This window comes from Sphaerodactylus townsendi, linkage group LG08 (genome assembly GCF_021028975.2).
Source record: "Sphaerodactylus townsendi isolate TG3544 linkage group LG08, MPM_Stown_v2.3, whole genome shotgun sequence".
Classification (NCBI taxonomy): domain Eukaryota; kingdom Metazoa; phylum Chordata; class Lepidosauria; order Squamata; family Sphaerodactylidae; genus Sphaerodactylus; species Sphaerodactylus townsendi.
In genome coordinates, this window is record NC_059432.1 from 14654566 (window position 1) to 14798352 (window position 143787).

Consider the following 143787-nt stretch of genomic DNA (forward strand, 5'->3'; position numbering starts at 1 on the left):
TCCCCATCCATCTAAGCCCTGACTTAGAAGTCATAAATCCCAGCTAGATACCCAAATGAGGCATGCTATTCCTATCTGAACATGTCAATGCCTACCAATAATTCTGCCCACCTGTAGACAATGAGTGGTTCCACAGTCTTTTGAAAACAATGTCGGATTCTGCACAGGTAATACAGGTTCATGGAACCCGTTTCTAGTTGCTTGTGCCAGCCACAACTCCTGGGATCACGGTGGCAGGAGGCAACATGGTTCCCACAGGAAATGCAGTGCTTCCATGCAAACCACCAGGCCAAGAATCCCCCCCACCCGAGAATCCCCCCACTCAAGAATCCATACCCCTGAGAATCCCCCCACCCAAGAATCCCCCCCACCTACCTGTACAGCATGGTGGTCATCTATTTGTGGTCATTACAATCCAATGTAATGGCAGCTGCCTGGGGAATCCACCATAATGGTGGAGGGAAGGGGATGGGAATGGAATGCTTCCTCTAGTCGTAGTTCATACAGGCGAGCAGGAAGCGTTTGAAACCCGGGTTAAAGGGGGGGGGAGTCGCTAATTTAGCGACTTCCATTTCACCTGGGTTCAGGCTAATATAATGGGTCTGTGGGAACTCCCCCCCCCAAAAAAAAAGGCTTCCTAAAAGGGCCCCAACCACATCTGACCCATGCAGAAGCAGCCAATGTCGTGTCGTGCCATGCATGTCACATGCCAAGTGGTTGATGTAACACAAAAACCTAACGACTTTGTGCTTGGGCTACTTTGGTGAGCTTGCCTGTGGCCAATTACCCACTGGTGTGCGGTGGGACGGAAGTGCATCAGGGCAAGAACTCTTGTCCCGACGCATTTCCTGTTTGTGGCGCACCAGGAGAGGAGACACGTTGGGGCAAGATTTCTAGTCCCAGCATGCTTCCTCTTGCCCCATGCATGCTTCTCACTTTCTTATTTGATTATTTGATTATTTGATTAATTGATTAATTGATTAATTGATTAATTGATTAATTGATTAATTGATCAAATAGTTAAATAAATAAAAAATAAATAAATAATTGATTGATTGATTGATTGATTGCTTGATTGATTGATTGATTGATTGATTGATTGATTGATTGATTGATTGATTGATTGATTGATTGATTGATTGACTGCCCTCCCCCTATGGGCTCAGGGCAGTGAACAACAATGATAAACCAACTTAAAAACATACCATAAAAACTGATTTGCAATAATAAGAATAAAAACCGGAACCATATTTCTGCAGGAAAAGCGAGAACACTTTTGGCATGACTTTCATGGAGTGGAGTGGGGGCAGGAGGGTGAGGAATCAGCCTCAGCAAGTAACAAGCCCATATTTGCCTACCTCTTGCCTAATACACCATAGTACGTGGAGATCGCCTAATACAGATCTGCATTATTTCCGTGTTCAGATTTCTGCTTGCCTGTCGCCTTCTTGTCCTCAAATATTTTCAGGGTCTTTTTGCTATCGCTGGAGTCCGGCTGGCATAACCCCTCATCGCTGCCCGTCGGCAAGCTGTCGAACGTGCTCTCCTTATTGACTCCTCGAAGCGTTTTCGCTTTCCTCTTCTTGTGGCAGATGTCGGGGCATTTCCGCGGGCAATTAAGCCGGGTCTCGGTGGTGCAGGCGTACATCCCGGCAGGGACAGCCAGGACCATGGCGCACACAATGATAATGATGTGGATGAGCTTTTCTCGCTGTTCCAGTTCACTGATGTCATTTCCTGTCACAAGAGCAATGCACGTCCCCTTTAAAATTCCTGGCCCCTGAGCTCCACACGCCACTTCGCACTTTGTATGGAAGCAGGTCATTGACTGAATAGCTGTTGACGCCAGGGGCCATGTAAATCATCTCCTTCTTGGCGTCATACTTCCCAAAATGGAGGGTGTACCAGGCTTCCCCTGGATTCTCGGATATGGTGTACCATTCCAGCGTGATCCCGTAGACCGTCTGCTTCGCAATTCTCACATCGATGGAGGGATTCTCCCTTGAGAAGGATGAGGAGAAGGAAGACGCCATTGTGCTGAGGGCTTGAACATTCAGCATGATTGTGGCCGAGGTGTTGCCCAGGAAATTGGTGGCCGTGCAGGTATAGTTGCCCCGATCCATAGCATAGACTGAAGGAATCACCAAGTCTGACTTGACTGTATTTTCACTGATATGACTCGTGGACACTAGAGGCAAAACAGGACAAAGGCTAGCGCATTAGAAAAACCCTTTCAGCACCACCAGCTTTCTAGACGTGATAACTGTGATAAATATACATCGGTCGATTCCGCACTTGGGTTATCGATCTAAGTTTGAGTTTGACCTAAGTGCTCCGCACAACCACTGGAATCGACACGGTTTTGTACCAGCTTCGCCCCGTGTAACAGTCAAATTTCCGACTGCAGTTGGGAACTACTACTTTTTCACGGAACCAACAGCTTCTAACTCAAAGCCTTTCGGGATTCCAGCAAAGTGAGGTAATCTCTGGTGCCAAGTTAGGTCCCCTATTCAAACAACCACAGCTGAGTGCTCAGGCGACAAGACAGCTGGCACAAATCTTTCATCCCTCTCCATTCCTAAAAGCTCTTTTTTTTATAATGTGTGTGGGGATAGACGGAACATGGCCGTAGAACAGTAGCCAATCGGAATGGAGTGGCGAAGAGGCACAGGATGATTCCGCCCTCCGAGCTGGGATCAAGTTGGTTGGAGTGGGGAACAATGGCTTCGACTTAGGTTAGTACCCTCCTCAGGGAACTGGGTCGAACCTATTTTACTCATGTGCAGAATCGCCCATAAAGGCAAATGGCTCATGGGCATTTCTGTTTGGCTTACCAAAGGTCTAGAATGGCCTGCATATACTCATGCCTGACTGCATGGGCATCACTCAGTAGCCCTTTCCAATATTTTCATGTGCACATTTGGCTCTTAAGGAAGGAACTTCTTTGACCTGTTTTTCTCATGCTTTTATTTGTACTGGGTAACGTCCTCTAAGTCCAGCTCCTATTTGGTCCCTGCAGCCAAATCCACTCAGAAAACATCAACTGAATATCCAAAACCCACCCATTTCCTAATGATGATGTCTCTAGCATCCTCTCTAACATCAACAAGAATACACACCAGTTCCAGAGTACATTCTCTCAAGCAGGGGTACCCAACCTTGTTATTATTTATTTATTTATTTATTATTTGATTTCGTATACCGCCCTATCCCAAAAGGGCTCAGGGCGGTGAACAATATAAAAGCATATATAAACATAAATATATAAAAGTTTAAAATTTTCTTCTTTATCTCTAAAACAGGCATCCTACTAACCCATATGCAACCCTCCCAAGAGAAGAGTGATGGGTCCCATGATGCCAGGACCCCACATGCAGGGAGGATGAAAGCAGGGCACCCCTGAAGGCTATCCTCCGGAAGGCCCGGTGGAAATCACCCGGTTCGCAGGCCCTACGAAATCCCATGTCCCCAGGCCCGGACAGCTGGTAGGCGTCTCCACCAGGCAGGGCCAGAGTCAGAAGGCCCTGGGTCCAGTGGAGGCTAGCCAGACTACTGAGGGGCCAGGATCTCCAGGGGTGGTTCTAGCCTCTGCTGAGGAGAGGCCCACTGCACAGATGGAGTGGGGGGCAATGCGGTCCCGGTTGCAGAGGTCCTGAGGTCGCCAAGAAGTGCCTTGAAGGCCCAGTCGATTTTGAAGATGATTCGCTGAACTCCACTGGGAGCCACGCAGCTGGTGCAACACAGGCTGGATATGATCCCAGATGGCACGCCTGCAGGCATTCCAGCTGCATTTTTTTGGCCCTGGGTTTAGCTCCGGGACCCAGGACGCGGAAGGGCCTGCCAGGAGAGGAAGGCACAGTCTAGCTCTGGAGTGGGATCATGCTGGGATCACAGTGGCTAGGGGTCATGGAGAGAAGGGCCGCCGGGCCTGTCGAAGATGGAAAATTCCAACCCGGGTTGTATGGGCCACCAGAATCGATTGAAAGAGATCTAATCCAGGACTCCCCAGGCTGCTTAACGAGGTCGGGCGCTAATGTGACCCCTTCTCCCACACCAAGGCTGGAATTCCCAATCTCTCCCCCCCCCCCGCCAAAGCCTAGAGGATCTCCGCTTTTCATGACGCTTAACCTGCTCTGTTGGGGAATCCAACCAGCCAATCAGCCTCCAAACAATGCTGTAGAGCTGCAGGGCGGGTGACAGCTCCCATTTCCAACGGACAGAATGAGCTGAGTGTCATCAGCATACTACGGCAGACCACAGCCCAAAGCTCCTATCAAACGGTTATGCCCATGAGTAGATGTTAAATAGCCAGTGCATACAATTTCTGAGGCACACCCACAAATGAAGCACTCCTGCAGCTGGTCCCCACACCACACCTTGCTGACTCGGCCTGAGCACCAGACGTAACCATTGAGCGGACAGTGCTCCATCTCCCTGAGGCGCTGCTGCGCTGTGGCCAAAGGTCAGGGCTCGACCATGTGAGATTCTCACGCCCAGCCTGTCCGCTTCTCGGTCAAGTTGTGCATACGGAGCTGAGCCCAGTGAGCTACGTAGGAACCGCCTCCTGGCCCCATGCCCACCAGCCGGACTGAAGGGGCTCAAAGCTGATGTTTATCCAGGGAAACCTGAAGCTGCCCCTAACATCATCTCCTTCTCTCAATTACCTTCCCCAGAAACCAAAGATTCGAGACGGGCGTAATTGGCCAGGATCTCCAGGGATCTAACGATGGTTCTAAGAGTGGGCGGACCACTGCCTCCTTCAACCCATCTGGAAAGACTCCTTGCTCAAGAGAGTCATTGATGATTTTCAACAGGTGGGGTCGTAACTCCTCCCGGCAAGTTTTAATTAGCCAGGAAGGGCACGGATCCAGAGGACAGGTAGTAGGTAGTAGGTTAAGCCTGTGAATGCTTCCGGAGGTTTTTTTAGATATGGTAGAGGTTACCACCACAAAATGGCTGACATGGGAATGAGAACAGCAGCAAAAATGGTCGCCATGAGGCCAATTACAAACTGTTGGGAGGGTGTAAGCAGTGGTTGGATCCAAACATTTTAGTAACAGGTTTTGGTGGGATTCAAACCATGGCGTAGTGCCAATGGGGCTGGGCGGGGCACGATGGGGGCATGGTCGGGCATTCCGGGGGCGGGGCATTCCTGGGTGGGGCTGTGGCAAGGCTGCAGCTGCTGCACCAGTCCTTGGGCAGGAAACGAATGCACGCAGGCGCAGGCTGCCACGCACGCAGGTGCACCTCCTGCTAGACTGCTTCAAGTTCTGCGCGCTACTGCTGAGAGGAGGAGCGTAACTGAGGCAAAAATCACGTGGCAAAATCACCAATTAGTAACCGCCTCTCGGCACACACAAATAATTAGTAACCTACTCTCGGGAACCTGTGAGAACCTGCTGGATCCCACCTCTAGGTGTAAGCCAAGTGCCCTCTTGTCATGAAGGCAACCCTTTCCAAATGGATGGTCCCTGAAGGTCCAAAGGGATCTTCTGAAACACCTCTGCTCTAACAAGGTAGAGGAAGCCAGAAAGGATGTTTGCTTTGGGAAGAAGTGTTTTAGGGAAGAGACAAGTGGGCACCAGAAAGCCTCTGAAGGGCACCATGGATCTTGAGAACTTCATGTCGAAATGCCTTGTTTACACCTTGTGTGTGTCCCAGCATGAAATCACCTTCTCCACTTTGACCACCTTTCAAGAGCAGCAGTGGCGTAGTGGCTAAGAGCAGGTGCACTCTGATCTGGAGGAACCGGGTTTGATTCCCAGCTCTGCTGCCTGAGCTGTGGAGACTTATCTGGGGAATTCAGATTAGCCTGTAGACTCCCACATATGCCAGCTGGGTGACCTTGGGCTAGTCACAGCTTCTCGGAGTTCTCTCAGCCCCACCTACCTCACAGGGTGTTTGTTGTGAGGGGGGAAGAGCAAGGAGATTGTAAGCCCCTTTGAGTCTCCTGCAGGAGAGAAAGGGGGGATATAAATCCAAACTCTTCTTCTTCTTCTTCTCTTTCATCATAGTGCTGGGACAATGAAGGAGAGAACTCCACTAGGGCCAAGCAAGGCACAGGTTGCGGTGATGTCTCCAAGGCTTCCCATATGTGTGTGGTGGTTTCAAAAGGTACAATTATAAGGGCAACTGCAGTTTTTTGTGTGCCCCATATTTGAGGCAGGAAACATGACAAAGAATTATATGAGCACTATAAAGGTGACTCATGAAACTCCTCAATGAAATCCTACAAGCATTGATTCAAAAAAGGCATTGACAAGATCCGGTATCCCTGCTATGAAAAATGAGGGATCAAAATCCTTAGGCTCTAAAATAATTCAGGATTACAAAATCAAGAGGACAATAATAATTTACACCAGTTGACAACTGGCCCAGTATTGTTTTTTTAAAAAAAATCATAGAGTCCTTTACATCAAACCCAAGACCTTGCTGTCTCCTTTAGAACCTCTATTAATCAAAGAAAGGTCAATGTTTCTAGGTGCAACTCTTTGGACAAACCACAAGAAAATTTGTAATTAAGACCTATAGGGGCCACCAAAAGAACTGTTAGGGCATAAGTCAAACGCTTCTTCTATTTTTGTATTGTGTTAGTTTCTCTGTTGCCCTCAGACAATTGTATTTTTTAATATATTTAATTTCATTATGGTCCTCGACTTCCTCAGAAATGAGCCGAACCAATTTGGCGCGAACCGCCTCCAACCATTTCAACACAATTTACTGCAGAACTAATGTCAGCCTATGAGAATTTGAGCCCTGTAGCAATATGTTCAAGATGGGTTACGCGCAATAGAGCAGAGGCCCTGAAGACGGCACACTTCTATCTTGGTCTTAGAGACCAAGACAGAAGACAGACTTCATTTTGCAAGCAAGATGAACAGTGGATATAAATATTTAGCTTGCCATGGAGGGAGCTGAGAACCTCCATGGATCCTTTAAAGAAATTAAATCAACTCCAGCAAGGATGAGTTGTAACTATACCAGGGGTCTGCAATGCGATTCTCACAGAACGTGATTGATTGGCTTATAGTTCCGTGACACCAATAGTATAATCTTATGCTTGTTGTCTCAGAAGGAAGTCCTACCACATGAGTGTTCTTAGGAAGGCAGCTCACCTGACGGATGTCCTCCTAGCTTCAGCTGATAATTGCATTTAGTAATTGTCTTGTCAGATCTCAGAAGCTAAACAGGGTCAGCTCTGGTTAGCACTTGGATGGGAAACCACCAAGGAAGTCCAGGGTGGCTATGCAGAGGCAGGCAATGGCAACCCCCCTCTGCTCATCTCTTGCCTTGAAAACCTGATAGGGTTGCTGTTAAGTCAGCTATGACTTGATGGCCCTTTCCACTTAATTATTGGGCATAACAATACTTATTGGGCATAACAAGGTTAAGTATTTGACCTTAAGTCCATTGATTGATTTAGAAATCACCCCTTTGCTTTTCTCCATAATTGGATGGGAGGATCCAAATTGGCTTGCAACCTCCCCCATTGTATTCTCAAAAGGAGACACACACATAGAAGAAGAAGAAGAAGAAGAAGAAGAAGAAGAAGAAGAAGAAGAAGAAGAAGAAGAAGAAGAAGAAGAAGAAGAAGAAGAAGAAGAAGAAGAAGAAGAAGAAGAAGAAGAAGAAGAAGAAGAAGAAGAAGAAGAAGAAGAAGAAGAAGAAGAAGGAGGAGGAGGAGGAGGAGGAGGAGGAGGAGGAGGAGGAGGAGGAGGAGGAGGAGGAGGAGGAGGAGGAGGAGGAGGAGGAGGAGGAGGAGGAAGAAGAATTTGGATTTATATCCCCCTTTCTCTCCTGTAGGCTCAAAGGGGCTCCCAATCTCCTTGCCCTTCCCCCCTCACAACAAACACCCTGTTAGGTAAGTGGGGCTGAGAGAGCTCCAAAAAGCTGTGACTAGCCCAAGGTCACCCAGCTGGCATGTGTGGGAGTGCACAGACTAACCTGAATTCCCCAGATAAACCTCCACAGTTTGGGCAGCAGAGCGGGGAATCAAACTTGTACCTCCAGATTAGAATGCACCTGCTCTTAACCACTACGCCACTGCATACCCCAATGTGTAAGGTTAGACAGACTGGCCTAAGGTCACTCGTCCAGCATCCTACATTTTTAACCACTGTGCCAGGTTGGCCGTCAGTCGTTGGCCTGAACAATTAATCCCATGGAACTCAGCTGCCTCAGGGGTGGACCGAAAGGTCAAAATGGCCAAAGAATTGCATATGGGCACCTTTTTAGATATTCAAAAACATCTTGTGTGAACAGACCTCCATTGTCAGTCTATGTTATCATTCCATTTGCATTGTTGTTCTATTGTCATTCTATCTGTTTGTAAGTACCAATGTGGGATGCTGAGCAGCATGAGAAATGCAAAAAGATGCCTTATGCTGAATCAGGTCCTTGGTCCATTGTCTACTCCAGGGGTCTGCAACCTGCGGCTCTCCTGATGTTCATGAACTACAATTCCCATCAGCCCCGGCCATGCTGACAGGGGCTGATGGGAATTGTAGTTCATGAACATCTGGAGAGCCGCAGGTTGCAGACCCCTGGTCTAACCTTACACATTGGGGGATGTGTGTACATTGGGGTTGCAGACTCCTGGTCTACTCAAACTGGCAGCTGCTCTCCACAATCCCTGGCAGAGGTATTTCACATCCCCCAGTGCAAGATCCTTTAACTGGAGATGCCGAGGATCAAACCTGGGGCCTTCTTCATGCAAAGCAAATGCCCTGCCACTTCCAGCAGGCTGTTCCCCTCTTAGAGGAGTTTTAGTAGTCGGATGCCATCTGTATTTTAAAATGGTTACGGTAATTAAGTGCTGTATATTTTAACTTGAGGACCAGTACTCTGTACGGTATTTTATCTATCCACTTGTCTGTTACTATTGTTGTGAACCGCCCTGAGCCCTCCAGCAGTATATAAGTAGAATAATAAATAAAATAAATAAATAAATATAAAGGGGGTCATGTGCTCAAGACTAATCACATCATGTGATCAGGCCATACATTGTGAATAAGTGGAATCATGAGTCACAAATCCACGAATAGCAAAGGGTCTGCTGGTTTCTAGGTCAGCTTAGGATTAATACAAGCTCAGAGCCCAAAGAACAAGGGAAAAGCCAATCTTAACACCGACCATAAAATTAGGAGCATGGATTTTCAGGAAATCTCTTGCTGCGAAACGATGCTTACCGTTAAACGCCCGTAGATGTTTCAGGGTGTAGTTCCACCAGATTGCCGAGGAGGGTCTGCCCTGCACCATACAGGTCAAGGTGACATTTAGCCCGACCATCACGGTGACGTTGGGCTCGGTGGCCAACACCACAGGCTTCATGCAGCTGTGCAGTTCCACCTCATGGAAGTATTTTCCTTCCCGAAAGGGGGGGCTGGCACAAGTTAAGTAGGAATTCATCAGAATGAGGGGCGGGCCAATGGCCTGGATGAACTGGACAAACCCCCGCAGGCGACAGTCACACATCCATGGGTTATCGTGCAAGGCCAACACTGTGTTCAACGAAGCCCCCGCCTTTTTCTCTTGCCAGTAATAGAAAACGTCCCGGGAGATGACTGTCAGTTGATTGGAAGACAAGTCTAAGTAAGTCAAGTTGGGCAGGTAGCGGAGGGCATGTTCTGGGAGGACGTCGAGCTTATTGTGTTTTAGATCCAGGATTTTGAGTGCCGGAGTCGCCTGGAACGCTGTCCATGGTACTGAACGCAGTTTATTCCCCTGCAGCCTCAGCTCAAGCAAATCCTTGAGGTACTCCAGACTTTTCAGATGCATGACCGTGATGTTATTAAAATTCAGCCAGAGATATTCCAAGGCACTGACATTGGCGAATGCCCCACGAGGCAATTCAGTCAGGTGAGAGTTCTCTATTCGGATTTTTTTGATGTCTTGAGGGACTTCTTCCAGAATCTTTTTCAGGGATCCAGAGAGGCAAAACAAACTCCTGGGAAGAAAAACGGGCCAAATCGAGCTGCTGTTTTATTGGAATCAGTGGATCCGTTTATTAATGCAATAGATAACCACACGAATAAACTACTGTTTGATTCTTATTGATACATTCTCATTCTTTTGGTTTGAATTTTTTTTTTCTTTGCAGGAATAATAACAATGAAGTAGATTCATTTTCTCAGTCAAAAACCTCAGACAAAAGCACACTGAGGGAGCTATTAACATTTTGCCCTACACTCTCAGTATTCCAAGAAAGTCATCATACCCTTATACTAATAAATTATGTCTAACTGAATAGCATTTTTTTTAAAGTGTTGGAATACGGACTAGGATACTGCCTAAAAGTTCTGGGAGTGTAAGGGCAAATGTTTGCTGATTCGTCCACCCACTGCAGAACTTCAGTTCCAACCAAGCTATTCCTAGACATTCCAGGGGAAATTTGGGACTGCAGTGGGTTGGGGGAACAGCAGGGAAAGTCACATTCCTGAGACAGAAATTATTTTACCTGCAGGCATTTTAGGCAAGACTGAAGCCACCAATCATAATTCAGCCAAAGCATACTGCTATTTTCAGTGCAATAGAATAGCACATGCGTCCCAATCTTAGGCATAATTTAGTTCATTGGGGCTTACACAGACATGAGGCTGCTTATTTATATTTATTTATTTTATTTATTTCTTAAATTTATATACCGCCCGATCCCCGAAGGGCTCCGGGCGGTGAACAGGGTCACATCCTTAGTTGTGACTAACAAGTCCTTTTTATGTTGCAACCGGTTTTGCTGACATCTTCCCCTCCTAAACAGATGCCTATCTGAAGCATGCATGCATGGTTCCACGAAGTCACAGCCAACTTGTGGCAGCAGCAGCAAAGGGCTTTCAAGGCAGGAGAAAAGCAGAAGTGGTTTGCCGTTGCCCTCCTCTGCAGGGTCTTCCTTAGTGGTCTGACCCTACTTAGCTTCCTTGGTGGTCTCCCCTACTTGGTGGTCTGACCCTACTTAGCTTCCAAGATCTGATAACTACACACTATGCTGTCTTCCCTCCCATGTCTATCCCTCCCATGTCTATCTGATCCCATTTTATAGAAGAAGAAGAGTTTGGATGTGTACCCCACTTTTCACTTCTATAAGGAGTCTCAAAGCAGCTGACAAACTCCTTTCCCTTCCTCTCCCCACAACAGAACCCTTGTGAGATAGGTAACTGAGAGAGTTCTGACAGAACTGGGACCCAGCCCAAGGTCACCCAGCGAACCTCATGCGTAGGAGCAGGAAAACAAATCCCGCTCACCATATAAGAGTCTGCCGCTCATGGGGAGGAGTGGGGAATCAAACTTGGTTCTCCAGATAAGAGCCCACTGATCATTCCCACTGGAAACAGAGGCCTCTAAAGAGTTTTTTTTAAATAGTATCGCTTAATGTTGCCTTGACTTACCTTCCAAAATGCTCATTCGTGCAAGAGCATCCTGCGATACAAGACGAATCCACCAGACTTGTCCCCGGAAAGAAAAGAAGAAAAAGAAGAAGAAACAGGTGGCAAGAGGGGTCCATATTCTTCTGTTAAGTAAACACTACGAAGGTTTTGCAATAGACATGGCAACCACCCGTTAAGTAGCCAATCCTATTAAGACTAATCTTCCTTGATGCAGGGATCTCTGCTTCTGCCAGCTACCTGTCGCAGGGGCCAGCTCTATTTCAGTGGAAACTATGTGAGAAACTGCAACCAATCTGCATTGTAAACTCATGATGGTGGCTACATAAGCTCATGGAAGCACAGTTTCCTCCAACCATTTGAAACGTGAGAAATCAGCCCCATATAAATGATAGGTAGGGTTATCTGTATCCTCATACTGGATCAAGAGAATGGGCTATCTCCTGCCACTCCATGCATGGAACATGGTGTTTCCCCACAAACTTCTGCATCCTTTAGACCCCCAGAAACATCTTTGCCAGGGTAGAGGGACCTGCATGGAAGAACAGGTATGCAGGTTAGAAGGGGGTGGCACACAGCAAAAAGGAAGGCGTTATATTTCTCTTCTTCTGAGGAAAGCTCCACTGAGGAAAGCTAGATTCAAGCCTAGTAGCACCTTAGAGGACCACAACATTTTGGGACATAATCTTTCACGAGTCAAACCTCCCTTCATCAGATACTTGATAACAGGAGCTTTGACTCAAAGTTTGTACGCAAAAGATCTCGTTGGTGTCTATGGTGCTACTGGACTCAAATCTAGGTGTCCGATGCGGCTACCCTCTGAAACTGCCTGCTGAGGAAAGGGGTCAGTTTCATTTGCTTGTCCCATATTACTCTGGTCCACCAACACACACACCTGTTCTTCTCTTGGCACCATCTCAGGAACCATCTCAGGAAAGGTCATGGTGAGGGTCAGAAAGAGTTTTGGGAATGCAGAGGAACGTCTATGCCCTGAATGTTTGGATGCACACCAATAAAGTAGACACAGACATCAAGGAGGGGCATGTGGCTCAGTCTTAAAGCATCTGCTTCACATGCAGTAGGTCCCTGGTTCAGGCCCCAGCATCTCCAGTTTAAAGGTCCAGTGGTTGATCATTTGGACAGCCCCCACCTGAGGCCCTGTTCAACCAACACCATTCTGAGTAGACAATTCTGTCCACGAGGGACCAAAGGGATCATTCAGTATAAGGCAGATTGTTCAGGTTCTGCAGCCTTCAGATAATTCATGGACTATACTCTACTCACTACCAGGGCTGATTGATTGTGTCCATGAAGATCTGGAGAGCCGCAGGTTGCAGACCCCTGATATAGACATATTAACAGTACTTATGTGGCTTAGGAGGTTAAGAGCTCGTGTATCTAATCTGGAGGAACCAGGTTTGATTCCCAGCTCTGCCACCTGAGTTGTGGAGGCTTATCTGGGGAATTCAGATTAGCCTGTACACTCCCACACACGCCAGTTGGGTGACCTTGGGCTAGTCACAGCTTCTCGGAGCTCTCTCAGCCCCACCCACCTCACAGGGTGTTTGTTGTGAGGGGGGAAGGGCAAGGAGGTTGTCAGCCCCTTTGAGTCTCCTGCAGGAGAAAAAGGGGGGATATAAATCCAAACTCTTCTTCTTCTTCTTATCTCATGTATTTTCTCCTCACTGTCGGTGGGAGGCTGAGCTATGACAGACCACTTAGTGCAGGCTAATTTGGCACTCCAGGGGCAAAGGATCACAATTCTCCCATAAGCCCCCACATTGGCCATGCTGGCAGGGGCTGATGGGAATTGTAGTCCATAACACCTGGAGTGCCAAAGGTTCGCCACCACGGCCCTAGTGAGTTCACAGCTGAGAAGAGATGTAAGATCTCCCCCGCCCTTAGTGACCCTACTACCTTGAATCCTCTCATAGCTGACAGTGTTCCCAGTACAGTGGCCACAATGATGCCACCTTACCAACAACCACATCACCTGGCTAGTCCTTCTCAGTCTACGAATAGCAAGGGGAGGACTAAGTGCCACCTACAAACATGAACCCTCGACACACGAGCGTTCTGTGTCCTCCATGTGACTGAACACACGGAGAGGGAAAGGGGGCATGATGAGCATGCTGGCCTCATCCCCCTGCCTCCATGTGATCTCCGACCCATGAGAACATGTGTGCGTAGAGGCAGTGCCTGTGTATGTGCTCTTTTCCTTGTGATTGGCAATGCTCGCAAAGCAGCATCCCCAAACACAGGAAGGGAGTATCCTTGTGGATGATGCCTTCACACACAGGCACCGTGTCCTGTAGACGGACCACAAATGCTGGGGATGTTAAATATTAACCTTCAACTGAACAGATCAATCATTTGCACTGAGCTCAAAACCACAGCTTAGCTGTTTTCATATCACTTTGCGCCTTTGACAGTAGAGCGGGCCAAACATCATCGAACAGTGACACCTTGTGTTCATTGCTGGTCTTGCAGTTTTTGGCAGATTGAATGTTCACGGAGTGGGGTGAGCTAAGACAGACTGAAAACCAAGACGGGCTTGAACCTGATTAACCGGTTGCCTTAAATCACCAAAGTGGGGAGTTATTTATAGACATGCCGAAGCAGAGCCAAATCATATTTTTGGAGGTCAGCTAACAAAGCCTCTTTGAGCCAGAGTGGTGTAGTGGTTAAGAGCAGGTGGATTCTCATCTGGAGAACCGGGTGGGATTCCCACTCCTCCACCTGAGTGGCAGAGGCTTATCTGGTGAACCAGATGTGTTTGTGCACTCCTACATTCCTGCTGGGTGATCTGGGCTAGTCACAGTTCTTTGGAACTCTCCCAGCCCCACCTGCTTCACAAGGTCTCTGTTGTGGGGAGAGGAAGGGAAAGGAACTCACCTTGGGTCTCCTTACAGGAGACAAAAGTGGGGTACAAATCCAAACTCCTCCTCCTCCTCCTCCTCCTCCTCCTCCTCCTCCTCTTCTTCTTCTTCTTCTTCTTCTTCTTCTTCTTCTTCTTCTTCTTCTTCTTCTTCTTCTTCTTCTTCTTCTTCTTCTTCTTCTTCTTCTATCTGTCAATGCTGGTCCTGATCCTGTAGCCCTTTACATGGCTGGAGAGCACACCTTCCAATAGTAATAATTTATTTAGCAGGTGTTTATATGGAATTGCTGACACATTCACTGCAGTGGGGGATATTCTATAGTCCTTCATTAAATATTTGAGCTATCTGTCATTAACTTATTATAATAATTCCCCATTAGGCCGTGCAAGTGGAGATCCACAAGAAACTTGCAGGAGAAGCTATCCCATGCGTCCTTTCTTTGTTTCCACCCTCCCAACTTCTCTCAGGCCCCTTTCCACACATGGAGACAGTAGCCTTCAATCCACTTCTCACAACAAAGTAAATGGATTTTATGTATTCCGCACAGTAAAATCCAGCTGCAAAGTGCATTGAAAGTGGATTGAAAGCGTATTATTCTGCATGTGCAGAAGGGGCCAAAGTCCAGTGGCGGGGGGGGCAAATGGTGCCTGGGCCCTGACCCCACAGCCCCTCCTCCCCCATGCCCCCCCTGAGGTGTCCCCCCATGGGCCCCCCTACCCTTCCACTTACCATCCGCAAAGAGCAGCCAGCTGGAAAAACAGCCTGGCTGGGTCCACCAGGTTGATCTGAGCTTCTGCCAGGCTTGGGGGGGTGGGGCAAGGGGGAGGGGTGTAGAGGCAATTTTCCGCCCCCACACGTGGTGCCTGGGGTGGGGTCAGAGGTGGGATCCAGCAGGTTCTCACCAGTTCCCGAGAGTGGGTTACTAATTATTTGTGTGTGCCGAGAGGGGGTTACTAATTGGGTCTACTTTTCCTTAGAAATTCCATTAGGTCCAAAAATCATAAAGTCCTGCTGTTTCCTATGTGGCTGGTTACGGCGTAGAAAACGGGATAATTCTCCTGTTGGGCTGTTTTAAAACATGTTTTAGAAATATGGTAAAGTTCCTTGTTTAAGGAAAGTATCCTTCTTTTGATTTCTAGAAACAAAATTAAGTATTTGACAGGCAGTCAATGAGAGGAGAAGTAGTTGTTTCTGTTGGCAGTAGACGACAGGACTTGCTATAATGAGCTTCACCTATATTGTGAAAGATACCAGCTGGAAACTAGGAACTTTTTTTTACAGTAAGAGTTTTTACTGTAACAGAGAAATTATTGATGCCCTGCCCCCGGAATGCCCGGCCACGCCCCTGTCGTGCCCCGCCCAGCCCCATTGGCGCTACGCCACTGTTTGAATCCCACCACCATGGGAACCTGTTACTAAAATCTTTGGATCCCACCACTGGATGGGGTGCCCCCCCCCCCAAGTCTCTCACTCTTTCTCCCTCCTGCCACCCTTTTTCTCACTCTCTCATTCCTCCATGCCTTTCACATTCTCTGTCTTTCCCTCACCTCATCACTCTCTCTTTGTGCCTCCTATCAACTTCCCTCTTCCCCTAACACAGCAGCAGCAGCAGCAGCAGCGGGAGACTTTGGGAAGCTCATAAAAAAAGATGATGCACTGAGGCCAGATGTGTTCATTGTACCAGGTGTTTTTTTGGCTTCTCCCCCCTTTTCAGATGGTTCCAGGTAATTTATTATCTTCATTTCCCTTCTTATTCAATCTGGGGCCAGCATTCTGAAATGCAGCTTTAACATATTGAAGCCTCGGGACTTTCTGAAGAATGCTTTAAGCGGGCTTCTTTCTGGGAAATGTGTTCTGCTTCCCGCTGGCCATATTCAACTGGCATGCCCAATACAAAACTCCAACTCTGATCCAGAGCTCTGTGGGCACATTTACACAGTGCCTTCATGCACACCGGTTTCCTTACTGACTGCAACAAAGAGGTACCTCCGTTCCTGCATTCCAGGGGTAACACACAGGCACGCCTGTTGTCAAATCTATGCATGCAATGACGGCTGGCTTCTTACAACTGCACTTAAATAGCAGCCATGATCCAAGGATGCAGTTCTATGTGTGCAGACAGAACAGCCCCATTGCCAGTTATAAAAGTTACAGAGTCAAACGAAGTTGTTCTGCAAAGTCAAGAACCATCATGCCACAGTCGTAATTTACAGCAACCCGCTATGCTCTCAGCTGAGCTTTAAATCTTAATCTACAAATTCTATGGCATCAACTACAAAATGAACATGATTCTTCATATATCTGTTCAACCACTGCCTGTTCTTGAGACTCTCCTGCCCCTTCGTCTTGGATGAACTCCACTAGGGGGCGCTGTTGTGGGCAAAAAACCCCATCCATTCTTGCTTCCAGAAGGCTTTGCTCAATGGATCCCTTTCACCCAGGGTGGTAATAACATTTTGGCACTATAGGAGAGCCAGAGTACCACATTCCTGGGCTAGGAATCCCTGCAATATATACCACTTCCTTGGTCATAGTAGCTGTGCTAGATAATTGGTTGCCCTGACTCGGATGGTTCAGGCGAGTTTGATCTCATCAGATTTCAAAAGCTAAGCAGGGTTGGCCCTGGTAAGTATTTAGATGGGAGACCACCGAGGAAGTCTAGAATTGCTATGCAGGACGAGGCAGTGGCAAACCACCCTCTATTTGCCTGTTGCCTTGAACCTCTACTAAGCTGTTATAGCCCAGGGGAGTCCTTGTCACCAGATGCCAGGATCACAATTCCCACCAGCCCCTGCCATCATGGCCAATTGGCTATGCTGGCAGGGGTTGATGGGAATTGTAGTCCATAACATCTGGAGTGACAAAGGTTCGCCACCACTGCCATAAGTCATCTGCGACTGGATGGCACTTAAAGCACCCAAAATATCTTCTTACTAGCACTAAAGCATGTTTTAGATTAAAATAAAATGGGTTCTAGATGGGGGGAGGCTGGGTAGGGACCCCCCCTTCCCCTCAGGAGTGCATGGCCACACCAGCCTCCACCTCTGCCCCAACAGGACTTACCTGAAGCTGCTGAACCAGGTGGGTCCTGCTTTATGTTTGGGTTGGGGGAAGGAAGGAAGGAAGGAAGGAAGGAAGGAAGGAAGGAAGGAAGGAAGGAAGGAAGGAAGGAAGGAAGGAAGGAAGGAAGGAAGGAAGGAAGGGGGGGAGGGGGGGAGGGAGGGACGGACGGACGGACGGACGGACGGACGGACGGACGGACGGACGGACGGACGGACGGACGGAAGGAAGGAAGGAAGGAAGGAAGGAAGGAAGGAAGGAAGGAAGGAAGGAAGGAAGGAAGGAAGGAAGGAAGGAAGGAAGGAAGGGAGAATGTGGAGTTGGATGCCAGGCCCAGCAGGAGGGCATCTTGTTGCTGCTTCCCAGCCAGGTGGCTTGTTGTTTGGGGTGGGGGGAAGGTGGTAGGGCAGTGGGTGGGGTGGTGCTGCCAGGCCAAGCTTGCTCTGGTTCAGGGGGAAGGCAGGCAGGGGACAAGTTGGAATTGAGCCAAGCCTACCCGTTGCTTCCTAATGGGAGGTAGACCAGCCCTCCAAGTGGCTGCCATTCTCCTATGGTGTTTTTGTAGCTACAAAGACACCACTATCAAAACAAAAAGAAAAATGACATGTGCACAGGATCACCAGGGAAAACTGACTTTATTCATGAACTTTGTACAGGGATTGTCGAAGGCTTTCACGGGCGGACTCAACTGGTTGTTGTGGGCTTTCCAGGCTGTGTGGCCATGGTCTGGTAGATCTTGTTCCTCACACTTCTCTCGGTGATACACCTCTGAAGATGCCAGCCACAGATGCAGGCGAAACATTAGGAACAAGATCTACCAGACCACGGCCAAACAGCCTGGAAAGCCCACAACAACCATTTGTACAGGGAAATAGCAAGCAGGTAAGCTGCTAGTAGAGGAAACCTCTGCGGGAAACCTTCAGCAAAAGGTGGTGGCTGCACAGAGAGATCCTGAAGCTGGGAGAAAATGGTGGGCATAAGCTGCTTGCTCAGAAACCATAAGTGAGAGCTGAGAGGGCAGGAAAAAAAAATGAAAGGTCTCCTGCTTTCTGCACAGCAGGCAGGCCGATGTTTTCAAAGTGACTTCTGTGGAAAAGTTGCTAGTTTAGCGTTTTCTAAACAAGACAACGAGCAGAATTAAAACATCCCGAGGACATCTTGGGGGAAAAAGCTGTCCAGACCTCCTCCCCAAGATGACTTCCCCCCCCCCCCATCTTCAGGATATCTGATTTGTGCTGTGCATAATCGGCCAATTTCAGCAAGTACCCCTTTGGGGGATTCAGTCATTTACCCCAGAAGCCATCTCTATGAAGCGAGTGTAATATTTTGAGCCGCTCAGCCTGATCCCAGAGGATGATTTGGGTGTGATTTGCAGGGCCCTCCAATCAGACTCAGAGTGTGCATGCATACTGCAGCACATCGTTTGAAACCAAGCAGTTTTTGAATTGCTCTCAACTGTAGTTTCAGTTCTAAACAAATGACACCCCTTCATTGTTCTCTCTCTTTGCCCCCCTGGAGGAAAGCTGCCCTACTCAACACTTGGCAGGAAGTCAAAACATTAGCCAAGCAACAATGGGTTGCACAGAATTTACCTTCTCTCTCTAGGTGGCCACAAGGGAAAACTTAAGAGAGAGACTTATTTTGACTTCTGCAGAGAGGGGCCTCAGACTTGTTGAAACTAAAGAGGCTATAATTCAGAGTCTGTTGCACTATGGGGACTTGCTGTGCAATGAGGGAATGCTCCACTTACCCTGGCAAGGAAAAAAAAACAGGATGTGTTCTTACTCTTAAAAATTCAGTGTCCAGAAATGAAGACATTTCCCTCGACTGAAGAATGTTACACTCCTTCTATCTGGGATGGTCACCCTCTTCCACTGAGAGTACATGCACATGGAGCGGTGAGCAGTGGCGTATCTGCCTAGGGATAGGTTACTTGGTCACATGGGGCTAAAATCGGCTCCCTGAAGGTATTTACATATGCCCGTAGGAAGTCTACCATGCCTCATTTTTCGTGTGCCTCAGACGCAAAAAACAATGAGACAGCAGGACTTCCTACTACCTCCAGCTAACCCTCAGCCCTCCCCTGAACCTCCCTCCTTACCCTCTCACAGCTGTTAGTCTAGGCTCCCAGCGGAAGCTCAGAAGTCTTCTTCTGACCTCCTGCTCTGGGCAGGCCAGAAGAGACTGCCACAGTCCTAGCCCTCGGAGACCTTCTTTATAAGCACGCACTGGGGAGGTCAGGGGGGGGGGGGCTTCGGGAGCATGAAGTCCCACCCCCTTCCTGCTCCCCAAGCCCCACCCTGGCCTCAGTGCTTATAAAAGAAGGTCTCTCGAGGCTGTGACTGCAGTCTCTTGTGGCCTGCCCGGAGCGGAGGTCAGAAGAGGCTGCAGGCTGCCGGCTGGGAGTTCAGCTGGCAGGGGGAATCTGGGGGGGGAGGTGGCCATCCTAGACCTTGCCCATAGCCATGGTGACATGGGTGGGGTCAAGGGCAGGGGGCAGAGCCTGGGGGCATCCTGGAGACCATTTGTCTCTGGGCACCATTTACCTGTGGTACGCCTCTGGTGGTGAGGGAGGTAGGGGACACCCACCTAGCTAGCCTGATCAGCCGAATCAACCCTGGCAATCAATGGGGTGACAGATGTCACAGCCAGATCGCCCTCACATCCTGAAGACATTTCTCAAGTCATAACACCCAAGCACCGCAATGCTGGGTAACCACAATTTGATGCTTCAGCCTACTCATCCCACCACCATGGTTTTTACTTCTACTACTAAGGCCCATTTCGCACATAAGCATAAGCATAAGCATTTATTGTCATTGTGCACGCACAACGAAAAAAAATTCTTACAGCTTCAGCATTCCCTCGATGCACTACACAATTTCCAGGCTCCATACCCCCTCGGCCCTCACTTTCCCTTCCTCCACTCCATCCCTGCTTACAGCCCCAAACATCATCAACACGTAAAACCACGAGTTCAGCATCGCCACAGCTCCCAGAGTAGAAGCTGTCTCTAAACCTGCCTCTTTGTCCCTAGTTTTGAAGTAGACCCTGTATCAAGCTCGTCTGCGGATGGGTAACAGTTCAAAAAAGAGAGCGCTGGATGAGACAGGTCTCTCTGACAGATATTTTGGGCTTTCTTTTAGGAACTTCGGAATTATAAATGAGTCTTTTCCAAGGAGGGAGAGGGCAGCCGATAATCCCACCTCTGTGATGGCAGGCAATCACCCTTTGGAACACAGACTAATGCACTTTCAGCCCAGTTTCAATGCACTTTGCAGCTGGATTTTAATGCGCAAAACCCACTTTCAAACAATTGTGGAAGTGGATTGAAAGTGCAATATTCTGCATGTGTGGGAGGGGCCTAAAATTGATTAATTCATCCCCACATAGCATATTTTGGGTGCAATCTGTCCCAAATTGTGTCACACCTGACAGCCTGAAACAGATGAGATGAAAACTATTCACCGTAAAGGTAGTTTCAAAGGGTAACCGCGTTCACCAGCAGTACAATAGCAAGGTGCAAGTCCAGTAACACCGTAAAAACCATCAAGATTTTTTTGGGTATCAGCTTTTGAGAATCAACATTCTCTTTGTCAGATCCCTCTAAAATCTTGTTAGTCTGTAAGCTGTTACTGGGATCTAAATCTCACATCGCTTGTAGGTAATTCTGCTTTAAAAAATACTAATATTATTAAGTAAAGGATCCAGTTCTGAATGGGCGCAGTGCAGTGCAGGTAAAGAGTTAAATCCCATTTTCCCTTTTCTGCACAGCCCCAAGGCAAACCAAGACCACCTGAGCTTGCAAGCTGCGCTTAAGGATTAACCAAGATGCATGGCATCAATCTCATCGGAGAGTCAAAAACCTTGGGCCGTCTCATTTTCTGGCCAACAGCAGTGAAGATTCAAAATGCAGTCATGAACCACACCTCATTGATTTGCTTTGTTTTTCTATTACGGTACTCTTTCAGATCTCATGTCATAGTTCAATGGCCAGTTATAGCTCATGTTATAGTTCAGTGGTTCTCAACCTTCTTAATGCCGCGACCCTTTAATACAGTCCCGCGATGTTGTGGCAGGTGACTCTTAACCTCAATATCCATTTTACCCCACTATGTTCCTATGCGGCCTCTATGCTCAGCAGAGGCCAACTTGTTGGGTTTTGTGTTCCGGGTGAGGCTTTCAACTTGCAGGGCCTTTACAGCCCTGGCTCCCCGCCTGATGGGAACCCACTTTACCATCAGCTACTCCGGACCCCTGGGCGGATCTTGAGAAGAGTTCCGCTTAGAGGCCCAAGACTGGAGATTGTTAAAACACCGGCCTTCGATATACAATTCTCCTCTTTCCCCTGCCAAGCACTCTGGGACTTAACTTTACAGGGCCCAACCCTCTGGAGTTTGTTCTTTTCTGGGGGTGGGCCCTAAGAAATGTTAGCAGAAGTTTTATGCTGGATGCCGATAAATTTGTTTTAATCCTTTCTGCCTTTAACTGGGGTTTTAATGTGAATTGTTGAATTGCTATTGTACAGTTGTTCACCCGCTTCCAGAGCCACTTTACAGGGGAGGGGTGGGTAGTATATAAAAATGATTATAAATAAAAATAAATAAATAAATTTTACAGGATGGAGAACACTGCACAATTGCAGAGGAGGAGTCTTAAGGCGCACTTGGGAAAGAGGTTGGCTGATCGACTCTAAATGGGTCGCGACCCACAGGTTGAGAACCACTGTTATAGTTCAATGGCCAGTTGCTGTTGATAACACTGTACTGTTTCATCTAACAGTGTGAGTGGTTAAAGGCTTTAGGATCAGTTCAAACCTTGCCTCCCCTGGACGGAGACCGCTTCTGCTTGTTTGGGAAAGGGAACGGGAGCGTCACTTTACCAGCATTCCAAAAAGATAGAAGATTCTAGCTATACTTAATACTAATCGTTCCCCAAAGACTCACCAGGCTTTATAGCTCTTTCTCCCATATCAACTCGGCCTATTCAGCAGCTGTCTTTTAAAGGAATACATTGGATAAGATGCTCCAGAAGTAACTGATCTTGTCTACTGGGGAAAGTTGATTGCAGCTGGAGAAGATGTTGAATGGCAACTCAGACATGGAGCGTGAGGCACATGTACATCTTTCTGGTCATCGTTCCACCTGCCCGAAAATGGTTGGCCAACATAAATTGCCAAGGGATGGCAACCACACACTGTTGGGGCCTAGCCCAGGCCCGCCTCTGCAGTAAATTTAAGGTTGCCAACCTCCAGGTGAGGCCAGGAGATCTTTGAGAATTAAAGCTGATCCTCAGATTTAATGGATCAGTTTCCTGGGATACAATGGCTACTTTGAAAGTGGCACCCCATCCTACCAGTGATGGAAACAGTGCAGCCAAGAAATGGGGCACATGTACCCAGAGACAGAGATGAAGGGTCTAAAGCAGTGGTTCTCAACCTGGGGGTCGGGACCCTTTGGGAGTCAGACATCCACATTCACAGGGGTCGCCTAAGACTCTCTGCATCAGTGTTCTCCATCTGTAGAATGGATAAATGTTAGGGTTGGGGGTCACCACAACATGAGGAACTGTATTAAAGGGTCGCGGCATTAGGAAGGTTGAGAACCACTGGTCTAAAGGCAGGGATTATAGAAAACACTAATTCACTAGAGCTGCACATTTGCTGTTCAGCTGAGGAGGCATCAGAAAGGGAAGAGGGAGCAGAAAAAGCAGCCAAAGAGAAATGTAGAGATAAAGATGCCATTTTTGTTGCACTGAAAAACCTGGACTGAAATTGAAAGCCAAGACTCAAGAAGAAGAAGAAGAAGAAGAAGAAGAAGAAGAGAGAAGAGAGAAGAGAGAGAGAAGAGAGAGAGAAGAGAGAAAGGAGAGAGAAGAAGAAGAAGAAGAAGAAGAAGAAGAAGAAGAAGAAGAAGAAGAAGAAGAAGAAGAAGAAGAAGAAGAAGAAGAAGAAGAAGAAGAAAAGAGCTGGACTTATATCCCCCCTTTCTCTCCTGCAGGAGACTCAGAGAATTCTTGTGAAGGTCTTAAAGGCACAAGGTAGCAAACTGCTTAGCCTGATAAGCAGGAGACAGGCCTACCTCCTATTCCCCCCATAGCAAGAAGGTATCCACCAGTCAAAAGGAAGAAAAACTGATCACGCCGGTGGACAACTAGCCAGCTGGTAACCCTAAACCGCTCAGTCTTTGAAAATTCCTCCACCCCCCAAATCAGCAGTTAGCAAAGGACTCTGAAACTTGGCCATCATTTCATCTCATTTTATTATTATTAAACACAATTTCTCTGTGTCACCCTAAGAAGAAGAAAAAGAAGAGTTGGTTTTTATACCCCACTTTTCTCCGCCTTTAAGGAGTTTCAAAGCGGCTTACTATGTCCTCCCCTTCTCCTCCCCTCCCCACAACAGACCCCTTGTGAGGTAGGCAGGGCTGAGAGAATTCTGAGAGAAACTCAGGGACTAGCTCAGGGGTAGGGAACCTGCGGCTCTCCAGATGTTCAGGAACTACAATTCCCATCAGCCTCTGTCAGCATGGCCAATTGGCCATGCTGGTAGGGGCTGATGGGAATTGTAGTTCCTGAACATCTGGAGAGCCGCAGGTTCCCTACCCCTGGACTAGCTCAAGGTCACCCAGCAGGCTTCATGTGAAGGAGCGGGGAAACAAACCCAGTTCACCAAATTAGAGTCCACCAGTCATGTAGAGGAGTGGGGAATCAATCAGATTAGGATCCATAGCTCTGAACCACAACATCGGGCTGGGAATTTAGCACACCTCGTTTGAACTACAAGACTGTGGACAGACAACAGCGTACCATCATGTACATTCAATAGTGTTACATCATGGACACATATTCACTGAACATGTATTTCTGAAAACAAAACAAACAAAACAATAGCCGAGGAGTGGGCAAGGGACATTTGACCCACCTCCCCAATTCTGTTCTCAGATCCCGTCCCAGAAAACATCCAGCAATAAGGATGAGCAAGGGAGGACTGGTGCCTGAGGGCATAGCTCCATAGAGCTCTTTAGGAATCAGCATTTGGTACAGATTTAGGAGAGGATCCAATTGCCATGGACTTCAGCCAGAGGCAGAGCGAGGGGCAACTGTGCCTGGGGTGCGGCACCAACCACCCCCTTCCTGCCCCGGAACACCCCCACGACACCCCCGCCACAGCTTTACCACAGCTCTGCCCAGGGCATTGCGCCCCCCTCCGTCCCATGGGCGCTATGCCACTGACTTCAGCAAGCAAGTCTTAAGAACATAAGCCTCCTGGCATAAAATCCCCTTTCCCTTGAATAGAGGCATAATGTGTGGAAATGGATAGCTTCGGGTAAATATCATCACCTGGTAAAAATCATCCAATCAAGGGACAGCTCTTTTTCCCCCTCCAGGCAGGTAGCAACTGTCGTGGGCTCCCCAGCAACCAGCCAGGATTCCTGAGATGAGGAATGCTGGCATGATGACCTGGCTCCATCAGAGTCTCAGTTGGCTGAATTTCCAGAGCCGCAGTTGACTGAGTCCTGTGAGCAGCCAGCAGTCACACAGGTGGAGGACAGTGCTGGCCCAAGCCAAGAGCAGGAGGACAGGACAAACAGTTCCCCCAGCCCACCTGATTCTGCGAGGCAGCTCAGACAGCAGGGCCATGAGGCACTGCATGCTAAAAGATGCAGCGCCCATTTGGAAGCCCAGAGATGCTGAAGAGATGACTGCAAATCAGCCCAGGACTCAGACTGAGCAGGAATGCAGGGTTATAAGAGGCAGCTGCAAGCAGCGAGTGTTGCAAGAGCAACTTTGTTGAAACAGCCTGACAGTTTCTGCGGCACCTTCTTTAGGACTGAACATTTGGTGTTGTGACCCCGGCCCAGACTGACCAACCTGTCTTTGCTCAGCGTGTACAACGGGCTCTGGACTGCTTTTCCCCAGAACTGAAAGTAAGCTCACTCTGCACTGTCTGTTCCCATTAAACGGCGGTAACCAACACCCCTGGGTGCAGTCAAGTGTGACAGCAACCTTCTCTCCTCCCCCACCTTTTCGGATTCAGGTACTAAGATTTCCTGTACAATATGACACAATTTTTTACAAATTGAAAAAAAAAAGCTTTTCATGATAGCTTCAGATGCACCGTGCAATTTTTCTCAGGTGAGAAAAATCCTAGTAAAGCTGTACCTAGTGGCCGTTGTGGGTTTGTCGTGGTGGTGGTCTCATAGTTTCAGCTCCTAACATTTCACTCGCATCTATGGCTGCTATCTCCAGAGGCATGTCATAGTGAGGTGTGTGTCTTTCCGTGACACAGTATGGAGAGGTGGAAGAAATGGACGCACAACTGTGCAAAACACTCTACACTGTGCCACGGCGAGAAGCGCATCTTACCGTGACATGCCTCTGAAGATGCCAGCCATAGATGTGAGTGAAACGTTAGGAGCCAAGACTACCAGACCATGGCCACGCAGCCCGGAAAACCCACAACAGCCAGTTGATTCTGGCCATGAAAGTATTCGACAATAGATGGCTGTACATAGTCTTTTCATGTCCATTTGCCAAAAACGTTGGGAGACTCATGATGAGAGCGTCTCCAGCATTATGGGATGTGCAAATCTCCCAGCCAAAGTCCATTTGTTTGTCCATCCGTATCAGCAGAAGTACTCGTTGGGCTGACCTTCTGTCTTCGCAAGTGCTTCTGAGTCCACGCTGGACCGGGCGGAGAGCAACCGGTTTGATTCGTCGGGCGTGTGCCTTGTCAAATATCCGCCTTCCATTCCTTTGGCTCCCGGAGACAGGCTTTCAAAAGTGACGTAGGAGTCCTGAATTTCCTTGGGTTTCCGGATGAAAATTTTTTTACACCGCCTCTTCAGGGCACCACAGCAGACCACCAAGGTCAGCGGGACTGCAATGACACAAGCCACGCTGATGACCACCACGTTGATAAGTTTTTGGGTTCCCCCAGCGCTGGCAACTTCATCCGTGGAAAATATAATGCACTGCTCCTTCTTGGGAATCAGCCCTTTCACACAGACGCAGACAATATATTTGGTTTCGGGCTTCAAGTCGTTGATGGTGATCTTCGTCTTTCCTGGTTCCACGCTGATTCTACGCATGTCCCTTTCTCCAAAGACAGCATAGAGAACGTTGAACACTGTAGTATCATTGGCCAGAGGAGCTTTCCATGCTAGCGTGACACCGTGGTCCGTGTCCGCTACCACTCGGACAGAGCGCACCACGCGTTCGGGCTCTTCCTGGCCAGCGGGTGGGTTTGCAAAGAGATTTCTGGGTTGGTTGATTATATTCAGGGCTTGGTCTTGAAGCGCCAGGTTTCCGTCTGTGTTGGCCCGGATCGATTTGGCGCCCAAGGTGGGCGACGTGGAGGTCGTGATGACGTATTTTGCGACCAAGTTGTCATTGTAAGCGGCCGCCTCCATCCCGCTCATTTTCCCCTGCCACGTTCCTTTCGCATTTCCACTGGGGTTGTCGGTGCTTTCGGAGTCGGTGATGATCAGGGAAATGAATGCTTCTGTGGCGCCGAGGACGTTTTTTGCTTTGCAGATATATTCTCCGGAATCGAGGTAAGAGACGACGGGCAAACCTAAAATCGACCAGCTCATTCCATCGCTGGAAATTTCTTGGTGTACTGAAAGAGAGTGAGAGTCAGGATTTAAAAAAAAAATTACATGTATAGAATTCACCAAAATGGACTGTTCTGGGACTGCGGCTTCATTTGAGTCAGATAACTATCAGGAACGTCTAAGGAAGCGGTTCTTAACCTGTGGGTTGCGACCCCTTTGGGGGGTTGAACGACCCTTTCACAGGGGTCACCTAAGACCATTGGAAAACACATATTTCCGATGGTCTTAGAAGAAGAAGAGTTTGAAGAGTTTGAATTTATATCCCCCCTTTCTCTCCTGCAGGAGACTCAAAGGGGCTGACAATCTCCTTGCCCTTCCCCCCTCACAACAAACACCCTGTGAGGTGGGTGGGGCTGAGAGAGCTCTGAGAAGCTGTGACTAGCCCAAGGTCACCCAGCTGGCGTGTGTGGGAGTGCACAGGCTAATCTGAATTCCCCAGATAAGCCTCCACAACTCAGGCAGCAGAGCTGGGAATCAAACCCAGTTCCTCCAGATTAGATACATGAACTCTTAACCTCCTACGCCACTGCTGCTCCTTCTTAGGAACCAAGACACAAATAATTTTATGGTTGGGGGTCACCACAAAATGAGGAAATGAGGAAATGAGGGTCGCAGCATTAGGAAGGTTGAGAACCACTGGAAGGAAAGCAAATCAGAATAAATACAGTGTGGCCCTACGACCTAGTTAATAACAGCTCTCCCCTGGATGACCCTAGCTGGTCTGATCTCATCAGATCTTGGAAGCGAAACAGGATCAGCCCTGGTTAGTTCTTGAATTGGAGATCACCTAAGAAGTCCAGCATTACTATGGAGAGGCAGGGAGTGGCAAACGACAAAGGAGCAGCAGTGGCGTAGGAGGTTAAGAGCTCGTGTATCTTATCTGGAGGAACTGGGTTTGATTCTCAGCTCTGCCGCCTGAGCTGTGGAGGCTTATCTGGGGAATTCAGATTAGCCTGTACACTCCCACACATGCCAGCTGGGTGACCTTGGGCTAGTCACAGTTCTTTGGAGCTCTCTCAGCCCCACCTACCTCACAGGGTGCTTGTTGTGAGGGGGGAAGGGCAAGGAGATTGTAAGCCCCTTTGAGTCTCCTACAGGAGAGAAAGGGGGGATATAAATCCAAACTCTTCTTCTTCTTCTTTTTATCCCTTGCCTGAAAACCCTATGAACTCACCAAAGGTCAGCTATGGGTCAGGAGTGGCTCCCACTTCCCTGGCATCTGCCATCGAGGCGCCGTTAGGTGATTGGTTTCACACCTATGTGTGGGAGTATGGGTTCCGCTGGATGGAAATTGATAGGTGATTGACAATGTAACCTACTCTTTGATATGTTAATGGATCTTCACTCTGTTTGATCTATTCCTATGCGCTCGTAAATGGAGATAACCAGGCTGACTCTGCTGAGGCTCTGGGAGGGAGATGGAAGAAACAGCAGACCCAGCAGGGGGCTATCTGACTATCGCTGCCTCCGCCTTGGAAGGGCTGCTTTCAAAAACATTCTGGTTCACATTTTATTTTCTCACATTCTCTGGGGAAATGGGAGGGGGACTTATGGGGAGCAAAACCTGGGAGATAAATATGAATGTAGAAGCCACCCTCCCCCTCCCTCCCCTCCCTTGCATGCCACCCCTCACTCACTCCCCTCCCACCCTCCCCTTCCCTGACATGCCACCCTTTCCCCCTTCCCTCCACTAGGGTAGGTAAGCCATGTCCAGATGCTGGGGCCCCTCCCCCTCCCCTCCCCTCCCTTGCATGCCACCCCTCAGTGACTCCCCTCCCACCCTCCCCTTCCCTGACATGCTACCCTTTTCCCCTTCCCTCCACTAGGGTGGGTGGGCCATGTCCAGATGCTGGGGCCCCTCCCCCTCCCCTCCCCTCCCCCTCCCCTCCCCCTCCCTTCCCTCCCTTGCATGCCACCCCTCACTCACTCCCCTCCCACCCTCCCCTTCCCTGACATGCCACCCTTTTCCCCTTCCCTGCCTCTCATGCATTTAGGGTGAGGCCATTGGGTCAACAGATGCTGAGGCCCCTCCCCTCCCCTCCCTTGCATGCCACCCCTCACTCACTCCCCTTCCCTTGCATGCCACCCCTCCCTCCGCTAGGGTGGACCATGTCCAGATACCAGGCCCCCTCCCTGGCTTCTTGAAGTTAGAGTGCCTGTTGCCAACTCAATAAAGACTACTGATCCTGTATCCAGAGTCTGCTGATTGATTATTGGTCCAAGACCTAACACTGTGACTGGCCAGCACTTTCCATCACCAGTTAAGAACGCAAGGATGTCAGGATTTCTTTGTTGGGTTCAATTAAGTTCCATTCAGCCCACCCTCTAAAACTGAACTGGAAGGTCCAGATGTTGCCCAGGACAGCACAGTAGAAGCCACGGGATCCTGCTAAAGGAGTCTCACTCTGATTAGGGTCATAAGAACGACCTTGCAAGTTCAGACCAAGGTCCATGTAGTTCAGGGGTGTGTTTACCACAGCGACCTGCTGGATGCCTCTAGGTGGCCACCAGTAGGGAATGAAGATATGTCTTCTCTCTCCTCTTCCCAGCATTTAATGTTTGGGAGCTTCTATTTCACTATCATAGGTTAAACCCATTCATCGGCTTACCATCTATGGATTTGTCGAATTGTGTTTAAAACTCACTAAGACAGTCTTCATGAATTAATTCTGCACTGGCTGCCGATTGAGTTCCGGATTATGTTTAAAGTTTTGGTTTTGACCTTCAAAGCCGTTCGCGGTCTCGGATCTGCATACCTGAGGGACCGCCTCTTCCCAGATTGGCCTGGTAGACCCCTCCGCTCCTCAGAGGAGGACCTACTCGTGATCCCTGGCCCAAAAATGATCAGGCTGGCCTCAACGAGGGGCAGGGCCTTTTCAGCCCTGGCCCCTACCCACTCAGATGGAACAAGGGCTCCTAGGGAGATCAGTAGGCCCCTGCGGGACTTCATAGAGGTTTCCACTTGAGGTGCCCTGCAAGACGGACCTGTTCCGCCAGGCGTTTGGCCAGCCTGGTTAAAAATACATCTATTGTGTCATCTGGCCTCCCATGAGCACAAGGGGGGGAGGGGGGAGCCAGACGCCATCCACATTTTTAATGGGTTCTGTTTTTATGTAATTAATATTTAAATTATGTTTTAATGAATGTTTTAACCTGTTGTGAACCGCCCTGAGCCCTCAAGGGGAGGGCGGTATATAAAACTAATAATAAATAAATAAATAAAAATTCCTCTCCGTGTGGAGAAATACTTTGTTTTCTTTATGCTAAATATACCACTGAGGAGGGATGGGGGCATGGTATAGTAGTTTGACAACATCAGATCTCAGAAGGTAAGCAGTTGTCAATGCTTGGATGGGAGACCACCAAGGAAGGTCTGCAGAGGAAGGGGATGGCAAACCACATAGGTATACCTGTCAGGATATTGAAAATTGCAAGGTGGTCATATGCTGGTCTAGAATGACTGGAATGTAACAGTCAGCAGAATTGTAAAGGTCGGAGCCTCTCTGTCTGGGTCTGCAGTGATTGGCATGTAACAGTCAGCAGAATTGTAAAGGTCGGAGCCTCTCTGTCTGGGTCTGCAGTGATTGGCATGTAACAGTCAATAGAGCAGAAGCGGTCACAGGCCAGGATGATTAGATCATCTAGCTAATGATTTGCTGGACAAAACTATATAAGAAGACTGCATACCCAATTCAGTACCTCTCCTTCACCTTCAGGTTCGGGCTCAGATTGTTGTTAGAGTAGAGAGTGGATAGTTAGATGAGGTAAAGACATTGTTATTTTCGTTCCCTTTGGAGAAAGAAAAGATAAAGTATTCTGCTGGAACGAGAGCTACTGTCTGAGTGTTTTTATTTTCTTTATACTGCAAAATGCTATTACCTCCCTGAACTTTCTAGTAAGGTTGAGTTGGCACCTAGTCCTTCCACTGTGCACCAGGCCAACAACAGATTTGGATTTATGGGCCCGAGTATCTCCAACCACTGAAGCTGAGAGTGTCAGGGGCAGTGCTTGACACGATGACATCCACCTCATGTGCAATTTTGCCTTTTGAACGGGCTGACTGCAGGAACTACTCAGCAGCATGGAGTGAAAATGCAGAGCTTTCTCATAATGCGAAGATTTATGGAGGCTGTAGTCAGGACCCCAATCAGACCCAGGCACAGCAGCCAGAGCAGAGGGGCAGATGCCAGAGCCAAAGGCGTCCATAATGTTGGCTGTGGAAACTCCCAAGCTCATCTATCTACGGCTGCAGACAAGGCTTCTGACTGCTGGAAGGTGTTGAAGGACCTGTACCAGACCTTGGACCGCTGGTTCCTAAGGTAATCTTGACCAGGATCGCTTATACAATTTGAAGCTGAAAGGAGGGTAGAAATATGTGGCCTAACCATGTCCAAATAGCCAAGCGCATACCATTCGCCGAGCTAAAGACAGAGGCATGACTTTCACCGAACAGCACTTAGGGCCTATATTGTACTCTATCTTCCCTAGATGACAGCTGGGACAACTTTGTCCTATAGTATGCAGAGCATAAAGAAGATGATTTGACTCTATGACTATGTGACTGCACGGCTCTGGAGCTCCAGAAACAAAGAGAGTTTTGCCTTGGAAGCTACATTGTGCCAGAGAGAAGCCTGCTGTTTCCAGAGGCAAAAGTGAAACCCAGCTTTCCGAGACTGCTCCAAGGTCATATGCAGTTCGGGCGTTGTTTCTGTTGTGGTTTCTACTAATCATCTTCCTCCTCGAGAATGCCTACAGAAGGGGGAGAAGAAGGGGCCAGCTAAAGGACAACGGGGAAGAGGAAAGAAAGGAGCACTTTCACTTGACCAGCATTTGTTGAGAACCACGATGTCCAGAGAAACCAACCCATCTGGCTCTTGGACTCCTGCCTGCTCAGAGCATGCTCAGTAGAAATGCTCATCACCTATTGACTGAGGAAGTCCAAGGCAAGTGTAAGCTTATGTCAGCTTGGCCGATGGATCACCAGCTGTTGTTACGCTGGGTAAGGAACTGCTGCTACCATACTCATGCCTAGGGTAAAAAAGTTGCAAAATGTGCTGTGTAGTTTCCTGGACTGGATTTTTGCTCTGATTTGAAGCGTCCCAAGTTTAGAAGCTGAACAAGGGTACAAAACTATATTTGATAGACAGGGTTGCTTACAGTATGGCAGAATGACATAGAGTGTGCAAAAGGTACACTCTACACAAAATGTATGTTATGACTGGATAAAGGGAGGCAAAATGAAAATGTAATGAATGTTTCAAGTCTAGCTAATAAGCCTATGCATGATGATTGTGTGCACTGGCCTTCATGTAGAGTCCTGGGAGATGCAAGTTTTGCCACCACCATCAAGCCAGTTGGCAAAAGTATGTGATTTGAGTGTAAAGCCTTGCAAAGCATTCCCTAGACTGTTCAGTCTAGTAGTGGGAGTTAAGGTGAAATCCTATCCAATCCCCAAAAGAGCTACAGACAAATGGAAAGACCATTTGAACTAGTCCATGCAGACTTAGCTGGTCCTTTCCAATCAGAAATGCTTAAGGGTGCGACGTATATATTTCTGCTGATTGATGATTATAGCAGATATTCTTACTGCTTGCTGTGTTGAAATCTATAGGATGAAGCCTTTACAAAGGTTTAGAGGAATGGGTCTCAATGATTGAATGGAGGTTCCCTCCACATGCTGCGGCTTGCCTGCAATCTGACAGAGAGGCGGTGAGTTCACTTGGGAACAAATTCCAAACATGGCTGGATACAGAAAGGAGCTGTATTAGCCACAGGATAGACAAATCCGTTCTAGCCCGGCTGAAAAAATGGGCGGCTGAGAGGGAGATTCAGGCATTCAAGTGTCAACAATGCGGATTGCATGATAAAGTGATGCCAAGGTTCCATTCCACATTTCTGGGGAGAGGCTGTCTTAGCTGCTACAATATGTAATAAACAGGTTGTGGAGTTCAAGTATCAATGAAACACCATTTTTCGTGAATGTTTGGCAAAAGGCCTTCCTGAAACATCAATCTTTAGGAATATTTGGGAGTTTTTTTGCTAACGTCCTCATTTCCTCAGACAGCAACGGAAAAAAGGACAAAAGAAATGGTAGAGACTGCGTTTTGTAGGATATGCGCAGAATAACAAAGAGCTATATAGATTTTCATTGGGTCATGGAAGGAATTCATATCTCACGCCAGTTGCCAACTTTGAAAAGCATACAGGTTGGGGAACATGTGCATCAAAACTCTGGAAGTGTTCACTTACCACCCAGTAAAGGCCATGACACAGTACCTAGTGGATTAGCACATTAAGCCCCCACTCCCTGTTCAATAGTCACACATCTGCTCCGAGCCTTAAGCAACAACAGAACAGAAAGTGATAGTGATCTGTGAAGGAAGCCAGGGAGAGGGAGAGGGCTGAGCAAACTCAGGAGAAATAGCTATACCACGCGATCTGAAAGAGCAAATAAAAGGCATGCACCATACCAAAAAAAGGTTTATGGGTGTACAAGAAGTGAGAGTGTGCCATCTAGGGACCAGAACTACAAGCATTTGTATGATATGTTGAGAATGTCCACCTGAGGAACAGGAAAAAATGGAATCAGGCGGCTATGGACAATGAGTTTGAAAACCTTGGTGAACTTAAAGTATTTAACATTGTTGATAAACCTACTGAATGCAAGCCGATCATAGAGTGCAAGATGGAGCATACAAGGCGTAAACCTATGTCTACGGGACTTACAAATATAAAGCAAGGTGTTAGTCGCGACAAGGCTTCTCTCAAACAAAAGTTTGACAGTTAGCATCAGACTTATGCACCCACTGCAAAGGCAGAATCCATGAGATTAAAGTGATTGCTCTGGCTGAGCAAAAGAGGACTTTAAAATGCCAGGCACTTTGGATTTTGAAACAGCTTATTTTAAATGCAGATTTGGTAAGAGACCATATACATGAAGCAAGCACCAGGTGCCATGAGCATGAACAAGCTGAAATTAAAGTTTATAAGCTCAACAAAGCTTTGTCTGACGGGCTGAAACAGTCAGCCAGATGTTTGGAACAGAGTGCATACACAAAGCATTATGTGAAATGAGAATTTGACCAAAGTGTGGCCGATGCCTGTATATATACCAGGAGGTACTGGTTGATGAATGTATCATTTTGATGATTTATGTTGATGATCTCTGTAGTGGTTGCAAAGTGAACAGACAACCAAATCCAACAACTTTACACTGAGTTGAGGTAAAACACCTTCTTAAGCTGAAAGGACTTGGGGTATCTAAAGCAATAATTCCTGGAGTATTCAAAGTCCAGCGGAAGTGGTAAATCTAGAAGAAGGGATGTGTTTCTGACACAAAACAAAAAGATAGAGGGTGTCATACAAAAGTTGGTCTGCAAAGGGATGCCAAAGTGGCACAAACCCCAATGGTGGCTGATTTTTGATGAAGCAAGATCTTTCAACAAAAGAAGCAAAGCATTTAAGAGAATAGACCCGAGATTATCTCCTTACTCCAGAGCCTATTAAAAGTACATACTGCTAACTGGACCAAGATGAACCAGCATTACAGCTTTTTGCTGTAGGTTTATTGGCAGAAATTAGAACCAGTTTGTAAAACCTACTAGGAGAAAGAGACTGGCAGGGCTAAAAAGAGTAATTGCCATTCATGAAGGAACTGCTAACTATGGTTTACACTTTCCCTAACCAAAACAACAAGGGATCCTTAGTGGTGTATGCGGACGAAGCTCATTTGCAGAGGGACTCCAGGGATGCTTAAGTCAGTGAGTGGTTATTATATGCAATGCTACTGGCAGCTATCCGACGGTTGGAGATCTCGGAACAAAACAACGGTTGCCACTTCAACTGCTAGAGGCCCAGAGTATGCTCTTAATGAGGCATGCAATGAGCTCTAATGGGTCATGCAGGCTGTTAAAAGACCTGGGTGAGAAATGTGAACCAACCTATAACAGTTTTGAAGACTCACAGACATGTATAGCCACTTGGCAGAGAACGTAAAACAACTTAGTAAAGCCGTAATAAACATGCTTAGCTGTGGAAGATCTAAAAGATGTAAAACAACTTGGATACAGTCAGAATATGATTAAGTTGCAGTACTGTGAGATCATCTGTAAACATAGCCTATATCTTATCAAAGCCATTACACCAATACAAAAACATAATGACTTGGTGTGTCAGGTTTCAGTTTAGCAGATGTACACTTATGGCAAGGACTCTGCACAAAGTGGGTAGGAAATAAGTAACTCGTAGTGTACTGACTATGTACTCAACTATATGTAATGAATGTAAATAAATGTGAATGACTTTTGTTTGCTTAATTATTTTGTTTATAAATGTTATTTCATGTAATGAGGCAACTTATTCCAACCATGGATATGAGAAGGGGTGTCAGGATATTGAAAATTGCAAGGTGGTCATATGTCTGGTCTAGAATGACTGGAACGTAACAGTCCAGCAGAATTGCCCAAAGGTCGGACCCTCTCTGTCTGGGTCTGCAGTGATTGGCATGTCACAGCAAGCAGAACTGGTAAAGGTCGGAGCTCTCTGTCTGGGTCTGCAGTGATTGGCATGTAACAGTCAGCAGAAGTGAAAAGGAGTCACAGAGCCAGGACGATTAGATCATCTAGCTACCGATTTGCTGGAACAAAACTATATAAGAAGACTGCATACCCAATTCAGTACCTCTCCTTCACCTTCAGGTTCGGGCTCAGATTGTTGTTAGAGTAGAGAGTGGATAGTTAGATGAGTAAAACATTGTTATTTTGTTCCTTTGAGAAAGAAAAGATAAAGTATTCCTGTTGGAACGAAAGCTACTGTCTGAGTGTTTTTATTTTCTTATACTGCAAGCAGTTACCTCCTGAACTTTCTAGTAAGGTTGAGTTGGCACCTAGTCCTTCCGCTGTGCACTAGGCCAACAATACCAACCTCCAGGTAGGGCCTGGAGCTCCCCCAGAATTTCAGCTCATCTCCAGACTATGGAAATCAGTTCCTCCCCTGGAGAAAAGGGGTGCTTTGGAAGGTGGACTCTATAGCATCATAACCCAATGAGGTCGATGAGGGATGGACTTATGGTGGGTCATAAGAACATAAGAACTAGCCTGCTGGATCAGACCAGAGTCCATCTAGTCCAGCACTCTGCTACTCGCAGTGGCCCACCAGGTGCCTTTGGGAGCTCACGTGCAGGATGTGAAAGCAATGGCCGCCTGCTACTGCTGCTGCTCCCGAGCACCTGGTCTGCTCAGGCATCAAGGAGGATCAAGATTGGTAGCCATAGATCGACTTCTCCTCCATAAATCTGTCCAAGCCCTTTTTAAAGCTATCCAGGTTAGTGGCCATCACCACCCCCTTTTGGCACCATATTCCAAACACCAATCACACGTTGTGTGAAGAAGTGTTTCCTTTTATTAGTCCTCATTCTTCCCCCCAGCATTTTCCATGAATGCCCCCTGGTCATGTTACACATTTGTACTATGCAAAGAGAAATGATACATTTAGCTCTGCATTTACCAAATCTGTACATGGGTTCACAAATACCATCCCCCTTCTATGTAGGGGCATTATCCCTTTGGCTGGCAGAAGAACCGAAGAACAAAAATCCCACCATACCTTTAGACATAACTTGAGAGAAGAAGGCAGGTTGCTAGAATTCTTTAAAGGCATGAAATACGGCGCGATTGAAACTTATTTCCCGGTGTATTTAACCTTTGGCACTCCCAGATGTTATGGATCATACCCCATCAGCTCTTTTAAGATGAATTGGCCATGCTGATGAATTGGCCATGCTGTCAGGTGCTGATGGGAATTGTAGTCCATAACATCTGGAGTGCCAAAGGTTCGCCACCACTGCCCTATTCCTTGCACTCCCTCAATCCCCAAGCTAGCGACCTATTGGAATAACCTACCAGTTCCATTTAGTGGATTCCCATCAGCTCTCCTCCAGCTAAGCTCAGGAACTGGGACCCCAGTGGTCCCACACCGGAGGAGCACGGTGCTCCCCAAGATGGTCTTCACTTTGGCCACTGAGGTGTGCACGATGGGGCTCTGGCACTTCCGTAGCTCGACTTGACTGAAGAAGATGCCAGCCAGACTCCGCGGGTTGAAGCATTTCAGCCGGGGCTCAATGAATGCCGTGTTGGGCGACTGGAAATTGAGGAAGTGAACCATTTCGTACAGACTGCAGTCACATGTCCAAGGATTGTCCTGTAAACCTGGGGAGAAAAATTAAGATGGTGTATTGTCGAAGGCTTTCTATAGACTTCATTGTTACTCATACTTCTATTCAGATGCCCTCAACTATTGACCTGGTTGCCTTCTTTGTTACTCACAGACAATGCTTCTTCACCCACTCTGGATACTCCAACTGATATATAGATACTCCACTTGCTTTCGCAACATCAGATCCTCTGAAGATGCCAGCCACAGATGCAGGCGAAACGTCAGGAGAGAATGCTGCTAGAACTCGGCCATACAGCCCGGAAACCACACAGCACCCAAATTAAGATGGTGGTTTGTTCGTTATGTCATCAATGCACCAAATGGATAACCCATGTAAAGTTGGTAGGTATATTTCAGTGATGGCGAACCTTTTCGAGGCCGAGCGCCCAAATTGCAACCCGAAACCCACTTATTTATCAAAAAGTGCCAACACAGCAATTTAACCTGAATACTGAGGTTTTAGTTTAGAAAAAACGGTTGGCTCCGAGGCGCGCGTTACTCAGGAGTAAGCTTGGTGGTAGTTGGTGGCTTTGCTTTGAAGCAACCGTGCAACTCTTCCAATGGGTGAATCACGACCCTTGGAGGGTTTACTCAGAAGCAAGCCCCATTGACAGCAGCTGAGCTTACTCCCAGGTAAAGGATCATGCTTTAGTTCTTCGCAGGAAAATCAGTGGGGTTTAACAGTGCTTAACAGGGTTACCTACACTGTTTCCCCAAAACTAGGTCTTAAGTTTAATGCTAATAATAGAGCCCAGCGGCCCAGGCCAGCCTAGATGTGGGGGGGGCACTCTGTTTGCACGTGCCCAGGAAGAGTGCTCTGAGTGCCACCTCTGGCACCCATGCCATAGGTTCGCCACCACTGGTATATTTGGAGTACCCCTCTCAGTCTCCATTCACTCTTGTCCATCTCGGACTTTCTAACTGGGGAGTTAGTGAACACAGGTAAAGAGTTAGATCACCGTTCCTAACTGTACCCTGACCTGTTCATTGGCATCCAGGGACACACTCTATGCACACATGCATGTGGCGTTGGTGAAAAGTGTCATCAAGTTGCAGCCGACTTAAAACGATCTCACACAGTTTTCAAGCCAAGAAGTGAACAGAATGAAAGGAAACGTTGATTTTTATCCTTGCTTTTCTCTACCTTAAGGAGTCTCAAAGTGGCTTACAAACTCCTTTCCCTTCCTCTCCCCACAACAGACCCCTTGTGAGGCACCTGAGGCAGAGAGAGTTCTGAGACAACTGTGACTGGTCCGTGGTCACCCAGCAGGTTCCGTGTGTAGGAGCAGGAAAACAAATCCAGTCCTCCAAATTAAAGTTCGCCACTCAGGTGGAGGAGTGGAGAATAGCCTGGTTCTCCAGATTAGAATCTGCCACTCTTAACCACTACACCAGTGGTGGTGAACCTATGGCACTCCAGATGTTCATGGACTACAATTCCCATCAGCCCCTGCCAGCATGGTCAATTGGCCATGTTGGCAGGGGCTGATGGGAATTGTAGTGCACGGACTTCTGGAGTGCCATAGGTTCACCACCATGGCACTACACCATGCTGGTTTGCCATTGTCTACCTCTGCACAAAGACCCTGGACTTCCTTAACAATCTCCCGTCCAAGTACTGACCAGGACTGACCCTGTTTAGCTTCTGAGATCTGACAAGTTTGGCTCACATGGGCATTCCAGGTCAGAGTTATACAGGTGCACAAATCTCTGCTCATGCTCAGGAACCCCCTACATGGGTGCACTGATGTGTGTAGGCAAGCTTGCCACCCTCATTCCACTCTTGCCCTGTCCAGCCCATTTTTATCTCATTGTTCCTCCAAGGAACTCCAATTAGTGTGCACACGTCTCTCTCATTGTATCCTCATAACAACCCGGTGAGACCGATTCAGTTGAGAGAATGTGGCCAGCCCAAAATCACAGCTCAAGCTTCTTGGGAGAACAGGGATTTGATTCCAGCAGGGCCATATCTACAAAAAATGACACAAAGACACCCAATGGCACCCAGTGTTGAGCTGCATTCTCCACCCCTGAACTCCATGTGGAGTTTGGGGGGGGGGGCGCAGTTCAAGGCTGGGCTTGGCCAGGGCCGGCTTTAAACCGTGGGCTGCCCTCCAAAGCCTGCAGTTTAAAGTTGGACCTGTCAAGGCTGAGCACAGCGTCAAACTGCAGGATCTGCCCTGGCTGGTTCCAGCTTCATACTCCTGGCTCCTTCTCTGAAGCTCCACCTCCCAAGTCACATGGCCTTCAAGGCAGAGCCTGCCATTTCAAGCTGGACCCAGGCAAGCCAACCTTAAACTGTACTCCCTGTCCCCAAACTCCAGATGGAGTTGGGAGTAGGAGCACAGTTCAATGGTTGGCCCTCCTCTCCCTCCTCTCATGCCTGCTGCAGCAGGGCATGCAGAGAGAGGCAAGGAGGAGGCTGCAGCAAGGGCAGCTGGCCCTGCAGCCTAGGCTGGATCTATCTGGAGGGGGGCTCTGGGCTGCTTGGTGCCCACACTCAAGGAGTGCCCAGGACATCTGCCCTCTTTCACCCCCCTAGATACGCCTTGGAACCCAGATCTCTCAGATCCTAGTCCAACAACTTCATCATACTGAATTCTTTTACATCTTCATGTCAGCTTCTGTCAAAGACACAGGCAACCTTATCAGGAAGACCCACATGGGGTCCAGAAGCAAGAGTGGGTTGTTTCGTTTTTCAGTTTCTAATAGCTTGGATCTAGGAATCTCGGATACACTTAATTCCCCATTCACCCACAAAGTTCATATGAGTGACGACTCTTCACTTATCCTAGCTCACAGGATTCTTCAGTAGCTTTAAAAAATCCCACCTCTGTGGACTTGCAGAACTCTTTCCCATCAGAATGGATGATGGCTGACAACGGCATAACTGAAAAAATACAACTGAGAGCCATTGTGGCATAGTGGTTAAAGCAGAGGTGGGATCCAGCAGGTTCTCTCAGGTTCCTGAGAGTAGGTTACTAATTATTTGTGTGTGCCGAGAGGGGGTGACTCATTGGTGATTTTGCCACGTGATTTTTGCCTTCGTTACCCCCCTCCTCTCAGCAGTAGCGCGCAGAACTGGAAGCAGTCTAGCAGGAGGTGCACCGGCGTGTGTGGCAGCCTGCGCCTGTGTGCATTCATTTCCTGCCCAAGGACCGGTGCAGCGGCTGCGTCCTTGCCACAGCCCCGCCCAGGAATGCCCCGCCCCTGGAATGCCCGGCCACGCCCCCATCGTGCCCTGCCCAGCCCCATTTAGTTTAGAAAATGCGGCTGCATGTTTGCTCACAGGCAGTGCCATCTGGGATCACATCCAGCCTGTGTTGCACCAGCTGCACTGGCTCCCAGTAGAGTTCCGGATCATCTTCAAGGTGTTGGTGTTGACCTTTAAGGCCTTTCGCGGCCTGGGACCTTCGTATCTCTGAGACCGCATCACCCCACATGTCCCTGTACGGCCTCTTCGTTCAGCGGAGGCCAACTTACTGGTGGTCCCTGGCCCCTCGATGATACGGCTGGCCTCCACGCGGGCCAGGGCCTTTACGGCTCTGGCCCCAGCCTGGTGGAACGCTCTTCTGCCAGCTGTCCGGGCCCTGCGGGACCTTACTGAATTCCGCAGGGCCTGTAAGACGGAGCTGTTCCGCCGGGCCTTTGGAGGAACCAGCCGTTGATGGTGCCCCCCCCCCCCGGCTTTCACATCTACGCCTCTTGCCATCTGGGGATTGACTGCTCTTCCCTCCTGAAAGAGAGTTTGAAATGGAATTGTCGGACGCCATCCTCTAAATCAATTTATTATGTTTAGTTTTCTATTATATCGCTGCTTTTAATAGTTTTAACAGTTTTAGTTGTTTACTTTGTACTTGTTAGTTACGATGTTGTACACCGCCCAGAGCCCCCTGGAGATGGGGCGGTATAAAAACTGAATAAAATAAAATAAATAAATAAATAAATTGGTGCTACGCCACAGTTTGAATCCCACCACCATGGGAACCTGTTACTAAAATTTTTGGATCCCATCACTGGGTTAAAGAGTTGGACTAGGACAGGGGTCTACAACCTGTGGCTCTCCAGATGTTCATGGACTACAATTGGCCATGCTGGCAGGGGCTGATGGGAATTGTAGTCCATGAACATCTGGAGAGCCACAGGTTGCAGACCCCTGGACTAGCATCTGGGACATCCAAGTGCAAATCCCCTCTCATGCCACGGAAGCTTGCTGAGAGACCTTGTCATGTAGTCTAACCTGCCTCACAGGGTAGCTGCGAGGATAAAACAGAGGAGAGGAGAATTATGTCAGCAGCTTTGGATCCCCTTGGGGGTGAAAGGCAGGATAGAAATAAAGAAAATAAAGAGAATACATGAATAAAATTGAAAAGGACATTATCAAAAGAATAGGGAGATCACTGTCTATGTGGGAAAAAATGTGTTCCGATCTTGAGTGTATTTACTCTCTAGAACAGTGATGGCGAACCTTTTCGAGACCAAGTGCCCAAACTGCAACCCCAAACCCACTTATTTATTGCAAAGTGCCAACACGGCAATTTAACCTGAATGCTGAGGTTCCAGTTTAGAAAAAAACGGTTGGCTCCGAGGTGTGTGTTGCTCAGGCGTAAGCTTGGTGGTAGTCGGTGGCTTTGCTTTCAAGCAACCATGCAACTCTTCCAACGGGTGAATCATGACCCTAGGAGGGTTTACTCAGAAGCAAGCCCCATTACCAGCAACCAAGCTTACTCCCAGGTAAAGGATTGCGCTTTAGTTCTTCTCATGAAAATTAGTGGGGTTTAACAGCGCTTAACAGGGTTACCTGCACTGCTTCCCCAAAACTAGATCTTAGGTTTAATGCTAATATTCAAGCCCAGCGGCCCAGGCCAGCCTAGATATGTACCATAGGTTCGCCACCACTGCTCTAGAAGCTGGGAAAAGCAGCCTGCAAATACTAAAAGTGAATGTGTACACTTTCTTGATAAAAGAGGTTTCCGTACTTAGGAAACTTACTTTGAGGAAGGGGGTGGTCTTCAGAAAAAAGCAACATCATTGTTGCTATGGGAGAAAGCTCCCAATCCACAGTTTCCCTACTTCATAAGACTGGCTATTGGTTACCCAAGAGGGACTCATAATCTACAAAAAGAACAACTAATATCACAGTGTCTCCTTTCTAAGATTCCTAAGAGACTCATAACCCACAGCAAGGAGAACAAATACAATCCCTTCAGTTGACAGTGCCAGATGTGAGAGCTCTCCAGTTCCCCCCCCCCCATTCCAGTCTCTCATTTAAGGTTGCCAGCTGTGGCAACTTGTGGGAAGCTCATGTGGCCAGGAAAATTCAAATCCCTGTCACTCCAACAGCACAATGACACTTCCAGGATTTCTAGGGCTTCCAGCCTCTGGCCTCATATCACATCAGACGGTTTGTCCACTGCACCTTTCTTCTTTCTTCTCCCCATATTGCCCCGGTAGGCTCCACCGGTCCTCGGAGGAGGACCTACTCGTGATCCCTGGCCCAAAAATGACCAGGCTGGCCTCGACAAGGGGCAGGGCCTTTTCAGCCCTTGCCCCTACCTGGTGGAACAGGTAGGCCTCGACAAGGGGCAGGGCCTTTTCAGCCCTGCCCCCTACCTGGTGGAACAGGTAGGCCTTGACAAGGGGCAGGGCCTTTTCAGCCCTGGCCCCTACCTGGTGGAACATTTATATATACCCATTGGGAGATCAGGGCCCTGCAGGACTTACAGAGTTTCCGCAGGGCCTGCAAGACAGACCTGTTCCGCCAGGCGTTTGGCCAGCCTGGTTAAAAATACATCTACCATGTCATCTGGCCTCCCGTGGGCACAAGGGGGGGGGAGGGGGGTAGCCAGACGCCATCCACATTTTTAAATGGGTTCTGTTTTTATGTAATTGGTATTTACATTATGTTTTAATGTATGTTTTAACCTTGTTGTGAACCGCCCTGAGCCCTCAGGGGGAGGGCGGTATATAAAAATAATAATAAATAAAATAAATAAAATAAATTAAGGAATCATTGGTCAGTTTGCTCTAGCAGCCATTGATCTGGCCTGGGAAGGCAAAAGTAATTGCCGTTGGAGAAAAGGAGGACCTGCATCATTGAGCTGAGTAGTGGCAATGGTTGCTGTCTCCAATATTTATCACCCATTCCTGGCTTTTTCAGTGATCTGTGCTAGTGCCATGTATTGTAACTGTGCCACCTGATCCTTAAGCAATGAACTTAAACACGAATTCAGCAAGGTTCCTTATATATTTACCCCACACTGCATTTTTTGGTATGTACATAGGCAGAAACCGAATAATATCTGGCATAAAACACTATGTGTGTTAAGTGCCATCAAGTCACTTGCAACTTATGCCAACCCTATGAATCAGTTCTCTCCAAAATCTCCTATTGTTTCCAGTATTGTTCAGTTCTTGCAAACTGAGGGCCATGGCTTCCTTTACTGAGCCAATCCATCTCATGCTGGGTCTTCTTCTTTCCCTGTTGCCTGTAACTTTTCCTAGCATTATTGTCTTTTCCAATTACTCTTCTCATAATAAGGTTAAAGGGCAATAGCATCAGTTTGGTCATTTTATCTTCAAGGATTTGATAAATAAAACTAGTCATTAGAAATAAATGGTTTTACAGAACTGAGAAGCCACAGACAAGGAAGGAAGGAAGGAAGGAAGGAAGGAAGGAAGGAAGGAAGGAAGGAAGGAAGGAAGGAAGGAAGGAAGGAAGGAAGGAAGGAAGGAAGGAAGGAAGGAAGGAAGGAAGGAAGGAAGGAAGGAAGGAAGGAAGGAAGGAAGGAAGGAAGGAAGGAAGGAAGGAAGGAAGGAGATGGATGGATGGATGGATGGATGGATGGATGGATGGATGGATGGATGGATGGATGGATGGATGGATGGATGGATGGATGGATGGATGGATGGATGGATGGATGGATGGATGGATGGATGGATGGATGGATGGATGGATGGATGGATGGATAATGGGAGGGGATATCAAAAACACTGAAATATCCTTGGCTTCTATCTTTACAAAGAAGGCTGCTCTTTATGGGAAGGAAGGAACCAGAAGGGCAAATTTTAGGACTGGAGAGCAGCACACATGCGTTGGGGTTTTTTAAAGGATCTGAGAAATTCACGGTGAGCAAATGTTGAGCTTGAAAACAAAGTAGGCTTAAAGGCAGTATACCTTTGAAAATCACGAATAGATAACAGAGAGGACAGTCATGACGTGCATACAAGTTTTCCAGGGGCATTATGCTGAAATATTTTTGGGAGCAGTTCACACACATGAATCCACCTTATGCTGAATCAGACCACTGGTCCATCAAAAGTATTGCCTACTCTGACCGGCAGCAGCTCTCAAGGTTCTCCAGTTCACATAACTCCTTACTGGAGATGAAGGGTACTGAACCTAGGACAGTGGTGGCGAACCTTTGGCACTCCAGATGTTATGGACTACAATTCCCATCAGCCCCTACAATTGGCCATGCTGGCAGGGGGCTGATGGGAATTGTAGTCCATAACATCTGGAGTGCCAAAGGTTCGCCACCACGGACCTAGGATCTTCCGCATGCCATGCAGGTGCTCTACCAGTGAGCCATTGCCCCCTCTCCAAGATGCTGCTTCATATGGACCAATCTCTGGTTCAAGCAGTGGCGGAGCTACCAGGGGATAGGGGGTGCACCACGCACCGGGCACACGGCTTTAGGTCATGTGTGGGGCAGAAAATCCCCCTGATCCCTCCCCACTTCGCGCAGTGCTCTCACACTTAATTTAGCTAGTCCGAAAGCAGAAGTTGGATGACAGGCTCGCCTGTAATCTCCTTGGCTGCAAATGCCCTGGTGGGAACTACATAGTTCCCACCAGGTTGTTTGCAGCCTGTAACGGAACACAGGCAGGCCTGTTCTCCAGCCAGCTCGGTTTGCTAAAGTAAGTGTGGGGGAGGGGCACTGTGCAGGGGGCCCCCGAAAAAGCCAGAGTGCACACCGGGCACACTCTGGCCCAGCTACGCCTCTGGGTTCAGGGAGCCAGCATAACGTAGTGGTTAGAGCGTTGAACTAGGAATCAAGAGATGCAGATTTGAGTCACCCGTCTACCATGGAAGCTCACCGATGACCCTGGGCCACTCACACTCCCAAGACTGTTGTGAGAATTAATGGCGAATGGGAGACTGTTTTAAACTACTTTCGGCCTAGGGAGAGAAGCAGGGTATAAAAGAAATTTTAATTCTTAAAAAAAAACTTCAGCGGGGCATTGCTTATGTTCAGGAGATGCAGTCTGTCCCCTTAGCCGCTTGAAATGAGCCCTGGGATAGACCTCTCAAACGATAGGCAACTTATTGCTGATATAAGCAACCATCCGCACTGCTCACGCTCCGCTGAGTCAGCCACATGACATCCTCATGAAATAATTTGACAAATGTGGACTAAAGAAATCAGCACAAAATCAGGATAGTCTACAAGGGACCTGACCTGGGTAGATCAGTCTATCCTGAGCTTGTAGATCTTGGAAGTTAAGAAGCGTTGGTCCTTGTCAGCACTTGGATGGGTGACCTCCAAGGAATTCCAAGGTCACTGTGCAGAGGCAGGCAAGGGCAAGCCACCTCTTGAATACCTCTTGCCTTGAAAACTTTACAAAGTGTCAACTGGGACTCTTTAGTTTGGAGAGGAGACGTCTGAGAGAAGGGATATGATTGAAGTCTATAAAATTATGCACGGGGTAGAAAATGTTGACAGAGAGAAATTTTTCCTCTCTTTCTCACAATACTAGAACCAGGGGGCACTCATTGAAAATGCTGGGGGGAAGAATTAGGACTAATAAAAGGAAACACTTCTTCACGCAACGTGTGAGTGGTGTTTGGAATATGCTGCCACAGGAGGTGGTGATGGCCACTCACCTGGATAGCTTTAAAAAGGGCTTGGACAGATTTATGGAGGAGAAGTCGATGTATGGCTACCAATCTTGATCCTCCTTGATCTCAGATTGCAAATGCCTTCGCAGACCAGGTGCTCAGGAGCAGCAGCAGCAGCAGGCCATTATTTTCACATCCTGCACGTGAGCTCCCAAAGGCACCTGGTGGGCCACTGCGAGTAGCAGAGTGCTGGACTAGATGGACTCTGGTCTGATCCAGCAGGCTAGTTCTTATGTTCTTAACTGCAACTTGCCCGTAAAAATGAGGAATAGTACAAGAGTACAGAATATGACTTACCAAAATAGCACACATGAACCTTTGCTCATAAACTAGGCATGTTTTGGTCTATTTATCACAGTCTTCTTTTCAGATCTCCATTGATGCAGTGATGGGAAAAAATGAAGATGAGTAATAAAGGGAGCTCGGAACTTTCTGAAAGGCTTAGTGATGGGTCTGGTCTTTCTAAACATGTGGGGAAAGATTGGACAATACCACTGCCCCCTTCCAAGTACTGCATCCCTTTAGACTTCTGTGGTTTCCAGAAGGTAGGAGAAATGGCTAGAATTGCCTATCTTTGCCCTTAGCCGATCCCAAAGAACATACGGGGCCAGCTAAGGAAATTGGCAAGCTCCATGTGAATTACTTGCACTTATTTTCTCCCATTCCCTTACATACATTTGGTAGACATGAGTAGGGAAAAGAAACAGTAGTACTAAGATGACACAAAGCTGGTTCAAACCACAAATGCGCAAGAGCAATGGATCCCGACCTGGGGTATGTGTAACCCCAGGAGTATGTGCTAGAGCAGTGGTGGCGAACCTTTGGCACTCCAGATGTTATGGACTACAATTCCCATCAGCCCCTTCCAACATGGCCAATTAGCCATGCTGGAAGGGGCTGATGGGAATTGTAGTCCATAACATCTGGAGTGCCAAAGGTTCGCCACCACTCTGCTAGAGTGTTTGGGGGTATGTGAAAAAAATTACATAATGGGTTCACTGATATTGGGGTACAAATTTAGGGAAATCGGTTGCCAAGTGAAAAAAAGGTTGGGAACCACTGCACTAGAGCATAGGTGTCAAACTCATGGCCCTCCAGACGTTATGGACGACAGTTTCCATCATCCCCTGCCAGCATCGTGAGTTTGACACCTGTGCACTAGAGGATAGGACAGATTTCTGAACAGTCAGCAGTCAACGGCAAAGCTAGACAAACAGCACAATTTTGACATTCAGCTTCATCAGAAAGAAGGTCTATGGCCGTGGTGGTGAACCTTTGGCACTCCAGATGTTATGGACTACAATTCCCATCATGCTGGCAGGGGCTGATGGGAATTGTAGTGCATAATATCTGGAGTGCCAAAGGTTCGCCACCATTCATCTGAGTGACTTGACTTACTGCTGAAGCATTTAGAGGACACCGAATTGTGATAGAACGTGAGTCAGCCATGAAGTCTGATGACAAAAAAGGCTGATGGCATTGTAAAATGGGTTCAGAGCACACGATCTCAAAAAACCCATCTGCATAGCTTGCCTAGATCAGTTGTGGAATCTCATTTTTGGAGGTACTGCAGATCAGTGGTCCCAAATGTGATGCCCAAAGGGGCCATGGGGCCCACTAATGGGTTTCCGAGTGGCCACTTCCTTCTTTTCTCATGCAAAGAGTCAATCCTGTGTATTGTCGAAGGCTTTCACGGCCAGATTCAACTGGTTGTTGGGGATGTTCCGGGCTGTGTGGCCGTGGTCTGGTAGATCTTGTCCCTAAACCCCAAGGGCATGCTAAGTTCATGAACAATAGACTCCACTCAAACACAGGATTTGCATTCACCCATACTGCTGCTGCTGCAGGGCATGAAAATGTGAATCACTCCCTGGACTGAAAACCCCCACCCGCAATACAATACTATCAACCACATCTTTGCATAGCAACACTTACTGATTGGTTCCCCACCTTGGGACATGGACAATATATACTCCACTAAACTGTTGGAATAAGCAACTTCTGCATGCTTGGACACTGGGGGGTGCTGTGTATCTCAGTCTAACTGTGATGTTGCCTCTCTTGTTTGCCCTCCTTGTCTGGGCCAGGAGACCGCCCACTAACTTCCTTTCTTCCCCATGCTGGTTTCACTTCTGCTCTAGCCTTTGACCTGAGCGCATGGTCAATGGCAACCTGCTCAGTGGGGCCTTTCCCACTGCAGGATCCTCTCACCTGCACACACGTGATGGCGCGTTAGTTGTGCCCACTTGTCGTAGGGAAAGTCATCTCTTTAGACTAGGGTTTCTTTCTATCTACTTTTTTCCTGGAACAAAGCTGTGAACTGGAGATGCTTGAATAAATGTAAGTTTTACCTTTTACATTTATCTCTTGGGAAGGTTCTATAAACTGCACTCACACACACGACTGGGCAGATTCATGACTCTAAATGAAATCTAACATAAACATTCCTTTCTCACTGGACACAGTGTGTAACAGACTTCCCTCTGTGATACACCTCTGAGGATGCCAGCCACAGATGCAGGCGAAACGTTAGGAACAAGATCCACCAGACCACGGTCCGGAAAACCCACAACCACCAGTCAGTCCTGTCTTTCTTCCCCTATGGTGTAGGAGGTTCTTCAAAAGGCCCCAAAGGCATCACCTTGAGCCTTCATGAGTACTCATCTGGAAACATCTGCATCCCTTTCAGGAGGATGCTCGCATTAAAACCTACCAACGTTTCATGATGAACCTGAGTTCTCACAGCAGCCTTTTTAGTGATGGTACCCACTACATGTTCTCAACAATCCAGACGTTCTCACCTGCTCAACAAGGTTGGGAATACCTGCTTGCTGGAATAGGGACCTGATTGAGGGAAGAAGAAGAAGAAGAAGAAGAAGAAGAAGAAGAAGAAGAGGAAGAAGAAGAAGAAGAAGAGGAGGAGGAGGAGGAGGAGGAGGAGGAGGAGGAGGAGGGGGAGGAGGAGGAGGAGGAGGAGTTTGGATTTATATCCCCCCTTTCTCTCCTGCAGGAGACTCAAAGGGGCTTACAATCTCCTTGCCCTTCCCCTCTCACAACAAACACCCTGTGAGGTAGGTGGGACTGAGAGAGCTCAGAAGAACTGTGACTAGCCCAAGGTCACCCAGCTGGCATGTGTGGGAGTGTACAGGCTAATCTGAATTCCCCAGATAAGCCTCCACAGCTCAGGTGGCAGAGCTGGGAATCAAACCTGGTTCTTCCAGATTAGATACACGAGCTCTTAACCTCCTACGCCACTGCTGCTCCTTAGAATTAGAATAATAAACAACCATTCAATTGTAGCTCTGTGTTCACTGTATGCCCAACCACCCTATTAAATCCTCCCGCTGCCACCATTTGAGGACATCCCACGTGCCCACCATTGCACCCGTTGCTCATTTTTCAGTTGAGCACTGGACCGTTCAGTCCTTCCAAATGCAGAGACTGCCCACAAATGCCTGAGGAGGCACAGTCAGAACAGCAACTCATACAGGGAAACAACAGATGGCCTGGAGGTGAGGTGCCTCACTCACTTAAACACTCCAAAGCTCAATCTTCTTGAGCATCAGAGGGGCTAATGATCGAAAAGATTGGCAGGCGTCAAGAAGTTATCAATGCAGAGTTCTGTTCTACCAACTCTCCTGGTTCAGCTTCTTACCTAAAATGATCTTGGGATTGTCATTGGGAAAGTAGGGAAGAGTCTGGAGGCTCGACCAGACGGCAATAACAGTTTGAGGGAGCGTGGTCAGCTTGTTGCTCGAAAGATCAACGTAAGTGAGGTTCTTGACGTACTGGGCCGCTTCGGCTGGGATCGAGGCCAGTTCGTTGTTATGGAGATCCAGCAGCCGCAGCTGGGGCATGCTCAGCAGGGCGTCCCAAGGGAAGGAAGTGAGGACATTCCCCGCCAATCTCAGTTCACGCAGCCTTCGAAGGCCCCGAAAGTTCGTCACGCTGAGGCTTGCCAGAGAGTTATAGGGCATCCAGAGGAATTCCAAGCTGCGGAGCGAGTGGAAAGACTCCCCGGGCACCCTTCGAATGGCAGTCTTTTCTATGCGGAGCTTAAATGTATCCACTGGGAAGTTCACCGGTGTGAGGGTCATCTCGGGATCATTGCACAGAACAGCTCTGTGGGAGACAAAGACAGCCTTTTGTAACTCTTCGTAAAAGTTGTAAACTTTTAAATGTTGGTTTTTCATTTATTGATTTTTTTTCCCTTTCATTTTCTCTGGGGGAGTTTCTCCTGGCCGTTTCCCCACTTTGGTCGTTTCCCCTTTGCTGCGCGCTACTCTCAGCGCGCGTCATTTCTGGCGCATGCCCAGGCTTCCCCACAACCCCGCGCTCTGCGCTCTGCACGGGGTCATCAAAAGGCACCGTTTTGAAGAGAGCCAGGAATGACGCGCGCGGAGGGGGCGCGAGAGCGGCAGCTTCGGGGCGGCTGCGTTGTCGCCGCCCTTGTAGTGGGGAGTGCCGCGGGACCCCGCGGCTATTTGGGGAGAGTAGCGCGCAGCAGAAGGTAAGTGGGGAAAGGCCCCCTGTTAGAATTTTGCCACACTCTAAATTAGCTTGTTTTTTTAAAAAAGAAAAGAAAAGAAAAAGAAGGTTCAAATCCACAAAAACCAAGAGCATGAAAAGCCGGGCTATATGTGTATGCAGGATTGATGAATTCTAAACTAACTGCAATCCACACCTCCTCAGCTGAGCGAACAATTTGGTGACACTGAACAAGCTTCAAATAAAGCATCATTTAGCTCAAGTTTCAGGTGGGGAAGAGAGTAGTAAAAAGAGCAAGATTTGAGCACCTTAAACACCAAACAGATTTCCAGGGTGTAAACTTTCAAAAATCAAAGCTCTCTGAATTAGACACCTGACAAAGGGAGTTTGGAGTCTCAAAAGCTTATATCCTGGATATCTTGTTGGTCTGTAAGCAGTGATGAAGGGAGGGGGAACTGCTGAATGCCCCCTCCTGTCCCCACCCCCAAACACCTCGAAACGTCCCTGCCACGCCCCCGCCCTATCACTAATACGTCACTGCAATGGCGGTGTCCAGGGCAAGCCGCCCTGGATGTCCCCATTGCAGCTACGCCTCTGACTTTAAGGTGTCAATGGATTCAAATCTTGTTAGTTTAGCCCAGATACTGTTGACTAATGCCTTTTTTTTTTTGGAGAGGCACGCTAGTGAGAGCCAGTGTGGTGTAGTGGTGAAGAGCTGTGAACTCTAATCTGGAGAACTGGGGGCCTTTCCCCACTCTCTTCCATCCCCCCTATGCCGCGCGCTGCTCTCAGTGCGCAGCATCCCAGGTGCGCGCCCGGGGTCATCAAAAGGCGCCCTTAAGAAGAGCGCCTGGGATGCCGCGTGCTGAGGGGGCGAGACAGCGGCAGCGTCGGGGCGGCTGCGCTGTCGCCGCTCCTGTCATGGGGAGTGCCGGGGGACCCCGCACTACTCTCCTCAAGTAGCGCGGGGCTTAAGGTAAGTGGGGAAAGGCCCTGAGTTTGGCTCCGCACTGCTCCACATGACAGGTGGACTCTTATCTAGTGAACTGGATCTGTTTCCCCTCTCTTACACATGAGGTCTGCTGGGCTAGCTGTAATTCTCTCTGAACTCTATTAGCCCCCACCTACCTCACAAGGGAGTCTGTTGTGGGGAGAGGAAGGGAAAGGAGCTTGTAAGCCACCTTGAGACTCCTTACAGGAGAGAAAGGTGGGGTATAAATCAAAACGCTTCTTCTTAGTGCAGCTACTTTGGTGAATCCACATTTGTACATCAGGCCGGCTTCTAGACATGATTGCCAGTTTCCAGGTTATGCCTAGAGACCTTACTTGAAATACATTTGATCTCAAAAATGCAGACATTTTTGGAGAACAGGGGTTACTTTGGAGGGTAGACTCTACGGCATCGTACCCTGCTGATGCCCCTCCCCTTTTCATACCCAACCCTTCCCAGGCTCCACCCCCAAATCTCCAGAAATTTCCAGGACAAAACTTGGTAGCCCTTTTTATCAAGCCTTGCCTTTTCCCTTATTTCCACTGTGGTTTAAACTGCTCAAAATCACATTGTTGAAATAGTTTAGTGTTATCTCAAAGTACTAACACACAAAAGGTGCCATTGAGCCCACACTCCAAAGTAGCTACATCCTCTAAGGAAACTGATCTCTGCATTTTGGAGATCAGTTACAATTCAGTGTTGTCTCTAGGCTAGTGTGACCAGATGTCCCACTTTTGACTAATTTGTTCCGCATCCTGTGGGGTTTTTTTAAATGTCCCGATTTTTGGAAGGCTGCTGCACTGCCTTCTGGGGCGCTCCCCTGTGACAGGGCGGGAAACAGGGGTTTGGCAGTTTGGCAGCCTCCAGCACTGCCGCACTGCCTTCTGGGGCACTCCCCTGTGACAGGGCAGGAAACAGGGGTTTGGCAGTGTGGCAGCCTCCAGCACTGCCGCACTGCCTTCTGGGGCACTCCCCTGTGACAGGGCAGGAAACAGGGGTTTGGCAGTGTGGCAGCCTCCAGCACTGCCGCACTGCCTTCTGGGGCACTCCCCTGTGACAGGGCAGGAAACAGGGGTTTGGCAGTGTGGCAGCCTCCAGCACTGCCGCACTGCCTTCTGGGGCACTCCCCTGTGACAGGGCAGGAAACAGGGGTTTGGCAGTGTGGCAGCCTCCAGCACTGCCGCACTGCCTTCTGGGGCGCTCCCGTTTCCCGCCCTGTGACAGGGTGGGAAACAGGGGAGCACCTCAGAAGGCAGTGCGCTCCTGCGGCTGCGTGCATGCATGCACGCATGCGCACGCGCACACACACATACCTCCAATGCTGTCACACTTTAAAAAGGTGAAAATCTGGTCACCTTACTCTAGGCCCAACCTGGAAACTGACAACCATGTCTATAGAAGCAGGCCTGATACACAACTGTGGTTCACTGAAGTAACTACACTAAGAGGAAGAGGAAGCGTTTGGATTTATATCCCACTTTTCTCTCCTGTAAGGAGACTCAAGTTGGTTTACAAACTCCTTTCCCTTCCTCTCCCCATAACAGACCCCTGGTAAGGTAGGTGGGGCTGAGAGAATGCAGAGACAACTGTGACTAGCCGAAGGCCACTCAGCAGGCTTCATGTGTAGGAGGGAGAAACAGATCCAGTTTACTGGATACTAGTCCACCGCTCATGTGGAGCAGTGGGAAATAAAACTCAGTTTTCCAGTTTTCCAGATTCCAGTCCATCTGCTCCTAACCAGTCCACCGTACTGAGATGTAGCCCTGCTTTGATTTGACCTGTCAATCTGGTATATATTTTGGAATATGTTAGTCATCCCAAAGTCTTAGCTAATCCCTTCTTCCCTAATTTACTTAGGGAAACAAAAGATCTGCAAAAGAATGTAAATTTTACCACAGTAACTGCACCACATTTATATATACCCATTGGCTTCTCCGCAGAAAAGCTGCAAGCTAGTAAACAAAGATTTACCACTAAAGATTTACTACTCAAGCAAGTGAACAAAGATTTAATTACTCAGTGTGACCATTTGTGAATTCCCTCATGTGAAATGTTCTGTTGAAAACACGCTGTGTGTACACTAGACACTCTAGCCATGCTACTCTCATGCATGGGTATAACGGCTACAACTCCACTGTAAGCCAAATGTAAACCAGCAGTACAGAAGATAAACCACGACTACTTCACCTCAGAATCCCATCTTTGGTCTAGAGGCAGAAATAATTCCGAACCACATTACAGGATTACAGAAATCAATATAAATGAAACATTTGTAATTCACACTGAAAAGACCTTCTGAATATGCTCACCACTGCATTTATGTTCAAGCTATGTATCGTGTATAAGGCGGTATGAGATTAAAACTTAAAGTTACAAATACACTTAAGAACCGGTGTTCTCCGTCCCTTTGCCCTACAAATCTACCGGTAAAAATCTGTTTGGTTTCCCAGTCTATTTCTGTAGAGTTCTAAGCAGTATTCTGAATCAACAGGTTTCGTGTGTTTCTAACAGAGAAAACGGCAGCCATCTTTCTAACCTCTGCTTGAAACAGAGGAAGTGCCTAGTATTTTTGTACCATAGTTGGCTTTGAAAACACATGAGCATGGAAGGTTGGCAAATAAGCAACATACCTGTGTGTAATCCCTTTTTTTAAAAAATTAGGAAGTCTGTTATAATTTTTATATGTCTGGCATGGCTGAGTGACTCCTTTAAAGACATTGTTCCCCCCTTTGTATACCTATTTCGAAAGCTTCATGTTTGACCTCCTGTCTGCCCCCCCCCGCCCCCTCCCCGACATTGTGCTAATGATAATTATATTGCTTCCATCCTGGTATGAAGGATCATCGAATGCCGTCTTCGAAATCAGATTACAGTTTGCTCTGCAGCTAATCCCACCGGGCCTAAAGCCGTAGAGCAGAGTGGCCAGGAAAACAACCTTTGCGTTAAAGAGCCACACTACATAACCCGCATCTATTTGCATTTCTTACTTGGGCCGTTAAAACTGCCCTCCTCCCCATATACTTTCCAAGTATTTGATAATTAAAAAGAACCGCTCGTGCACGTACCTGGCTTTCGTTCCTTCGTTGATGCTGCTGAACGTGCAGCTGCATTGGGACGGGCACGACCCCAGAGCCGACGGCAGCCCCCCAAATGCGAGGCAGCACACTATGCCCACCGTGATCCACATCACTACCTGGGCATGAGAACGTGCCCCCGGCTACTGGATAAGGTGGAGGAGGGTTTCCTCTATTGTTCCGTCCATGGGGCCGGTCACATCTTGTTAATGCACCACAGTTTTGCTATGCGCAGGGATCTTCCAGCCTGCTGTGAAGCCATCAGATAAAACGGATCGGCAGGGGATTAATCGTGAGGTTATTTTCATGTCCGTGCTTATTGCTTCCTGGAATCGCTCACAGAGAGGGTTGCTTTCTTCCCTCTTGCCAGAGACTGCATTCCCTAATGAAGGCCAGCCTCTGTTTTGTGAATCAAAAATTCTCTAGGGACAATATTTATAGCTAGCAAGAGTTTAACATTTTTTTTTAAAGTATCTGGCCTAGTGGAATGACCTTCATCAATGTCAGATGGTTACACTAATGCAGGGGTCTTCAAACTATGGCCCTCCAGATGTTCATAGACTACAATTCCCATGAGCCCTACCACTTGGCCATGCTGGCAGGGGCTGATGAGAATTGTAGTCCATGAACATCTGGAGGGCCATAGTTTGAAGACCCCTGCACTAATGCAATGGGGTCTCAAACTATGGGTCAGGACCCCCACGTTCGTTGTACTTTTTCACAGGTGGGTCACAAAGCCAAGGAGGAGGAAGAGGAAGAGGAAGAGGAAGAGGAAGAAGAGGAGCTGGGAGAGGAAGCAGATTCGCTTTTGACTTGGCATCACGTGTGAAGTGGCTATGAAATGCAGACCGTTGCTCAGTAATGCTGTATTACGATAAATACCAAACATGGAAAACGAAACCTAAACCTGTTCTGGTTTAACTGATGTAAAACTCTTGCATTTCATATTGAGAAGAGGGGGAATAGTGAGGAGTTATTTTTGCAGGGTTGTACCAAAAAGCAGGCTAGGTTTGAAAGTAGGTCCCACTTTAAATGTCTGAGAATCCCGGTAGAAATGCCCAAACTGGAACTATTTTATGGACAAGGGAGTATTTTAAAATGCTTCTGTTTTTGTTTCTTCTTTTAAAAAAAGACATCATTTATGGTTTTATAATCCTGTAGGGATGTTTTGTTTTGTTTTTGGTCTTTTGTTAACTGGCCAAGGTTACAGGCAAATTCAGCGATACGGCAAGTTAGAACCAAGCAGAGACGATTGGGAAAATAAACCAGTGGCATATGCAGTAATGGCAAAATTTTGTGAATAAGCAACCAGTCGAAATATCTTAAGATAAATAGAAAGTGTATTATTTATATTATTCTTTTTAAAAAAGAAAGGAAAGGTGCACTATGATGGATGTCACTGAAACGATATACATAAATTATCAGTAATCTTCATAAAATATTAGGGTTGTTAAAGGAAGTAGGAAAACATTTAAACATATTATGAAAAATGAAATAACATGCCAACTCATTTTTAAAACACGAAAAACATTCTAGGAATGTATTATTGTAACCATCTATTCGTGTTTTTTTCTATTTCAGATTTATAGAATTTATGTTATAGAATTGCTCAGTGTCATTGTTAGGTTTACCAGATATTGCATACAGATTTCATTATTTTTATTAGATTATTACAATAAGCGACATTTCATGGGCTTTCCGATACCATTTTTGTTGCTAATAGTCATCAATAATAATTATCTATTTTGATTTTTAGATATTATATGTATAAAAAGCTTCACTCAGTCTTTGGAACTAACTGTAACTATTGTTCTGTTTCAATTTTCCTTTTTCTTGTTCTGTTTGTTTATGATTTTTTTAAAAATACCAAAAAAAGCAATGAAGAGCTCTCAAACTTGGCTGTACACAAAAAGATGGACTTTTTTTTACTAACCCAGGACATTCTTAAATCAGTCCTGCCGACATTTCCTCAGACTATCAAAAAGGGCGCTTTCACCGGTCTCCCATGAGAGATTACTGGGGGAAGACGTGTTTTCGGGTGTCAGTGATTGAGGGAAATTAGCAAATACCTTTCTCCCCTCTTTCACTGACAGAAACCTATGCAGAATCCAACCTTTTCTTTGGCCACAATCTGACACTGCTTTGTCCTTCTCAATTTTTTCCCCCATCACAGGTGACCTGAGGAGAACAATCCAGGTTTGTGAGGATTACTTAATTTAATTTAATTCTTCAATTATATACTTACTTATATGCTTACATATGAGAGGTGTTGGATTATACGGGCTCTTCAGATATCAAGCTAAATGTAGCTCACCTGCCGTTTATGAGAGGAAGAGGAGGAGGAGGAGTTTGGATTTATACCACGCCTTTCTCTCTTGTAAAGAGACTCAAGGTGGCCTACAAACTCCTTTCGCTTCCTCTCCCCACAACAGACACTTTGGGGCTTTCCGCACTACAGAAGGGAGCTAAGGTCGACTCGGTTCCCTTCAGTGGAGGGCGATTCCAGGCTGTCAGCATAGCAACTTACTTGGCCCCCTGGAACCGAGCTAAGTGGGCGGGATCATCTTGGTGCCTGTTTCGCTCCTCGATCGTGATTGGAGCTTGTGTTTCCACAGGAAACGGGAGCGTTTTTTAAAATAGTTTTTACAGTTTACAGTTTACAGTTACATGCGCTTTCTGCCCGCCACGACTCTCCTGTTCTGCGCATGCCACAAAAGCGGCTCCTGATTGGTTGAACGGATGAGGTGTCGTTTCGATGGGTCCGCACTTCGAAGCTTCGAAGCGGTATCGACCTTGTTCCAGCAGAAAGGTGCAGTTCATAACTGCGACAGGGATGTCGCAGTTCTGGGGGGGGGGGACTGAGACAAAACAACGTTGAGCTCGGTTGCAGTGCGGATTCACTGAGGCGAACCTAGGTAGAAACCAGTACAACTCTGTCAGTGCGGAAAGCCCCTTTTTGAGGTAGGTGGGGGTGAGGGAATTTTGAGAGAACTGTGACTAGCCCAAGGTCACCCAGCAGGTTTCATGAGGAGTAGCAGGGAAACAAATCCAGTTCACAAGGTAGGAGTCTGCCGCTCATGTAGGGAAGTGGGGAATCAAACCAGGTTTTCCAGGTGAGAGTCCACTGCTGTTAACCACGATGACTCAGTCTTTTTGTTTTTGCTGTCCCAGGTAGGTCTCCAAGGGGTCTCCAGGCGACAGAGATCAGTTCACCAGGAGAAAATGGCTGCTTTGGAAAGTTGACTCTATGGCACTATACCCCACTGAAATTCCTCCCCTCCCCAGATTCTGCCCTCTTCAGGCTCCAGCCCCAAAATCGGCAGGTATTTCCCAACATGAAGCTGGCAACCTTAATCCCAGATCAATAACAAAAACATTAAGACCCTGATAGGCCACTTGATGTGGCTCATTAAAAGGCCAGTTTCAAGATGGGCTTGTCAGGGGTGGAGACAGTAGGTTGCAGCCTAGCAGAGGCTTAACCACCGAACAGATGGGCCTATCAGAAACAGGAAATCGTGACAGAAGCTCCTGAAGAGGAGGGACTATAACAGATAAGGCAATAATAGGTCAATTCCCCACTTCAAAAATGAAACTAGATACAAACCGGGTACAGAGGTGGGATCCAGCAGGTTCTCACAGGTTCCCGAGAGTAGGTTACTAATTGCTTGTGTGTGCTGAGAGGGGGTTACTAATTGGTGATTTTGCCATGTGACTTTTGCCTTAGTTACGCTCCTCCTCTCAGCAGTAGCGCGCAGAACTTGAAGCAGTCTAACAGGAGGTGCACCGGCATGCGTGGCAGCCTGCGCCTGCGTGCATTCGTTTCCTGCCCAAGGACCGGGACAGCGGCTGCGTCCTTGCCATAGCCCGGACCAGGAATGCCCCGCCCCGGAATGCCTGGCCACGCCCCCGTCGTGCCCTGCCCAGCCCCATTGGCACTACACCACAGTTTGAATCCCACCACCATGGGAACCTGTTACTAAAATTTTTGGATCCCACAACTGACTGGATAGGTTTGAGTATGTGCCTTTTGAGCATGGTTTCAAGGTCCCCACTGCAGCCCCATAAGCGGCAGCAACGCAGCAGCCAGGCAGGAGTACCCACTGTCGGTGGATCAAACGCGCAATCTGCTCAGGGGCTATCCTGATTGGCTGCTGCATTGTGCTGGGATGGGAATCTTCCTTTTCAAACTGACGGATTCACGTCTCTGCGAGCATGCGCGGATATGTCAATACGTCGATACAACGATACAACGTTTAGCGTATTGCCTTTTACTCAGTGAAGCATTCAAACCGCCCCCACGTTGTTTTGTTTAGACATGGATCTTTGCTCCACAAAAAAAAATTTTAAAGGGCTGCACGCGCATCATGCACAGTCCACTGCTTCCTGATTGGACGAAAGACTCCATGTCACTACCAGCGGCGGAAAAAACGAAACCAGATTCACCGCCGAAATTCCCCACCGCTCCACATTCAGCGCGTGTTTTTTTCAAAAGGTCTACTTTTTTCCAGGTTCTGAAATAACGCGCGGTGGGGGGGGGGGGGAGAGCGGCAGAGATGGGGTCAATCCATTTTCGGTGCTGATATAGTGGGGAGTTCTGTGGGAAACCTGGATGTTTTCTGTGATGAGCACGCATCTAATCGTGAGTGGGGAATTGACCATAGTTTACCACTATCGTATCTGACATTGGGTGTGGCATGAGTTTGCAAAGGCCAGAAAGGAGATCACTGATCTTCAGTTTCCAGACTCAGGACTCATTGACCTGTAAGCGAGTCAATGGACTTCCCTTTCCGGGCTGCCCTTTCCTGGATATTTGAGAGTGGAGGCTGAGGATGGACTTCAGCAGGATATAGTGCCATAGAGTTTCCCTCTCCAAAGCAGCCATTTTCCCCAGGAGAATGGAACTCTGTAGGCTGGAGATCTGAAGTTATTCCTGAAGGTAGTGAGTGGACTTCTCACATAATTACAATTGATCTCTGAGATTAGTTCCCCTGGAAACCAGGGCAGCTTCAGAGGGCGGACTACTGGAGGGAGCAGCAGTGGCATAGTGGCTAAGAGCAGTGGCTAAGAGCAGGTGCACTCTGATCTGGAGGAACCGGATTTGATTCCCAGCTCTGCCACTTGAGTTGTGGAAGCTTATCTGGGGAATTCAGATTAGCCTGGGCACTCCCACACACGCCAGCTGGGTGACCTTGGGCTAGTCACAGCTCTACGAAGCTCTCTCAGCCCCACTCACCTCACAGGGTGTTTGTTGTGAGGGGGGAAGGGCAAGGAGATTGTAAGCCCCTTTGAGTCCCCTACAGGAGAGAAAGGGGATGCAAATCCAACCTCCCTCCTCCTCCCTCCCTCCCTCCTCCTCCCTCCTCCTTTCCTTCTCTTCTTCTTCTTCTTCTTTCTTCTTCTTCTCTTCTTCTCTTCTTCTTCTCTTCTTCTTCTTCTTTCTTTCTTCTTTCTCTCTTCTTTTGCTTCATCGCTTCTGAGCTCCCTCTCTTCCAAAGGAGATTGTAAGCCCTCTTTAATCCCTACAGCAGGCAGAGAACCAACCTCCTCCTCCTCCTCCTCCTCCTTCTTCTTCTTCTTCTTCTTCTTCTTCTTCTTCTTCTTCTTCTTCTTCTTCTTCTTCTTCTTGTCATCGCCTCTGAGCTCCCTCTTCCAAACTCCACCATTCCCTGTCACCAGTTCCAAATCTCCCGGAGTTTCCCAAGCCAGAGTTGGCAACCTGACTCCGAAAGGAAGCAACATCCTGAGAAGAGGTCGGTACAGTCTCACTGGTGTCCTCGTGGCTAGCACCAGGAGATGTACCGTAACGTGGACCAAGTCAGGGGTCAGAACCATGGAGGAATCCTCTTTGATGCAAAACGACCTCACCCGCTGATGTTGTTTGCAAAGGAAGACTGACGGCATCTTTGATGTACGCAGGTCCACTCGCAGCAGTGTCTCTCAAAAGAACGTTTATAATGGCAGCTGAATAAAGCGCTCGTGACCAGCGTTCCCTGTGAGCCATGCAGCTATAGGGCTGCACAGACATTATATTGGTGCCAGAAGAGGGAGCTCTCACAGAGTTCTCATAGGTGCCCCTGTGCTGCTTGGGCCCTTCCCGCATAGCACCAGAAGCGTGTGGTTACAGGCGGGATGAAGGAACCCGCACTCACTCCTTGGAGGCTGGCTTACCTGGTCCAGACCCATGGTTTAAAAATCACTGGACTAGACCATCTGATTTTGGGGGAAATGCTGGGGGGAAGAATTAGGACTAATAAAAGGAAACACTTCTTCACGCAACGTGCGATTGGTGTTTGGAATATGCTGCCACAGGAGGTGGTGATGGCCACTAACCTGGATAGCTTTAAAAGGGGCTTGGACAGATTTATGGAGGAGAAGTCGATCTATGGCTACCAATCTTGATCCTCCTTGATCTCAGATTGCAAATGCCTTAGCAGACCAGGTGCTCAGGAGCAACAGCAGCAGAAGGCCATTGCTTTCACATCCTGCCTGTGAGCTCCCAAAGGCACCTGGTGGGCCACTGCGAGTAGCAGAGTGCTGGACTAGATGGACTCTGGTCTGATCCAGCAGGCTTGTTCTTATGTTCTTATCTGTGATCACCTTGTTATAGATCAGTAAGTTACCACGTATCATGAACTAATGGTCCAAATTGGGGACACCATTTTTTTCTTTTATGAGGACCACCAGAAAGAGCACCAGAAATGTAACAGTTTAGTACCTTAAAGAAACATTCTATGACATAAGGACTTGAAAAGAACCTACAGCAAATCTTCTCACAGTCACCTAATGTACCTTCTAGGGGATACATGAGTTAATTTGGAGCAGCTAGTGAGCTACTAGTAGGTCATGAGCTACCTGTTGGAGACCCTGGTCTTCACCGGCTTCTGCAGTCTCAATAACAATAAACTTTCTGGCAAATAAAGAACAGACAAAACAAAAAACAGGCCAGAAAAAGAGAACTATGTTGGGCAATCCTCCATACAGATTGGCATCTCTGGATCAACGTCACTGCAATGTATTTCTTAATTACTCTAATGGCTCCATTATTTTATCTTAAACTATCAAGGACACACTGTTCTGTTCCGTTCCAGCAAAGGATATACACAGAAAAGTAATTCTGGGACATTTCAACAGAGGACTAAATTGCACATTCACTTCTGCCTACAATGCCGTATGCGTTTCTCCACCTGGGCCTCTACTCAAAGTGGTTGCTGGCACAAGCATCTCAGCGCCAGCTGGCCATTTCTGGCAGGCTTACCTCGGGAGCTTCCCCATCGACTCCCTCAAGACTTCAAGTGCGGGGTCATCAAAAGGCGCCGTTTTGAGGAGCACCAGGAATGACGCACGCTGAGGGGGACACGACAACAGCAGAGTCCGGGCGGCTGCGTTGTCACCGCCCCTGTAGTGGGGAGTGCCGGGGGACCCCGCGCTACTTGGGGAGAGTAGCGCGCAGCAGCAGGTAAGTGGGGAAACGACCAATGTCAGGTTATGTTAAGTCCCATTCCTTTTGCTGCGGGAATGGTGTAAAACTTGAACCACTCCACAACAAAATCAGTGTACCTTTGATCGGGTTGTGACCTATATTTAGGGAAGCAACTGTCTTCAGATTAGGTTGGGATAAAATATAATTGAAGCGTACAGACCCTTTCATTCTGGAGACAACAGTCAAAGTCCTGTTGCTCTAAGATCTGGCCGGGTTCTCATTTCCAAGGAAAAAATAATGGCAAAATACAATTTTTAACAAGCCCCATGAAATAAACCTGAGTTGGATTCAGAGTAGACCTTAATTTTTAGAAAGGTGTATCTTTGGTTTAGGAGGGCACTGCAAATCTCTAATAGACTCTTTCACCTTGCCAATTGCTTGATCCTTTTAACTGAAAATGTTCTGGATTGAACTTGGGATCTTCCTCACGCAAAACTGATGCTGTACCACTAAGCCACAGCACCACTATTCTAGTTCCATTTTATGCCCAAATGTTAGCCAACTTGTTCCTGAGGGACACCAGGTCTTTTTTTAAAATAATTTTTTATTGTATAGACTGAAATTTCATTACACTTATCCATTATCCTTATACATTTTTGTTTACATGTTCCAAACCATACTTTTCCTTCTTTTTCCCTCCCCCATAAAGTTTTCTATCTCATTTACTTAAGTAAGCAGCAGTAAGTTCATTCTTTGTACTCTCTTCTCCCATATTTCTTCTTTGACTCCAGCTTCTCTCATCCAATCCACGAACTTTCTCTCCTGAAGGAGACTCAAAGGGGCTTACAATCTTCTTGCCCTTCCAAAGGGGCTTACAATCTTCTTGCCCTTCTTCCCCCCTCACAACAAACACCCTGTGAGGTAGGTGGGGCTGAGAGAGCTCCGAGAAGCTGTGACTAGCCCAAGGTCACCCAGCTGGCGTGTGTGGGAGTGTACAGGCTAATCTGAATTCCCCAGATAAGCCTCCACAGCCTCTGAAGTGGGCAGTGAGCTGGGAATCACCACCCGGCTCCCTCCAGATTAGCATACAATGGCTCTTAACCTCCCACGCCCACTCTGCTGCTCCTGTGTCCTTATCCTCAAAGCTTCTCTGTTTATCTCTGGGCTAGTTACAATTCATTTCTTGCCACTATATCGAAAACCCTGTCCTGTTGAATTGTTCCTCAAATATACTCTTAAACCATTTCTAAAATAGACCATTTTTTTCTTTTCTTATCCTTCCAACCTAATGCTATTACGGCATGTGTGGCTCTAATCTCGGGTGGCACTTTATACATTCTACCGGTCCATATCTTTTATCCACCCTTATTCTCATCAATTATTCTGCAGCCCAACAAAACCGCTTATTTAAATCTATTTTAATCTTCACAAGTTTCTCTATGTACAGCAATATTTTTCCCCATTTTTTTTTATCTCTTTGCTATCTCAATCCATGCTATGGGTGTAGTATGCCCCTGCCTCTCCACAATGTTGCAATATTTAGCTAAGCCCCCTAATTCAAGTTCCTCCTGTAAAATTTCATTTAAGTATCACCTTTCTCTCCATCTCCACATATTTTTCTATTTTTCTATTGTTAGATACATGAGCTCTTAACCTCCTACGCCACTGCTGCTCCTGTCGGCCTCCAGGTGGTGGCTGGAGATCTCCTGGGATTACAACTGAACTCCAAGAGACAGAAATCAGTTCACCTGGGGAAAATGGTCACTCTGGGAGGCGAACTCTATGGCATTACACACCATTGGACTCTCCCCTCTCCCCTACAGTTCTCCTGTAAGGATCTGTGACCCTTCTTCATCCTTAACATCTGTTTTACATGCTCACAAAAATCATCAGCTAGCCCACGTAAATCTTTATCCATAAAATTAAGGAAACGGGGTGTGGGGTTCTTTGTTTTATTGGGGTTTTTTTGTTACTCCCGATTTGTCTCACAGGTCTTAAACCACTGGCAGACGAGTGAGTGATTTCATTAGGCAAATGTATCACTCCAAAGCTTCTGAAATGGCACATCTCGTAAATTGGCAAATCCTTCCCACTTATACGAGCCTGAGAACACACACATTAATGCTTTATGTCATTTGGAATTGGATTTTGCACTTAAGGCTGATGAGGCTGGCTCCTCCAGACCAAGAGGACTTAAGTCATTAAGTAGACCTTTTTAGGTGTATTGAAGAAATAAAAGAAACCCCAATCGATTTTGGCATGGGGGATTAAAGACTCTCATAACGGTTCCTTTTGAGTTCTCAGACAGCTGCAATGTTTCCCAAAGTCAGGGGTGGGGTACCAGCTGCCCACATTTTCTTTTCTCTTTAAAAAATCCTTGTCCTTGGTTGTCAGGGGAAAAAAAATCAAAGGGGCAAAGCAACAAAGAATCCCCATTAGATGTTTTTATTTTGTTTAGTATTCTTATGCTGTTTGGTGTGTTTACAAAGTATAATGATATATAGAGGGATAGTGCTGGAATACGGGAGAGAGCTCTGCATTCTTGTTTTGTTTGTAGATATTTTGGAGTTTTGTAATATATTTGGTCATTGACTGTAAATAAAGTCTTCTTCTTCAAAGAAAAAAATCATGCCTTGGGGTTTACTGGGAAGGAGGAGAAAAACTATACAATGACTTGCACTGAGGAACTGTGAATCAGCAGAGATCCTGACTTGGTTGCGTGAGGACTTTTGACTAACATGGAAGACCTTTATTGATATTTATGACGGACTGGGGATTTTCAATTCTGGAAGTGATTTGAATGTCAAAAACCTTGACACAAATTTTTCTAGGCCAGCAGTGGCGTAGGAGGTTAAGAGCTCGTGTATTTAATCTGGAGGAACCGGGTTTGATTCCCAGCTCTGCCACCTGAGCTGTGGAGGCTTCTCTGGGGAATTCAGATTAGCCTGTACACTCCCACACACGCCAGCTGGGTGACCTTGAGCTAGACACAGCTTCTCGGAGCTCTCTCAGCCCCACCCACCTCACAGGGTGTTTGTTGTGAGGGGGGAAGGGCAAGGAGATTGTAAGCCCCTTTGAGTCTGCTACAGGAGAGAAAGGGGGGATATAAATCCAAACTCTTCTCTTCTTTTTGCCCCAGTGAATGAGCTAAATGTAAAAAAAAATAATTTTAAAAACACTCAAAATCTAGCAACTAAATTGAATTGAAAGTTTCCCAAAGATCTAAAAATAAGTCAATATGGAATTGTCACCAATGTGTCATGCATTCAAATACTGATAGTGTTTTGTCTATCTATTGATTTGCCGGATGCACTGATTCACCTCGATCCACTGATTTATCGGAGGTGGATTTTATTTTTCCATTGCTGTGATACAAATATTTGACCTGTTGTAAAGGCGACGAGTGCCTGTTTCTTCTTGTCAGGATGCAAACTGCACAAAAAGCTACTAACATGTGAATAGACATTGAGTCCAGGTGCCTGGATGGGTGGGTGGGTGTCACTTTTCATTTACAATCTGTAATTAATTTAGAGCCTCTTAGCATTTTTAGAAGTTACACTGTGCTTTGCTGAACATCGGGGAAAGGACTGGGAAAGACCCGCTGAATTGTAATCTGTTTATTTGGCTGAGGTCATCTGCTTCATGCTCCCTTGCTTCACTTATCTTCTTGCATCAATTAGAGATGCCTCAAAAGAAAGTGAAATCCATACTTAGAAGAGAAATGCAAGCACTCCCCACTTACGACACTATTTGCAAGCGCTGGGTAATCTAGGGCCGGTTAAAAATGGCATCAAAAAATTAAGGCAGCCTAAATTTAGGTGCATTGTTTTGGGAAAGCCTTCCATAAGGCCATACAGTTAAAACCCTTAGTACAGAGAAATAGCAGCTTGAACAGGCCAGCCTGCCCCAAACTCAGTGGTGGGATCCAAAAATTTTAGTAACAGGTTCCCATGGTGGTGGGGTTCAAACTGTGGCGTAGCACCAGTGGAGCTGGGCGGAGCACGACGGGGACGTGGCTGGGCATTCTGGGGGCGGGGCATTGCTGGACGGGGCTGTGGCAAGGACGCAGCCGCTGCGCAGGTCCTTGGGCGGGAAACGAATGCACGCAGGCGCAGGCTGCCACGCACGCCGGTGCACCTCCTGCTAGACTGCTTCAAGTTCAGCGCGCTACTGCTGAGGAGCGGAGAAGGGGCATAACTAAGGCAAAAATCACGTGGCAAAATCATCAATTAGTAACCCCCTCTCAGCACACACAAATAATTAGTAACCTACTCTCGAGAACCTGTGAGAACCTGCTGGATCCCACCTCTGGTTACTTGTCTGGGTACCCACCAAGGAAGTCTATGGGCATTTATGCTCTAACGATCCTCTCTGGATTGTTTTCTTTCATTCCAAAGCTCCCACCCACCCACCCCCCGGGGCATCTGGGATCAATTATTCACTCCACTTTCCCATTCTTTTCCCCTGAATTTTCCCCGATATCTGGGATGGGTTTTCAATTACACTTTGCAGAGGATTCGGTTTTTGATGCCCTAGAATTCTGCTTTTCTCGTGACATCACTGATAGGGGCGTGTTTTTTAAAAAATGTGCATGTAATTGAACCAATGCATTAGCATGACGCAGAAACAACGCTCTCGTGTTGGTTGTAAGCGCATGCGCATGGAGATCTGAGTTCTTATATGTGACCTGTTTCTTTGGAAAGGAGGGTTTGGTATCAAGTCTTCTGGGTTCCACTGTCTTGTGTGTTTTCTGGCACATCCTCTCCATCTTGACAAGGACACTGCTGGCTCTCCCCTCCTGTGCAAAGTTAGGAACCAGTTTTGCAAATGAGAGTCATGTCCCTATGAAGGTGGGGAGAATTCTCATCTTCGCAGGCATCCCTGCCTACTCCCCCTGCTTTGCAAAGCCCAGGTCCAGCCTTGCAAATGGGAGAATGCTCGAGGAGATGGGGAGAACAGAGAAAAGAGCACACAAATGGCCACAGAAGGTCCAGACTCAATATTGGTGATCTTGGACTCCTAAAGGACAGTAAGTCAGGAGACAAGTGAGCCCCCATTCCCAAAAGGGAGATACTCTGAGAAATTCCCATTTCTGGTCACCGCTTGTCTCATTTCTCTGCAGCCAGGGGGCACAGAATTTGGGGCAGGGATTGGGGAGAAGTTCTGCACAGGTGGGCCTCACAGAAGAGGCAACCAGGGTCCTTCAGGTACTCTTTTCCCAATCCATTTTGGGCAGTGATACAGCAAGGGGGCACAGGGGTTAGACAGTGGTGGGATCCAAAAATTTTAGTAACAGGTTCCCATGGTGGTGGGATTCAAACAGTGGGGTAGCACCAATGGGGCTGGGCGGGGTACGACGGGAGTGGGGGCGGGCATTCCGGGGACGGAGCATTAATAATTTTTCTGTTACTGTAAAAAAACTCTTACTGTAAAAAAAGTTCCTAATTTCCAGCTGGTATCTTTCTGTCCATAATTTAAACTCATTATAGCAAGTCCTATCGTCTACTGCCAACAGAAACAACTACTTCTCCTCTAATTGACTGCCTGTCAAATACTTAATACTTTCAAATACTTACCTGTTTCTCAGAACTAAAAGGATACTTTCCTTAAACAAGCGAAACTTGACCATATTTCTCTAAAACATGTTTTTAAAACAGCCCAACAGGTCCCCCACCCCCCCCCCCCCCCCCCCTTCCCCCCCCCCCCACCCCCCCCCCCCCCCCCCCCCCCCCCTCCCCCCCCGCCTCCCCCCTTCCCGCCCCCCCCCCCCCCTCTCCCCCCCACCCTCCCCCACCCCCCCCCCCCCCCACCCCCCCCCCCCTACACCCCCCCCCCCCCCCACCCCCCCCCCCCCCCACCCCCCCCCCCCCCCACCCCCCCCCCCCCCCACCCCCCCCCCCCCCCACCCCCCCCCCCCCCCACCCCCCCCCCCCCCCACCCCCCCCCCCCCCCACCCCCCCCCCCCCCCACCCCCCCCCCCCCCCACCCCCCCCCCCCCCCACCCCCCCCCCCCCCCACCCCCCCCCCCCCCCACCCCCCCCCCCCCCCACCCCCCCCCCCCCCCACCCCCCCCCCCCCCCACCCCCCCCCCCCCCCACCCCCCCCCCCCCCCACCCCCCCCCCCCCCCACCCCCCCCCCCCCCCACCCCCCCCCCCCCCCACCCCCCCCCCCCCCCACCCCCCCCCCCCCCCACCCCCCCCCCCCCCCACCCCCCCCCCCCCCCACCCCCCCCCCCCCCCACCCCCCCCCCCCCCCACCCCCCCCCCCCCCCACCCCCCCCCCCCCCCACCCCCCCCCCCCCCCACCCCCCCCCCCCCCCACCCCCCCCCCCCCCCACCCCCCCCCCCCCCCACCCCCCCCCCCCCCCACCCCCCCCCCCCCCCACCCCCCCCCCCCCCCACCCCCCCCCCCCCCCACCCCCCCCCCCCCCCACCCCCCCCCCCCCCCACCCCCCCCCCCCCCCACCCCCCCCCCCCCCCACCCCCCCCCCCCCCCACCCCCCCCCCCCCCCACCCCCCCCCCCCCCCACCCCCCCCCCCCCCCACCCCCCCCCCCCCCCACCCCCCCCCCCCCCCACCCCCCCCCCCCCCCACCCCCCCCCCCCCCCACCCCCCCCCCCCCCCACCCCCCCCCCCCCCCACCCCCCCCCCCCCCCACCCCCCCCCCCCCCCACCCCCCCCCCCCCCCACCCCCCCCCCCCCCCACCCCCCCCCCCCCCCACCCCCCCCCCCCCCCACCCCCCCCCCCCCCCACCCCCCCCCCCCCCCACCCCCCCCCCCCCCCACCCCCCCCCCCCCCCACCCCCCCCCCCCCCCACCCCCCCCCCCCCCCACCCCCCCCCCCCCCCACCCCCCCCCCCCCCCACCCCCCCCCCCCCCCACCCCCCCCCCCCCCCACCCCCCCCCCCCCCCACCCCCCCCCCCCCCCACCCCCCCCCCCCCCCACCCCCCCCCCCCCCCACCCCCCCCCCCCCCCACCCCCCCCCCCCCCCACCCCCCCCCCCCCCCACCCCCCCCCCCCCCCACCCCCCCCCCCCCCCACCCCCCCCCCCCCCCACCCCCCCCCCCCCCCACCCCCCCCCCCCCCCACCCCCCCCCCCCCCCACCCCCCCCCCCCCCCACCCCCCCCCCCCCCCACCCCCCCCCCCCCCCACCCCCCCCCCCCCCCACCCCCCCCCCCCCCCACCCCCCCCCCCCCCCACCCCCCCCCCCCCCCACCCCCCCCCCCCCCCACCCCCCCCCCCCCCCACCCCCCCCCCCCCCCACCCCCCCCCCCCCCCACCCCCCCCCCCCCCCACCCCCCCCCCCCCCCACCCCCCCCCCCCCCCACCCCCCCCCCCCCCCACCCCCCCCCCCCCCCACCCCCCCCCCCCCCCACCCCCCCCCCCCCCCACCCCCCCCCCCCCCCACCCCCCCCCCCCCCCACCCCCCCCCCCCCCCACCCCCCCCCCCCCCCACCCCCCCCCCCCCCCACCCCCCCCCCCCCCCACCCCCCCCCCCCCCCACCCCCCCCCCCCCCCACCCCCCCCCCCCCCCACCCCCCCCCCCCCCCACCCCCCCCCCCCCCCACCCCCCCCCCCCCCCACCCCCCCCCCCCCCCACCCCCCCCCCCCCCCACCCCCCCCCCCCCCCACCCCCCCCCCCCCCCACCCCCCCCCCCCCCCACCCCCCCCCCCCCCCACCCCCCCCCCCCCCCACCCCCCCCCCCCCCCACCCCCCCCCCCCCCCACCCCCCCCCCCCCCCACCCCCCCCCCCCCCCACCCCCCCCCCCCCCCACCCCCCCCCCCCCCCACCCCCCCCCCCCCCCACCCCCCCCCCCCCCCACCCCCCCCCCCCCCCACCCCCCCCCCCCCCCACCCCCCCCCCCCCCCACCCCCCCCCCCCCCCACCCCCCCCCCCCCCCACCCCCCCCCCCCCCCACCCCCCCCCCCCCCCACCCCCCCCCCCCCCCACCCCCCCCCCCCCCCACCCCCCCCCCCCCCCACCCCCCCCCCCCCCCACCCCCCCCCCCCCCCACCCCCCCCCCCCCCCACCCCCCCCCCCCCCCACCCCCCCCCCCCCCCACCCCCCCCCCCCCCCACCCCCCCCCCCCCCCACCCCCCCCCCCCCCCACCCCCCCCCCCCCCCACCCCCCCCCCCCCCCACCCCCCCCCCCCCCCACCCCCCCCCCCCCCCACCCCCCCCCCCCCCCACCCCCCCCCCCCCCCACCCCCCCCCCCCCCCACCCCCCCCCCCCCCCACCCCCCCCCCCCCCCACCCCCCCCCCCCCCCACCCCCCCCCCCCCCCACCCCCCCCCCCCCCCACCCCCCCCCCCCCCCACCCCCCCCCCCCCCCACCCCCCCCCCCCCCCACCCCCCCCCCCCCCCACCCCCCCCCCCCCCCACCCCCCCCCCCCCCCACCCCCCCCCCCCCCCACCCCCCCCCCCCCCCACCCCCCCCCCCCCCCACCCCCCCCCCCCCCCACCCCCCCCCCCCCCCACCCCCCCCCCCCCCCACCCCCCCCCCCCCCCACCCCCCCCCCCCCCCACCCCCCCCCCCCCCCACCCCCCCCCCCCCCCACCCCCCCCCCCCCCCACCCCCCCCCCCCCCCACCCCCCCCCCCCCCCACCCCCCCCCCCCCCCACCCCCCCCCCCCCCCACCCCCCCCCCCCCCCACCCCCCCCCCCCCCCACCCCCCCCCCCCCCCACCCCCCCCCCCCCCCACCCCCCCCCCCCCCCACCCCCCCCCCCCCCCACCCCCCCCCCCCCCCACCCCCCCCCCCCCCCACCCCCCCCCCCCCCCACCCCCCCCCCCCCCCACCCCCCCCCCCCCCCACCCCCCCCCCCCCCCACCCCCCCCCCCCCCCACCCCCCCCCCCCCCCACCCCCCCCCCCCCCCACCCCCCCCCCCCCCCACCCCCCCCCCCCCCCACCCCCCCCCCCCCCCACCCCCCCCCCCCCCCACCCCCCCCCCCCCCCACCCCCCCCCCCCCCCACCCCCCCCCCCCCCCACCCCCCCCCCCCCCCACCCCCCCCCCCCCCCACCCCCCCCCCCCCCCACCCCCCCCCCCCCCCACCCCCCCCCCCCCCCACCCCCCCCCCCCCCCACCCCCCCCCCCCCCCACCCCCCCCCCCCCCCACCCCCCCCCCCCCCCACCCCCCCCCCCCCCCACCCCCCCCCCCCCCCACCCCCCCCCCCCCCCACCCCCCCCCCCCCCCACCCCCCCCCCCCCCCACCCCCCCCCCCCCCCACCCCCCCCCCCCCCCACCCCCCCCCCCCCCCACCCCCCCCCCCCCCCACCCCCCCCCCCCCCCACCCCCCCCCCCCCCCACCCCCCCCCCCCCCCACCCCCCCCCCCCCCCACCCCCCCCCCCCCCCACCCCCCCCCCCCCCCACCCCCCCCCCCCCCCACCCCCCCCCCCCCCCACCCCCCCCCCCCCCCACCCCCCCCCCCCCCCACCCCCCCCCCCCCCCACCCCCCCCCCCCCCCACCCCCCCCCCCCCCCACCCCCCCCCCCCCCCACCCCCCCCCCCCCCCACCCCCCCCCCCCCCCACCCCCCCCCCCCCCCACCCCCCCCCCCCCCCACCCCCCCCCCCCCCCACCCCCCCCCCCCCCCACCCCCCCCCCCCCCCACCCCCCCCCCCCCCCACCCCCCCCCCCCCCCACCCCCCCCCCCCCCCACCCCCCCCCCCCCCCACCCCCCCCCCCCCCCACCCCCCCCCCCCCCCACCCCCCCCCCCCCCCACCCCCCCCCCCCCCCACCCCCCCCCCCCCCCACCCCCCCCCCCCCCCACCCCCCCCCCCCCCCACCCCCCCCCCCCCCCACCCCCCCCCCCCCCCACCCCCCCCCCCCCCCACCCCCCCCCCCCCCCACCCCCCCCCCCCCCCACCCCCCCCCCCCCCCACCCCCCCCCCCCCCCACCCCCCCCCCCCCCCACCCCCCCCCCCCCCCACCCCCCCCCCCCCCCACCCCCCCCCCCCCCCACCCCCCCCCCCCCCCACCCCCCCCCCCCCCCACCCCCCCCCCCCCCCACCCCCCCCCCCCCCCACCCCCCCCCCCCCCCACCCCCCCCCCCCCCCACCCCCCCCCCCCCCCACCCCCCCCCCCCCCCACCCCCCCCCCCCCCCACCCCCCCCCCCCCCCACCCCCCCCCCCCCCCACCCCCCCCCCCCCCCACCCCCCCCCCCCCCCACCCCCCCCCCCCCCCACCCCCCCCCCCCCCCACCCCCCCCCCCCCCCACCCCCCCCCCCCCCCACCCCCCCCCCCCCCCACCCCCCCCCCCCCCCACCCCCCCCCCCCCCCACCCCCCCCCCCCCCCACCCCCCCCCCCCCCCACCCCCCCCCCCCCCCACCCCCCCCCCCCCCCACCCCCCCCCCCCCCCACCCCCCCCCCCCCCCACCCCCCCCCCCCCCCACCCCCCCCCCCCCCCACCCCCCCCCCCCCCCACCCCCCCCCCCCCCCACCCCCCCCCCCCCCCACCCCCCCCCCCCCCCACCCCCCCCCCCCCCCACCCCCCCCCCCCCCCACCCCCCCCCCCCCCCACCCCCCCCCCCCCCCACCCCCCCCCCCCCCCACCCCCCCCCCCCCCCACCCCCCCCCCCCCCCACCCCCCCCCCCCCCCACCCCCCCCCCCCCCCACCCCCCCCCCCCCCCACCCTCCCCCCCCCCCACCCCCCCCCCCCCCCACATTGCAACTACGGACTAATCAACAAGAGGCAATTGATCGTTGCTGGAACTCTTCTTGCAATAGCCATGCCTTCTCACCAGAACAGTCTGTAATTTTTTTTGGTGGGGGGAATAATAATAATAATAATAATAATAATAATAATAATAATAATAATAATAATAATAATAATAATAAGAAGAAGAAGAAGAAGAAGAAGAAGAAGAAGAACAAGAACAAGAACAAGAACAAGAACAAGAACAAGAACAAGAACAAGAACAAGAACAAGAACAAGAACAAGAACAAGAACAAGAACAAGAACAAGAACAAGAATAAGAATAATAGTAGTAGTAGTAGTAGTAGTAACAACAACAACAACAACAACAATAATGATGATGATGATGATGATGATGATGATGATAATAAAATAATGATAATGATAATGATAATGATAATGATAATAATAACAATAACAATAATAATAATAGTAATAATAATAACAACAACAACGACGACGACGACGACGATGATGATGATGATATAATAATAATAATAATAATAATAATAATAATAATAATAATAATAAAGAAGTTAAACTCTTTTGGGATATGATATTAAAAGAAATACAAAAGATTCTGAAGACAACATTGTGAAAAAAACTGAGATTTTTTGATGGGAGAGGATATTGTAAGCTTAGGGTTCAGAAACACCTGGAGGTGTTGGGGGTGGAGCTTGAAGAGGGAGGGATTTGGGAAGGGGAGGGGCTTGAGTGAGGTATAATGCCATAGAATCCACCTTCCAGAGTGGACATTTTCTCCAGGCGAAACCATCTCTGTCACCTGGAAATTAGTTGTAAGTCCAGGAAATCTCCAGCCACCACCTGGAGGGTGTCAACCTTAACTAAACTGTGTGTGTGTACTTGTGTATGTGTGTACAATAAAAATGTCATTTTCTAAATATTTCTATTGTTTTTTAATATAGTGGTCTTCAGCAGAAGAAACAGAGGCCCTTTCCATGTGAACCAAATAAATAAAATGTTCCCTCCATGGAGTTCTGCATGGTTTTTAGCCCAAAATGTTTTATTTACTGCTTATATTTTAGCCCAAAATGTTTAGCTTGAAAAGGTTTTATTTGCATGCTGTTCCCTAGCAATTCTTTTTTGAAAATGCTTTAACTTGCAGTGCTATCTCTTTAGAACGTTTCCCATGCCTCTCTGCCGTCCTCAGATTTCCTTGTCAGCACCATTTTCTGATCTCGTGCTGGCCATCTCACACTGCATTTCCATCAGTTTTTTAATTATTATTATTGGGGGGGGGTCTATGTAGCTATGTGTCTATGTAGTTTTGTACACATGGCCCTTAGAGAATCTCAAAATGAGATTTGAAGCTTCGTAGCTACATATCTAAGAAGTTTTAAAAACGGAATGTGCACAAAATGGTGGCCAAGAAGCATTTTCAGGGAGGTGAGTGAGGACAAACTGGGGGTGGGGGTTGAAAATGGGTTGAAAATGTTTTCAGAGGCTTGTGCGGAAAGGGCCACAGAATCACAAAATGAAATCCCTTATCGGTTTCTAAATTAATCATGGAGAATCCACCCCATTAAATAGGAGTGCATCATTCATGATGGATAACATGGCATATGCCCTTAAACTTGATGGTATGGAGAGTATGTAACTATGTAGCTTCCATGGGTAGCACTACCATGAATAGATCTTCCCTATGGTTTTTAAAGAAAAATAGCAGCTGAACAGGGGCTGGTGGGATATTGATAAGGTGACCAGATGGTCACCTTTGTGAACCCGAAACGGGGGTAGGCGGCTGCGCACGTGGGAAATGGCAGCACCCCAGAAGGCTGTGCTCCTGCGGCCGTGTGCTCCTGCACTGCCTTGCGCCCCAGAAGGCAGTGCGGCAGCCTCCCAAAAATCGGGACAATAGAAATAACCCGCGGGACAAATTGTGTGAAGGCAGGACTGTCCCGCCCAAAGTGGGACGGCTGGTCAGCCTAGATATTGAGACTGTTGGGGAATAATTTCACTCTCCCCTGTGAGCAGTTTATGAGTCAAATCCTCTGCTCCCCCCCCCCCAGACTTACCAGGTTGCTTCCCCAGTGGGTAACCTTTTACCCCTGCTGGCTCTCCCTTGCTCTCACCACAGGAGAATATGCGGGGGTGGGGAGAGAGATTGTGGACACAGTGACATCTCTTCTAGCCTCCATGCCTGTGCCACTGTAGGAATTTCCCCAGTCTCTAAAGGCTCTACCATAGAGATTGGAGTTGTCCCTAGAGTGTCATACAATGCATTCTCTTTCTATACCCTGCCCCTCAAAACACTCAGGATCCTAGGCAAAGAGTGGCAATGCCACGTCCCTTTAAAGGCCACCTTGACTTCTTCGGTGATAATAAAGAAATATATTCCTTTTGGCCCCTTTCCCTTGAATTGACATTCAATAATGTTATCATGTTTTTCAGGTCATTCCCCTATCACTTCCCCCTGTGCCATTCCAACCTTTTAAAATCCTTTCTCCAAATTAACTAGAGAGGGTTCTTAATTTCTCCACAAAGGCCCTGTTATAAAAAGAAATGAATGCTTTCCTTTTGCCACCGATTGCAAATGTGATTTGGATAGAGAGTGGGGGGAGGGGGTCATTTTGTTGGCTTCTTAATGGCATTCTTGTAAGGATTGAATCCTTAGAACTAAAGCCCCAATGCTTTTATATAAGCCCTTTCATGCATCTGCACGTGGACTGTCCCTTTAAGAAGGTAACCAGAGGTCTTGGACTCCTGGAAAGGAGGTGGAAAATTCAGAGTAAAGTAACCACAAGGGCAGGATATTCTATAGTGGAGCGCCCAAGACCGGAGGCCTTTTTTACTACAAATATGGTTACTTCCACCTGTGCTGTTCCCGAAGGCTTCACCGAATTAGAGGTGTTTAGCATTGGCACCGCCTTGCTGGTAGAAGGTAAGTTGAGGAAATGGGGGTAGATTGTGACTGAGGAAAAACTCACATTTGCAGCTGCATTATCTGTGTGTTATGTGCCATCAAGTCACCTGTAGAATTTCCAAGGCAAGAGACAAACAGAGGTGGTTTGTTAATGCCTTCTTCTGCATAGAGATGCTGGAATTCCTTGGTGGTCTCCCATCCAAATACATTTGAGGGCCTGCTTAGCTTCTGTGATGTGAGGAGGCTGGGTTTTTCAGCATAAAGATGACAGGAGATTTGAGAATTATCCATCATTCCCTGGACCATCTTTGTTCTAGAATGCTCCATTTGGGTCCTAGTTGTCAGGCTCTCGAACGTGGAAATAACAGAGACGGTGGGAAAGTCCTAAAGCAGTTTATTTCTAACAATGCGTAGAGTAACAATAGAAAGCTGAATCTAAGCTCTCCAGCTTAGATCCAGAGATTATATCCTTCAAACCTCCCCCCCCATTTGTCCCACACCAAATGTGCCTTACAATTTCTACAACATTTGCACTACAGAGCTTCAAAGAACCTGGGAACCGCTCACACCTTCTTGCAGGAGAGCTGGCGCCAGGGAGTTGCCAGGAAGGGAAGAGGGAAACAGAAAAGCAGTTACAGGAAAACATTTGCAATTCTTACACAGCAAGACATCTGGGCACTGACAGGCTTGGTCCTGACATTAGTACCTTGGGAACAGAGCTAGGAACAGAGCTGTAGAGCACCTGTCTTGGTTGGCCTAAGCCTAATGGTGGCGACTCCCCATTGCACTCCAGATGTTCATATGGATTGTTAAAATATCAGCCCCTGCCAGTATGGCCAATTGGCCATGCTGGCAGGGGCTGATGGGAATTGTAGTCCACAACATCTGGAGTGCCAAAGGTTCGCCACCACAGGTCTAGGCCAACCAGGTTGAGGCATGCCTGCATTAATAATGAGCAATAAAACATGAAGCCAAAAGTACTTTCAAATGGCAATAAACTCCAGCATTCCCAGTTTACCTTGACATGGACCTGTTCTTGGTCAGTCTCTTGCCCATTTTGTCTCAGTTGTGCTGATTGGGAAGATTTATTTATTTATGCTATTTGTAGTCCACCTTTTCTGCTGGGACTGCAGGTGGATTGTGCAGAATAAGTCAATTCAATACACTGGATGGGGACAGAGGGGGGAAATGTCCTTAATTTCTCTGTGTATTGCACTCTTCTTTCAAATGTTACCCTTGCTAGGTTTTTATTTCCTGTTTCCAGTTTCTTGACTCTTAGCAGGGGTGGGCAACTTTTAAAGGTAATTTTTGGGTTCAACTTTTTTAAAAACCTGAAAATTTTCGGGGAAGTCGAAAAAACAGCTTTTTCGGCTTCCCTAAAAAAACACAGGTTTTTAAATCTGAAAAAATAACAGCCCCGTACTGCTGAATTCAGGGACCAGCCTACCGCTGCATTCAGATGTGCAGGGCCCTCTCTCTGCTTGCGAAGTCAGAACCGGCTTCACAGATGGAGGGTTGGCTGTGGAGATCAAGGTTTCTGTGGAGATCAGGGTTTCTGCTGGCCCCCTCCCCACTTGGGAAATCAGAATCAGCATTAATGTCTGGGTTTCTCATGGGAGTCTCTTCATATGCTTACCGCCACGGAAATTTACCATCATCTAAAGATCAGACTGTACGACCAGGAATACCAATCTCTCCTGAGTGCTGCACAAAGCTCCTGTTCCCCTCTATACTTTGGAATCACACCCCCGAAATCTAGCCCGGCTGTATATTTAGAACAGCTTGTTAATTATAAGTGCAGATGGGTCATGACAAGAGCAAGGTGCAACTCATCCCCCTCTGTCTATCTTCAAGGTCGTTTCCTAAACATCCCACAAAGTGAGCGTTGTCATCGGCACTGTCCCAACGCTATGGACTCCATCCCTCATATCCTGCTTTACTGTTCGAGATATAATGACATTAGAACCGATCTGGGAGCTTTACCGCCTCTAGAATTTATGTTTCTCTCAGACACACTACAAATGTCTAAGCTATTGAACAGCCCTAATGTAGAAATTTCTGAAGCAGTTGCTACATTTTTAATCCATGTTCTACATGATGTATAACAATGATCCTGTTTTTGTACTTGGAATGTATGGGACTTCTGGTTTATGCCTAATAAAGGTTTTTGGATTGGATTGGATTGGATTGGGAAGGATGTCTGTGGAAATTGAGTTTCTGCTGCCCCCCCCCTCCCCACAGGAAGTTGGAACTGTCTTTGAAAGCAGGGAGGGAGGGTTGTCTGTGGAGATCGAGAATCTCCTGGCCCCGCAGGCAGCTAAGAAAACTGAAAAAACCTATTAGTCTTTTTACAAAGCTGTCGAACAGTTTGGGCTTTTCCCACACGCACACCAAAAAAAGCCAAAAGGGCTTTTTGTGGGTGTTTTGGTCATTCAGGTTTACTGAATGATCAGCCCTAACTCTCAGTTCAGTAAAAGAGTAGAGGTGTTCTCAGGGAACTAGCTTCTGCATTCAAGAAGAAGAAGAAGAGTTTGGATTTATATCCCCCTTTTCTCTCCTATAGGAGACTCAAAGGGGCTGACAATCTCCTTGCCCTTCCCCCCCTCACAACAAACACCCTGGGAGGTGGGTGGGGCTGAGAGAGCTCCGAAAAGCTGTGACTAGCCCAAGGTCACCCAGCTGGCGTGTGTGGGAGTGCAGAGGCTAATCTGAATTCCCCAGATAAGCCTCCCACATTGTGCTCAGGAAGCGGCAGTAGCTTGGGTAGACGTCAAACCCAGTTCCTCTCCAGAGATCAGAAGTGCAATCTGCTCTTGGGGCCACTAATACGCCACTGCTCTTAGCCACCTGCTCTTAGCCACCTGCTCTTAGCCACATATATAACCGAGTACAGCTAGAAAAAACACGTAACTGTAAGTATTTGTCATCAGTGGCCAAGATCAAGATGCTTCATGCCATATTATTCTCTTATACCCGTGGTGGCGAACCTTTGGCACTCCAGATGTTATGGACTACAATTCCCATCAGCCCCTGCCATGCTGCCAATTGGCCATGCTGGCAGGGGCTGATGGGAATTGTAGTCCATAGCATCTGGAGTGCCAAAGGTTCGCCACCACTGTCTTATACTAACGAAGAAAGCTGCAGGAAGAAAATATATCATTTCACTTGTGGCATTAGAGAAAGGTTATACAGATACCAAACAAGACAAATCAGTGGGTTCTGAATCAAAACAAGCCTGGACTCTCCGTAGACGCTGAAAAGACCGGAGCAAAGCTAAGCAAGGACATTTTGGAGGACATTAATTCACACCGCTGCCATGAGTCAGCAACAACACACGCACGCCTGTGCTCTAGAACTTTCCAAGCTTCAAACACCTCTGGATGATAAACACGTCTGTGGGAGGTGAGATGTATCGTACCGCAGAGTGCATATATCCATTGCACCTGGATGAACACATAATGCCCTTGAACTATTTCTGTCTGCGCATAGGCATGCCCAGTAAGTGCATATTTGAACGGTAGCTATCCGTTGATTATCTCTAGCCCCGTTTAGTCTTCCGGACTGTTTGTCTGATAAAAGAGCAACCCTTAAAAGGTCTACTGAGGATCCAATTAAGGTCTGTTCAACGGGGCTCATTCCCAGGATAGTGTTAAACTGTCAATTCTTTGACCATCCTAGTGGGTAGGTCAAAGTTGAAGAGATTGATCTAAAGGAGCAGCAGTGGCGTAGGAGGTGAAGAGCTCGTGTATCTAATCTGGAGGAACCGGGTTTGATTCCCAGCTCTGCCGCCTGAGCTGTGGAGGCTTATCTGGGGAATTCAGATTAGCCTGTACACTCCCACACACGCCAGCTGGGTGACCTTGGGCTCGTCACAGCTTCTCGGAGCTCTCTCAACCCCACCTACCTCACAGGGTGTTTGTTGTGAGGGGGGAAGGGCAAGGAGATTGTAAGCCACCTGGAGTCTCCTGCAGGAGAGAAAGGGGGGATATAAATCCAAACTCTTCTTCTTCTCTTCTAAAGACAACAAAGTTAGAACAGAAAAAGAAAATATGTATTCAGCGTGCACCTATTAATGAGTAAGAACATAGACCTGCAAAACAGGCTTCATTGAAATCACTGCAGACCAAAGTCTTGCTGAGATTTAAAAAATATACACAAAGTTGATGAGACATGAACCATATCATCAATCTATATAGAAGCATAAAACACAGATTTCTGGAAATAGAGGCTCAAAACCTTATTTATGCTGCTTCTAAGACATGTTCCCCATTGAGTCTGGGAATCCCAAGCTCACCAGGCCATATAGCAGAATAGCTTTCTCTTTTACAAAATCCGAGGCAGGGCAGAAGAAGAGTTGGATTTATATCCCCCCTTTCTCTCCTGTAAGAAGACTCAAAGGGGCTTCCAAACTCCTTTCCCTTCCCCCCTCACAACAAACACCCTGTGAGGTAGGTGGGGCTGAGAGAGCTCCGTAGAGCTGTGACTAGCCCAATGTCACCCAGCTGGCGTGTGTTGGAGTGCACAGGCTAATCTGAATTGTCCAGATAAGCCTCCACAGCTCAAGCGGCAGAGCGGGGAATCAAACCCGGTTCCTCCAGATTAGAGTACACCTGCTCTTAACCACTACGTGACTGCTGCGTAAAGCTTATGCTCTCGCTCGCTTTAACACTATGCCATCTGCCCTAATCTCTTGAAGATTCCAGAGAGTACCATATGCCGAACAGGTCTGCCCTTTTGATTCAGCAACTATTGAAACAATGCAACATATTTTATTTTTCTGCTCGTTCTATGCTGAGATTCAGGCCAAGTTCTGAACCCCTATTCTAGCACTGAGAACTGACTCTTCCGTTGCAGTTGTGACATCCTTCTTATTAAATAGCCCTTCTGCAGATTTGTGTGAGAGGGTAGCAAGTTTCCTACAGGGCACTATAAACCTTCACTTTGTTAGGAAAAAAGTGTAAATTTTAGGTGCCATAAAATTATAACATATGCATTTTTACAATGTTGTTTCTTCTGCGTTTTGTATTGTTTTTTAATGTTAAAGAACGGTGACTCCTTTTACCGGTAACTGTTATACTGGATTGTACTTTTGATGCCAATAAAGGCTTATGTATGTATATATATAATCAATTGCAAAAGACCAAATGTGTTTTAGCCACTTGGGCCTTCATCAGCGGAGACCAATATACCAGCTTAAAACCCACATGCCAATAGTATACATTATCATATACCTTAAGAACCCTGACCAGATGTTCACAGGGTTCAGAACTTTGAAAGGTTTCTGGTTGATGGCAAGAATTGCAAAATCTGAGTTGAGCTATATAAAACACTGCAGTATTTGTGTGACAATATGATAGCTGAAATACAAGATCCATTTCTTTTTGAAATCCATGTTGAGTCCAAATCCAAATCCAAATCCAAAACCTTTATTGGGCATAAAACCGGTGTGTGTCAAGAATTCCAAATACAATAAGAAGATCATTACTGCGCAACTTGCAATACACAGAGTAAAAATATAGCAACAGCTTCAGAGATTTCAACGTTAGAGTTATTTAGAAGCTTAGCCATTTTTATTTTATCAGAAAGGAGCATAAATCCTGTTGGTAATATAGCTCTCAAATCAGTTCTGATGTTGTTGTTTTTTGAACAGTGAAGCAGAATATGAGAAAGTGTATCAGTTGTATCAGGACAAAATCATCGACAGCTAATGCTCATTTTGTGGAATACCTAGAGGTCGTGCAAACTCCTTGAAGATGTGTACTGACTTGTTCGAAAAGAGTTACACCTTGCTCTAGTATGACCCATGTTGAGTCACACACACAATAGGAAGTGGACAACCACCTTGTCAGGGTTGTTAAGCAGTATTACGATTGATATGTCGGCTCCAGCCCTTCTTGGAACAGGAGGCTTTTTATTTATTTATTTATTTATTTATTTATTTATTTATTTATTTATTTATTTATTTGGTTTGAGATTATATAACGCCTGCAACCCCTCAAGTGGGGGTCTCTTGGGCGTGTGGAAAGGGAACATAAAGTTCAAATACAAATGGGGCCAGACATAAAAAACTTCAAATACAAGAACCTTCTCTTGTCACAATATAAGTTAAATGCAGCAATTTTTAATTACATAGCAATGCCCGGCTTAAAATCCTTTCTGAAACCCCCCTCCCGAGGGCAGAGAGAAGAGAGGGGTGGCTTCCCTGTAGATGATTAGAATGGACCTACAAAGTTCCCTGTGGGGATGAAAGGGGGGGAGGGGGCATCTCCCTCAGCAGCTGGGCACTTCCTAAAAGCCCGGGCGAATCAATCCTCCAGCCCTACAGGCCCTCCCGCGGAAATCACCAAGATCCCCGCAGGGCCCAGACAGCTGGAGGAAGAGGTGTTCCATCTAGGCAGGGCCAGGACTCAAAGGTCCTGGCCCCGAGTGGGGAGGCCAGCCATGCATCATTGAGGCCAGGGATCTTAACCAGGTAAATTGGCCTCTCTGCCGAACGCAGGAGGTCTAGTGGGGACATATGGGTGGTAACGCTGTCCTATGGTTGCAGCGAGGGTCCGCAGGCCACTGTGAAGGGGCCTTAAAGGTAAGCACCCATACCTTGAAGATGATTCGGAACTCAACTCAACTGCGGTTTTACCACAGTTATCCATGATTCAGTACCTTCTAGTCTAGACTACTGTAATGTAGTATGTATGGGACTGGCAGAGGGCTGCGCCAGCACATTTGTCTCTTCCTCTGGTGCAATGGGCATCCCCACCAGCAGAGGGTGCAGATGCACTGGCACCTGGTCACCTCTCAGCTACGCCATGGCAAAAGCTGGAAGTCCTGGCCATGTCAGAGCAATGCTGGCATCTATTTGGATGCTGCCATGGGGTGAGGTGCAAGTCTGGGTGTTCCCAGGGGTAAAGTCAACATTGGCCAGCTTTCCCCCGGGTTTGCAACCAGTTGCACCTCAGCCCAGTTTCCAGATTTATGCCACTCTTTTGGGCGGCAGTTAAGACCACTGGCCCCCACAGAGGGCTTTTCAGATCTTTTCCTCTCCCCGTGCCACCGAAACGCCCTCTGGAGGTAGCGGGGCAGCACTGCAGCATCTGGGGTCTGCAACCTGCGGCTCTCCAAATGTTCATAGACTACAATTCCCATCAGCCCCTGCCACCATGGCCAATTGGCTGATGGGAATTGTAGTCCATGAACATCTGGAGAGCCGCAAGTTGCCGACCCTAGCCGCTTCTGGGAACAGGATTGCACCACAGGCTTCCACAGGCATTTGTTGATTCTTTTTGTACTGTAACATGAAGCTCTTTCCTTGGAAGTTTGGCCTGCTCCCTTCGGAACATGGAGACCAATTCAGACTTGGCCACCGGACTCAAAAATAGGAATGCTACCAAAAGGGAGCTTAATTCTGTTTAAGCCAGCATGGTACAGTGGTCACAAGCAGGTAGATGCTAATCTGGGGATCCGGGTTTGATTCCCCACTCCTCCACCCGAGTGGCAGACTCTTATCTGGTGAACCAGATGTGTTTCCCCACTCCTACATTCCTGCTGGGTGACCTTGGGCTAGTCACAGTTCTTCAGAACTCTCTCGGCCCCACCTTCCTCACAAGGTGTCTGTTGTGGGGAGAGGAAGGGAAAATAAGTTTGTAACCCGCCCTTAAGTTACCTTACAGGAGAGAAAGGCGAGTATGAATCCAAAGTATACATTCTCTTTTTAAAGCTACATGATAAAACGTTATTTTGAACGAGGGATGCCAGCATCCTGTTGGGCCCTGAGAATCTCCTGGAAGGACAGCTCATTTCCAGACTACAGAGATCAGCTTCCCTGGATCAAATGGAAGCTTTGGAGGGTGGGCTCTATTGCATTGGATCCCACTCAGATCCCTTTCCTCTCCAGGGTCCATCCCCAGATCTCCAGAGGTTTCCAGACTAATCTGGCAACTCTACTTTCCAAGCCCCTTTCTGGATACTGGCTTTCTGGCCACTGGCAACCCTACTTTAAATCCAGGTTTTTACTAAGGGTTTCTCACCAATGAGGGTTATTTTATTGTCCAATACTTTATGGGCACAGGGTAAGATTTTCAAATTTGGGGGTTTGTAGTGGTGTTCCTTTTAAAGTTCTTTACGTTTTGAAAAATCGTGCGTTGTATTTTTATTTTCCTTATTTTGACCCCTTATTTTTCCTTATTTTGACACTGCCTTAAGGGCTGAGAATATGGAATATTATTTACAGGGGGAGGGAGGGAGGGAGACAGACAGAGAGAAAGAGAGAGAGAGAGAGAGAGAGAGAGAGAGAGAGAGAGAGAGAGATTTTATTTTGGTCAAAGACCAGAAAATATAAAATATAAAATCCAGATAGTACATTTCCAGACCAGATACAAAATAAAATTGAGGTAACCAGTTTCCAAAGACTGTTTGTCCAAACCATAATATAAGTTCAAGTTAAAAACTGGAATAATATTTGAATAAAAGATAAAATCATTGATCCAAAGATCCTATTTTTATTGCCCTACTTGTCCACGCCTTTTAACCACATAAGCGCTGAATTTTGCCACCTCTCTGGTTATATTCGGATTGGCATCTTCTAATAGTCTTTCCATGGCACAATCCCCTTGAAACAAGCAAAAATTGATGTCGGAAAGCAGAGTCAAACAGTTTTGCCCGAAGTTGAAATGTGGTTTCCGGTATGTATGGCCGTGTTCTAGCAGCATTCTCTCCTGACATTAAGATGCATCTGTGGCTGGCATCTTCAGATATTCCCCGAAGATGCCAGCCACGCGATGGTAAGCTAAACGCCAGAAGAGAATGCTAAGCTAGAACATACGCCCGACAGCCTCCAGGTAAAACCATTGCCAGCACCCGGCGGGATTCTCGCCGTGAAAGCCTTCGATAGTTTTGCGGTTCTCATTTCTTTGGAGAGTGTTCGTGAAAATTTCAGAAATAGGGTCTCTATTTCCCCCATATCACATGGACAAAGCCTGTCAATATACGAGAGAGAGAGAGAGAGAGAGAGAGAGAGAGAGAGAGAGAGATATTTTAATTATGACTATTGCCCAGTGATATTTCTTCCTTCCAATGCCACATCCCAAGCTACTTCCCAAACTCGCTCCGAAAAACATCTCCTGTGAGGCTTTGAGAAGCATTGTGTGTACATCTGTTTAAGAAATATAAGCCTCAAACCTCCTTCAGCATTTAGAGTTAGCTGTCCGGTTCTTTGCCTCCAGCCTGGTTTTGATTTGTTGATAAGAACCAAATCGTCCGTGCGACTGATCGTCTGAAATGTGCACAGGGTGTATTTTTTTAAAAAAAATTATCTGAGATATTAACTTCAGAACCATATAAACACAAGCTGGGAATGGATGCTTTCAGACTCACAAAAGTACCTGTTGTTAAGACCAAACACAGAGCAGTTACTTCCGTTTTTTCCCCAGAATCAATACTTTTAACCTTCTGGCGAACTAAAGCCGCTCAGCTGCCGTCAGCCATTTCGGTTGCGCTCGTGGGGGTTTTAAAAAATTTCCCCCTCCTGATTGGTTTTCCAGCGTCCACGTGCAAGAATCTGCAAGTCTTTAAGAAGACCACATTCCTGGAAGCTTTGGGGAGAGTCAAGCAAAAAGAGAGAGGGAGACAGAAAAGAAAGCCAGATTAACCTCAAGTGTTTGCTAGCCTGGTTCACCTGGACTTTCTTTCACGAAGATGGCAGCGCCACCTCCTCTCCCTGAAGGGTTCACTGAACTTGAAGTGTTTGGCTTTGGCGCAGTGATGATGGCAGAAGGTAGGTACAGACGGGGTCTTCAGATTGCTTCCTGGGCACGGCATCCCTCATGCAAAACTGCGGCTTGCAACAAAAACGAATTGCCAAAAACGTCGCAGGACAACAGAAAAGGAACGTTTACCGTAGACCGGTACAGACTTCAACGTAGATCTGTCGCCATTAAGGTTATATAACTACCGGAATTGTTTTTGGAAAGTCGTATAGCATAAAGTTCCTGCTAAAGTGGCCATGTAACTAGACTCTCGAGACAGTGCAGGAGAAGTTTGCTGTTATGAGGATTTGGGGACGCCTTTATAGTGAGCAGCAGTGGCGTAGGAGGTTAAGAGCTCATGTATCTAATCTGGAGGAACCGGGTTTGATTCCCAGCTCTGCCGCCTGAGCCGTGGAGGCTGATCTGGTGAATTCAGATTAGCCTGTACACTCCCACACACGCCAGCTGGGTGACCTTGGGCTAGTCACAGCTTCTCGGAGTTCTCTCAACCCCACCTACCTCACAGGGTGTTTGTTGTGAGGGGGGAAGGGCAAGGAGATTGTAAGCCCCTTTGAGTCTCCTGTAGGAGAGAAAGGGGGGATATAAATCCAAACTCTTTTCTTCTTCTTCTTCTTCTTCTTCTTCTTCTTCTTCTTCTTCTTCTTCTTATTATTATTATTATTATTATTATTATTATTATGATGATGATGATGATGATGATGATGATGATGATGATGATGATGATGATGATGATGATGATGATGATGATGATGCCTTTTGTTTGATACCTGTGGGTTTGTCAGGGGAAAAGCACGGTTCATCAGAAGAAGAATAATTTGGATTTATATCCCACCTTTCTCTCCTGTAAGGAAACTCAAGATGGCTGACAAGTTTCTTTCCCATCCTCTCCCTACAAGAGATACCTTGTGAGGTAGGTGGGGCTGAGAGAGTTCCAAAGAACTGTGACTAGCCCAAAGTCACCCAGCAGGGATGTAGGAATGGGAAAACACATCTGGTTCACCAGATAAGCCTCAGCCACTCAAACCTGGTTCTCTAGATTAGAATCCACCTGCAATTAACCACGGCACCACGCTGGCAAGATAGACATCCAAGAAGTAAACAGCAATACTGGATTCGAAGCATGTTTGGCTAAGGAAAGGGGAGGGGCTGTGGTTCAATGGGAGAGCATCCGTTTGGCATGCACAGGGTCCCAAGTTCAATCCTTGGCATCTCCTGTTAAAAAAGGACCAGGAAGTAGGTGATATCGAAAACTTTAGCTGGAGACTCCGGAGAGCTGCTACCAGCCAGAGTAGACCATATTTTATTGATCTCAATATTCTGTTTCCAGGACTGGGCAGACTCTGTTATGTGAACCAAACATACTCAACACCAGGCACCCATGTCAAGCTGTGAAATAAATCAATGCACTTATTTTTGTAGCATTACTTGGGTTCTGTCTGAACGGACTGACTATCGTCTCCTTCCATCAAATCAAAGAGCTCCGGACTCCTGGTAACTTCCTGGTTTTCAACCTTGCCTTATGCGATTGCGGGATCTGCATCAACGCATTGATTGCTGCTTTCTCTAGCTTTCTAAGGTACGTAGGACTTTTGTTTTCAATGTACGTATGCAAATACATGTGATTTTGCTAGAAAGCTATTCTGTATGTGGATGACGTAATGCTCATTCAGGCGACGTAGTTTGAAAATGAGACGTTCAGCTATAATAACTGATCGTTTGCATGCCAGGGGAATGCTATCAATCCTACACAAATTGCAGTTCCCGCTCTCCACCGAATCTTCTGGATGACGAGGGGTCACAAACAGTTCTTTAATAAACACTTTATAAACCCACAGCCAATAGCAATGTTTGTTCTGTCCTAGAAACAGAACGGGCAGAAGGCAGCACAGTATATCCCAGTGGTGGCGAACCTATGGCACGTGTGCCAGAGGTGGCACTCAGAGCCAGTGGTGGGATCCAAAAATTTTAGTAACAGGTTCCCATGGTGGTGGGATTCAAACTGTGGCGTAGCGCCAATGGGGCTGGGCAGTACACAACGGGGGCATGACCGGGCATTCTGGGGGCGGGGCATTCCTGGGCGGGGCTGTGGCAAGGATGCAGCCACTGCACCGGTCCTTGGGCGGGAAATGCAGGCGCAGGCTGCCACACATGCCATTTCACCTCCTGCTAGACTGTTTCAAGTACTGCGCACTACTGCTGAGAGGAGGGGCGTAACTAAGGCAAAAATCACGTGGCAAAATCACCAATTAGTAACCCCCTCTTGGCACACACAAATAATTAGTAACCTACTCTCGGGAACCTGTCAGAACCTGCTGGATCCCACCTCTGCTCAGAGCCCTCTTTTTGGGCACGTGCACCATTGCCCCAGTTTGGGCACTCGGCAGTGGCATAGCGCCAAGGGGGTGAGGGCATTCCGGGGGCATGGCAGGGGTGTTTTGGGGTGTTCCAGGGGCATTCCAGGGCAGGGTGGGGGCGGAGGGGGCATGGCAGGGGCACAGGGTGCATGCATGCCCCGAACGCAGTTTCCCCTTGCTCCGCCCCTGGCACTCGGTCTCTAAAAGGTTCTCCATCATGGGCATAGCCCAATCTCATCAGGGTCAGTACTTGGATGGCAGAACCCCTCTTCTTACTTGCCTTAAGAGCCTCTTGCTGGGGTAACGAGAAGTCACCTGTGACTCGTCTATACTTTAAATACAGAGAAACAGAACATGGACTAGGAAGAGCACCAGGAGTGAAATAGTCAGCTAAGTAGAGAAAGCAATCTCATGAAATCAAGCTTTTCTTTTTCAAAAGCCTCTTTGTTCCTAGATCTTCTGGGAGATGTAGGAGCAATTTTGCAGTAGCCAGCACAATGCCTGCAGCAGGTGCTATCTTGCTCATGCAGTGCTTAGTCGAGACAGGTCACAGCTATGCAAATACCCCAAAAAGGTATTACCCAGGATAATCTTTTTGGGGAATGTTTGCTAACAATCAGGGAAACTCTGGATTTTCCCCTGCCCTGATAATGGTGTTCAATCATGGAATGTACATTCGGAGAAAAGCTAGTTTTTATACCCTAGTTTTCTCTGCCTTGAAGGTGTCTCAAAACGGCTTACAATCACCTTCCCTCCCTCTCCCCATAACAGGCACCTCGTGAGGTAGGTGGGGCTGAGAGAGTTTGGAGAGAACTGTGACTAGCCCAAGGTCACCCAGCAAGCTTCGTGTGCAGGAGAGGGGAAACAAATTCAGTTCACCAGATAAGAGTTCACTTCTCATGGCCCAAGGTCACCCTGCAGGTTTCGCATGGAGGAGTGGGGAATCAAACTGGATTCTCCTGATTGGAGCCTGCTACTCATGTGGAGGAGTGGGGGATCAAACCCGGTTCTCCAGATTACAGTCCACCACCCTTAGCCACTACACTGCACTGGCTCTGTGTAAGTCTGCAAGTCAAAGGACACATGCATGAGTACAGGGACGGAGCTAGGGGGAACTGTGCCCAGGGCACACATGTGCCCGGCACCCCTGCCACACTCCAGAACGTCCCTGACACGCCCCCGCACCGGCGTGCACCCGGTTTATCATGCACGCCCTGTCCCCCTGATGCTACGCCACTACATGAGTATTTCCTCACAAATGGTACCATCCTAAGAACTTTCTCCTGGGAGTAAAGAAGAAGAAGAAGAGTTTGGATTTATATCCCCCCTTTCTCTCCTGCAGGAGACTCAAAGGGGCTGACAATCTCCTTGCCCTTCCCCCCTCACAACAAACACCCTGTGAGGTAGGTGGGGCTGAGAGAGCTCCGAGAAGCTGTGACTAGCCCAAGGTCACCCAGCTGGCATGTGTGGGAGTGTACAGGCTAATCTGAATTCCCCAGAGAAGCCTCCACAGCTCAGGCGGCAGAGCGGAGAATCAAACCCTGTTCCTCCAGATTAGATACACGAGCTCTTAACCTCCTACACCACTGCTGCTCCTGAACCCATTTGAATAGAACTACATATAAGGCTAAGTAGACCTTCTTAGAATTGCTCCCTAAGCGCTGGAACACTCAAACCAGACTTACGCCAAATCAAATTATTGGCCCTTCAAGGTCTACAGCAGCTACCCCATGGTCTCAAGTGGAAGTGTTCCGCAGACCTTACTAACTGATCCTTGTAGAAGGAGACACTGGGATTTGAATTTGCCCCCCCCCCCCGCACGCCAATCTGATGCTGTACTACTGAGTCACAGCCCTGCCCCAGCAGAACCACACATTGCTTCAGCAACCACATGTCAAACCCAATCTGCCCAGAGAGTTTAATGAGGGAGCACTTGCAGGGAAGAATTGCAGGGGAGGAAAGAGGACTTATTTATTTATTTTATTTATTTTGAGTTTTTTATACCGCCCTACCCCCGAAGGGCTCTGGGCGGTGAACAACAGTCTAAAACATACAATCAAATCGATTTAAAATAGATACAGCGTTCCCCCTACAGATACAGCGTTCCCCCTACAGATACAGCGTTCCCCCTACAGATACAGTTCCCCCTAGCTCCGTCCCTGTACTCATGCATGTGTCCTTTGACTTGCAGTCTTACACTTGACTCGTTCTTCATCCATGCATTCTTCATTCCATCTCCTCCACATTGTCCTCCCCTAGTTGGGGAGGGAGCAAAAGGCTAGAGGAGGAATTTGCAGTGGAGAATCCTTCTCCCAGTTGCCAGTTCCATCCTGCCAGGGTCCCTCCACCTCATCCCCCTGTTTTAAAGGCAGAATGAAATGTAGAATTAAATGCTGCAAGTCGGTGGTGGGATCCAAAAATTTTAGTAACGGGTTCCCAAGGTGGTGGGATTCAAACCGTGGCGTAGCGCCAATGGGGCTGGGCGGGGCATGACGGGGCCATGGCCAGGCATTCTGGGGGCGGGGCATTGCTGTGGCAAGGACGCAGCCGCTGCAGCTGAAGTCCCCTTGGGCTGCAAAACGATCGAGATGCACGCGATGGCGCAGGCTGCCACGCACACCGGTGCACCTCCTGCTAGACTGCTTCAAGTTCTGCGTGCTACTGCTGAGCGGAGGAGGGGCGTCACTACGGCAAAAATCACGTGGCAAAATCACCCATGAGTAACCCCCTCTCGGCACACACCAATAATTAGTCACCTACTCTGGGGACCTGCTGGATCCCACCTCTGCTGCAAGTGCCGCAGCCGTAATTTCTTGGCAACGTTTAGTTCGGCAACCCTCTACCCTCCAAAGTGTGGACTTCCTTTCTCCATCTCTCACCTGGAACACATCCCATGCTTCCCAAGGGAAAAGAAAATGGCTCCTGCAAACGTTTGGATTTTCACTTTGTGATCCTCTGAAGCTCCTGGGGCCTGTGGCTCCATGGAAGAGCCTCTGCTTTGCTTGCAAATGGTCCCCGGTTCAATTGCTGGCAACTCCCGTTTGAAAGGACCGGGCAGGAGGTAATGCGAAAGAGTCAGCCAGAGGCCCGGATGAGCGGCTGCCGGTCTGAGCAGGCAATAACGACCTTGATGGGCTGATTCAGTACAAGGCAGCTTCATGTGTGTTCAAGGTTGTTTCCTTGTTGCCTGTTGGTATTGACCTTCAAGGCCTTACGCGACATGGGGCCCTCATACCTATGGGACCGCATCACCCCTTTAGTGTCCTCTGCCATGACATACTGAGCAGCACTGCGTTCGGGCAAGGCGTAGCAGAACTGCTGAAGGGCCAACCCCTGGCCCTGCGACGATATGGCTGGCCTCGACCTGGGCCAGGGCCTTTACAGCTCTGGCCCCTGCCTGATGGAATGCTCTACCTCCAGCTGTCCTGAAACTCCTCGCGGACCTTGGTGAGTTCCAAGCGGGGCCTGTAAGATGGAGCCTAGTTCCCACCAGGCTTTACCGGAGGGCTGGTCAGCTGCCTCTACTGCCTCTCCAACCTGAAACTGAGGCTGCCTGTTTTCTCCAGAATTCTTTTCTATCTTGGTTGGGCCTAATTTCCTATTCCATCGCGGGCCCTGCCTACTCCCTCCCTTTCTTTTGGCCTTTACATCGGGCGCCTGTTTTAAACAACTTCTGTTTTAAACAACTTTTGTTGTTTTAATCTATATTTGTGTGTTCGTAAACTGCTGCAGGTAAGTTTTAACGTGGTTTAAGCTTCTTATGTTGTTATTGATTTTGCTGTCCTAGTAGTGGAACAGAAGCCATGGAGGTTGTGAAGTCGCCTCAGGCAGCCCTTCGGGGATGAGGCGGCCTATAAGTTTAATAAATAAATAAATAAAATAAACATCTAGAGGCCCAACTGTTTCCGTGTGTGTCTTTACAGACACTGGCCCTATGGCTCTGATGGTTGCCAGCTGCATGGGTTTCATGGATTTTTAATGGCACTGACCAGCATCGGGTCTGCAGCAGCTGTTTCCTGGGACCGATACCATCAGTACTGCTCCAGTAAGTAATATCACTTGGTCTGTTCTTTTATTACATAGGAATTAGGCTTGGCTTGAGATACATCAGGGTTGTTTTTTTTTAAAGGGCAAAACATTATATAGAAACCGTGGGGGTGGAAAGTACCACCAAGTCACAACTGATGTGTAGTGGCCCTCCAGGGTTGTTAAGACAAGAGACAAACATTGTCTGCCTCTGGGTAGCAACCCTGAACCTCCTTGGTTGTTTCCCATCAAAATACTAAGCAAGGATGACTCTGCTTAGTTTCATCCAAGTCTGGGTGATCTGGAAATACTACAATTCATCTTTAAAAGATGCTTGTGAACGAGCGAACGAACGAACGAATGAACGAATGAATGAACGAGCCTTTATTGGCATACAATTGTAACAAAATATAAAAGGATAAGAAAAAATAAAACAGTACAAACATCATAAAACATCATTTACATTTGCTTCTATCCAAGAGAAAATTTGCAAGATGTTCATTATACATGGGATCAGGGTTATTTAGAAGTTTTGAGATGACAATTGAATCGTCAGATCCGGTGGGATCGGTAATCGGTAAGGAAATATAGTTAGCGTATTTTCCCCTGGCTCCTTCAGTCCTAGAGCAATGAAGGAGGGAATGGGCTATTGTCTCAATCTGACCAGATTTGCAGGGACAAAACCTTTGAGCTTTATCAAGTGTGTGTTTTATTGTTCATAGTGGAAAACGGGCACCATCAAGGCAACCATTTTGGAGTCCCTTGGGAGTCAATGGGAAAATTTAAGAACACACTTAAATCATCCCATGAGACTTTAAAAGGCTTAACTTCAATTGGATCATTAAAATTTTAAGAGTGCCATCAAAAGGAGTTCACCTGGAATTAGAACAAGGTAATTCTCACGCACACACAAAGATCAACACAGATCACCTGATATCTCATAGCCCTCAGTGAAACATTTTTCCACTGGGCCATTGAAATGAATAGGAGCTACACAAGTCCAATGCATGAGTATCACTTTATGCTCAATAGTTTAATCAACAGCCATAAAGCAACTTAACCCAATAGGGCTGATTCATCAGTGCGTACATTCTACATGTGGACATTCTATGGAGGGAAATTCAGTGTGAGCCAAGGCTTGTGTCTATCTTTGTTTCCATTAATGAAGGAAAAGCATGATGACGTGAGAGTAGGATTTCTGTTGGAATCACAGATGTTGGTAAATAAACTACGACAGCTGTTGCACTCTGGCTATAGAAATCTCTCAGATGCATATACATACACAAACTTGTACCATTGTTCACCTTATATATGTCATTAGTTATAATCACAATCACATTAGTTATAGTCACAATCACTTATTTTCAAGCAACATCCAAAAGGCAAGTCCAAAATCATCACTGATTGTGAGGCTGATGAAGCTATCAAAAAACGCGGATTAGGCGCAATGCGTTTTCCTCCTTGTGTAAAATAGATTTTGGACTTTTTCCTGTGTACAACTTTTGGATCAAGAATACGTACAAACGTGGATGTACACGAAACTATGTTGATGAATTATTTTGGATTTAATAACTTTTGATGTACATACGTGACTGCATATAGATCAGACACTTACCTGTATGGGAGTTTGAATTTATGGAAGAGTATGAATTGAATACTTACCCGGCTGAACATCGATGATGCGGCTGGTTTTCCCAAACTCAGGTAAATAGGGCCTTTACGTTTCTGGCCCCTGCCTGCGTGGAACATTCTCCTCTCCAGCAGTTGTCCGCACCTGACGTGGACCTTGGTGATTTCCGCAGGGCCTGTAAGACTGAGTTGTTCCACCGGGTCTTTGGAGATACCATCCGCTGAGTGGTGCCCCCCCCCCCAGTTCATGGGTCCCTAATATCATCGGGACCCATTATTGAGATCATAGGTCCTAATACCATCAGGACCCACCGCCTCTCTCTCCTTCTTTTTAGGAGGATTAGGTTTAGGTGGGATGCCATCTTAGGATAACTGCTGTTTTTATTATATTTATGGAAGCTCTATATGATGATTTTATGTATGGTTTTTCTGTTGTACACAACCTTCCAGAGTCTCGATGAGGCTGCATATTGCCAAATAAATAAATAAATAAAATAAATGTAAATAAATAAATGGATGGGATGGATGGAATGGAGTGCTGATGGATGGATGGATTGGATGGATGGGAGTGGGATGGATGCGATGAGGATGGATGGATGGATGGATGGATGGATGGATGGATGGATGGATGGATGCATGAATGCATGGATGGATGGATGGATGGATGGATGGATGGATGGATGGATGGATGGATGGATGGATGGATGGATGGATTTGGATGGATGGATGGATGGATGGATGGATGGATGGATGGATGGATGGATTTGGATGGATGGATGGATGGATGGATGGATGGATGGAATGAATGAATGAATGAATGAATGAATGAATGAATGAATGAATGAATGAATGAATAAATAAATAAATAAATAAATAAATAAATAAATAATGTCTCAGTGCTGATTTTGGACTTACCTTTTGGATGTTACTTGAAAATAAGTGATTGTGACTATAACTAATGTGATTGTGATTATATCTAATGACATATATAAGGTGAACAATGATACAGGTTTGTGTATATATAGGCATCTGAGAGATTTCTATAGCCAGAGTGCAACAGCTGTCGTAGTTTATTTACCAATATTGACTGCTGCACCCCTTCGTCTTGTGGAATCACAGATGTGCCAGATGTGCCTCTACTCTTCTCCACACCACCCCCTATCTAAAGAAATCTTCGTCCTAGCAGGGCCAGTATTCTGTAGATATGAAAGGACTGTACGATGATTAGCAATGCATCAATGTATTGTGAATATTTGGATCCAAGAGGTCATCTTTTGGCTAGCAAGAAAACAAAATGAATAAGTGCATGGTTGTCAAAGTGCTTGGTTGTGCATTAGCTCTTCAACTTCTCCATGTGCTGTAATGCATTATAAGGGCTTTCGGTTGACCCCTCTCATTTTGGTACCGAATAAAGGCTAATCCCCTAATCCCCTACGGGGATGGGGCAGTATAATAAATCGAATAAATAAATAAATAAATAAATAAATAAATAAATCCTACGGAGGTGTTTTTCCACATCTGGCGACTTGACAGCTGGGTTCCTCTTTAAATCATTCAACCTCATAATTAGGACTTAGATGGAAACATGACTGCACATCATAGAGTGGTGGAAATAAACTAGATAAAAGAATTTTGTGATGGGGCCAAAGTACGCCATTAACAAATGAGAACAAAGAAACAATTTTGTAATACATCAATCAACCAATCAATATATTACAAAAAAAATTCCTGAAAAATCTGCAGTTGCAGAGACATATAAGCCCAAAACAAAACTTCGGATTATAACATTTTATTTTGTAACATCGCTGAAGAGTTCTAGGATGATTCCAAGAAGGTTACTATGTCAGATCGGTACTGAGGGAGGCCATTGAGAATTCACAAACACCAAAGCACAACTTCAACAGGAAAGAAGAGACTCTGAGAATTTGAATGCAAAGCTTAGCTACCAAGTACTTAAAACACCTGTAAAAGCAAAACCCAAGGGCGGCATACTAACGGTTCATGAACAAATTTTGGAATCCCACCCAAACCTACAGGATTTGGCTATTCATCAACACTGCTGCTGTTTACCAGGCGCATGAAAAGGTGAGATCACTCCTTGGGAATGGGAAAAACCCCACTCCATGTGAAACAAATACTCTTTATCAAATCCAGGATCTTTTGCATAGCAAGTTCCACCCAAACACTTACTGATTGGTTCCCCACCCTAGGACATGGACAACATATACCCCACTAAACATTCCCTTCTCACTGGACACAGTGTGTCACAGACTTCCCTCTGGGATACACCTCTGAAGATGCCAGCCACAGATGCAAGCGAAACATTAGGAACAAGATCCACCAGACCACAGCCACACAGCCCGGAAAACTCACCGCAACCAGCATAATGAAGAAGGTCCTCCAGTTCCAGAGCTCCCCAGATACGTACTTGTTGGGCAACTGGTGTATGCTGATAATAGCTCACTAACGTCGCAGTTGTCATTGAAAGCTGTAAAGGCTTCTCTGAGTTTATGGAAAGTGATGCTGGACAAATCAGAAGCTGTGGTGTGACCTGTTTTAGCAGCTGAAACCATGGGGAAAATCTGGAGCTCATAATGATACCTCTATCTAATTCTGCCTGAGTAATTTACAACATAACTTGCCACCAAATGCTACAGTTTTTTTTCCTTTGAACTCCACACTTTCCCCCCATTTGTTTGGTTCAAAAAACTTTTTCCCTTCATTTTTCCTCTGTTGTTTTTCCAAGTACTTTCACATAGGACCTACAGTGTTCATATTCAGGCAGAGATACAAGGTGAATCACACATGGTCAATTGGATCAGCTTTGTCAATTTCACATAGCACTTGTGATGTTAGTTTTCAGGTAGAGATACAAAGAAGCAGTTTTGTCAATTTCATATCTAATTACCAATGCAACCTTAAGGCGGAGAGCGATTTTAATGCTGGGGGCAACTGCATTAGCAATAGATCGCTGAGACTCTGGGGCCATTGAAAAGGGTACTAAGAATAATCACTGCATGTAATTGAAGACTGTTTCAGGAATGATCACACATTACAGCAGATCAAATTGGGTGGGAAAATGTGGTTCTTTGTGGGGGGGACTATATGTTTCTGTTCCTTCAGGTAATGATGCCTATTCCAGGAGGGGGCGTTTTTGGAGGGGCTTCCACTTGGGGTGGATAGCTCTCAATAATAAAAACGGCGGCTGAAACATTTTTGAATTGCCACTTCAAAACGTAACTGCGCAGTAGCGCTAGAGCACCTGTGCAAAAGCAAGAACAGCCGGAGGGCGGTTCACAAATGATATCCTGTCACCATCAGGAATAATATATTTTCAGCAGTTGTGGGTGGAATAAATGCAACTGAAGAGACCCTAAAACAATGAGGGAAAAGAGGTGCGTGGAATGATTTCACAGAAAACATTTCCAAGACTATCCTGCGCCCGGGATGGGGCCCCTGCTGGGACCCCTGTTGCCAACCCACAGTCCCCTCCCAGCTGTTGGAATCGCCGGCTGCACTCCCGGTCTCCGGGGAGTGGACTAAGTGGGTCAGCCGCTTTAGCCACAGGGTGGCCCGGCTGCCCACCACTTCCTGCAGGCAGGTAAGACCAAGGCAGCGCTCTAGGAAGGGGAGCGAGGTAGGGGAAGCCTCCCACCGCTGGCTCCTTGGAATGAGTGACTTCTCCCGGTCCCCTTCCGGTAGCTGCCTCTGGACTGCCAGGCCTCAAGGCGCTCCCCTTACTCTGGTCAGGAGCAGGCCCCTCCTTCCTCCTTCCTCTCCCTCCCTCCCCTCCACACACGCCTGTCCTGCTGGTCCCATTCCCTTGCCTCTCTTTTCCCCCCTCTCTTCCCTCCTCCGCCTTTCCACAAAGACACAAGGTTTGATCCCTGGGAAAATCTGTGGTAAGCTGTGCATGCACAAAAGGCCTAACGCAGGAGCACTGTACAGTGATTAGAGAGATGGTGTCAGGCCAGAGTGACCTGGAATTGAATCCCCACTGAGAATCAAAACTCACTGGTAAGTGTGGGCCACCCACAGCACCCTCTTACTTCACCGGACTGAGGTGACTACAAAAAGGAGGGGTAGCCTGTAAATCAGGGAAGGTGAAATTGTGTAGCCTGATCTCGTCCACTTTTGGAAGCCAAGCAGGGTTAGATGGGAGGCCACCAAGGAATAATTTACAGAGGAAGACAATGGCAAACCACCTCTGCTTGATCATTTGCCTTGAAAGATCCTTGTTGGGGTTGCCATATGTTGTTTGTGACTTGCTAGCATGTCCAAACATACTGGGGGGGTTGCCCTGAACTGGATGGCTCAGGCTGACCCAATCTCATCAGATCTTGGAAACTAAGGCTGTTTTCTTGCATGGTTACGCTAGGGGTCATGGAGTCGGCATGATGACGCCGACCAACCCCTCGCTTCAGGACCGCTTCCTGCATCTAACGGGTCCCGCGTGTAACTACCGGGAACACAAGCGCCCGTGTTGCAACCGTCACCCGATCAGACTTACCTTCCCAGCCTGCATCGTTGGCAAAGCCAGCCCTTGAGGGCCAGGGGACATGCCCCCCTGCCCTGCGCAACCGCTCCGGAGTCGCAGGACAGGGGGGTGGGTCCCCAGGCCTCGGCGACGCACTGGACAGTCGCAGGGAAGGTAAGTCGATTGGGAAAGGGGGGAGGGATGGCACTTTGGTGGGAGACCAACAAGGAAGGCTCTGGAGTGGAAAGCAATGGCAAACCATCTCTGCTTCTTAGTTGCTTTGAGAGCCCTTTCTTGGAGTCACAATAATTCCGTTGCAACATGACAGCACATATGTACATACATGCCCCCGTACACTGCCTTTAGTTCTTAGGAGGAAAAGCAGAATGTAAAAAAAGTAATGTAACAAAATATAATATAACCAGCTATGGGTAGGTCAAAAAGCAATTTAAGTTTGGTTTTTCAACCATCATTAATTTGTTGACACGAAACAACTTTGAAAAATGTTGTCAACCGAGATTAGTTCAAGACAATATATAATTGCTGGTTTTGACCTGGAAAGTTTTGCATAAAGTAATAAAGAGGTGTTCTCTTTTTTTCTTGATATTTACAATATTGATACCACCTCCACCCCCATATGCAAGGGAAAGTCGTGCATTCATATGATTAATTGTTAGATTAAAAGGATGAAACTAGGGCATGAATCATCAAAAGCAGACTAGTTGATGGTGCCCTATCTTAAGCAGACACCTTGAGTCATTCTAAACTCTTGCTGAGTAGAAAAGGGAGAGCCACCAGATATTCCAAAAAATAAGATATGCATCTCACGTACGTTGCTTTCAGTAATATTTTCCATGGTCCCAAATACTGCTGAACATAAATTCCTCGTTCAGTCTTGTAAGCAAATGTCAAACAAATCCCAGATCCTTTGAGATTAGATCTGAAATATTCTTGTCATTTGGAGGAGGGGGATGAATCCCATTCTGCCTTGGGGAAAAAAACCTACTCTTCTCTTTTCAGGAAGTAAACTCCAGTGGAGTTCGGTCATCTCCATGGTGCTCTTTCTGTGGCTGTTTGGGGCCTTTTGGTCTGCGATGCCACTTTTGGGGTGGGGTGAATATGACTACGAACCCCTCAGAACATGCTGTACGTTGGACTACACCAAAGGAGACAGGTAAGGCATACATGATGCATGTTACTGAGGCATGTCTTTTGCATTGTGGCTACTTCTAAGGAGAGGTATTACCAGCCAACTGAAAGTTCACAAGCAATGTGTATTTTCAGTGGTGGTTGCAATACATAAACACTTAAATGCATGAAACTATTTTATATTGAGTCAGATTGTTGTTCTACTGTGGTTAGCATTGTCTTCTCCAGGGCTCCCCAACACGATGGCCACCAGTACCTCTCTTCTCACCCACCAAACTTTTCAGAAAGTGGGCGCGGCCATGATAAAGCAGGGTTAATTATTAGATTTCATTCAATGACAGAATTTTCCACTGAAGGATGAGGAGGACTGATAAGCACCTGACCTTTCCTCAGAGAGTGTGGTACAATTCCCCCTTCAGGACTTCCTTCTTCTCAGGAGATGCGAGGGGGAGATATTCTGTTTGGGTCCACCTCCAGAGGCAGCCATTTTAGGGTGGCGGTCACCACCCCCTCTCAAAAATCCACAGATTCCTGCAATGCCAAAAACGTTGGAGACCCTTGGTCAACTCTGACCAGCCACAGCTCTCTATGGTCTCAGATGAAGGTTATTTACATCCCCTACAACCTAATCTTATAACTGGCAGTGCTGAGTATTGAACCTGGCTCCTCCTACATGCAAACCAGATGCCCCTCCCCTAAACTAAGCTCTCCCAAACACCATGAAGATGGAGTATCGGACATCATCTCACCAGTATGGTGCAATAGCTGGTGTGTCAGCTGGTGTGTCGGATACAAAGAGCTATGATGGTAGCTTCAGTCCCTGTGCCCAAAGGAAGCTGAGGTGACAAACATAGTAATCATCAATGCCCAAAGCTTCCTTACTTCTGAAGGTGAAGGCATCAGAGAGTCCACTCGATGCCTTGAACTGAGTGAAGAAGTCATTCTCTGTTGACAGGCAGGTCAATGTAGTGATTAATTAGCAGCAGTGCCGTAGGAGGTTAAGAGCTCGTGTATCTAATCTGGAGGAACCGGGTTTGATTCCCAGCTCTGCCGCCTGAGCTGTGGAGGCTTCTCTGGGGAATTCAGATTAGCCTATACACTCCCACACACGCCAGCTGGGTGACCTTGGGCTAGTCACAGCTCTTCGGAGCTCTCTCAGCCCCACCTACGTCACAGGGTGTTTGTTGTGAGGGGGGAAGGGCAAGGAGATTGTGAGCCCCTTTGAGCCTCCTGCAGGAGAGAAAGGGGGGATATAAATCCAAACTCTTCTTCTTCTTCTTCTTCTTCTTCATATCAGACCAAGAGTGGGGAAACAAAGCTCGTTGGTGGCTTGGGTCAGCCATTCTCTCTGCCAGCCTGGTCTATTCCACAGGGTATAAAACAGATGAGAAAACAACATCTGATGGCCAGAGTTCTGGTGATATAACATCAGCGTAAGAGTCAAAACAACCATGGCAGTAGCTTCTGCGAGCAGCTTATGGAGAGGATAAGGACTGGAATACCTGCCTGATTGATACTGGAGCAGAGTTTTGCTTTTGGAGAACACAGAATCCTTGACTGTGCTGGAAAGATGCGTCCTGCAGCGGCTGATGTCCCATTTGGGGTCTGTTCAAATAAGCTATCTAACAATCCTGTAGGAAGAGCTGGGTAGTGTGGTGTAGTGGCTAGGGACTAGTATCTGGGAAGCATACGTTTAAATTCCCACTGTGTTGTGGAAGTTGGCTTAGCGACCTTGGGCCAGCCATACGCTCTAAGCCTAAGCTCACAGACTTGTGAAAATAAAATAGATAAGAGGAGGACGTTGCAAGCCACTTGGATCCTGTTGAGGAGGAAAATGGAGGCATGAAAAAGCAAATAAACAGATCAGTGGTAGAAGAAGAAGAAGAAGAAGAAGAAGAAGAAGAAGAAGAAGAAGAAGAAGAAGAAGAAGAAGAAGAAGAAGAAGAAGAAGAAGAAGAAGAAGAAGAAGAAGAAAGAAGAAGAAAGAAGAAAGAAGAAGAAGAACAACAACAACAACAACAAGAACAACAAGAACAAGAACAAGAAGAAGAACAGTTTGGATTTATATCCCCCTTGCTCTCCTGTAGGAGACTCAAAGGGGCTTACAATCTCCTTGCCCTTCCCCCCTCACAACAAACACCCTGTGAGGTGGGTGGGGCTGAGAGAGCTCCGAGAAGCTGTGACTAGCCCAAGGTCACCCAGCTGGCGTGTGTGGGAGTGTACAGGCTAATCTGAATTCCCCAGATAAGCCTCCACAGCTCAGGCGGCAGAGCTGGGAATCAAACTTGGTTCCTCCAGATTAGATACATGAGCTCTTAACCTCCTACGCCACTGCTGCTCCTAAACTAATGATGCTATGGTAGGAATGTTTACAGTTCTGCTTGAATGGTGACCCTTGGGACCACTAAGAGGTTACTGCCAGCAGATCATATACCAGGAGATGCGGACCAATGGATACAATGGTCCCAGACCGTTCAAGACCTTAAAGGTTAAAACCAGAACCTTGAACATGATCCAGAATTTCACCAGTAGCCAGTGCAAATCTGTGCTCTTACTGGGGTCCCTGTAAGGATCTTCACTGCTACATTCTGAACCACTTGTAACTTCCAGAGCAGTCTCAAGGATAGGCCAATATGGAGTGGGTTACAGTAATCTAGTGTGACCAGACGTCCCGCTTTTGGTGGGACAGTCCCGCTTTTAAGCAATTTGTCCCACGTCCCACGGGGTTTTTTAAATCTCCCAATTTTTGGAAAGCTGCCGCACTGCCTTCTGGGGCACTCCTGGTTCCCATCCTGTCACAGGGCGGGAAATAGGGGAGCACCCCAGAAGGCAGTGTGGCAGCCTCCCGTGCACGCGGCTGCAGGAGCGCGCTGCCTTTTGGGTCACTCCCCAGTTTCCCGCCCGGTCACAGGGCAGGAAACAGGGGGGGCCCCAGAAGGCAGTGAGGCAGCCTCCTGCACTGCCGCACTGCCGCACTGCCTTCTGGGACACTCTCGTTTCCCGCCCTGTGACCGGGTGGGAAACCGGGGATCGCCCCAAAAAATCAGTGCGCTCCTGCGAGCGCGTGCACGCGCGTCCCGCTTTAAAAAGGTGAAAATCTGGTCACCTTACAGTAATCCAGTGTGGAGGTGACTATTGTGTGGGTCTCCATGGCTTGGTTTGAACATGTCAGGTAAGAGACCAACTATCTAGACTGGCAAAGGTTGGGGGGAAAGCCCCGTGGTGGTATATGTGACTTGGGCCTCCATTGGCAAGGATAACTCCAAAATTACACCCAGCCTTTTGACAGAAGCAGCTGGTGTTAGTGCCAATTCATCTAATTTCAGCAGTTGAAAACTCCCCTCAGGTCCCCCTCAGCCCAGCCACAAGACCTCCATCTTGGATGGATTTAATTTCAATCTTCTCTGTTTCAACCATTCCCCCTGCTTCCAGACACCTGGTCAGATTTGTTAGCTGCCTCTTCAGGTACCTGCTCAAAGTGGCTCCCAGCAGGGGTTAAAGCTACCATTATAATTTAAAACGTACTTTCATTTCATTTTTAAAAGTTGTGGATGTGTTGTTTAGAAGTCTGCAGAAGTAAAAATGGCTTTCTTCAGGATCAATAAAATGTCGTCATTTATCCTTGTTCCAGAAACTACATCACATATCTTATTCCTCTGGCCTTTTTCAATTTTATGATTCCGGCTTTCATCATGTTGACAGCCTACCAATCCATAGACCACAAGTTCAAGAAAACTGGACAATTCAGGGTAAGAAAATTTTGCCCAGCTCCCCAAAATGTGATTCATTCAGAGTCTCTAAGTAGAGCTTTAGACTCAAGAAGCAATCTCCTCTAATTTACCCGTACAATCTGCTATCCAGAAGTAAACGTTGTTTTTTAACTTGCTCTGTTATGATTTATCCAATCAGTTTGAGGTTAGCATGGATTGAAACTGAAGGAAGGAGATTTTCAACAGTGGGGGACTCCAACTGGAGCGTCCAATCACTGAAACTCCAAGATAAAGTTTTCCACAGAGGTGACTGCATTGTAATTCTCAAACAGTCACCTCCAGGCTAGACTATTGCAACTCGCTCTACGCGGGCCTTCCCTTGCGTCTGATTCGGAAACTAAAACTGGTCCAGAATGCGGCGGCTAGTTTGCTCACAGGGGGTGCCACTAAAGACCACATCTTACCTGTGTTGCGCCGCCTGCATTGGTTACCGGTTGAATTCCGAATCATTTTCAAGGTGTTGGTGTTAACCTTTAAGGCCTTGCGCGGCCGGGGACCTCCGTACCTGCGGGACCGTCTTGCCCCATATGTCCCGAATTGGCCCCTGCGTTCAGCGGAGGCCAATCTGCTGGTGTTCCCTGGCCCCACAATGATGCGGCTGGCCTCCACCCAGGCCAGAGCTTTTACAGCTCTGGCCCCTGCCTGGTGGAATGCCCTTCCTCCAGCTACGCGGGTCCTGCTTGATCTTAATGAGTCCCGCAGGGCCTGCAAGACCGAGCTGTTCCACCGGGCCTTCGGGGAGGCCGGCCACTGATGCCCCCCCTTTTATAACATCTGAGGATCCTGCCGTCCCCCCCCCTCCCTTTTTAAGGGATTTGTTAGTAGGACGCCATCTGTTGTGATTGGTAGTGATATGCTGCATTTTAATGGGACCTGGTTTTCATATATAGAGAGCCATTTTTAATTAATTCTGATATTTACTGTTTTAAACTGTGCTCTATCTCTATGCTCTGTTGTTCACCGCCCTGAGCCCTCCGGGGGAGGGCAGTATAGAAATGTAATAAATAAATAAATAAATAAATAAATAAATAAATAAATAAATAAATAAGAGGGAGTCCAGCAGCCCTCAAGCACACACACTGAAATTGGTTTGGGAACAGAGGCAGGTGTGTTCCACCCTCATCATCCACAATGCCTGTGTCTACTGGACCCAACAATATTGCTGAAGAAGCAAACTGATGCAGCTGCAAAAGAAGGCTTTCTTTCGACCCAGCCTAGCTCGCCAGATGGCCCCTCACTTTGATATGGCTGACCTGGCCACCTGACAACCACAGTGATACTGAAACTAGATTACAGTAATGCACTGTACGCTGGTCTTGGCTCAAAATCCATTCAGAAACAGCAGTCGAGGCAGAATGGCACAGCACCGCCGTTACTGGAAGCTAGACAGAGCACACACATTGCTCCCATTCTGTAGTCCCTCCACTGGCTATACACCAGCCTCAGTTGAAAGTACTGACTATCCTATGTGAAGTCCTTCGCGGTCTTGGACTTTATATCTGTAAGCCTGTGGCCCTTTCTGCATAGCACAAATAAAGCATCTTGAGGACGTTTTTTAAAAAAGCATTTTGGGGAGAAACTCCATGCAGGTTTTGCCCCAAAACATCTTCAGAACTTTTTATTTCTGCTCAACCCAGGGTTTGTTTTTTTAGAAAATGCTACATTAGCAAACTTTTTTCCTCCTGTACAGGGTCAAGACATTTCCTGCTTGCCATTTTGGCTTTTGTCTGCATACTGCGGACAAAAAAAGAAATCTTTGCCAGGGAAAGTTATTCTTTTATCCATTCCCCCCACCCAACTAGAAGAAGAAGAAGAAGAGTTTGGATTTATATCCCCCCTTTCTCTCCTGCAGGAGACTCAAAGGAGCTTACAATCTCCTTGCCCTTCCCCCCTCACAACAAACACCCTGTGAGGTAGGTGGGGCTGAGAGAGCTCCCAGAAGCTGTGACTAGCCCAAGGTCACCCAGCTGGCATGTGTGGGAGTGTACAGGCTACTCTGAATTCCCCAGATAAGCCTCCACAGCTCAGGCGGCAGAGCGGGGAATCAAACCCGGTTCCTCCAGATTAGATACACGAGCTCTTAACCTCCTACGCCACTGCTGCTCTCACTCGCACCTGCTATTTTCTTCTGCTTGCGATTTTCCATCCCACCTGTGATTTGCTGAAGGTTTACAAGCGAGGTTTCTTCTGCTTGCAGTTCATCCACACATAATTTCACTGCACAAAGTATTGACTAAAGTTAGTTTAGATTGGTGATCCCCGCATCTGTCATTTTTCCTTTTCTTTTTGTTTTGAAGGAGGTGTCTTCGAAGCTATGATAACTTGAAATATATGCGGATTGCAGATTCTTATCTCATGTCATCCTAGCTTTGAAAACACCTTCAAAACAACGACAAAAAGAAAAACAACACATATGCCAGATTGCCTGTCCCAACTAGCTTTATTCATGTACTTTATACAGAGAAATCGCACACAGATGGGCTGCAAGCCGGGGAAATTCTGTTGCTAACCGGGATTTTTCCCACTTACCTTTGTCCGAGGGTTGCTGCGCGCAATTCCCAGCGCGCGCAATTCCTGGCGCGCGCCCTGGCTTCCCCACAACCCCGCGCTCTGCGCGGGGTCATCAAAAGGCGCAATTTCAAAAGGCGCCAGGAATTACGCGCGCTGAGGGGGCGCGAGAGAGGCAGCGTTGGGGCGGCTGCGTTCTCACTGCCCCTGAAGTGGGGAGTGCAGCTGGACCCCGCGCTAGTTGAGGAGAGTAGCGCGGGGCTTAAGGTAAGTGGGGAAAGGGCCACCCTCAGCAAATGATATGCAGGGCGGAGAGTTGTAAGCAGGAGCAAATAGCAGGCATGGACTGCAGTGAAAATGAAAGTAGAAGAGTTTTGAAAACGTGTGGGGAAATCACTTTCCCTGGCAAAGCTTTTTTTTTGTCTGCAGCATGCAGAAAACAGCCAAAATGGTTCTTTTTAAAACGTCTGCAGGACATTTTATTTGTGCTGTGCGGAAAGAGCCTGTCCCTCCCACTAGGCTGTGCCGTGATAGCTTCATTCATCTGAACAAGGGGCCCTTTCCTCACAGATCACCTAAAAGTTTGTAAAACATTTTCAATCCCCGCTTTTACCTCAACATGTGTCTGCTTTTACTCCCGCTGCAATCCCTGCTTTTACCTCAACACGTGTCTGCTTTTACTCCCGCTGCAATCCCTGCTTTTACCTCAACACGTGTCTGCTTTTACTCCCGCTGCAATCCCTGCTTTTACCTCAACACGTGTCTGCTTTTACTCCCGCTGCAATCCCTGCTTTTACCTCAACGTGTCTGCTTTTACTCCTGCTGCAATCCCCGCTTTTACCTCAACATGTGCCTGCTTTTACTCCCGCTGCAATCCCCGCTTTTACCTCAACATGTGTCTGCTTTTACTCCTGCTGCAATCCCTGCTTTTACCTCAACATGTGTCTGCTTTTACTCCCGCTGCAATCCCTGCTTTTACCTCAACATGTGTCTGCTTTTACTCCCGCTGCAATCCCCGCTTTTACTTCAACACGTGTCTGCTTTTACTCCCACTGCAATCCCTGCTTTTACCTCAACGTGTCTGCTTTTACACCTGCTGCAATCCCCGCTTTTACCTCAACATGTGCCTGCTTTTACTCCCGCTGCAATCCCCGTTTTTACCTCAACATGTGTCTGCTTTTATTCCTGCTGCAATCCCTGCTTTTACCTCAACATGTGTCTGCTTTTACTCCCGCTGCAATCCCTGCTTTTACCTCAACATGTGTCTGCTTTTACTCCCGCTGCAATCCCTGCTTTTACCTCAACATGTGTCTGCTTTTATTCCTGCTGCAATCCCTGCTTTTACCTCAACACGTGTCTGCTTTTACTCCTGCTGCAGTCCCTGCTTTTACCTCAACACGTGTCTGCTTTTACTCCTGCTGCAATCCCTGCTTTTACCTCAACATGTGTCTGCTTTTACTCCCGCTGCAATCCCTGCTTTTACCTCAACACGTGTCTGCTTTTACTCCCGCTGCAATCCCTGCTTTTACCTCAACATGTGTCTGCTTTTACTCCCGCTGCAATCCCTGCTTTTACCTCAACACGTGTCTGCTTTTACTCCCGCTGCAATCCCTGCTTTTACCTCAACATGTGTCTGCTTTTATTCCTGCTGCAATCCCTGCTTTTGCCTCAACATGTGTCTGCTTTTATTCCTGCTGCAATCCCTGCTTTTACCTCAACATGTGTCTGCTTTTACTCCTGCTGCAATCCCTGCTTTTACCTCAACATGTGTCTGCTTTTACTCCTGCTGCAATCCCTGCTTTTGCCTCAACATGTGTCTGCTTTTACTCCTGCTGCAATCCCTGCTTTTACCTCAACATGTGTCTGCTTTTACTCCCGCTGCAATCCCTGCTTTTACCTCAACATGTGTCTGCTTTTACTCCCGCTGCAATCCCTGCTTTTACCTCAACACGTGTCTGCTTTTACTCCTGCTGCAATCCCTGCTTTTACCTCAACATGTGTCTGCTTTTACTCCCGCTGCAATCCCTGCTTTTACCTCAACATGTGTCTGCTTTTACTCCTGCTGCAATCCCTGCTTTTACCTCAACATGTGTCTGCTTTTACTCCCGCTGCAATCCCTGCTTTTACCTCAACATGTGTCTGCTTTTACTCCCGCTGCAATCCCTGCTTTTGCCTCAACATGTGTCTGCTTTTACTCCTGCTGCAATCCCTGCTTTTGCCTCAACATGTGTCTGCTTTTACTCCTGCTGCAATCCCTGCTTTTACCTCAACATGTGTCACCCCCTCAAAATGATTCATGATCACCATTAGGGTTCTTGCTGCAATTCTCTATATTTTGTATAATCAGTGCTTCAAAGACTACCTCCCGAACATTTTTTTAAAAAACTCACAGAAACAATTAAAATAAACAGGCAAGGGGGGATGGAATGAGCTCAAGAAATGGCACCAAGGAAGAAGTTGGGGATGGCAGAGAGGTGCGGAAAACAAATTAAATGGATCGCTCAGCAGTGAAGACATTACGAAAACGTTTCAGCCTGAAGGATTTTTTTTTTTAAAGGGGGATTCATTACAAATGTTTTGAGGCTGGACATAAAACGTTTTTGGAACCAAGGAAGGCGGAACTCCACGGAGGAAGCAATTTATGTCCTGCCTCGAAATGTTTTAAAAGGTTTGCATGGAAAGGACGAAGATCGTCCACAGGCGCCCACCTGCAAGGCCAAGGCAGTAACTGCCCATTCACATTTTGGCCATTGTGGTCCCCATCTGACAGACTGATCTGCTTGAAGAAAGCAGGAAGGCTCCTCTCTCCTAACTCTCCACAAATTATGCAAAACTGAATTATTCAGGGAGGCTTTTCTACAGGGGCGTAACGAGGCAAACCGTAGCCCTGGGAAAAACCTGAGTTGGATTCCGCACCCCCCCCCCCACCGCATGGGCGGCCACTCCACCATGACCAATTTATTTTTTTTTGCACCAGGACATTGGTGCCTGCAGGGGGTGCATTTTTAGACACATCAGCATCAAAATTTCAGCGTATCATCAGGAGACTGTCCTTATGCTAAGGAGATGGGGGCTACCCTTTTGGACCCCCTGAACCAAACTGCACCAAACTTGGGGGGGTCCCATCAGGACAGTTTCCAGATGATACCCTGAAGTTTTGGTGCCGATACATCCAAAAATGCGCCCCCTGCAGGAACATCCCAGAAATTTGCCCAAGAATCTTTGTTCTGCATTGAGTTTTCTGCATTGCTGTCAATGGGGGTTGCAGGCTGGAGGGGGGGCACATTTCTGAAGAGTGAAGACACAGTCTCAAAACTTTCATGGTCTCATCAGGAGACTGCCCTAATGCTAAGGAGATGGGGGCTACCCTTTTGGACCCCCTGAACCAAACTGCAGCAAACTTGGGGGGGTCCCATCAGGACAGTTTCCAGATGATACCCTGAAGTTTTGGTGCCGATACATCCAAAAATGCGCCCCCTGCAGGAACATCCCAGAAATTTGCCCAAGAATCTTTGTTCTGCATTGAGTTTTCTGCATTGCTGTCAATGGGGGTTGCAGGCTGGGAGGGGGGGCACATTTCTGAAGACACAGTCTCAAAACTTTCAGGGTCTCATCAGGAGACTGCCCTAATGATACCCCCCAAGGTTTGGTGCAGTTTGGTTCAGGGGGGCCAAAGTTATGGACCCTCAAAACTGTAGCCCCCATCTCCTATTTGCTCCCTTTGGAAACAATGGGGGATGGGGCACCCCCTTTGGGAGTCCATAACTTTGGACCCCCTGAACCAAACCTCACCAAACTTGGGGGGTAGCATAAGGATAGTCTCCTGACGATACGCTGAAATTTCGGTGCCACTAGCCTAAAAACTGCGCCCCCTGCAGGCCAAAAATGGAAAACCACTAAAAATACCCAAAAACGAACCCTGCATTTTGATGCCCCCCATAAGGTGGTGCCCTGGGCAGCTGCCCGCCTTGCCCAATGGACATTACACCCCTGCTTTTCTACTCAGGCAAATAGTGTTGCTCTAAAAATAATTCACAAAATTAGTTGGATAAAATATTAGCAGCTGTTTCTACACTACGGGGCACAGCTTGCTGTAAGTATGACTACATAATTTTGCATAATTTAATTTGTTATTTGTTCATATCTGACTCAATTGTTAAATATGAATCAGAAGAATGTAGTGCCTCATTCTTTGTTCTTTCTTTCCAGTTTAACACAGGCTTGCCCGTGAAATCGTTGGTTATTTGCTGGGGCCCGTACTCAGTGTTATGCTTCTATGCGGCAGTTGAAAATGTGACTTTTATCTCACCCAAAATCCGAATGGTATGTAAAAAGTTTCAAGTTCAGCATTTAAGTGTGACAACAAACCACAGTTAGCACAAACAGTGCTTAACAGGGCAGGTACAAACCATGGTTTAGCACCCCAGTGAAAGTGTGTGTGCAAAGTGCCATCAAGTTGCAAATGACTTTTTCAAGGTAAGAGACCAACAGAGGTGGTTTGTCTTTCCTTCCTTTGCATGATGACCATGATATTCCTGGTGGTCTTTTAGTACCAACCAGGGGCAACCTTGCTCAGCCTCTGAGATGTAACTAGATCAAGTCGAGGCAAATCCTCTTTATTGCTTTTCAATAAATTAGCTTGTTGTTCAATCAGTATTTGGTAAAAGGTAAAGGGAGTCCCATGACAATAAATTGAAATTGAATGAAACTGCAGCATATCCTATCATCTGAATTCAGCCTAAGGAAACAATATTACGGCCTTAGGTATAATCCAGCCCCAGTTGACCACTTGATTGCAATGGGAGAACATATGGATATACAAGCCAATCCACTGACTTGCATTCTAAGACCAAAAAATGTATGCCATTGTGTTGGTTCACATTCCTTCCTTCTTCGTTATGCTTCTGCTGTCCTTCCCATTGTTTGTTTTATACTGTAACTTGCCTGGGGCCTCTATGTGTAGGATTATGCGCCCCCCCACCCCCCCTTCCTTGCTTTGCTCCCTGGTTCTCTTGCTCTCTATTTTATAATCTGTTCTTGCATATTTACTGCTATTTTTAGGGAGGAGTTTGGTTGCTCCCTTCTTTTGGGGGTGGTTTTTAAAGGAATTGGATTGCAGGACGCCATTTTTATTGTTATTGTTTTGACCGCTGTTTACATGGTTTTAATGGTTTTAACGAATTTTAGTATATATGGTCACTATTGTGACCCTTGTTATATATTGTGCATGGATTATGTTGTGCACCGCCCAGAGCCCTTTGGGGATTGGGCGGTCTATAAATAAATAAATAAATAAATAAATAAATAAATTATCAGAACTGCCTCTCCAAATGTCTGGGGAGGGTGGAGTTTGGGAAGGATAGAATGTCATTTCTTGGTGACGCACCAGGCTGCCTCTCGCAGGCGAATTCCGCATGGGCCAAAAACAGCGGTGTGAAAATGGTGTGAAATCCATGGGTCCATCCAAGTTAGCACTCATCTTTGGAGACTGGCAGTGACTTTCCAGGGTGTCCTGTGAGGTCTTTCGTGCACCTATCACTTGATTCTTTTTACTGGAGATGCCAGGGGTTGCATTTAGGATTTTCTGCATGCCAAGCAGGTAGCGATGCCAGCCTCCCAGAGACACCTGAGGACTCCCAAAATTACAGCTTATCTCCAGACAATAGAGATCAGTTCTTTAGACAAAATGGATGCGTTGGAGGGTGGACTTTGAAATACCATCTTGTAGAAATCTTAAATCCTGACCTGGATAGCCAGGGGTCTGCAACCTGCGGCTCTCCAGATGTTCATGGACTACAATTCCCATCAACCTTTGCCAGCATAGTCAACCTGATCTGGTCAGATCTCAGAAGCTAAGCATTGTCCATGGAAGGGAAGCCTCGATAAAATACCAGGCAATGGCAAACCACCTCTGAACGCATCTTGCCTTGAAAACCCTCTGGGGCTGTTATAATTATTTAGGACACCAAAAAAAAAAAGATCTGAGCTTAATCCCGTGTTCCCGAATGCTCTTCCCAACAGATTCCTGCTGTCATTGCTAAGATGTCTCCCGCCGTGAACGCTCTCATCTACGCCTTGGGGAATGAGAACTACAGAGGGGGGATCTGGCAGTTCCTTACGGGACAGAAGATCGACAAAGCCGAAGTGGACAACAAAACCAAATAACGTGTTAATTTAGCCAAGGGCCTCTTCACAGATTCTGTTTATTTTTGAGATGCACAGATAAGATTTGATTCCAAAGTATGTGCCTAAAAAAAAGTGTGAGAAAGTCACAGAGGTACAAATTATTCAGGTTGTCTTTGTCAGGACCTAACCAGGTGGGATGCTTACACCTGTTCCCAAATGCTACAGTTTTCTTCACAGTGGGGCCATTTCCATTCTTAAAACCCTACAGTGGTTTTAGGATGAAACTTCCCTCCTGATATCGTCCTGATCTGCATCAGGATGCTAGGTGACTATAATTCAATTCTTAAAAAATCAACAGAGATCAACAGTCCCTTTGTCATCTAGCTTGAACCTGGGGAAAATGTGTAGCCACTAGCAACTACTAGCAGAAATAGGGTTGCCATTTGCCACATGGTGCCTGGAGTTCTCCCAGAATTATAACTGATCTCCAGAAAACAGAGATCAGTTTCCCTGAAGAAAATGGCAACTTTGGATGGTGAACTCTATGGTATTATACCCAGAAGAGGTCCCTCCCTTCCCCACACCCTGCCCGCTCTGGGCTCCACTCCCCAAATCTCCAGGAATTTCCCAAGCCAGAACTGGCAACCCTAAGTGGAAATCATGCTCATTTCTATCAGTGAATAGCCATTCCACATGGGAAATGTTCACTATTGTCTGCAAGTAGTTATTGAAGAAGAAGAAGAGTTTGGATTTATATCCCCCCTTTCTCTCCTGCAGGAGACTCAAAGGGGCTCACAATCTCCTTGCCCTTCCCCCCTCACAACAAACACCCTGTGAGGTGGGTGGGGCTGAGAGAGCTCCAAAGAGCTGTGACTAGCCCAAGGTCACCCAGCTGGCGTGTGTGGGAGTGCACAGGCTAATCTGAATTCCCCAGATAAGCCTCCACAGCTCAGGCGGCAGAGCTGGGAATCAAACCCGGTTCCTCCAGATTAGATACATGAGCTCTTAACCTCCTACGCCACTGCTGCTCCCTGAATTACTCCTGCAGATATTCCTGGCAAGCTTGTCTTTCAGTCCGTCCAGTGGCGCTTGTCAATCAAAATTGCCTCAAAGCACTGTGGGTTTGCCCTGGTCTGGTTTCACATTGGTCATCGCAAATGCATCCTGAGTCTTCAAGCACGATCCTCCCCTATGCAGTGTGAGCCGGGAAAGGAATTTAACAGTAGGGACAAATCTAAAGAACCCAGCATGGAACCCTGCTGGAAAGGATTTCTGCTTGTTTGACACATACGACGTTTCCAGGCCGTTGAGAGATTATAGCCATATCCACTATTTATGCCACATGGTTGTGTCTGCATTTTATATTTGCATAAAATGGATATGTGTGAAAGCAAGGGCCGTTTCTGACATTCTTTTTCTCGTTGGTCTCAATCGGTGCCCCGTTAAGGGCAAGATTGGGAGCAGGGGAAGTTCCACACTTGGGGCTGAGAGGGGGGGGTGCAATTGGTGGGGGTGAGCCAGCTTCTCATCTCCACATGGAGACTGAAAACAGGGCAAGCCCTGCTTTCGGGTTGGCGTAGGGGGCCTAGGTCACCTAAAGATCAGGTGGAGAGGATTCAGCCTTGAGGTCTTCACACCACTTCCTCGGGCAGAACCCGCTGTTGTTAAAATGGTGCTTGTAAAACAACCAAGAAAAGGTTCAAATTTATTTGAACCCCCCACCACTGCTCTAAAATGTTTCTTGGCAAATACTTTAGATTCTCCTCCAAACAACATGATTTTTTTTAATTTAATGTTTTATTGTATCATTTGAATATTCCATTTTATATGAATGCTTTTCTTCATTCATTTTCAAACAATACATTTTCCCCTTTTCCCCCTCCCCCTCCCCCTGTTTTTTCTTCATAGTTTTATCAAACAAACAGCAGTGAGTTCATTCTTTGTCATCTCTTCTCCCATATCTCCTCATTGACTCCAGCTTCTTTTTTCATATCCAGTCCAAGATATATTGGTCCATATCTCCAAAGGAATTTCCCGCTTCTGTTTATCTCTTGCCACAGTTTATTTTTTTTGTTATATTATTTCGAAAATGTCCCTAAGTGTCACTTGTTCCCAGATATATTCCAACCATTTCTGGATTGTCCATTTTTTCTTTTCTTTCCAGCCTAAAGCTATTGTTGCATGTGCTGCTTTGATCATTATTTTATACACATAGGTATATTTTTTTATCTACCCTCCTATCCTCCATTACACCCATGAACATTAAATCATTATTTATCCCAATATTGATCTTCACCAGTTTCTCGATATATAACATTACAGTTGTCCAAAAATTTTTTCACTACAACGTGATTTTTGTTCACACTCACCCCCATGAAATTATTTCTGGCCGCCATTTTCTCTGTTTCCATGTTTTTTCCCAATGTGTTGACAAGCTGTGCTTCTACGCTTTGCAGCTGCAATTCCCTGAGTCTTATGTAATCAGTGGTGTGAAGGTTAAGCCCCCTCCCCAAATCACAACAATGCTCTGAAACGCTCCAAAAACAGGGCGAGGGGCTTCTGCAGGCAAGCAGCAAGCTCACAAAATTGCTTAGTCAGCACCGGTGAGTCAGTCATACCAAAGGTTTGCGTGTCTTTACTTGTGATGCTGCTTTGTTTGGAGTCGTAGTAACGGATTTCCTTAGCCCAGCCAGACAACACCAGCTCCTTATCAGGGTTCTGACTTAGGAGAGCACTGCGCAGCCTGAGAATGCTTTGTGTTTTGGGAAACGCTTTCACTTTAGGGGGTGACTGTTAGGGGGTGCTTAGCTGGGGCATGTAGACTGCTGTTTTGTAGGTGTGTGCCGGATTCAGCAAAACCCCTCTGGAGTACACCAGTTCATATTCTGATGCAATAAACCGGATTTCCGCAACCCCGAACTGGCGACCAGGAGGAGGTCAACAGACATGACAGGATTGTGCAAAACAACACTTCTTTTATCTTTTCCCATTCTTTAAGCTTCTTAGATATTCAGAAAGGGATTAGGAGTGCCAGTGCTCTTGGCAGAGGGCACACAGAGTCACTCCGCGTGCATGCAAAAGCTAATTCGAGCAAGAATGCATCATGTTATAAAACAGCAATTGGTCCACCATCTGAATATACCCTTGCAGGGAATAGGGGATTATATTCTTAGGAACTTTAGCTGTTATCCAGGAAGCCACAAAGGTACTTACCCGAGGAAAAAACCTTGGGGGGGGACCTCTAATTACGAAACCTTCTCAACTTGCCAAAACTTCTGAATATTCACCATGAAGCACTGATAAGTAACTGTTAACAACATAAAACTTCCTTAAAATGCTTCAGAAGCAAGTTGATTAGAAAATTACAGGGTTTACTCATGCATGATTAGATATACCATCGAAAAAAGAGGAAGTTGATCTATATCAGTGGGCCTTTCCCCACTTTCATCCTTCCAAGCCTGCTTCCCGCTACTTGAGGAGAGAGTAGCGCGGGGTCCCTACTCGGCACTCCTTAATCAGGGGCGGCGACAAAGAAAGCCGCCGGCTGCCGCTTGTCACGCCGCCCCTTTCAGCTGCGGAGAGGCATCCCTGGTGCTCTTGCAAAGGGCACCTTTTGTGGGGACGCCCGGGTGCGCGCCAGGGATTCTGCGCACTAGGAATTGCGCGCAGCGACGGCGGCCGAGGGAAAAGTGGGGAAAGGCCCAAAGATTCCCAAATATTTTTGAGCTGTTACCACAGCTCCACAGCTTCTAGTGCCCCCCCACCACATACACATACACACATGAACCTACACCTCTTTCTTGGTAATAGGCCTGCCACAAATTCAAAACAACATTGAGAAGAGTGCTGCTGTTTTTCCTTTAAAACTCACCAGTCACCACGTGACCAAAATGGAAGGACAAGACCTTTTCCCTGCCAGCTGGCCCAGGAATCCCGGCCCTCCTCCTACCACCCTAAATTCTCTGCTGCCTTCCTACTGCCCCCAAATTCCTCACTGCTCCTTTGATGTTTCCACCACCCACAGAGGGGCGACACTGCCCCCTTGGGAATCCCTGTTCTGATACAAGTTTCAGTTATGCCCAGTCAATTTTGTGGGGAAGTCGGACATTTGTTGAAGGGAGTTGTCTTACATTCAGAGTCATTTTCATTTTGAGGAAATTTGGTAAATTCTTCTTCTACATTCCCCAGTTCCTTCTGCACACGGGAGTATAACTGCTTGTACAAAGCAAATGCTGTTAATTTATGATAGGTCAATGGTATCTGCTGAATGGAAAGCCTTTCCATTCAGTAGGATACCATATATCCAAACAGAACTCACCATTAGAGATAATTCTCGCAGTTATACCTCAAGTGGTGTTGGCATGAGAACCCCTTTATAGTGAACATAAGAACTAGCCTGCTGGATCAGACCAGAGTCCATCTAGTCCAGCACTCTGCTACTCGCAGTGGCCCACCAAGTGCCTTTGGGAGCTCACGTGCAGGATGTGAAAGCAATGGCCTGCTGCTGCTGCTGCTCCTGAGCACCTGGTCTGCTAAGGCATTTGCAATCTGAGACCAAGGAGGATCAAGATTGGTAGCCGTAGCTCGACTTCTCCTCCATGCAAGATCACTTTTGAGAATGCTGGATTGAGGGGCCAAATTACACATTGGATTAAATCCAGATTGGTTTCAATTTACCTTTCCCATTCTAGACCACCTTCATGGGTGAGATTGTGCACTGTGATAACTCCCATGAACTGGCACCACTGGGAAAGCATCAAGGTTGAGATGACGGTTGTGGTCAGTGGTGGGATCCAAAAATTTTAATAACAGGTTCCGATGGTGGTGGGATTCAAACAGTGGCGCCGCCGCACACACGCACCTCCAGTCCCTATTGGGCAGGGAGGTTGCTTTAGTAACCCCTTCTCGGCACTCAGAAAAAATTAGTAACCACTTCTAGAGAAGTGGTGAGAACTGGTTGGGTCCCATCTCTGGTTGTGGTCTTGAGTCAGAGGTGGTTCATTCTCACATGTTGCAAGCACGCACATGTGAATGAGATGATCCTTGGCCAGGACATTAAAGCCTTTTGAAAAAGCCTGACTATCCTTTGTGGTGCTTGGTTGTGTCATAAAATATATCACCATGGAGCAACTCCCAACGAATACACCCTTGATTTCCCTCAGACCTGGCCAACGTTTCCCCCAAAATGTCCAAGGCAGAAGATTTCTAGACAGTTCCGATGCCGAACGATTGATCCCATTATTGACTATTTGGTCATCCCTTCTCTGAACTATTCACCTCTGAGTTCTTTTTCTTTACAATGCGAAAACCTCATTAGCATCCATTGATAGTGCTCCTCAGTGACAATGATTTTTTTCCTTTGTCACAGTTACTTTTTTCCCCAGTTCCAAACATCTGTTCACTTCCCCCTTCCCCCTCACAGTTCAGTGGAATGGAAGCAACTAGAAGACACAACAGGGAACAGACCGTGTGCTTAGCAATGGGATTTCCTTCAGCTGTTCATAAGCTGTCTTGAGCTAGGGGAAAGGTGAGGCCCAAGTCTTTTGAAGACATCACAAATAAATGATGTGTGGCCATGGTGCAAAATCGACGCCAGCCCATCCAAGTCTTTTATTTATTAAAATATGTATTTCGCACTTTTTGGTGTAAAGCCCTCGAAACAAAAGATCACACTACATGGTGTGTATTCCCACCAAAAGCACCCGAAACGACCTGCACGGCATCCTTTAAAAATGACACCCATTCCAGTCATGGTGGTACTCGTACTTTCGTGCCTTTTTGCCATACGAATTTTCGCCAAGAAAATTCGCCGGGCGTTCTTGGAGGGAAAAGGCCGAGCGTGAAATCCTGCACTGCCAGTACTGAGCTCTGGTCAATAATGTTACCCCGTTTACTTGAGGTAGCGAGCAGCTTGTAATGCGCCAAGAGGATTTGACCAATTTAGAAACAGAGCAAACCTTATTATAGATGACAACGCAACTTCCTGATAGACTGCGGAGGTGGCAGAGAGCCCTCGGGGTTAATATGTTTCCAAAAAGGAAGAGTGGTGAAACTGGAAGTATTGTGTCTACTAAAAGGAAAAGGGGCACCCCCTTCCCCCCCCCAAAAAAAATGTTGTACTCCCAAAAACTGTATTGCTGAACTCAACCGTATCATGTTGCAAATGTAAGTTGACCTTCTTTTAAAAGAAAAACTCTTGGGGGGGGGGGGAAATAGTGCATTTGAGAAAAATATTGTGTTTCTCTTTAAAAAGGGAAAGAAAACCCCACTCCGTGTTTTTCAGCCAGTTGACTATAAGCTAAAATTGTGTTAATATAATGTTTGTCATGAGCAAGAATGGTCAGACTGGAAAAATGGAGTGCAGAAAGGGTGAACAGCCTACTCACTGTGATGGCTTAGATTAAATTGCAAAAAGTGGCATGTTTTAAGAAACTCTGTTGGAAGCTCTTTTTCAACATCACAGAATAACTAGAGATATGAGCAGTGGTGGGATCCAAAAATTTTAGTAACAGGTTCCCATGGTGGTGGGATTCAAACTGTGGCGTAGCGCCAATGGGGCTAGGCGGGGCACGACGGGGGCATGGCTGGGCATTCCGGGGGCATGGCTGGGCATTCCGTGGCGAGGCTGTGGCAAGGATGCAGCTGCTGCGCCGGTCCTTGGGCGGGAAACGAACGCACGCAGGGGCAGGCTGCCACGCACGCCGGTGCACCTCCGGCCAGACTGCTTCAAGTTCTGCGTGCTACTGCTGAGAGGAGGGGCGTAACTAAGGCAAAAATCATGTGGCAAAATCACCAATCAGTAACCCCCTCTCGGCACACACAAATAATTAGTAACCTACTCTCGGGAACCTGTGAGAACCTGCTGGATCCCACCTCTGGATATGAGTGTACCTGAGGAGAAATCACATGCATTCTAAACTGAGGAGAGAGGGCTTGCCCTCCCAATAATGCATAATATGGTAAGATTACTACAAAGGAATATATTCTGTCTGCCTACCAAGCACATTTGTGACTCTGGCACGCAGCCCCTGAATGAAAGGTTCAACCGCGCTTTTTACCTTTTGCAGTTCATAGGAGAGATAATACGTGTCAATCAAGAATATTTAGGCACTCCAAGAGGATGTGGCTGGTGGGAATTACCAAGCCCCTTGCTCTGTCACAAAGAACATCATTACAGCAGGGCACCAACGAGGATAATCTCTGATACCTTTGTCTCTTGGGTGCTTCGACTTTGAGGATGGTACAACCAGGTTCCGGAACGTCTGGAGGAACGTGACCCAAGGGCAGTGATGGCGAACCTTTGGCACTCCAGATGTTATGGACTACAATTCCCATCAGCCCCTGCCAGCATAGCCAATTGGACATGCTGGAAGGGGCTGATGGGAATTGTAGTCCATAACATCTGGAGTGCCAAAGGTTTGCCACCACTGCCCAAGGGCAACTGCATAGCATTGTATTCTTGTATCTCACAGCCATGCATTTGCAAAGGCTTATGGGAAGAAGAGCCAAAGGTGAGAATCCCAAAGAGGACCCATGGAGGCCTAGTCTCAAAGTTTCACAGTGCCTCACAAGGTCATGGTAAAGACAAAACGGAGGAAGGGAGTCTAGTGTTCACCTCTGGGAGGAAGAGCGGGGCAGAAATGTAACAGGTGTGCAGCAGCAATTTTACCTGTAACATTGCCAGTTATATGACATTTTATATGCAAGGGAGGCTACATTTATATCCCGCTTTGAGCCCCAACTTGATGGGAATGTGAAGAATACTAACTAGTGGTGGGATCCAAACATTTTAGTTACAGGTTCCCATGGTGGTGGGATTCAAACAGTGGTGTAGCGCCAATGGGGCTGGGTGGGGCACGACGGGGCGTGGCCGGGCACGATGGGGGCGGGGCATTAATAACTTCTCTGTTACTGTAAAAAACTCTTACTGTAAAAAAAGTTCCTAATTTCCAGCTGGTATCTTTCTGTCCATAATTTAAACTCACTATAGCAAATCCTATCGTCTACTGCCAACAGAAACAACTACTTCTCCTCTAATTGACTGCCTGTCAAATACTTAATACTTTCAAATACTTCATTTTGTTTCTAGAAATCAAAAGAAGGATACTTTCCTTAAACAAGGAACTTTACCATATTTCTAAAACATGTTTTTAAAACAGCCCAACAGGGAGAATTATCCCGTTTTCTACCTTTGCTACCCAGCCACATAGGAAACAACAGGACTTTATGATTTTTGGACCGAATGGAATTTCTAACGGAAAAGCAGACCCAATTAGTAACCCCCTCTCGGCACACACAAATAATTAGTAACCCACTCTCGGGAACTGGTGAGAACCTGCTGGATCCCACCTCTGATACTAACCTTCAATAACATTTCTGCTAAATAGCCCCATTTAGTTCATTGTAACAATTGCCCTTAAAAGCATAAGACTACCTAAATGGTCAGAAATAGGGGTGTTCCTGACAGTGGCGTACTGCCCACGGGGACAGGGGGTCAAATGACCCCAGGCACAATAGCAGGGGTGCGCCCCCTGCTGATGCAATGCCTGTCCAAGCCACCCCCACCCCCAAGTGTGGAGGGTTGGGAGGGCGCCCAGAGCAGGTGTTGTCCCCAGGTGCCATTCCCCCCCCCCCGATACTCCTCTGGTTCCTGAGAAATAACCAAGTTAGCGGAAGTACAGTAGGAAAAGTACCTCCGTCTACTTTCTCTACATTGGCAGCCTTGAAAGCCATTGATAGGTCATTCATGCCGAGGTGCAGGCCGCCCCTGACTTTGTCAATTCCACCTTTATTCTGCATGCATTTTTGATAGAGATTTGCCCCTTCAGTGGTTAATGCTCTGATTTCCTCAGGAAACACCAGCTTGTTTAATCTTCTTATGCTCTTAGATGACGCAACCAGCAACTCGGTCTGCTTTTAAAATACCAGCTGCTACTAAAAAAAGAAAGAGAGAGAGAAAAAAGAACGAAAGAGAAAGGTTCAAAAGAAAAAGAGACCTCTTCTGCTCTCTGCTTTTCACTAGTGACATTTTCTCAAAGGTCTCTTTTGTCCTCCTTGGCACTCACCAAGCCCTGTTGAGCAGCATTATCTGAATGAAGAAAGGACTGAGAGGCTAATTGAAGGAGACAGCTTAATTTTATGATACACTTAGGGATGTTCCCACTAAGGCTGGAGGAATAATTCAACTGCAAGATGACCTTCGTCACTCTGTGACTCTCCTCCAGCACACAGGGCACAATAGCAAGATCTGTTCTCATGTACTTGGCAGTACCCAACCTCTTGTTTCTTTTCGTATGCCTGTTATCGCTGTCTCTGTCAGCGCATACAGATGGCCACTGGTCAAGCAGCAACAGCCTATTATGTGTAAACCAAACAATGCAACTCATAGGGGCTTTCCCCACTGACAGAGTTGAACTGGTTTCTACCTAGGTTTGCCTCAGTGAATCCCCACTGCCACCGAGCTCAACATTGTTTTGTCTCAGTTCCCCCCCCCTCAGAACTGTGACATCCTTGTTGCAGTTATGAACTACACTTTTCTGCTGGAACAAGGTTGATACCGCTTCGAAGCTTCGAAGTGGGGAAGCATCGAAACAACACCTCATCCGTTCAACCAATCACGAGCCGCTTTTGTGGCATGCGCAGAACGGAAGAGTTAAACAAACAAACAAAGAACCTTTAATGGCATTACAACATTATATACATAGATCCACTTAACCCAATAGAGGGAAGCTAAAATAAATGGACAGGTATAGAAGGCTGATGTTCAGGATCTGCTCCTAAAGCGTTGTTTTATATACAGGTCCAAAAATTTGGTGACTGCATCGTTTACATCACTACTGGAGCTGTCCAACAGAAAGGTGATCTTTTGCAAGTCAGATGCATACTCTTTTTTGAGTAGCAGAGGTGACAGGTGTTTGACTCTAGGTCCTGTATAAAGTGGACAATAAAGTAGAATATGATCTATAGAGTCTACACAGTTCCCATTGCATATGCATAGCCTTAGGTGGTAAGGGGTTTTAATGTATCTCCCTGTCGATACGGCTGATGGAAGGGCATTGCAACGGGCCAGCATCATTGCTCTACGGAGCCTGGGCACGGTTATCTGGTGCAGGTATTGAGCCCCCTTATTACCAGTGTAGGTGATGCCTAGAGCTAAAGGAGAGCAAGTCCTGGAAGCCTTTTCGAATAGGGTCTGACGTTCCTGGTCAAACAACCTTCTCCTCAGAAGCTGGAAAGTCTCTTTAGAAGGTAGCATGGCCAGATAATCCAAAGAGTAGCCTAATTTGTTGATTTTTGTTTCTATAATGCCCCACCATTCCGAGTGACAAGAAGTCTTGAGGGCTTTATATGACAAGGAGGCTGCATCGTGGTTGAAACAGATGCGCAGCCAATATTTGAGCGTGGCAAGCCATGCTCTTGTCTCTAAGAGATGTTGCCCAGTTTCGAGGCGAAAGAGTTGTGGTGGGCATGTAACTGTAAACTGTAAAAACTGTTTAAAAAAGGAACACTCCCGTTTCCCGCCATAACACAAGTGCCAATCACGATCGAGGAGCGAAACAGGCACCAAGATGATCCCGCCCACTTAGCTCGGTTCCAGGGGGCCAAGTCAGTTGCTGTGGGGACCTGGAATCGCCCTCCACTGAAGGGAACCGAGTCGACCTTAGCTCCCTTCTGTAGTGGGGAAAGCCCCATAGAAAACAATAAATTACAGTGGGGAGAATACTTTCCACCTTCTTGGTGGTGGACAGTGCCATCAAGTCACAGACTTTGTAGGGACCTCACAAGAGTCAGTGTGGTGTGGTGGTTAAGAGCAGCGGATTCTAATCCGGAGAACCAGGTTTGATTCCCCCCTCCTACATATGAGAGGTGGACTTTAATCTGGTGAACGGGACGTGTTTCCCCACTCCTACATTTCTGCTGGGTGATTTGGGGCTAGTCACGGTTCTTTGGAATTCTCTCAGCCCTACCTACCTCACAAGGTGTTGTGTGTTGAGGAAGGGAAAGGAGTTTCTAACCCACCTTGAGACTCCTTACAGAAGAGAAAAAATGTAAAGTTTCCCCTTCAGTCTTGTTCGACCCTGGGGTACCACTGCAAGCAGTGATTTCATAGGCAAGTCGTTTGTGTGGGGTAGTTTGCCACTGCTTCCCCCGGCTATTCTTTACCCCCTAGCTATGTGCTAGGTACTCATTTACCGACCAAGGAATGGGTGAATGGCTGAGTTGACCATGAGCCAGCTGCCAGGATATTTATATATATTTATTTTATTATTCTTTAGATTTTTATACCGCCCTATCCCCAGGGGGCTCCGGGCGGTGTACAACGTATAGACATGATACAGTCATAAAATAGCTAAAACCTTTAAAAGCAGCAATAGAAACAATAAAAGACTAAATATAGTAAGTATAATAAATATAAGTATAAGTGGCGTCCGACAACCCCATTTTCAAAATCCTCTCCCAAGGGGGAGGGACGACAAGTCCCATTAGGTGACAGAAGGCCCAGGTGTAAGGGGCCAAGAAAAAAGAGGGGGGGCACCATATCTGACCCACAGGAGGCTCGAACTCCTGACCGTGTGAGCGGCAGTGCAAGCACTTAACCACTACGCCACACGGCTCCAACAGAAGAGAAGGGTGGGGTATTAATCCAAACTCTTCTTCTTACGACACTCCAGTAGCATGGCAGCCATTTCAGCATGGTCTCCCACAAAGCCACTGCCATATTTAAAGGCTGATCTCACTCATGAAGCCATTGCCAGATTGGGATTTTCCAAAAGGGAAACCCAGTTAATGCATTTAACCAATAAGGACATCTCTCTGTGTCTGTGTCTATCTGTCGCTCTCTCTTTCTTGGGGCAATCCACTGCCTGCCTGCCTTTTCTGTCACATGCTTTGGGGACAACTTTCCCAACAGAGGTTGGAAGGAGCTCAACTCACTTTCCCTGCCCTCCATCTACCCAGCGCATCTCTTCTACAATTTCAACGGCCTGTTACCCTTGAGCAGCAGTGGCATAGGAGGTTAAGAGCTTGTGTATCTAATCTGGAGGAACCGGGTTTGATTCCCAGCTCTGCCACCTGTGGAGGCTTATCTGGGGAATTCAGATGAGCCTGTACACTCCCACACACACCAGCTGGGTGACCTTGGGCTAGTCACAGCTTCTGGGAGCTCTCTCAGCCCCACCCACCTCACAGGGTGTTTGTTGTGAGGGGGGAAGGGCAAGGAGATTGTAAGCCTCTTTGAGTCTCCTGCAGGAGAGAAACGGGGGATATAAATCCAAACACTTCTTCTTCTTCTTGAAACAAAAAGCTGGACAGAGACACACTTTCATCTAAACCCGTCCCTTCTGACCGAGGACCTTGTCACAGCTGTCATCCTCTGACCGACTTAACAATCTGTCATCGTCGTTTGTGCAAAATGAATGAATTTTCTCAACGCGAGCCTGGGAAGCAAATCCCAGTCAGACGCGAGACAAGACAGGACATCTGTCCGTGACGCTGCGAAGGCAGATACGGGCTACTGGATATTCTCTTGGCCCCTTCCCAGTGCCCCCACCCTCCTCTCTATCCCCCAAGGTAGCTGAAGTCCATCCCCCATCCACTAAGTTTCCAAAGCAGGATAGGAAAAAGAGGGAAAGCTCTTTGTGAGTGCAGGACAACGACAGGATCTTCCTTTTCCCCGCCATCTTTGGAACCCGGGGCATTTGTTGAGCAGGCAGAATTCATACAAAACAATGCTTGTGTACATCATATTAGCCAGAGGTGGAGCTTCCACGGGACACCTTGTGAGGCAGGCGGGGCTGGGAGAGTTCCAAAGAACTGTGACTAGCCCAAGGTCATCCAGCAGGAATGTAGGAGTGCAGAAACACATTTGGTTCACCAGATAAGCCTCTGGCATTCAGGTGGAGGAGTGGGGAATCAAACCCTGTTCTCCAGATTAGAATCCACCTGCTCCTAACCACTACACCATGCTGACTCTTCTCTTTACACGCTTTGGATAGTTCCAGGGGCAGGGTTATTTTATCTACACTACTGCCCGCTTCTATTTGCTGACATGTGTTTAGAATGGGAACCCCTTGTTTTGAATCCAGATTTAAATGTAATGCTCAGAAAAGAAGCTTACGTGTGCAATTTTAATCCAGCTTGCGGAGGCCCTCTTCCAAAAGCCCTCCTCTTTGAATAAAATGTACCCAATTAAGTGTTAGGGGGAGAAATAAGCTCTACTGGGAAAGTTTGCAAAACCTGCAACTCGGACTGACGACATCTAATTCCTAAGGGAATTCCCACGGTTCCCAGGACAATGGAGCTCGGCCTTGTGGCCCACAGGAGAAAGTCACGCCCGCTTCATGAAGCCCCAGTTTCTGCCCCGGATGGCCCACTTCCACCACCAGCTTCTAAAGTGTTTCTGAACTGGACTGCTTCAGATTTCAAGTAAGGGTCACACTTCAATACACACACACACACGCACACGCACACGCACACCCCCCATGGAGGCGAATATTCTATCACTGCATGCATTCGCATTTCGCATTTCGCATTTCGCATTTCGCATTTCGCATTTCGCATTTCGCATTTCGCATTTATTGATTTGTTTATCAGGGGTCTGCAACCTGCGGCTCTCCATCATCCCCTGCCAGCATGGCCAATTGGCTATGCTGGCAGGGGCTGGTAGGAATTGTAGTCCATGAACATCTGGAAGGCCGCAGGTTGCAGACCCCTGGTTCAGTGATGGGATCCAAAAATTTTAGTAACAGGTTCCCATGGTGGTGGGGTTCAAACTGTGGCATAGCGCCAATGGGGCTGGGTGGGGCATGATGAGGGCGTGGCCGGGCATTCCGGGGGCGGGGCATTCCTGGGCGGGGCTGTGGCAAGGACACACCCACTGCGCCAGTCCTTGGGTGGGAAACGAATGCACGCAGGCGCAGGCTGCCACGCACGCCGGTGTACCTCCTGCTAGACTGCTTCAAGTTCTGCGCGCTACTGCTGAGAGGAGGGGCGTCACTAAGGCAAAAATCACGTGGCAAAATCACCAATTAGTATCCCCTTTGGGGATGAGGCAGCCGATAGATAGATAGATAGATAGATAGATAGATAGATAGATAGATAGATAGATAGATAGATAGATAGATAGATAGATAGATAGATAGATAGATAGATAGATAGATAGATAGATAGATAGATAGATAGATAGATAGATAGATAGATAGATAGATAGATAGATAGATAGATAGATAGATAGATAGATAGATAGATAGATAGATAGATAGATAGATAGATAGATAGATAGATAGATAGATAAAAAACAAACAAACAAACCCCCTCTCGGCACACACAAATAATTAGTAACCTGCTCTCGGGAACCTGTGAGAACCTGCTGGATCCCACCTCTGCCCTGGTTTATATCCTGATTTTATCCCCAGCTGGGACTCAATCCAAGAAAGAGGGGAGATGCATCCATAGACGAAACATCTGCACATGACAGCTCAAATGAGGGTGGCAGGTTGGTGCCAGCATCCTGACCGGGCTTGAACTCCTGACCATGTGAGTGGCAGTGCAAGCACTTAACCACTATACCACACGGCCCTTTAGTAGTGCGTTCCTGAGCAGAATAACACCCTTCTAAGTCGCCTTCAAACAAGTTTAGAAGGGCATGATTCCGCCTAGAAATATACTGAAAATTGCACAAAGTACATAAATTACAGATAAATGTGAATTGAATGACCTGTGTAGTTTGGAGCATCAGGAAATTCAATGGCAGTGGAAAGAGTTTCAAACAAAGGGCTGCTAACTCGAGGTTGAGAAATTCCTGTAAATCTGGGGAGGGGGCCTCAGCAGAGCATCATTCCATAGAGCCCACCCCCAAAAAACAGTCATTTTCTCCAGGGGAAGGGATCTCTGTCGTCTGGAGATCAGCTGTGAGTCTGGGAGATCCCAGGACCCCACCTGGAGAGCGGCAACTCTAAGTGGAAGGTAAGGAAGCAGGAAACACAAGCTCTGCTTCTGTGTGCAAACTGGGTCGTCCTGTTCCTTTAAGGGAAGAATTCACTCCGTACGCCCACTTCGGGTTGCCACCCGCCTCCCCTTGGATTTTAACCTAGACGTTTCTGCCACCTTCAAACTGAGAGAGGAGAACATCATAATAGGCTTAGACTACTAGGCAGGCCAGGCCATGGATTCCTAGGTGATTATCACACCCCTCCGCCTTGCCGAGCACAACTAATCACCAGAGAAGCACGGTAATCTCTCTTAAACGCACAACTTACGGTAGCTTTGTCAAGGTTACGCAACCCACACCTGATCCACTGCAGTTAACAATGCAAGCAAGGAAGCACGAGCATAAACAGAGAGCACGAAGAATGGATGTGGAGCCTTGCTCAGTCCCCACGCATCAAATCCAAGGAACGTTGAGGAATGTGCACAATTTGGGCCACGTCAATTGGGTAGCGTGCACGTCTGCTGGTCGACGTCCATGTTACCTACTCGAAAACCATTTCCATAACCTCAGTGCATCGTGCCATGTTTCAGAAGTGGTCTCGAAACTCAGCTGAGCAAATGTTCTGCTGAGCAAAGGGGCAAGGATATGATTTTTGTCTTGGGCACATGAACACATGAAGCACTGAATTAGACCTCAAAGTCAGTCCTGTCTGCTCAGACTGGCTCTCTGGGCTCTCAAGTACCGGTCTTTCATATCACCTGACACCTCCTACTTTCAAAACGTAAGTGCTGGGGTTGATCCTAGCAGAGCCTCTACCTCTGAGCCAGGGACTCACCCCGATCTGCTACCAGTCTGATAGAAACAATAAATAGCAGACAGTATAGGAGAGGTCATTTGGGGAAAGGCCCTCTTTCTTTTTTTAACTCAATCGATCCTCCCTTCAGCAAAGGGATTTCAAATAAGAGCCTTGCGCACTAGCATCTACCTGGAAATAATTCAAGCTTAAAACAAGCAACTGATACTTCTACAAGTTCAAACCTTGTTGAGCTTATAACATCATCATCAATCTAGCAGCCTTGAGGATCCAAAAATTGTCAGCGACCAGGATATAGGTTGACCCTGACATGGACAGTCCAGTTCAAAACAGAAGGAGACAAAGTCTAGCAAGGGAGGGGAGGAACGGAGGGAAGGAAGGGGAAGGGGGCTCGGCATCTGGACATGGTCCACCCACCCTAGTGGAGGGAAGGGAAGGGAAGAGAGGGGTGGCATGTAAGGGAGGGGAGGGAGGGAGGGGTGGCATGCAAGGGAGGGGAGGGAAGGGGAGGGGGCCCAGCATCTAGACATGGCCCGCCCACCCAAGTGGAGGGAAGGGAAGGGAAGAGAGGGGTGGCATGTAAGGGATGGGAAGGAGGGGTGGCATGCAAGGGAGGGGAGGGAAGGGGAAGGGGCCTGGCATTTGGACATGGCCTGCCCACCCTAGTGGAGGGAAGGGAAGAGAGGGGTGGCATGTAAGGGATGGGAGGGAGGGAGGGGTGGCATGCAAGGGAGGGGAGGGGAGGGGGCTTGGCATCTGGACATGACCCACCCACCCTAGTGGAGGGAGGGGAGGGAGTGGGGGTGGTATGCAAGGGAGGGGAGGGGGATCTTGTAAGATCTCAGAAACCAGGCAGGGTTGGCCCTTGCTGGTATTTGGAAGGAAGACCTCCAAGGAATACCAGGTTCATGAAATGGAGGCAAGCAATGGCAAACTACCTTGAACATCGCTTGCCTTCAAAATCCTGTGGGGTGAAGTCACCCTAAGTCAGCTGTGACTTAACAGCAAAAAAAAGGTATAGATGTACCCCTAGCTTGAGAACAATACGAAAAGGTGTTTTTTTTAAGTGGCATGAAACAAAATGTTAAAGTATGAAAAGCCAAGAAGTCCCAAGATTCCTTTGTGAGAGCCAGGCTGCCATTTTGGGTCGGTGGCCTAAAAGAACTTTACTGAACCCCAGAGCAAGGGGGCAGGAGCTGAGGCCCAGCAAGGATTTTCCCCGCCCTCCCACTTGTACCTATGTAATCCTTTTAAATCTTCAAAGTGATTATAATTATGCAAGGTATTATTGTCTCTGTCATTATTGCTACATTACAAAGAAGTGGCACAACACAGAGAGCGCTACCATGGTGTAGTGGTTAAGAGCAGGTGCATTCTAATCTGGAGAACTAGGTTTGATTCCCCACTCAGTGGCAGAGGCTTATCTGGTGAACCAGATGTGTTTCTGCACTCCTACATTTCTGCTGGATGACTTTGGGCTAGTCACAGTTCTTCAGAACTCTCTCAGCCCCGCCTACCTCACAAGGTGCCTGTTGTGGGAAGGGACAGGAGCTTGCAAGCCACCTTGAGCCTCCTTACAGGAGAGAAAGGTGGGATATAAATCCAAACTACTACCCTGTTTCCCCGAATATAAGACATCCCCTGAAAATAAGACGTAGCAGAGGTTTTGCTGAAGTGTGAAATATAAGGCATCCCCCGAAAGTAAGACGTAGCAAAGTTTTTGCTTGGAAGCATGCCCGACGAACAGAACACAGAAAAAGAAGACATCCCCTGAAAATAAGACATAGCGCATCTTTGGGAGCAAAAATTAATATAAGACACTGTCTTATTTTCGGGGAAACACGGTACTACTACTACTCTTCTTCTTCAATTGGTAGCTTGATGGATTGAGCCATTGGTCCATGCTCAGCACTGACTGGCAGCGGCACCTGTGGCATTTCAAGCAGAGAAAGGCAACACTTTACTAGCTGAGGGCGTAGCCAGTGGTGGGATCCAAAAATTTTAGTAACAGGTTCCCATGGTGGTGGGATTCAAACAGTGGTATAGCGCCAATGGGGCTGGGCAGGGCACGACGGGGGTGTGGCCGGGCATTCCGGGGGCGAGGCATTAATAATTTCTCTGTTACTGTAAAAAAAAGTTCCTAATTTCCAGCTGGTATCTTTCTGTCCATAATTTAAACTTATCATAGCAAGTCCTATCGTCTACTGCCAACAGAAACAACTACTTCTCCTCTAATTGACTGCCTGTCAAATACTTAATACTTTCAAATACTTAATTTTGTTTCTAGAAAGCAAAAGAAAGAGACTTTCCTTAAACCAGGAACTTTACCATATTTCTAAAACATGTTTTTAAAACAGCCCAACAGGGAGAATTATCCCGTTTTCTACCTTCGCTAACCAGCCACATAGGAAACAACAGGACTTGATGATTTTTGGACCTAATGGAATTTCTAATGGAAAAGCAGACCCAATTAGTAACCCCCTCTCGGCACACACAAATAATTAGTAATGCACTCTCGGGAACTGGTGAGAACCTGCTGGATCCCACCTCTGGGCGTAGCACAGACTCAACTTGGAACCCTCTTCATACGGAGCAGATTCTCTTCTCCTGAGCCACTTTCCCTAGGCAGTGTCCCTTGTAAGATTGTGACCCTTTTAAACTTTTTAATCTTAATTAGCTTTAAAAAGCCACAAATACAACCTTTTAATTGGTGGAATTCTCCGATGGGAATTTTTATTTTATTGTATAGCTTACGTTCTTTTTATTTATTTTATAGCTTATTTTCTTAACATGCTCTTTTTATCAGTTTTCTTTTTACCGTTTTACAGGCCTAGAACCTTGCAGTGAACTTTGTTTGGTTTTAAGGCAGCTGTAACCTATATTTTCATTCAGCAAAACCCTCTGGTATATCCGAGAGGAGGAAAAAAAGTTTTTTTTCCTTATTTTTAGCAGTGTGTGAGCCACTGTCCCTCCTGGAAGTTTGCTGCTCCTGGAAGTTTGCTGGCGTCTCAGATAGGGACCTGCTATCCGAGATGCTTTTATGGGAATTCTATCAGAGCCATGTTTTAGAGGCCGTGCATGTACTGTGAAGAAAGTTAAGTACCAGTAAATTGCAAAATCAGTCCATTGGAAATGGCAGCCTCTGGTGCAATGGCATTGATCAGACACTAGGTGGCAATAAATTGCCACACATATTCCAAGTTCTTTGCAATTCGCTGTCCACCAGTTCCTGGTGCTGAAGCAATTGATATTTTTCATGTGAGTATCCATACTGGGGCAACTGCTGGGTATCTAATTCCACACGTTACAAACCCAAGTTCTCTACTGAGTGCTCATGGCATGAAGCTGTTGCTAGTTCTGCCACTCTGACAAGCAGACCTGCAGGATACTCATTTATCTCATTCTCACATTCCAGGCAGACACGTAAAGTGTGAAACAGCTCCTGCTATCAAAAGCAGGCTTTAGCAGACGAGAACGCAGATGCATTCTGTTTTCCATCGATATCTATGGGCACACCTCACATTTTACCTGCAGGTTTATTAATGTGTTCTGCCCCCCAAGTGAATCTGTTTTTGGTGCCCTGTACTTGACTAGAACAGAGTGAAGGAAACACAAGCCAGGTTCAACAGTTCCACAATAGGTTTATTACTTAGGAGAATTAAGACCCTAACTCCTCCCTTGGGTCTGTCTAAATCAAAGTACTTGCTTGTCTTGAGCAGATTTGAAGCTGTAGACTGTGTCTTCTCTTGGTTGCTTTCAAGAAAGTCCACTGTGTCTTGCTTCCTTTTCGTTCTTTCAGTCAATGGGCCTTTCCCCACTTTTCCTTCTACCACCTTTGCTGCGCGCTACTCACTGCGCGTGTCATTTTCTCAATTGATAGCGTCCGGGCTTACAGATACAATCAAAAGGTACCATTTTGGGGAAGCCAGGAATGACGCAGCACTGAGAGAAGAGCTGACTAGCCGTCGAGAGTGACTGCGGTGTCACCGACCCTAGCAGTGGGGAGTGCTAGGGACTGTTGGCTACTTGGCCCGAGTAGTGCACAACAGAAGGTAAGTGGGGAAAGGCCCTTTGTCTGGTTCTAATTGATGTTAACCTTAACTTGTGCTCTATATATTACCATATACTACTATGGACCACCATATATGTCACAAATATTACAGTCTCCAGCTACCCTTGGCAGCTTGCTCTGACTGACTGGCTAGAGCTAAAACAGGGGATTTCTGGGTAAAGAAGGAAGACTGCCTCTTGGGAAATGTCTTAAAAGGGCAGGGGCTAACTAAAATTCCCTTTCTTAGAAGACTTAACAATGAACTAAACCCATGCTAACTATGGGGAAACTGAAGCTTAATGGGGAAATAACAAAAGCCTCCGTGTGGGGCATGACATAATGGATGGACTTCAGATATTTTGAGATTCTCATATTCCAACTGCGAGGTCAGATGAAACAGAGAATTTATAAACTGGCTTTTAAGACCATGTTCAGTTTCAGAAAAGGGTGAACAGAACGTGTGTTGGGTATACGCAAATCTGGATGATCCTGGGATCCATAAGAATAACTGATTGATTTGTGACCGGATCATGCCTGTATCTGGGAATAACCAACAGGAACAAAACCCATGCTGTGAAAACTGAACATTTTGAGCTGTTTGACACATTACAGAATGGTAGAATCATGTTGCCCATCAGATGCATGGCTGGCAGGAATGCTATGGCTAATCTTGGTTTCCTGAGGAACAATGCTTAGTTATGGTAGAAATAATAATGATGACGATGATGACGATGACGACAATGGAGATAAATGAAGGCAGCAGTATACTGACTATATATTCGCCTACCTGGTAGAGCGTTTTGTCCAGCAATACCCAGGTCCTGCGGGAATGTCAGTTCTGGGAGCAGCAGTGGCGTAGTAGCTAAGAGCAGTGGCTAAGAGCAAGTGCACTCTGATCTGGAGGAACCGGGTTTGATTCCCCGCTCTGCCGCCTAAGCTGTGGAGGCTTATCTGGGGAATTCAGATTAGCCTGTACACTCCCACACACGCCAGCTGGGTGACCTTGGGCTAGTCACAGCTTCTCGGAGCTCTCTCAGCCCCACCTCCCTCACAGGGTGTTTGTTGTGAGGGGGGAGGGGAAAGGAGATTGTAAGCCCCTTTGAGTCTCCTACAGGAGAGAAAGGGGGATATAAATGCAAACTCTTCTTCTTCTTCTTTCCTGATCAGACAATAAACTGCTTGTGAGTTTTCAAGGATTTTATTGAAGGCATGTAAGGAACAGAAGAAGACCGTTCTGGCAAAAAAAAGGCGCCAAGCAGTTGATAATATGGATAGCATAATCCCCACCCCCACATGGGAACAGCAAGAGTCAGAAGTGTCCAGCCTGAGGGCCCTTCCCAGCCGCAGGACTCCAAGGGCAAGGCAAGTAGATAGCGCTGCACCTGCGAAAGCAAAAGCACTCCCGGGCAATCCCCCCTCCCAACAATGGTCGATTCCCCACTTGAATCTTAAAATAGTTTAAACCAAGTTTTATTTTTAAAAAAACCTGCACCTTTTAATCAGGGTTTCAACCTCCCCACGTCAGATTCATTCTGCAAAGAGATGTGGGGCTACGTTGAGTTCCTTGAATCCAGCGCTCCTCACAGCAAATTGATCTCCATTTTTTTTCTCCCCTCTGATTGGCTGGCGTGCTGTGCTGGGGTGGGTACATAAGCGCCCGACGACCGCTGCAAAAATTATACAGATACAAAATATTAAAACCCATATGTTAAACTCAGATCTCAAAACAAATAGCACAAGTGATGCTTGAAACCAGAAAATAAAATGGATAATTCAAATGGCCTACCATTGATTAGTGTTTAAGTTGGCTTGTTTGTGTCTATGATTTTTAACAATATAAGAACTGAATTTCGCCACTGCTCTGGTAATGTTAGGATTATCATCTTCTAGAAGTCTTTTCGTACAACTCTCCTTTGAGCCAAATAAAATCTCCACTCAGTTCTGCCTGCCTTCCCCTTTTTTGACTCAGGTGCATACTTAATTTGGAGTTTTTACAGCCCAATCCAGAGGTGGGATCCAGCAGGTTCTCACCAGTTCCCGAGAGTGGGTTACTAATTATTTGTGTGTGCCGAGAGGGGGTTACTAATTGGGTCTGCTTTTCCGTTAGAAATTCCATTCGGTCCAAAAATCATAAAGCCCTGTTGTTTCCCATGTGGCTGATTAGCGAAGGTAAAAAACAGGGTAATTCTCCCTGTTGGGCTGTTTTCAAAACATGTTTTAGAAATATGGTAAAGTCCCTTGTTTAAGAAAAGTATCCTTCTTTTGATTTCTAGAAACAAAATTAAGTATTTGAAAGTATTAAGTATTTGACAGGCAGTCAATTAGAGGAGAAGTAGTTGTTTCTGTTGGCAGTAGACGATAGGACTTGCTATAATGAGTTTAAATTATGGACAGAAAGATACCAGCTGGAAATTAGGAACTTTTTTTTTACAGTAAGAGTTTTTACAGTAACAGAGAAATTATTAATGCCCCACCCCCAGATTGCCTGGCCACGACCCCGTCGTGCCCCACCCAGCCCCATTGGCGCTACGCCACTGTTTGAATCCCACCACCAAGGGAACCTGTTACTAAAATTTTTGGATTCCACCACTGGCCCAATCCAAACCATGGAGGTGGTGGGGGACAGTGTTGCTGCCACTCTTAACTTCTACACCATGCTGGCTGTGAATGCAGAGAAAATGGTGGTCAAGGTGGGGGGCGGGAAGTGTGCAGAAAACTCCCAAGTGGGAGCTCTATTGCCACCACACATACTTTTGCATTTGCAGGGTCAATTAAAGAAAAGCAGAGAATTCTCACTGTACGGGACAAACCAGAGACGTGCGTTAAATCAGCCTTGCTAACATTTGGAGTGTGACTGTCTCAAAATGTAACTGTCCTATCCAGTGGTGTGATCCAAAAATTTTAGTAACAGGTTCCCATGGTGGTGGGATTCAAACTGTGACGTAGCGCCAATGGGGCTGGGTGGGGCACGATGGGGGCATGGACGGGCATTCCGGGGGCGGGGCATTCCTGGGCAGGGCTGTGGCAAGGACGCAGCCACTGTGCCAGTCCTTGGGCGGGAAACGAATGCACGCAGGCGCAGGCTGCCATGCATGCCGGTGCACCTCCTGCTAGACTGCTTCAAGTTCTGCGCGCTACTGCTGAGAGGAGGGGTGTAACTAAGGCAAAAATCACGTGGCAAAATCACCAATTAGTAACCCCCTCTCGGCACACACAAATAATTAGTAACCTACTCTCGGGAACCTGTGAGAACCTGCTGGATCTTACCTCTGATCCCATCTGTGTTTTGCTAAGTCCAAAATGCTTTTGTCAAGACTTGCTGGGTGAACGACACTTGATAGCCCTGGGATAGAGAAAATGATGCTGTCTCTCAAATTTGACAAGTGTAGAAGGCCAGGCCAAGCCATCCTGAAGTACCTAATCGGTAACCTCAAAGGCTTATCATGTCCTGTGGGAATAGAACAATCACCACACCTCTGACAATCCTGTCAAGGAAATCCCTGAGAGGGATGCAAGCAAACCTGAGCAGAGGTTGAAAGAGACAGCCCGGTTTGATATCTTAACATACTGATAACGTGCTAAACCTAACTCTGTCCCTTTAGGGGATGGACTAGATGAAGAGGTGGTTGAGCAGAGCTTTCGGAAAGGTGCCGCCTGAGAAAGCGGCAGCTGGGCTCATCATTGTCAAAGGATAACGTCCCTACATGGTGGAGATGGTAGATGTTATAAATGATGGTAGATGTTATAAATGTTATAAATCTCATATGCTGTTGAATTGTCCTTTTTATGAGATAGATAGGAAGAAGCACATAAACCCCTTCCTGCATGGAAGTGATTACAGATACAGAAGGTTATATATCTTTTAAACAGCCACAACTACGAGCTGTTGGAAGCGGTGGCTAAATTTTTAAATGGTGTTATTTTAACTCATCAGAAGTTGTAAAAGGCTGTTATTATCTTGCAATGTTAACGTTAAACTATTTATATGCCATTAAAGGTACTCGAAATCGAAATCGACAGAATGCTGCTAGAACACAGCCATACAGCCCCGAAACCACACAGCACCCCAGCGATTCCGGCCGTGAAAGCCTTACGACAATACTCCGAGAACATCTGGAGACTAAGTCTGCAATAGCAAAAATCCCACCAAAAGGGGGCGCTAGTTCATTTCAGATCCGATCCGTACCTCTCACTTGCTCTTATGAGCTGGGTTCATTCCATCCCACCAGAAGCATGCTTCATCTTACAGCCACATACTTTAATCCAATAAAAAAGTGATTAAATCTTTGTGGCCAGTCAGCATTTGAAAGCCCAAAGGGCCCCACATCAGATACGTCTGGAACTGTACAAAATCATTCGAAGCCGTCTTCTGCTGAGCCCCAGTTCTCTGCCCCCTTCTGAACGTTCAGCGATAGATCAGACAGTGGCATTGATCCGCCCTTCCCTGGGTTAATTCTTTTAATTGTCCCTGTTGCATTGTTTGCCATTAGATTGGCACAGGCTGCTTTGAGGAGAGCCGATTTGATTTATGACAGCCCTTGAGATGTTAATCTCATCCCCGGAATTCAATTTAGAGGCTCTCTGCGAGAGATACAGGTCTCCAAACACAGGCCTGCGTGAGGGGCCATAACTTTAGGGTTGTGTGTGGGGCTGGGGGAGCCTGCAGATGCTTGGGAGATGCATTTGATATATTTATTTATATCCTGCTTTATTCCCGGGGGAGGGCGGGCATTAAAAAGGGCATAGCACATAATTTTTTCCTCCCTCCATTTTTTGACAAGAGCAAACCCGTGAGATCTGCTGGGCTGGGAGATTGCAACTGGGAGCAGCAGTGGCATCGGGGCTAAGAGCAGTGGCTAAGAGCAGGTGCACTCTGATCTGGAGGAACCGGGTTTGATTCCCAGCTCTGCCACTTGAGTTGTAGAGGCTTATCTGGGGAATTCAGATTAGCCTGTACACTCCCACACACGCCAGCTGGGTGACCTTGGGCGAGTCACAGCTCTAACGGAGCTCTCTCAGCCCCACTCACCTCACAGGGTGTTTGTTGTGAGGGGGGAAGGGCGAGGAGATTGTCAGCCCCTTTGAGTCTCCTACAGGAGAGAAAGGGGGGATATAAATCCAAACTCTTCTTCTTCTTCTTCAAGTATTTAAACTAATTTTTAAGAAAATATTCAAGAATTGTATGTAAGAAATATTTTTGTATCAATATATAAATAATGTATTAAATATTTTATTAAATAATTTATTGAAGGGGTAAAATGGTAAAATTATGAATTGAAGTATTAAAGTTTGTAAAGATGTATATTGCACAGATCCCAATTAAGACCGACAAAATGATCTGAAGAAGGTTTTTTTCGAAAACGGCTACATTTAGCGCAATCCGTTTCATTTCAAGCATTCGGACTGGACGTTGACCAGTCCGCCTATCATTCAGCATTAAAAAAAGAGTTGGATGAATCGTTGATGCAGCACTCTGCAGCCTATGCGAAGTCTCTGAGAACAGTAGGTTTTGTCCCTTTGAGGATTATGGATACGGAGTTCCATGACAATTAAAGACATAAGACAGTGATGGCGAACCTTTTTGAGACCGAGTGCCCAAACTGCAACCCAAAACCCACTTATTTATCACAAAGTGCCAACACGGCAATTTAACCTGAATACTGAGATTTTAGTTTGGAAAAAACAGTTGGCTCTGAGGCGTGTGTTATTCAGGAGTAAGCTTGGTGGTAGTCAGTGGCTTTGCTTTGAAGCAACCGTGCAACTCTTCCAACGGGTGAATCACAACCCTAGGAGGGTTTACTCAAAAGCAAGCCCCATTGCCAGCAACCGAGCTTACTCCCAGGTAAAGGATCACGCTTTAGTTCTCCCCATGAAAATCAGTGGGGTTTAACAGCGCTTCCCCCCTCAAATGACGCACTCTGCGCAAGTGCCCACAGAGAGGGCTCTGAGTGCCACGTCTGGCACCCGTGCCATAGGTTCGCCACCACTGATATAAGAGGACATTATTGAGACGTACTAAAGGTGTGATAAGTGAAGGCTGCAATTGTAACCACCATAAGCTGTATTACTGTAAGAATCGCACTGTTTGTTGTGTTTTGCACTGAACTTCACTATTTATGCACTTTACTGTTGTTTGTGATGCACATATATAAAAGCGGTTGATGCAACGCGTTTGTGTGTTGTAGTGAGTTTTAACGTTGCATCTAGAGAGTTGATTGATACTGGTTCCAGGTCCCCCAGCAAGGTCCCCCAAGATCTAGTGGGATTTTGAACCCAGGTCTTTCAGAATCTTAGCCCACTGCCCTATAATGTCATGCTGAAAGGTAGAGTAAAAGGGAAAAGAAAGAGACAAAAGGGGTTTAAAGTATGACAAGCTTCAATTCAGAAGAAGTAGGTTTGGATTTACACCCTGCTTTTCTCAAGGTGGCTTCCTTTCCTTCCTCTCCCCCCAACATAAACCCTGTGAGGAAAATGGGGCTGAGAAAGATCACTTGGCAGGCTTCATGTGAAGGAGCAGGAAAATAAATCCAGTTCACCAGATTAGAGTCCACCTGCTCTTAAACCACAACATGCACTGACTCGCTTCATACACTGTAATCCTTAAATAGATTTACAGTCTTCTGAGTTCATTCAAGTCCATGTGCTTAGAAGGGCATAAACTCTATTTAGGACCACATTGTGGTCCATGCAAGATTAGATCCTTTCCTGGTCTGTGAGCCCACGGAAGAACTGCTAGCATGCCATGATAAAGGAAAAATTAAAGGCTCACACCAATCCAGAGCTACAAAGGAGTGTGCCCACTGAGACTCTGTGTGATTAATTGGCCCGCTCTTGTTACTGTGGCAGCAGGAACTGAGATTGTTCCCACTGGATCGATGCATTTGATTTTAACCAAATCTATGCAAATTCATATGTGCAGGTTTATAGCCCAGCCCTGTGCACATTTTCCCAAAAGGACGTCCCATGGTGTTCAGTTGAACTTATTCAACTTAATATATGCAAAGAACTGCAGCCGTGCAGAGCAACCATAGACATGTTTATTCAGGAGTAAATTCCATTGCATTCCATGAGACTTTCCTCCGCTGAAAGATTGCAGTGGTTTAATTTAATACACCAGCCCACTACTCATGGGAGTCTTCTCTGTGCAGTGGGCTTGCAGAGGGCTTTCCTTGTGTTTTTCTGTTTACATGCGAGGAGACATTCCCTCCGTTCCCTGGAGTTTTTTCTGCAGAGAGCTCTCCAGGCCTGGTTCTTTTAACTCCGCCCCTCAAGTGATTCTTAAAGGTACAGATCTCATTACGCCCTGTGGTCAAGACTGGCTGGCTTAGCCCTTTAAGCTGCACTTGTGTCAATATAACTATTCAAAAGCAATCTCCCCACAACACACACATACACACACATACACATACACACCAAATGAAAGAGACAAAGCAATTCCCTGGACCACAGCCTGCTAAAGAAGGGGATCATCCTAGAGCAGACGTTCTCTCCCCCTTTGTTTTCTCTTCCCTCCACACAACACTTCCTGCGGCTGGTGCTGCTGCCACCGGAGGACGGAGGCTTGTTGTTTCCAAGCTCTCTTTATACTGATATCTTGAAATATCAAGCGAATATCAGCCTGCTAAAGAAGGGGATCATCCTAGAGCAGACGTTCTCTCCCCCTTTGTTTTCTCTTCCCTCCACACAACACTTCCTGCGGCTGGTGCTGCTGCCACCGGAGGACGGAGGCTTGTTGTTTCCAAGCTCTCTTTATACTGATAACTTGAAATATCAAGCGAATTAGAGGTTGGTGTTGTGTGAGTGAGCTTCTTTTCTGTTACTCGAAGCAGCCAGAAGGGCGCAAGGGGGAAGGCATGCCAAGCTGTGCAAGGGAGAGGGAAGGCTGGCCGTGAGCAGTGGGAAGATCTCCAGGGCAAAGCTGCGCTCACTGGCAAATTTCCTTGCTCTGGCAGCAAAGCAAATTAAAAGTCACGCTACAAGTTGTCTCACTTGCCACGGAGAGAATGGAAAGTAAAAGTGGGACTTGAGGAAATAGGTCCGTACAGGAAATTTTGCTGCAACGGACATTCATCCCCATCAGGCAGCAAGCACATTGTACGTAATCAGCCACCAAGTATTCATTGAGAAGTACTGGCCCTTAAGTAAGCACAGGATTACAAGCCTTAGGCCCCTTCCACACATGCAGAATAATGTGCATTCAATCCACTTTTTGCTATTCCGCACAGTAAAATCCAGCTTCAAAATACATTGAAAGTGGATTGAAGCTGCTTTATTCTGCACGGGTGGAAGGGGCCTTAGGCTTTTCATCTACATCTCAAACTGTACAGCTTGATTTTCAAATACTGAATTTTTCCAACAGGCTGCTGGAACACAGTTACCAACTTCCAGGCAGTGGCTGGAGATCTCCCACTAGTACAACTGATCTTCAGGCAAGAGATCAGTTCACCTGGGAAAAAAATGGCCGCTTTGGGAGGTGGACTGTATGAAAGTATGCTCCGTTGAAGTCTCTCCCCTACCCCAAACCTGTCTCCTCAGTCTCTGCCTCCCAAAATCTCCAGGTATATTCCAACTTGAAGCTAACAACCTTACAGTAAAGAGCCATCTGCAAACTCCCAAAGATGTGTCGAATCGGGGCTGACGAATACGATACAAAGCCCAGATCCCTTCGAGATCAATTGGTAAGCAGAAGGAGCAAAATTCATTGAGTGAATTATCCATCATGAATTATGCACTCAGCCGTCCTCTGGGATATCAAAGACTGCTTTGAGGCTTCTAAAAGAATCACCGTGGATCGCTGACCTTTCGGTGCCTGCCAAGAAATCCCAGAGAGTCACCAAACGTACATTTACATATGAACATTCAAGTAAGAAGGGGTGTTTTTTTTCCTGCAGTAATTAAACCTGGGCAAAAGTGAGTAAATAATTTTTGCACAACACTCGCGTTACGAGATCAAGATAACCATTCAGGCAGACGAAAGGGAAGTCTATTTCATCAAAGAAAATGTTTTCCACGCTCTCTCCTGTCAATCTGAATTTTTTATTTCAGCCACTAGATGTCGCAAATCCCAAATAAAAGTCTTGTCGTTCCTCAGAGCCCCCCATGATGTCATATTAACTGCAAAAATCCATGGGTTAAATAACACCATTGAAGAGATTGGGGGTCACTCTTTCACTATGCCAGGGGTCCCCGAGTACTTTTAGAAAGTTGCTTAATTTTTTAATATATGTTACACTGTTTTCCTTGTAGCATTTAAAAGTTTCAGGTGTCGGTTTAATTTATCATTGTGGATCGTTCGTCCCCAGCATACACACAGAGTAAATAAAAAATACGTGGCTATTTTTGGCCGGGCTGTTTTCATCTCAGAGCCCGAAGAGGCCCGATTCATATGAAAACAAGGGAGACGACTGCATGAAACGGTTCGTGCAGATTTGTTTATTTTTTCCAGCTCACATCAGTGAACCTACCTTACAGGCAGAGGTGGGATCCAGCAGGTTCTCACAGGTTCCCGAGAGTAGGCTACTAATTATTTGTGTCGAAAAATTGACCTGCAAGAGCGGAAATGTCCTCATTGTACCACAGCGATTCAAACCATGGAACATATACTGCTCGACTGCCCCAAATACGAGGGATCTAGGACCAGACTTTTTGCTCTTTGTCCTGTAATCTTTAATGAAATGCTTCTACTGTAATGGGGAAGACGCTTACGTTTTTACTAAACACCATTCCACCTCCCAGATTTTAACTTTTGTAGCTAAGGTTCCTTATAGAAACTTTTGAAATGATTACTCTCACGATGGATTTCGCTCATGTATGGGATACTTGTTTGGACAATGTTGGCTGTTATATGGATTCTATGCCTAATAAAGGTTTATATATATATATATATATATATAATTATTTGTGTGTGCCGAGAGAGGGTTACTAATGGGTGATTTTGCCACGTGATTTTTGCCTTAGTTACACCCCTCCTCTCAGCAGTAGCGCGCAGAACTTGAAGCAGTCTAGCAGGAGGTGCACCGGCTTGCATGGCAGCCTGCGCATGCATGCATTCATTTCCCACCCAAGGACCGGCGCAGCGGCCGCGTCCTTGCCACAGCCCCGCCCAGGAATGCCCCACCCCCGGAATGCCCAGCCACGCCCCCGTCGTGCCCCACCCAGCCCCATTGGCTCTACGCCACAGTTTGAATCCCACCACCAAGGGAACCTGTTACTAAAATTTTTGGATCCCACCACTGCTTACAGGGCTGTTGTCAGAATTTGAGAACTAATGTTCAGGGAACACTCTGGACATTCGACGCTCAATATAAAAGTATCAGGCACTGGAGAATGCTGAGATGGAAATGAATAGAATTGCCCAGATGAATATATATATATATGTGCCCGAATGCGTCACCGGTTTCACTGGATTGCAGTCATTACATGCCACCTTGTGTCAACAGCGCATGCCAAAGCCCTGGACGATTGAATGGCCCTCGCGCATGATTGCACACTTCAGGCAATCAAAGTTCCCTGCTTCCTTTTGCAGGGCACCGGCCATTCATTCTCACCGCCAAAGCCAGTCAGAACAGATTTTTGCACAGGAGTCCAATCCATCATCGCTTTGCATGAATTTCCAGGTGGTTTTGCTTAAGACACCAGTTCGTGCATGCAAAGCATGAACGGAATGCCCGTCACGCTGGGAAAAAAACCTCTCCTTGGTTAACATATCCAGAAACCTGATTGCCAGTTTAATGAGCACAAGTCAACCGAGAAGACTGTTGGCATTTGAGGGAGACGTACACAGGTAGAAAAGTGAGGACGGGCTTCGGTGTATAAATATCAGTCCAGGCGCGGATGTCGAAGGCGTCCGTCCGTTCCCTTTGCCTCAGAGAGCGCTAGGAGAATAAAGACGGCGGGATGAAGGCCAGGCAACTCCCTAGCCAGGCCGACTTTGCTATGACTGGGAAGAAGATGCAAAAAGGAAGGCGGAGGTGAGTTGCTAGGGATCGTGGACAGATGTCCCCTTTTCTTGTCTTTCATGGCAGATCAGCAGGTGCTTTCTGACAGGTATGGCTTTTCTTGAGGTTTCCACAGAACTCCTGAGGTTTTAGCGCTTGCAATTAAACACTGTTTAAGGTGAACAAAAAATCCATTCTTAAGGATGGATGGATACACCAGAGCACAGGTGTAAAACTGTTATGGACTACAGTTCCCATCATCCCCTGCCAGCATGATGCTGGCAGGGGATGATGGGAACAGTAGTCCATAACATCTGGAGGGCCGCGAGTTTGACACATGTGCACCAGAGTATCTGGCCCACTGAGGGACAGTGACACCATCTACCTTTCCTGTGCACTGGAGAACCTGAAGCAAGAGAGACCTAGGTGCTCTGGATGTCTCTGCGCATGTCGTGAGTGGATTGTGGAATCCCATATCACTGGGAACACTCCCAGGGGTCTGCAACCTGTGGCTCTCCAGATGTTCATGGACTACAATTCCCATCAGCCCCTGCCAGCATGGCCAATTGGCCATGCTGGCAGGGGCTGATGGGATTTGTAGTCCATGAACATCTGGAGAGCCGCATTGTTGCAGACCCCTGCTGGGTCTAGTCCAAAGTTTTGGAAGGAATCTGTTTTCCACCTGAATCTGTTTTCGACCACGGCTCTTTATTATCACTGGTATATTACCACAAGGAATTTGAACAACATTTACAACGAACCAAAACATTGGAAACCTCGCTGCCCTGCCTTGTATGTGTGTTTTTTTTAAAAAAAACTCCCTAGTTGGATTGCATGGAAGTTTAAAGATGCACGTGAGGGAAATTGCAGATTGTCTTCTTCACGGGGTTATCCGGTGAATTTTCTTTTAACTGTCCTTGAGTTATGCTTCCTGTCTCGAGGCTGCTGAGTTTATTCTCGGCCTGCATGGTGTAGTTATTTAAGAGCAGTGGACTTTAATTTGGTCAGCTGGGTTTGATTCCCCTGCTCCTCTACATGAAGCCTGCTAGCTGACCTTGGGCCTGTCACAGGTCTCTCTGGATTTTCTCATTCCCACCTACCTCACAACAGTTTCTTTTGTGGGGAGAGGAATGGAAAAGGAGTTTGTAAACCTCTTAAAGACTCTTTAAAGGAAGAGAAATGTGGGGTATAAAAACCAACTCTCTTCATCCTACTCAACGTTGATTTAAATGGACTTGAAAGACTAAAGAAACTCTGCATAGGATCACGCTGTTCCCGTCAACTTCAGAGGACTTGAAGGCTTTTGTGTGCGTGTCACCTTGACTGGAAGTCATGCCAAATGAACAACACGTGATTCGGTAGCTTTAGCCAACGGTTGGGCCTGCACATCTGTAGACCAGTCGGAAAAACTGTTCTCTTTGGTCAAGCATTTGGGAAGGGGATGGGGTGAAATACCTTGGGCTTCTTACTGGCATAACCTCTGTCATGAGGGAGGGAGCTCGAAAGAAAAGATGGCCATTTTTTTTCCTCCTTCTAGGGTCGCAAGATAATCCCTGGCAACCAAAGGGGGGAGGATTATGGGCAGGAAAATTAGGATAACTGGCAACACAGTGATGTCACTTCCGGCAGAACTAGAAGTGTTGGCA

The 143787-nt window shown here is 48.4% G+C and overlaps 4 protein-coding genes across 5 annotated transcripts in view; 2 read left to right on the forward strand and 2 right to left on the reverse strand.

The window, feature by feature from the left end:
• Positions 1 to 1144: 1144 nt before the first annotated feature.
• LRIT2 (leucine rich repeat, Ig-like and transmembrane domains 2) lies at positions 1145 to 11590 on the reverse strand. The gene is given in 4 exon segments (XM_048506530.1): positions 1145 to 1811; positions 1813 to 2188; positions 9189 to 9946; positions 11382 to 11590. Coding segments are annotated over 4 exon segments (1668 nt in total). The 5' UTR covers positions 11498 to 11590; the 3' UTR covers positions 1145 to 1393.
• A 12939-nt stretch (positions 11591 to 24529) lies between these two features.
• LRIT1 (leucine rich repeat, Ig-like and transmembrane domains 1) lies at positions 24530 to 54876 on the reverse strand. The gene is made up of 4 exons (XM_048505023.1): positions 54593 to 54876; positions 49704 to 50170; positions 36834 to 37139; positions 24530 to 26939 (listed from the first exon to the last, which is right to left on the reverse strand). The coding sequence occupies exons 1-4, from the start codon at positions 54712 to 54714 to the stop codon at positions 25945 to 25947; spliced, it is 1890 nt and encodes a 629-aa protein (XP_048360980.1). The 5' UTR covers positions 54715 to 54876; the 3' UTR covers positions 24530 to 25944.
• Positions 54877 to 75453: 20577 nt separating this feature from the next.
• On the forward strand, positions 75454 to 112245 carry RGR (retinal G protein coupled receptor). 2 transcript variants are annotated; one of them, XM_048505007.1, is made up of 7 exons: positions 75454 to 75628; positions 86791 to 86947; positions 91649 to 91770; positions 98878 to 99031; positions 102638 to 102755; positions 109494 to 109607; positions 111306 to 112245. In XM_048505007.1, the coding sequence occupies exons 1-7, from the start codon at positions 75547 to 75549 to the stop codon at positions 111447 to 111449; spliced, it is 891 nt and encodes a 296-aa protein (XP_048360964.1). In that variant the 5' UTR covers positions 75454 to 75546; the 3' UTR covers positions 111450 to 112245. The 2 variants fall into 2 exon arrangements, with proteins under 2 accessions (XP_048360964.1, XP_048360965.1); XM_048505008.1 differs by lacking the exon at positions 75454 to 75628 and adding an exon at positions 85220 to 85379.
• A 29728-nt stretch (positions 112246 to 141973) lies between these two features.
• CHAT (choline O-acetyltransferase) overlaps positions 141974 to 143787 on the forward strand; it is a 93793-nt gene continuing 91979 nt past the window's right edge. Inside the window, exon 1 of the mRNA XM_048506248.1 lies at positions 141974 to 142174. Within this exon, the coding sequence (XP_048362205.1) occupies positions 142101 to 142174 (74 nt within the window). The 5' untranslated portion in view covers positions 141974 to 142100. The remainder of the gene's footprint in view (positions 142175 to 143787) is intronic.

Bases quoted from the DNA above. Each gene is read 5' to 3' on its own strand.
- LRIT1 (XM_048505023.1), bottom strand. From the start codon at position 54,714: ATGTGGATCACGGTGGGCATAGTGTGCTGCCTCGCATTTGGGGGGCTG. The intron at 50,171-54,592 runs GTACGTGCACGA...TGTCTCCCACAG, and splicing joins AACGAAGGAACGAAAGCCAG to AGCTGTTCTGTGCAATGATC. The intron at 37,140-49,703 runs GTAAGAAGCTGA...TTTTCTCCCCAG, and splicing joins CAATCCCAAGATCATTTTAG to GTTTACAGGACAATCCTTGG.
- RGR (XM_048505007.1), top strand. From the start codon at position 75,547: ATGGTTACTTCCACCTGTGCTGTTCCCGAAGGCTTCACCGAATTAGAG. The intron at 102,756-109,493 runs GTAAGAAAATTT...CTTTCTTTCCAG, and splicing joins AGAAAACTGGACAATTCAGG to TTTAACACAGGCTTGCCCGT. The intron at 109,608-111,305 runs GTATGTAAAAAG...TCTTCCCAACAG, and splicing joins TCTCACCCAAAATCCGAATG to ATTCCTGCTGTCATTGCTAA.